Source organism: Mytilus trossulus, chromosome 6 (genome assembly GCF_036588685.1).
Source record: "Mytilus trossulus isolate FHL-02 chromosome 6, PNRI_Mtr1.1.1.hap1, whole genome shotgun sequence".
NCBI lineage: Eukaryota > Metazoa > Mollusca > Bivalvia > Mytilida > Mytilidae > Mytilus > Mytilus trossulus.
Window position 1 is genome coordinate 25,484,199 of NC_086378.1, and position 129,432 is coordinate 25,613,630.

At 33.0% G+C, this 129,432-nt stretch overlaps 3 protein-coding genes across 3 annotated transcripts; 1 reads left to right on the forward strand and 2 right to left on the reverse strand.

Moving 5' to 3' along the window:
- Positions 1–3,104: 3,104 nt before the first annotated feature.
- LOC134720987 (twitchin-like) lies at positions 3,105–68,632 on the forward strand. The gene is made up of 8 exons (XM_063583622.1): positions 3,105–3,205; positions 21,651–21,932; positions 29,690–29,971; positions 36,679–36,848; positions 49,852–49,975; positions 56,946–57,109; positions 65,845–66,028; positions 67,811–68,632. Exons 1-8 carry the CDS (start codon positions 3,127–3,129, stop codon positions 68,530–68,532), a joined length of 2,007 nt encoding a protein of 668 aa, XP_063439692.1. The 5' UTR covers positions 3,105–3,126; the 3' UTR covers positions 68,533–68,632.
- Positions 68,633–72,363: 3,731 nt separating this feature from the next.
- LOC134720988 (leucine-rich repeat protein soc-2 homolog) lies at positions 72,364–73,745 on the reverse strand. The gene has a single exon (XM_063583623.1). The coding sequence runs from the start codon at positions 73,699–73,701 to the stop codon at positions 72,439–72,441; it is 1,263 nt and encodes a 420-aa protein (XP_063439693.1). The 5' UTR covers positions 73,702–73,745; the 3' UTR covers positions 72,364–72,438.
- Positions 73,746–75,048: 1,303 nt separating this feature from the next.
- On the reverse strand, positions 75,049–103,370 carry LOC134720989 (sacsin-like). Its single transcript, XM_063583624.1, has 7 exons — positions 103,287–103,370; positions 94,903–95,057; positions 89,326–89,430; positions 88,567–88,714; positions 86,206–87,690; positions 79,959–85,837; positions 75,049–79,305 (listed from the first exon to the last, which is right to left on the reverse strand). The coding sequence occupies exons 2-7, from the start codon at positions 95,035–95,037 to the stop codon at positions 79,027–79,029; spliced, it is 8,031 nt and encodes a 2,676-aa protein (XP_063439694.1). The 5' UTR covers positions 95,038–95,057; positions 103,287–103,370; the 3' UTR covers positions 75,049–79,026.
- Positions 103,371–129,432: the final 26,062 nt, after the last annotated feature.

Genomic DNA, 129,432 nt, shown 5'->3' on the forward strand with positions numbered 1-129,432 from the left:
ACTTATGTGTATTATATTGCATAAAACTTAAATGCATCGTAAGCTGTACATGTCGTCTTGACATCGTATGGCCATCATCGTAATCCATCGTGTAGCGTTCGTGATCCATCGTGTAGGCTTCGGCTGAGATTTGAAGCTTAACTACCCGTCTTCGGTTAACCTTCGTGTGTCCATCTTTTGCTATCGTATATAATTTCAGCACCATCGTATAGACTTCGTTATTCATCGTCCTTGCTTCGGTAACATTATGGTATATTAACCAGATCGGGACCAACTTCGTACGAACTTACAATTTTCGCATTCGGGTGTCCATCGTATATAAAAATCGGGACAGTGTGACGCGGGCATTACAGATGAAAAAAAATGCTATTTTTTTCGTTTCAGGCCTCTTTCTTGAATTTGCCTTAACCAAATGTTATGAAACTTATCTACAATGCTTATTACTACAATATTCAGTTTGAACTTTGATGCCGTCACTCTGACTGTTCTAGAGTTATCCCCTCTCAAATTGAAAAATTGCTTAAAAATCTCAAAAATATCAATCAAGTATATTTGTTTTTAATTATAGTTGTCTTCCATTGTCCACGATTGTACTGTAGGTGAATTAACTACAATCAATGCTTTTTAAAATTTTCTTTGAAAACTATCGTTATCTTTCTTTGTCCAGAATAGTGATCGAATCGACTAAAACCAAAATTTTTTACAATGCAATATTCAATTTTACTACCAGCTGCCTAATTACAGCAATCTTTACCATTTAGTGCTTACAAGCATTTTGATAACCATTTGAGGGTCATGCCCCTTTACAAATGTAAAAATTGCTTGATTTTTTTTCGTTTCTGTTCTCTTAACTTAAATTAAATAAGCTTGTCTTAATTGATTTTAATGAAATGTATATATAATGCTTATTACTTCTAAACTCAGTTTAAGTTCATATTTTGCCAGACGAATTCGAATTCGAATTAAATGTCCGTGTGAACATGACATAAAAAGAATCTACCAAAACATTTTATTTCGTAAATACTCTAATTTTATACTTATAGTCTTAGTCAGCATTATAAGATAGTCCGAGTTGACTTTATATAAGGTCCGAGATGACTACAATGTAATTGGCGATATGAGTTGACTTTATATACATATTCCGAGTTGACTTTATATATATTTCGAGTTGACTTATTGACGGTTTGAGTTGTCTTCATGGACATCCCGATTAGTCTCTGGGTCGACTCGTCTCGCACCCGGTGAAAATGTCAAATGTAGAAAAATATTCAACAAGTGACCGAACAACACATCAGTTCACGAATCGCGTGCCGCATAAGTTAATCATCAGGGTTATTCGGTCACGAGTTTACTTTATTTGAATTGTAAAATGAAGGTAAATTTAAAGACAAAAACAAAAACGGGGACTAGAACAGCACAAATGGCAATGGACAAACTAACGCCGCAACATAAACTCAAATAACATACCCCCGGACCCGTAAAACGTAAACAATGGGGGAGAAACGGAGATAGGACTCAGCAGTTGCAATGACTTACTTGACTTAATCCTCTTCGTTCCTTGTGGAACATAGGGTTGCTACAATCGCTTTCCACCTTACTCTATATTTAACTAACCCTTTTGCTTCGCTCCAGGTATATCCAATTTCTTCCAGCTCCTTATGCCTTGATCTTCCCCAGCTGTTAAATGGTCTTTCCGGTCTCCGATGTCCTTTGGGGTTCCATTCGAATGCCTGTCTAGTGATGGTACCTACAGATTTCATCAAAGTGTGCCCAATCCATTGCCAAGTTCTCCTCTTTAGTTGTTTAGTTGTTGATTCCTCCAGCAGTTGCAATACGCACTTGTAACAACTTCAAATATCTCGCATGGTAAAACTAATCGGAATCTAAACGGACAACAAAAAAAATATTCGAGAACGGAGTTGATCTTTTGGATAAAATTTACCCATACAAATTTGGGAAGCGTCACTTTTACCGATCTTGAGTTATGTCCCCTTATGTCCCTTTATAACGTTATATGCAAGCGGGGGCATTATCTGTGTCACAGGGACACACTATTCATTTATGTTTACCTAGAAAGTAGCTTCAATTTAAGACTCGACTTCAAATACAACTTTGTTTAAGTTGTATAATCAGTGACTAAACAGCAATAACTTTTAAAATTGAGATTGAAAATGGGAAATGTGTCAAAGAGACAACAACCCGACCATAGAACAGACAACAGCAGAAGGTCACCAACAGGTCTTCAATGTAGCGAGAAATTCCGGCGCCCGGAGGCGTCCTTCAGCTGACCCCTAAGAAATTAGAATTTTGTTGAATTATTTTTCTGTCCGAGCTCTTGGGATTAAATTTGTGTCTTGGATTGCTGAGGTGTGATATTAAAAAAGCCATGTGATATTCTTTATATGCGGCTATTTATAATACCTTACATTGCCATTTACATCGTCTTTGAATTTAAATGAAAATTTCTCTGATAATATTATTCTGGAAAAAATTTGAAAACAACACGTTTAGTAATTTCTTGCGTCCGAAGCGCTTTCCTGGATTTACCTTCATCAGGAACGCTTGAAAAGCCAAACATTTGAAATCCGAAGATGTATAAGTACCGAAACCGTTGAAGAGCTATATGTTTTAAATATGATTTAAAAAAGATAAGGAAAAGGAAGAAAATCCTTATTTTCAAAATGGGACATGGGATAAGGATGTAAATGAAATATCAGATAATTTCAGTTCCCTGAAAGAAAACAAAGAAAACACATTAAGCATATATGGCAAATAAAGTGATCTCTATATAGGTTTAGATATAGATAGAAATTACAGAATATAGAAGATATTTGCCACTGAACGTTAAGCAACCAACAATCAGAATATAGAACAGCTTTTAAAACTTAATGATGTAAAACAAAATGAATTAGAAGCCCAAAATATCTTTCTTGACACATCTTTCTTGAAATATTTTTAATTAGCACTAATTTCAGCAGATTGTTTTTTTTTTCAAAAGAAACAAACAATTTGTAAAAAGCATGACTGTTTCAATTATTTTTGCAGGTACATTAATTCCATAAAAACATCAATGGTAGTTCTAAAGCCAGCTGTTACATCAACAGGATACCAGTACAGGCTTTCAACATGGATCTGAAGATGTCATTTATATACTTGTTTTCTTTGATGGTAATAATTAGTTGGACAGGAACTTTATCACAAAAATGTAAGTGAGACAAACTTTCTGTGAATGTTTTATTTTTTAGTTTTTTTTTAGGTGAAAATCATCCAATTTTCATACAAACAGACACACGTAAAAAAGTTATTGATTTTGTGCCAAAATATAATTTGTGTTGTAACATTATAACTATCTTGGTTCTAAATTAAGATTTTTTTGCATTTAAATGATATTATTTCCAGGTCTTTCATTATATGACTGTTCGGATTGGGTTATTACTTTTATCTTATTTTAGTATTACAGAAATATAAGTGAAAAATCAGACATTAGTTTTTATAACTGAACAAACATACTAAATGATTTACAGAAATTTAGATACTTTGTAAAGTATTGTTATTGCAAGGGATGAGGCTCACAGGGGTTAACTTTTCAACAGATTATGTTTGTAGTATTTAAGTTCTTTTGAATTAAGTATGGCCTCTCTTTGTAGCCAACTGTTGTTTGTTTATTACTTATGTAAATTATGTAAGTTATCATGGATCAAGTGCAAGTGTTAATGTTGTAAAAATATCTTATCATCATAAAAACAAGAAACTCAGCATCTGTTTTGAGGTAACACTAAGGTAGATACTTATATTAGAGAGGGTGGATAAGGGGGCAATAGGAATTTTATTTATTCTCCTATTGGTGAATATAAAGATTGTACATAGTTATGAAAGTAATCATATACTTTGGGATTTTTTGTCGGGATGACTTTTAGAAAATATTATTAAAAAATGAAGAACAGTTAAAGCTATGTCATGACCAATTTTGAGGACAAAATTGTGTGACAAAAACACAAGAAACTATTGTGTAAGAAACGTTTTATAGAAATAAGCAAAGAAGTACTTTTTCAGAAAAAAATCTGATTTATATCAAATGTATAGGAAAAAAATCTATGTATAGAGATATATACTATAAACTCTACTTTAGTCTATTTCTACTTTAGAGTCACACAAAAAGGTCATGCACTTTCTATTTCTGTGGGTCAAGATATGCTTTAAGTGTAAGTTAGAATTACTGAGAATGAGAAACATCTATATAATTACATATTAATTTGGAGTTAAAATTATGTGTCAAGCTAATCGGTCACTTAACCGTCTTTCCATAAAAATTGATATGATCCTACATTGTTTAGCATAATAAAAATGAAACTTCATTTGTCAATTTAAAGTTAAGAAAAAGTATAGAAAAAACATAATCCCTGTCTTATCCAGAACATAGCCTAGCTGACAAGATTTTGATAGTCTAAACACATTTTAAGTAGGTTTTCTGACAGAAATCTATTTTTAGTGGTTGAAATTATCCCTGAATGATTCGAAAAATAACACACTTTAATTGTTGTTTCCATGCAAGTATGACTTGAGAACTCTTCAACCAATGCTTTCAAATGTTTAAAATATATTTTTTCCTTATGATAAAATGAGGGTCAAGTACTACCGTATATTGACAATTTATGCTATTATTGTTTATTTATATGTTATATCCTTTGATTGATAGTGAAGTGGCACTTTCCGAATGTGAACTACCGAACCTTACTCATTACCGGGTCTGTATTACCATGAGGAGCACGACGGTGGCCACATGTAATGCAGGATCTGCTAATAACCCTTCCGGAGCACATGAAATCATCACTAGATTTTGGTGAGATTTCCTGTTGCTCAGTCGTTAGTTTTCTATGTTGTGGTTTGTGTACTGTTGTTTGTCTGTTTTCTTTTTTAACCATGGCGTTGTCAGTTTAGATTCGACTCATGCGTTTGAAACCCCCATGGTATCACTCTCCTCTCGGTTATTTTCTTTTAGATGCAATAGCTTCTATTAAAACCATTTTACCAATGATTTTTATACGACCGCAAAAAAAATGTTTTTTGTCTGTATATTGGTATGTCGTCGTCGTCGTCGTCGTCGTCCGAAGACATTTGGTTTTCGCACAATAGCTTTAGTATTAGCAAATAGAAATCTATGAAATTTAAATACAAGGTTTATGACCATTGTTTACATTGTTTGAACCCTTATATATTGTTGAAATCGTTAACATCGCGATGTATAAAATCTAGAAAATATATTGTGATTACATTGTTGACATTGCGATGTATACAATATGGAAGCTTATAATAGTCACGAGTTGAACAGTTCTCAGCTCAACTTGTTGACATAAATAAGTGGTAAAGTTGCATTATATTGAACCTTGTGAACTTGATTGTGTGTACTTGTTTAGTTATTTTCTAAACTTTCCGACTTTCAGAAAGTGTACTTGTTAACTTCTTCTGAACAAGTTGACTTTGACAAAGTGAACAAAAAAGTATAGACTCGCCTTGTGTACATGCAATGGTCTTTGTTCACTTGTAACATAAAACTAGTCTGATAGTAGCATTACAACACATCTTGTTTACTTCATTTTGTGTACTTGTTTAGTTGTTTTCTAAACTTTCCGACTTTCAGAAAGTGCACTTGTTGAAGTTGTTTTTGTTGACTTTCCTTGCTAAAAAGGTTTACTTATCGAGTTGTTTCTCACCTTTCTCATTTACTAAAAGTATACTTGTTTTGTTTGTATTCAACTAAGTGTATTTTTCACAAATACACTTGCTCTGGAAATATTGCAAGCTTATTTGTTGAAAGTCAAGATCAAAGGTGACCATGCATGAATCCGTGTCTAATCAGGACAGGGGCATATAAAATGTGCAGCGGGTTTAAACGTTTTGACCGGCACGCCAACCTTCAACCTAACGCGAGACAGTGTTACTGTTAAAGTATAATTTTTTGTGTTAGATTCAGCATATCCGGCAAAAAGCCACAAAGATTCAATTTTTGAATAAAGTTTTACTATCAAACAAAGTTTAATTTTGGACCCTTTTACCTCAAAGTGGACCAATTTCAAACGGGGCCCAATATCATAATAAAAAAACACCTTAGCAATTCGAGTCTTTAAACTAATTACCATTGCATTTTTATTTTTCAATTGGTTGTTGCGCAATTTTGAGTAAATTAGATTTCAGAACCTTTTTAGGTACAATTTTAAAGAAAGCAATACACTTAAACATAGGGAACTGTCTGGAAACCCGGAAACTAATTTTCACCGCTTGATTGTCCCTAATTCCGAAACGGCAAGGACCCCAATAATTGAAGTGTATCAAAATGATTTTTACTCCTTGAAATTTCTTAACAGATTTGTATTTATTTTCAATTTAAGATTTCTTGCAATTTCGCTAAAAACCATGAGGTGGCTCAATGACGTGCTGCTACGCAATACTTCAGTAAATAAGTTTTTTATAATGATCAATACGAATCGTTGGAATTTAGATTACCTTATTAATTATATATCCAAGACCACCCATTTCATGTTATGAGGATGAAATAAATTTAAAGTTGCATTTTCCTTTATTTGAACCATTTCTATCGATTTGATGAGGTTAAAGCTTATTGAATGGGTTACTGATGTAAATAGCTTCATTTTTCAATGAGAACACGTACTGAAAAAAAACGATAACATGTTGTGCTTTACTTCAAAAATTTCTTCGTGGTACCTGGAAATCTCAAGACTGACCGTCTTTAGTCGACCCTCTGGTCAAATATTGAACTGTTTTCCACTATTTTTCAAGATGAATTTTAAGATTATATTCCAAACAAAAAAAATGTAAATATTAAAATAATATGCATCAATGTAAACTTATGTATGTGTTGGTATGATTGCCAATGAATCAACACACCGTGCGTCCAAGACCTAAACGGTTAAATTATTAAATATAGGCAAATATAGTTCAAAGTACACATTCAAAGTGGAGCCTTGACTCGCACCTTTTTTCGTTTTTCGTTTTTTCGAGCCTGCGACTTTTATCGCTTAAAGCTCGACTTAGGGAAAGTGATCCGGCATCGGCGTCTGCTACGGCGGCGGCGATGTAAGATAACTTTTCAAAAGCTATATCACGGTGGGTATGGTTGTCCTGCGAGAGAACGTACTGTGCTGGTGATTTGGTCCTGACGGGTGCTGGTGATCAATGAAAAAATGTAAACAAAGACGAAAATGATGATTTTAGACGTTTTCACTAATAAAAAATGGAAGAAAACAGTTGAGATTTTTCAATTTTGTTTCTTATGGGTTCATATATAAACCATTGAAAAGTTGACCCTCTAAACTGTTTCAGTAAGCGTTACACAAAAATGCTCATTTTCAGAAAATCTCGGAACTGAAAAATAAAACAAAAATGCTTATAGAGTCCGCTTTCTATACCGCAATCCACACGACAAAACTATTTTGTAAAAAAACATTGCAATTTATAAAAATCTAGCATTTTCTCAATTTACTCATGTCCTGATACTGTGCTGGTGGGTCCTGTCATTGTGCTGGTGGGTCCTGATACGGTGCTGGTGATTTTGGATTAGAAGTTGGTCATATTTGAAACAAATGTTACAAAATCAATAAAGTTGGGCAGATAATTGTTGTCAATAGGATCTATTACTCCTATTTAGCTCTTGTGCATCCATTTGGCTATTTAATATGTGTTTTCAAATGATCATAACTTGTATAACATAATTACATAAAAGGGCAACATCTTTCGTCCAATATCAGAGAACAATATATTGTATCTAAAATAAGAATAGTTTTATTAAGATATTAAATGCCCCTTACATTGATGCCTCACCAATGATCAAAGCCCATGCCGCATAGACATGTTTGTCAGCGCTCCGCATACCCCTCCACACTTCCACCCAACCAACCCTCCTTATTTCCTCCTTCATTGTAACAGTGGTGTACCAACACAACAATTTATCACATTAAATAATTACACAAAGACACACATTATTGAACAACGAATGCTCGCAGGTACTGAAAGCCAGTTCACAGCCACATTTTCAACTAATAGATAAACCATGTTCTCATGTACAAAAATCTCAATCGTGTCGATTAAAAGTCTCAAAACTTAAGTTCACATTTTAATGTTTGATGAAGCAGAACTTTAAAAGTGTGCAGTGAACATTGTGCTCACAACAGTTATTGTCATAATTATGTTTACATGAGACTTATAAAGGAATTAAGAAGGTACCAAGAAATGTTTTACAGTTCAATTCAATTATCATGAATGGAAGGTGAATGGAAACTGTGAGGGTCAAAATCTTAAATTGCTTATAAATGTTGCTGGACCCAGTTTCGTTGTCTGATCTGAATGTTCTGAAATGTGCAAGGTAGAAAGACATTTTGATTTTTTTTACTCGGAAAGTTTTGCCCTAATTGCTTGAACTTTTGCAATATTATAGCCGATTTCAATGAGTGTGAAGACAAAGGGAATATCTTTGGTTAAATTGCTTGATGAACGGAAAAGTCATTGTTAGGTTATGTAAACTACCCTACTTTAAGAGTATACTAGTCCGACAAATGACACATCTTTCTGTATATAGGACCAGGCTACTTCGAAAGGAGGGTACGGTTTAGCTTATAAGCAAGCTAACCAAAGATATTATGTTTGCCTATATACTCGATGGAATCGGCTGTAACTAAAAACTCGAATACATTTTAACAGACAGTGGTCATGTTTGTTGATGAATAATGTTTTTCCTAGATTCACTCTTGAAAAATCCTTTAGTAACATTTGGTCAAGTAATTTCAGAAAAGATCTGTTTGTAATTGCGGACGCCAAGACAATACATGAACCTCACACGACCCCTCGACACAGGTCTTATGGCGATTCCGTTTGATAACCATTTGCAATTAAGCCAGTTTTTGTTTGTGTGTAGATTTGTATTGTTTTAAACTGTTATGACCTTTTAAAGTTAAATGTAGGTGTTTAATCTAAGAATTTCTTTTTTAAACTCAATTGGTAGTATGAAGCTATTGATTGATTGATTGTTGGTTGCTTAACATCCAGTGGCAAATATTTCATGCATATTCAGGACGAGAACAAGTTCACAATAAATACAATAGGTAGGTCTTGTCATAAAAGAGGTCAATAGTCGTGGAATTTTGAGGATGTATTGGATAGGAACAGAAATTTTGCCTTGCAGCAGGCCACCTACGGACCCCACAAAGAGTTACTGCAAGGGTTATTAACATGCAAAGAACGTGGCACTCTCTTTACACGAGACATCGGATTTAACGTCCCCATTCTGACCGGACGCGACTGCGAACTTGATACATCCCGCACAGACAAACGGACGCCCCACTTCGGCAAGCGTTTTACTGCCGGTCAAGAGAAGACCAAGTGACCATATTTCTATTTCCCAGTAACCCTTGGGGAATTTTGAAATGCACAATTAACAAAGCAAACGTTAGTTTCAAATACTTCTGAATATATTTTTAAGGATAATGTACCCTTGCGTTGATCCAATGCTAAACATAACAAAAATCTCTTTACAAACGTCTGTGAATTTTCTACAAAAATAGTGATTTTCTTTTCACCAAATTCTCTTTTTCTACTAAAAACAGTAATGAACTATAAATAAGAATGCTTTGCAAGAAGTTTCCCCTTGATATATGTACAAAATCATGTCTCTATTATTCATTGTCTGTGCTGTTTTGATACTTTTGCAGTTTGCACATTTCGTAATTGACAAGCCACAGAAGGGGTCATAAACCATACACGAAAAGATAAATATTGATCCGAGTACTTAATTTGCATCTCTGAACCCCCACCCCGGTTTGTTTTTTAGGAGCCGAGGGTGTCTAAAAATGATCGATTACAGACAGCCGAGTACGCATTTTACTTTCCAGGCGTGTTTACGTTGATTGTTACTGTTCTGAATACGGATAGATGGAAACAAAAATGTTTGATATATCTGGATTTAGATTCGTTTTTTTTTAAATATTAATTAAGGCTACATTTAAATATAATAATACTAAGAATTCACAATATAAAAAAATGCAGAAAAAAATGGATGAAGTGAAAAAAGAAGTAAGGAGTCATTACTACAGAGATGGTGTGTTTGACACACAAAACTTAAAAGCTTAGTGATATTACCAATATTAAAATAAAATTGTATTTTAGTCTGGTATGTTTTTCCATTTACTCATTTTCAATTATAATTAAGGCACATTTGATTTTAATTCATAAAAATATTCAAATATAATAAAGTAGACCACATTGTTCACTTCCTCTCCCGTAATTCTTTATCAAAAATATTTGTTTATTTTGGAATTTTGAAATGAAAAAGCTAAGAAATCTTAGTTTTGTTAGTGGTATCTAGGTTATCTCGTCTTCATTCTCTGACATATTCTAGTCTGCCTTTTCATAAAATAGTGATTTGTTTTAGTGTTCTACCGAACTTTCGAAAAAAAAACCACTGATAACCGTTCAGACAAAAAAGTTATGTTGAAAAAATCTTACAGATACAGCAAGTGATTCTTAATGGCTATAAAATACATTTTTCTTTTTAAACACAACTTTTTAATCTTACGGGAAACTATTCCAAGCTTAAAACTTTTACTGCAACCTCGCTCTTACTTATCCCCACCCCCAGAAAGAAACCAAACAAACAAACCCGCAATACTATTGTCATCCTTATAGTCAGCACTCAATTGTTCACAAAAAAAAAGTGGCTGATTTAAGCTGCTAAAGACATATGATTCAAACGCTCAGAAAGTCTTTTGTTCTATATTTTTTCTCTTCATTTTTATGCAAAACGGTAACCTTTTACATTTTTATTTAATGGGTTATTGTTGAAGGTATTACGATGACGTATGGTTATTAACACATACTTCCTTTGGTTTCTTAAGAAAACTTGTCCATTGACAACAAACATACCACATCATCTACTTTACATGTATATAAGTATTATATAAATTACAACGTATTTTGGTGTTCTTGCAAAATGATCGTAATCCCGAAAATCGTAAACATATTTTCTTATCTTAAAAGGGGACAAGAAGGGTTCCATTAGCAGGCCAATAAATAAGATTACAGTTAATTTTAAAAAAAATAATAAAAAAATAAGGGTATTTTTTCTTGCATAATAACAGTAAACGGATTCAAAACAATGTCAATTTCAAGAAAGCAGGCAACAGTTAATTTGTCAATAACAGTACAGCATCAATGATCTTGAATATATGCCACTTTTAACTGAAATATAAAGGCACAGAACCAGGACATCGGAGCACAGAACCAGGACCGTTTTTCTTATCACCAGCACCGCGTCAGGACAATTCCGTTAAACGAACTTGCACGACTTTTGCAATATAATATTGTTGTAATATACTTTGCATGGTACTTATGACGCATCAGAGAAAAATTAAGCAACAAAACAGTCGTTTTATTGCCGTTCTGATACAATGTAAACAAACCCACCAGCACAGAATCAGGACCCACCAGCACCCGTCAGGACCGAATCACCAGCACAGTACGTTCTCTCGCAGGACAACCATACCCACCGTGTATATGTTTTAGGTGGAAAACTTGAGTGCTTCATACTTTGTATATAGATGCCTTATGTTACAAAGTTGCCGTCTGTCACGTGTCCATTGTCCTTGACCTTTAATATTTTCATTGTTTTGTGACTACTTCAAAAAAAAGTTAAGATTTTTTGTAATGTTAATTTCTTTCTTGTTATGAGTAATACGGTAACTATATTTGGTATACGAGTACCTTGCAAGGTCCTCATGCCCGTCACATAGTTTTCAGGGATCAGTGAACAAGGTTATGTTTTGGTGGTCAAGTCCATATCTCAGATACTATAAACAGTAGGTCTAGTATATTTGGTGTATGTAATGATTGTAAGGTGTCGTCTGACCTTGACCTCATTTTCATCGTTCAATGATTATAGGTGTAATACCACCATTGATTTTTCCCTATTAGTCTTTGTTAAATTGACACTTTTAAAAAAATTGTACAGTATTTACCTTTATTTCAACCAAAGAAATACTTTGCATGTGTAAAGTTTAATCCTTTCCAGTGATACAGTGAAAATTTCACACTACATTTCATTGCATATAAGAAAATAATCATCACCGGAAGTAAACAACCCAATTTTTACACTTGTATTTACTGGTTACTTGCTTGCTATGCTATGTAACCTTAACGCTCCAGAATATTTTATAAGACGATCAAATAAAAAAAGAATGATGCATTCAGACATCCAACATACATATTTACGACTCAGAAAAATTTAAGTGCATTGAAATTCAGGGTTAATTTTCTACAACTGTCAAATTCAAGGGAATATTTTTTTAGGCCTACTTTCGTATGCAACCGGATGTGGCGTACCATGATTTGGTGGTATTACACCTAAATTATAGTAAAGTTTTTGTGTTTTGGACTGTTTCTACTGTATGCAATAGTCTACTATATTTGGTGTATGGTTTGATTGTAAGGCGTACATGTCCAACTGACCGGTGTACTCTGACCTTGATCTTATTTTCGTGGTTCAGTGGTCAAAGTTAAGTTTTTGATTTTTGGTCTTTTTTTTTTATAATACTATATGCAATTATAGGTCAACGATATTTGGTGCATGTAAGGATTTTAAGCTGTACATGTCTGTCTGGTTCTTCTGACCTAGACCTCATTTTCATGGTTAATTGGTCAATGTTTAGTTTTCTTAGTTAAGTCTGTTTCTAAGAAAATGTAAGCAATAGGTCAACTATGTTTAGTGTATTGATTGATTGTAAGTGTACATGTATTTCTTGTTTGGTTTATATGGCCTTGGCCTCATTTTTTTGAATCGTGTTAAGTTTACATAATAGTTGTACTAAGACTTTCTTGTTAGGACTATCGACATAATGTCAATGGCTAGACATTTTAGCGTATGCACTTTTGTTGGTATAAATCTGGCCGTTGGTTTGTCCCGTCTCATATGTTTTACTCAAGTCATTTTGGGTCATTTTAGATGACTTCGCAGTGCGCCACTTTGAAAATCGTCTCATTGGCAATCCTATCATATCTTCGTATCTTTATATCATTATTGTACACAAGAGTTAAAAAAATATATCCTTTATAATATTATGATATTTTATGTCATTATTATATACTACTAACACAAGAATGTCGTTAAATGTAATTGAATACCCTGCATTTATCATGTTTTCCAATAAAATGAGGACAAATTAGCTGAAAGACCAGCCCCCTCATACATTATAGAAATCTATCATTTACATTGATTATAATATTTAGGTATACATTAGATATACCAACTCGGGATAACAACGCCCTCATGGTGTATCTAATACTCACAAACCGTCCATAAAATTGAGAATGGAAATGGGGAATGTGTCAAAGAGACAAGTTCAACCCGACCAAATAAAAAAAAACAACAACAGAAGGTCACCAACGTATATATAGCTAATTTCGGCAAAAATTACCAGAGCAGAACGAAACGTTAACTCGATCTGTTACCCATCATAGTGGAATCGCATACCAAACATTGCTCAATATCTGGAGGCGTTTAGAAAAATGTCTGGTTAACTGTTTGTTTCCAGAAATTTTCAATGTCCAAAGCCCCAAATTTCGGCAAAAATCAGAGGAGCACAACGAAACGTGAACTCGATCTGTAACTCATCACAGTAGACTCACATACCAAAAATCAACTCTATTTCTTTAAAAAGGCGTTTAGAAAAAAAATAAAGAATATTTCCATTGGCCACAGATGCCCCCACCTGGAAATATACATTTTTTGTTATTATTTTTTTTTTATAAAAGAGGCATTACTCAGGAACAGTTTAAGTGTAACCCACAATTTCGAACTTGATCTGTGTTTTATGGTAATATTAAAGCATTTTATATACGTTTTATAAGATTTGGTTGAGGCAACTAAAGTTAGAGAATAGAAACGGCAGATTTAGCATTTTTTATGTTTATAAATGGCCATAACTCAAGAACGGTAACATAGACACTCCCAAATTTCGAACTTGATAATATTTTTATGGTAATAAGCATAATGTTTAAGTTTCATAATACATATACAATGTATTAGGTTTTAATTGATTTTTGGCCCGTTTGAAATTGATCCATTTTGTGGTCAAAAGGATTCAAATTAAACTATGTTTGATAGTTTATTCAAAAATGAAATCTTTGTGGCTTTTTGCCGTATATGCTGAAAACAAAAGTTTATACTTTAACAGTAACACTCTAAATTGCAGACATTGAAGTTATATGCATTTAATTATGATATGTTATATTTTAAACTACTGTCTTGCGTTAGGATGAAGGTTGATCCGCCGGTCAAAACGTTTAAACCCTCTGCACATTTTATATGCCCCTGTCCTGATTAGACACGGATTCATGCATGGTCACCTTTGATCTTGACTTTCAACAAATAAACTTGCAATATTTCCAAAGCAAGTGTATTTGTGAAAAGTACACTTATAGTTAGATACAAAAAAAAACAAGTATACTTTTAGTAAATGAGAAAGGCGAGAGACAACTCGACAAGTAAACATTATTAGCAAGGAAAGTGAACAAAAACAACACTACAAGATGAGAATAAACATTTTGTTTACTTTGTTGATATAAGCTTGTTCAGAAGAAGTTAACAAGTGCACTTTCTGAAAGTCGGAAAGTTAAGAAAACAACTAAACAAGTACACAAAATGAAGTATACAAGATATTTTGCAATGCTACTAGCACACTAGTTGTATGGTATAAGTGAACAAAGACCATACACACAAGGAGAGTCTATACTTTTTGTTCACTCTGTCAAAGTCAACTTGTTCAGAAGAAGTTAACAAGTACACTTTCTGAAAGTCGGAAAGTTTAGAAAATAACTAAACAAGTACACACTACCAAGTACACAAGGTTGGATATAATGCAACTTTACCACTTATTTATGTCAACAAGTTGAGCTGAGAACTGTTCAACTCGTGACTATTATAAGCTTCCATAAATAAACATTCTGTTTACTTTGTTGATATAAACTTGTTCAGAAGAAGTTAACAAGTGCACTTTCTGAAAGTCGGAAAGTTAAGAAAACAACTAAACAAGTACACAAAATGAAGTATACAAGATATGTTGCAATGCTACTAGCACACTAGTTGTATGGTATAAGGGAACAAAGACCATACACACAAGGATAGTCTATACTTTTTGTTCACTTTGTCAAAGTCAACTTGTTCAGAAGAAGTTAACAAGTACACTTTCTGAAAGTCGGAAAGTTTAGAAAATAACTAAACAAGTGCACACTACCAAGTACACAAGGTTGGATATAATGCAACTTTACCACTTATTTATGTCAACAAGTTGAGCTGAGAACTGTTCAACTCGTGACTATTATAAGCTTCCATACATTATTTATACGATGTTGACGATGTTAATGATGTATTTAATAAATGATATTGTCAACATCACGATGTAAACAGAAAGTTATAGAGTCGATATACAACATAAACACGATGTTGACACGATATTGTCAACATTGCGATGTATACGATGTGAACGATGTAAACACAAAGGTAAAGACTTGGTTCACAACATTTATACAATGTTGAGAATGTAAAAACGATATTGTCAAAATCACGATGTATACGATGTGAACGATGTCAACAGAAAGGTATGGACTCTATATTCAACATAAACACGATGTTGACACGATATTGTTAACATCACGATGTATACGATGTGAACGATGTAAACACAAAGGTAAAGACTTGGTTCACAACATTTATACAATGTTGACAATGTAAAAACAGTATTGTCAACATCACGATGTACAAAATGTATACGATGTAAAAGATGTAAACACAAAAGTAAAGACTTGGTTCACAACATCTATACAATGTTGACAATGTAAAAACGATATTGTCAACATCACGATGTATACGATGTCAACGATGTAAACAGAAAGTTATAGAGTCGATATACAACATAAGCACGATGTTGACACGACATTGTTAACATTACGAATATACGATGTGAACATTAAACACAAAGGTACAGAACATAAAGATAGGATACAATGTTAACACAATAACGACACTATAAAGTTGACATTGCGATGTTGACAATATCGACAAAACATCGTGCACTGGATATACTCCGGAATTATGGGCCAAAAAGGGGCCCAAATAAAAAGTTTTCTTGGTTTTCGCACAATAACTTAAGTGTAAGTAAATAGAAATCTATGAAACACAAGGTTTATGACCACATAAGGAAGCTTGGGATGATTTTGGGTGTTTTGGTCCACCAGTTTAGGAATTAGGGGCCATGACCACAAACGGAAGCCTGGGATGATGTAGGGTGTTTTGGTCCAACAGTTTAGGAATTAGGGTCCAAAAGGGTCCAAAAATAAACTTTTGTTTGATTTCATCAAAAATTGAATTATTGGCCAGGGGTTCTTTAATATGCCGAATCTAACCGTGTTTTTAGATTCTTAATTGTTGGTCCCGTTTTTAAATTGGTCTACATTAAGGTCCAAAGGGTCCAAAATTAAACTTAGTTTGATTTTAACAAAAATGAATTCTTAGAGTTCTTAGTGCTTAGATTTTTGATTATGGGCCCAGTTTTCAAGTTAGTCCAAATCGGGGTCCAAAATTAAACTTTGTTTGATTTCAACAAAAATTGAATATATGGGGTTCTATGATATGCTGAATCTAACCATGTATTTAGATTTTGGATATTGGACCATAATAGGTAAATGTCCAATTCATTGTTTTTAAGTTCTCAGACCACAATCATTCTGTGTCAGAAACCTATTCTGTGTCAACTATTTAATCAAGCTTGAATGTTGTGTCCATACTTGCTCCAACTGTTCAGGGTTTGACCTCTGCGGTCGTATCAAGCTGCACCATGCGGAACATCTGGTTAAATTCAATTAGGTGTTTAACATTTCAAAATACAGATAAAGACGAATATTGATGATTTTCACTTGTGCCAATCCGAGGTAATGGTACTTGATTGTTTGGAGAATACCATTTTTATGTCCATTTTATTCAATGACTTGAGAATGCTTGATACGGTGCTTTTCAAATTTTTTATGGTGTTTCTCATGACAAAATGAGGTCAAAATTACAAAATGAATGTAAGAATAACCGGGTTTTCTGTTTAAACAGCCTATAATAAACTTATGTGTTAAGTTTGAAAAATAATTCAATGACTTTAGTTCCTTTTAATTTAATGGAAAAAAAACCAATTAATTGGGATATGTAAAATAGCTCAGAGAAAATAAACATTCTAACTTCAAAGGTGGTTTTCCTTTGTTTTTCGTTATAGTATTTCCTGACCATTAATATTTTTACCCTTTGGGAATCCTCTTTTATTAGCACTGAAATTTTTTTTGATGAAGTGTCATGCAATGTACATGTATGTAGATCTGCTGCCAGACTCTGTTGACTAAAAATAAATGATAATATTCTAGATAAAATCAATCTGAAAAAAAATGTGTGAAGATTCTTTTTTCTATTAGAATGTCCATCATCTCACAGTTCAAGAGCTGAATTGATGTACACATCCCACAATTCAAGAGCTAAATTGATGTACACATCCCTCAATTCAAGAGCTAAATTGGTGTACACTATAAAAAAAGTTAACAAATTTCTTATGGATATGTAAAACCAAACATGTTGAGTAAAAAAGTAAAAAACAGATTTCATATAGCCTTAAATGGTTGTCTCTAGCCAATGTAGAATAAACAAACACACAGCAATACGCACAGTTTAAAAGAAGTCCGGGTCCGATGTCAGGAAAGGTTACAGAAGAAAAAGCAAAATGACAATGATACATAAATTAACAAAGGACTACTACCAGTTACTGACATGCCAGCTCCACACCTCAATTAAACTGATTAAAAAATTATGTCTTCATCATATGAAAATCAAGCACAATCCCTCCCGTTAGCCGTTTAGTATCATACCATCATAAAATATATGAGAAGAACATAACCCGTATCATGCCAACAACTGGTTTTAGAATAAATGTGTTTATTTCCGAGGCAAAGACCCTATGAGTGAATCAATATCCATTTAAAAAAAAATCCATCTTTAATCGTCACTATATCCCTTCTGAATAAGTCTGTTTAATAAATTTGACTAGCTTTTGAGGTGAATTACGACACTTTTGTGCTTTGAATAGAATATTACCATAACATATTGGATGTGAACTACCTGAACGTATCGGATGTCTGCATCTTGATTTATATCAACGAAATTACAATTTATCAGCATTCATGCTGAATATTATATTAAGAGATGATAATAAAGTGTTGATCTAGAGAAGTCCAGAAGTGTGTCTTGGTTTCGATCTGTTTTTCAGTCTGATTCTATTCTGTCTTTTGGTTTATAGATTAATTGCATTCTATAAATCTAGGTGCCTAGGTGGCAGAATGGTCTAAGTAGGTCATTTACTGTATCACTATGACCTTTCAACACTGAGGTTTTAGTTTGGAACCCCACTATTGCCTGTTCTCAAAAGATAAGTAAAAAAAATTACAGTATTTACTTGAAAACTTAGGTTGGAAATTGCACGTTAGAGAACACTATACAATTTATATTTGCAATCTTTTTTTTTTTAAAGATTTGTTTGTTTTAACTTAGTTTTTGTGATTGTAGGGTCAACACACTTTTTGCACTACAACAAGTATAGTTTACCTATTTGAATTGATTGTGTGCTTTTGTATAAATTGTCATAGAATTTTTTTTTGTATAAACATTTACAGATGAAAAGCGTAAACAAGAAAGTAATTGTATGATCTGTGTGTAGCAGCTTTTATGTGAGCTGTTATATGTCTATTTGTTATAGCTTTTACTGTTTTCATTTGATATTTTTATCTTCTTTTTTGAGAAAAATGAACACAGGAATGATGGAAATAGGTATTCGAACAACATGTGTTGTAACTTGTGTGAAATGTCTCAAAAGAAAGATTTCATTTTGTCAATTGATCATTAAAATCAAACTTTAACAATGTTTACATCTAGAAGCTTTAGATAAACAGAAAGCAAACTTGGTACACACATGTCCTTGTCATTTCTACACATGTGGATCGATGTTTGACTTACTTACACAAGGGGGTGGTTGCAATTCCTACCCATAGAAATGTTTGCCATCTCTACATATTTGGATGTTTTCCATTTCTTCACATTGGCATGTTTAATTGCCATTTCTACACATGGGAAACGCCTCGGTGGTCTCATGGTAGCGTTTTTGCTTTGAGTGCAGGAGGTCGTTAGTTCGAACCCCGATCGGGTCAAATCAAAGAGTTTGATATTAGTATTTGCTGCTTCTCCGCTAAGTACGCGTCATATAGAAGTTAGAGTAAAGACTGGTCGGCTCGAAGTCCGAATAATGGGGCATGGTAACGTGACATGTCTACCTGCGGACTGTTACTTTGTGAACTAGAACGTTAATAACCTGGCTCAGTGTGTCGGTCTAGTAAAAAGCAGGGTTAAGTTTTATATTGTATTAACATGTTCTCGTCCTGAATATGCATATCAATTTGCCGCTGCGTAACCTCCATCATCACCATCATCATCATCATCTACACATGGGAATGTTTGCCATTTCTGCACACGGGCAAGTGGCAATGTAGGCTAATAATGTTCAGGGTAAGGGACAATGTAGGCATATAGATGTTCAGGGCAATGTAGGCTGATAATGTTAAGGCAAGGGACAATGTAGGCATATAGATGTTCAGGGCAATGTAGGCTACTAATGTTCAGGGTAAGGGACAATGTAGGCATATCGATGTTCAGGACAATGTAGGCTAATAATGTTCAGGGTAAGGGACAATGTAGGCATATAGATGTTCAGGGCAATGTAGGCTTATAATGTTCAGGGTAAGGGACAATGTAGGCATATAGATGTTCAGGGCAATGTAGGCTAACAATGTTCAGGATAAGTGACAATGTAGGCTAATAATGTCAGGGCAAGGGACAATGTAGGCATATATATTTTCAGTTCAATGTAGGCTAATAATTTTAAGGGCAAGGAACAATGTAGATATAAGGATGTTCAGGGCAATATATAAGCTTATAATGTTCAGGGCAAGGGACAATGTGGGCTAATAATGTTCAGGGTAAGGGTAATGTAGGCATACATATGTTCAGGGCAAGGGGCATTGTACGCATATAGATGTTCAGTGGAAGGGGAAATGTAGCATATAGATGTTCAGGGCAAGGGTAGATGTAGGCATTTATATGTCCAGAGCAAGGGGCTATATAGGTTAACAATATTCAGGGCAAGGGACAATGTATGCATATAGATATTCAGAGCAAAAGCAAGGGGGAGTGTAGGCATATAGATATTCCGGACAGGGGCAACGTAGGAAAAACAGTTTAGGGCAGGGGTCTATGTAGGCATATAGATGTTCAGGGCAAGGGACAACGTAGGCACATAGATGTTCAGGGCAAGCTTTAGGGGCTATGTATGCATATAGATGTTCAGGGCAAGGGGAGATGTAGGCATATAGATGTTCCGGGCAAGGGGCAATATAGACTATTCTTATATGACGTGTTTCTTTCGCTTTGTGAATAAACCCATGCTCTAAATCCAATTAAATTTGTTTGCACATGCGTATATTGACTACTAAAGAATAATGAATTTTATCAAATTGGCTAACTCGAATAATTCAGCGCCCTCTATCTACTACTTAATGGAGTGATCGAAGTGATCGTAATATAACGACTGGATTATTCGGGTTACAAATTGGCATTCATTTAATATATTTCATTAACTTAAAAAAACTTCCAAACTCTTAATTGATGCACATGGTGTTACTATAATTCATTTATCATGACTAATGTGTTGCAATTCAAAATTGACAGATTTGACCTAGATACGACAACCGTTCAAAACTCCTCCCTCTGCAAAATCACGTTGCCGGTCGTTTGCTTGTTTACAAACAAAAACGGGAGGTTCATGGAAGAGCCTACACAACCGCTCTACACTTATACACATCGGACATAGAAATTACCTTAATTGTCCTAATCAAAATCGAAATAATTAATGCAAGCTATACTTTATTGTAGTTTTAACATGGGTAGGCATTATATTCGTGTTATTTTAGCCCTAAATATCGCTCGGGCAAAAATAATCACGATTATAATGCCTACCCATATTAAAACTACAATAAAGTATAGCTTGCATCAGTAATTTCTTTACCAATGTTCAGGACAAAAGGCAATGTACAAATATAGATGTTCAGGGCAAGGGGCAATGTAGGATAACAATAGTAGGCGAGGAGAGATGTAGGCAGATAGATGCTCAGGACAAGGAGCAATACAGGCATATAGATATGTTTCATCATACGATATTTTGTTACAAATCCAGAAATGCTATATCTTTTAGGTATTATTTCCATTCAAGCTAAATGTTGATTATTTAAAGATCTATAAGATATTTACTATTGTCCTACTGTTTCTCATTTTTTAATAAACACTGGTTAATAGTGTTGCCTATGTACTTGACATTTTTTTGTAAACTACAAAATCTGAACAGTTCTTTTTTTAGTGCCAGTTTGGCGTCTGGCGTATTAAATTATAATCCTGGTACCTTTGATAACTATTTGCATCATATTGAAGCTATTATGAAAAATTAAGATTTTTGAGATTTTAGTGCCCCTTGCACCACAAGAGGTTGTTGTAAGTAGAAGCAGTTGGAAGACCATCCGAATCACATGGAATGAACCAAAAGTCCCTGTTTCTGGCTATAGGATCTTTTATAGCGCGTTTGACATAGCAAATTTGGACAGATGGCAGTCTATTGACATTGGTCCTCACAGAGTTGCAGAAATTACAGGTTTGGAAAAAATGGCATATGCCATCAGAGTGGCAGCAAAATCAAAAGATGGAAGTTTTGGGAATGCTTCTGCTGCTGTTCTGGCAAGTGAACCAACATGTAAGTTAAAAAGTGGTTATTCAAAAAAGATGTGCTTTAGCTAAAAGTTGACATTTAAATTGTCTCAATGAAAGCAATACAAAACGTGTGATGCAATTTGTGGGTAAGATGGCACAGATGAAAGTAGTGGACAAGATTTTAGTCCGTTTTAAAATAGAAAAAAATATGTCCTATTTTGTATTTTTCCTTTTGATTAAATGAATTCAGTCGAATGGGGTCGGGTATTCTATCAAGATAAAAACTTCTGACACATAAGAACTCACATTTTCAACCGGATTTTCGAAATCGGTTTTTGAATTGGGGGTGTATGGCGGGCGGTCGGCGGCTACCAACCAGTGTCCGTTCATTAACATGAAAACGCTTTGACGAAATCTTTTCAAATTTAGATATATTGTTTATTGGTATATCTTTTATCGTTTATCTTTTTTCATGTTTTTCCTCTTTGCATTTCCCATTAAAATAGAAATGTTTAAACAAAGGAAGAATTGATAATACAGAATAATACAGATTATTTAATTGACTTATGCTGAATATCGCTGTTAGAATTTATATAAATTTCTTATTAAACAATTTCAAAGTAAAATATATACTCTTTGAATTAAACGAGAAGACCTCATTTTGTGTGTCGCTTCTCTTCCTTCCGCAATGAATTATTCATCATGCCTCTGTGTCCTATAGGTACCATACATAGTCGCATTTGTCATCCATTCTTATGATTATTCAGTTTGGGTTATTTTGGAAGAAAAACGAAACAAAAAGGCGTCCGGATATTGTTCCGTCATCAGACAGACTTTTAAGTCATAGACAAGACTTCCGGTTTTAAACTTTTACGTTCATAATTACTCGGGGACAGGACAATTATTTTTGTGTTTTTCTGTATGTATACTATGATTATACTCCTATAATATATAGAGACTCTCTATACAATATAGCAGTGATCGCCGTGGAGAAGAAACTTGGAATTGATAGTTAATAGAAAATACACTTTATTTATAATATACGTATGTTCATAGTATACAGAAAAGCGATAATCTTGGAATTTAACAGAAAAAAAAAAATAACGGACTTTGGAAAAAAAGGGAGAGGGCTTAAATTATTTGTCCTGTCTCCAAGTACCTATGACTTTTGATACCTTTCCTGAAATTCTCCAGACATAAAATCTTTTACAAAAATTCTTCCTACAACAGTTTACTTCCCTTTCAGGAATGTTACCTACCGAATTAGAGTATTAACCGGATTTGTTATCACATAAGCAACACGACGGGTGCCACATGTGGAGCAGGATCTGCTTACCCTTCCGGACCACTTGAGATCACCCCTAGTTTTTGGTGGTGTTCGTGTTGCTTATTCTTTAGTTTTCTATGTTGTTTCATGTGTACTATTGTTTGTCTGTTTATCTTTTTCATTTTAAGCCAGGCGTTGTCAGTTTATTTTCAATTTATGAGTTTGACTGTCCCTCTGGTGTCTTTCGTCCCTTTTTTACATACTTTTAACCAAGCTCTAAATGCCCGCGAATAATAGTACACAGAAACGCGAAAATCATGGAATTTAACAGAACTCAAACTTGATACCTTTTCTGAAATTCTCTAGACATAAAATATTTTACAAAAATTCATCCTACAATAGTTTAAATACTTTCAATCAAGCTCTAAATGACCACGGTATCGCGGGTGTGTTCTAGTACTCTTTGAATTATGAAAAAAAAGATGAAAATTTGAATGCCGCCTTATCCTTCAAAATCATTACATGTTTAATAAGATGAACGTATTTAGATGTTAATACAATCTATAATATGTAACAATACCACTCTGACATATAACTTTAAACATAACCGATACATAAATCTTAAATGGAAACAATAAAGAACCAACACGTTATCAGAACAGAACAGAGGAACACAAAACCTTTGAAAAAACAACAGTAAACAATCAACACTTGCTCAGACCAAAACAGAAAAAAAGGTAAACAGAAACAATTGTTCAGACCACAACAGAACAATACAAGATTTAACAAACAACGCATGCTAAGAAAAAGAAATCCCAATAAAAATCATTTAAAACATCAGTAAACTAACAAAACTTTGTTTAAACCAGAAAAAAACCAATAAAAACTAATACAAACAAAATGGTAATCCTACTATAATTTATGCAAAAAATAACGACACTTGCTCACAACGGAACAAAACGATAACAGTTAACACTCAGGACTTGGTCAGCCCAACAAGAATAATTAAAAAACGTCAAAGAACAGTAAACAAACAACAGTCGTTTATAAATATAATGCTGTATGATCTATATATCTGGTGTCAATTTTTCACTACCTGTAATTTTCACTTTTTTTTTTAGAAAACAACTATATTTTGACAACATAAAAGAACATCTTATGTAAATACCCCTTCACAATTTTAAACAAGATTTCGTCAACAACATAAGATATAAAAACAACTGTACAAACACGAATACAACTCATGCTCAGACTAAAACATATACACAAAAAAAAGAGGCAAAAAGTAATCAAACTTTACTTTCATATACAACAGTCAACATGAAGTGTAAGCCTTTTTAAAATATAACACAATATATACTCAAACAGCACTTGCCAGATCATTGATACACACATAATATACAACGTGTAGTGTCAACCTTTCATATAACACAATATATACTCAAACAGCACTTGCCCAGATCATAAGTACACAAATAATATACAACGTGTAGTGTCAACCTTTCATATAACTCACTAGATACACAAACAGTACTTGCCCAGATCATCGGTACACACATAACATACATCCTGTAGTGTAAACCTTTCATAAAACACAATAGATACTAAAACAGTACTTGCCCAGATCATCGGTACACAAATAATATACAACGTGCAGTGTACAACTTTAGTGGAACATAATATATACGCAATTAGCACTCACTCAGATCATTGGTACATATATAATATACACTGTTCAATGTAAATCCTTCATAAAACACAGCAGATGCTCAGACAGCATTTGCATAAGTCATTGGTAAACAAATAGCATACAACCTTTAGTGTCAATCTTTCGTAGAAAACAATAAATACGCAAACAGCACTAGCTCAGATCCTTGGTACACAAATAATATAGAAAATGTAGTGTCAACCGTCATAGAACACAAAAGATACACAAGCAGTACTGGTTCATGCAGATCATCGGCACACAAATAATATACAACCTTTAGTGTCAACCTTTTATAGAACACAATAGATACTTAAACAGCACTTTCCCAGATCATTGGTACACACATAACATACAACTTGTAGTGTCAACCTTTCATAAAACACAATAGATACGCAAACAGCACTTGCTCAGATCCTTGGAACACAACAAACTTACAACGTGTAGTGTAAACCTTTAGTAGAACATAATAGATATACAAACAGCACTTGCTCAGATCATTGGTACACAAACAACATATACAATATAGTATTAACCTTTCATAGAACACAATAGATACATAAACATCACTCACTTAGATCATTGGTACACATATAATATACACTGTTCAATGTCAACCTTTCATAGAACACAACAGATGCTCAAGCAGCACTTGCTCAATTCATTGGTGAACAAATAGCATACAACTTGTAGTCTCAATCTTTCGTAGAACACAATAGATACACAAACAGCACTTGCTCAGATTATAAGTACACGAAATAATATACAACCTTTAGTGTGAACCTTTCATAGAACACAATATATACTCAAACAACACTTGTTCAGATCATCAGCACACGAATAAAATACAACCTGTAGTGTCAACCTTCATAGAAAACAATAGATACACAAACAACACTTGATGAGATCATTGGTACACACATACTAAACAACGTGTAGTATCAACCTTTTATAGAACAAAAAAGATACACAAACAACACTTGATCAGATCATTGGTACACACATACTAAACAACGTGTAGTATCAACCTTTTATAGAACAAAAAAGATACACAAACAACACTTGTTCAGATCATTGGTACACACATACTAAACAACGTGTAGTGTCAACCTTTTATAGAACAAAAAAGATACACAAACAACACTTGCTCAGATCATTGGTACACACATACTAAACAACGTGTAGTATCAACCTTTTATAGAACAAAAAAGATACACAAACAACACTAGCTCAGATCATTGGTACACACATACTAAACAACGTGTAGTATCAATCTTTTATAGAACAAAAAAGATACACAAACAACACTTGCTCAGATCATTGGTACACACATACTAAACAACGTGTAGTATCAACCTTTTATAGAACAAAAAAGATACACAAAAAACACTCGATCAGATCATTGGTACACACATACTAAACAACGTGTAGTATCAACCTTTTATAGAACAAAAAAGATACACAAACAACACTTGCTCAGATCATTGGTACACACATACTAAACAACGTGTAGTGTCAACCTTTTATAGAACAAAAAAGATACACAAACAACACTTGCTCAGATCATTGGTACACACATACTAAACAACATGTAGTATCAACCTTTTATAGAACAAAAAAGATACACAAACAACACTAGCTCAGATCATTGGTACACACATACTAAACAACGTGTAGTATCAACCTTTTATAGAACAAAAAAGATATACAAACAGCACTTGCTCAGATCAAAGCATGGACTTCAATATTAGTATTTGCTGCTTTTCCGCTGGGTAACCTCTATCATCATCATCTACACATGGAAATGTTTGCCATTTCTGCACATGGGCAAGTAGCAATGTAGGCTAATAATGTTAAGGGCAAGGAACAATGAAGGCATTAATATGTTCAGGGCAAGGGGCAATGTAAGCATATAGATGTTCAGAGCAAGGGGAAATGTAGGCATATAGATGTTCAGGGCAATGAACAACGTAGGTATATAGATGTTCAGGGCAAGGGGCAATGTATGAATACAGATGTTCAGGGCAAGGGACAATGTAGACATATATATGTTCAGGGCAAGGGCAATCTATGCATATAGATGTCCATGGCAAGGGGAGATGTAGGCATCAGGAATCTGATGTCCAGTAGTTGTCGTTTGTTTAAGTGGTTCATAAGTGTTTCTCGTTTCTCGTTTTTTATATAGATTAGAAAGTTGGTTTTCCCGTTTGATTTGTTTCCACTAGTTTTTTGGGGGCCCTTTATAGCTTGTTGTTCGATGTGAGCCAAGGCTCCGTGTTTGAGACCGTACCTTGACCTATAATGGTTTACTTTTATACAATTATGACTTGGATGGAGAGTTGTGTCATGGGCACTCATACCAAATCTTCATATATCCTTGTTACACTTATGTTTTGTGTCTGAGAGATCAAATTAAAGTTGAAAGTTATAGATGTTCAGGGCAAGGGCCAATATAGGTTAATAATGTTCAGTACAAAAGGCAATGTAGGCATATAGATGTTCAGTACAAGGGGAAATGTAGACATATAGATGTTCAGGGCAAGGGGCAATGAAGGAATATAGATGTTCTGGGCAAGGGACAATGTAGGCATTTAGATGTTCAGGGCAAAGGACAATGTACAGAAATAGATGTTCAGGGCAAGGTGTAATGTATGCATATAGATGTTCAGGGCAAGGGAAGATTTAGGCATATAGATGTTTAAGACAAGGGGCAATATAGGCATATAGATGTTTTTTAGCATGTGATATTTTGTTACAAATCCAGAAATGCGATATCTTTTAATTTATTCGAATGTGTCTATTTTTTGTGATGCATTTTGTCGGGTTATGTAATGTATTTCGGTTGTTTCCTGTAATTAGTTAATACTTCAGTTTTATCATATATCATTTGTATAGTCATTTTATAAAATTTACTGTTTGCAAAAGTACCTAACAAAAAACCCTGGCCGTTTTGGCACAACTTTTTTGAACTTTTGGTCCTCGATGCTGTTCAACTTTGTACTTGTTTCGGCTTTCAAACTTTTGTATCTGGGCGTCACTAGTAAGTCTTGTGTGGACAAAATGCACTTCTGGCGTATTAAAATTTTAACTTGTTGCCTTTTGTTAGCTATTATTCGTGTGTTTCTTTGTCAATTGTGTTCTCCTATTTATTTATACTGTAGTCCTGTAATGTTGTGCTGTCATGTTAATGTTATATTTCAAATGGCCATAAAAGAGGGAGGTTTGGCATGCCACAAAACCAGGTTCAACCCACCATTTTTTCCTTTAAAAATGTCCTGTACCAAGTCAGGAATATGGCCATTGTTATATTATAGTTCGTTTCTGTGTGTGTTACATTTTAACGTTGTGGCGTTTGTTTTCTCTTATTTTTGAGTGTGAATTCACATTACTATAAGGCGTGTCACGGTACTTATCTATCCCAAATTCATGTATTTGGTTTTGATGTTATATTTGTTATTCTCATAGGATTTTGTCTAATGCTTAGTCCGTTTCTCTGTGTGTTACATTTTAATGTTGTGTCGTTGTTCTCTTATATTTAATGCGTTTCCCTCAGTTTTAGTTTGTTACCCCGATTTATTTTTTGTCCATGGATTTATGAGTTTTGAACAGCGGTATACTACTGTTGCCTTTATTTTAGGTATTATTTCCATTCAAGCTAAATGTTGATTATTTAGAGATCTATAAGAAATGTTTTGCAATATAGTATAATGTATGATATATAGTGCTTGTTACGGTAATAAGTAAACACCCACACTGAGTACAGTGCACTAGAAGTTTTGTGGATAAGTATAAATAAATATATGTACTTTGGTTCTCAGTGGAAAGCATTAGAGATAAAATTATTTATTTACTATTGTCCTACTGTATCGAATTTTTAAATAAACACCGTTTAATATTGTTGTCTATGTTGCAGACCATATGAGTATTTGGACCGTACGCGTACGGTCCGGACCGTATACGTATACTCGTACGGTCCGACCATACGCGTACGGTCGGACCGTATGAGTATACGCGTATGGTCCAGTACGAGCTGACCATACATGTTATTGGGTCATATAGGTTATATTTAAACAAATATTTATCACAATCTTTACTTTTAGTTTTACAAGTTATTAATACAATTACAAGTAGGTGGATAAAATGAACAAACGAACAATTGAAATTAAATAGTATATACTTGTATATCTGAATCCTATTTCGGTACTCTCGCCCAAGGTGACATTTGCTTCCACAAGTAACGTTATATTTTTTACGTTTACATGTTTGCAGTTCATGCATGTTCCTTTGCATTTCCTTTTTTTTGTAAAGTTGCTTAATATTCTAAAACCATTGTCCTTCCACATTATGTTTACTTACAATATCTCCGATTTCAGTGATCATAATTCAATTAAAGTATTACTGATCGACATGCTAAATACAATAGATTAACAGATTTAATTATCGTAAATTTTTGAAATAGTTAAAATATAAAGTTTTTATTTCAATTACCGTTGAACTCTTTTTAAATTAATTTGAGAGTTAAGAAAAAAATTAGTTATGTTGGTCTGTTATATGCATTTGTATCTAATAAACTTCCAACTTCCTAATATCAGTCAGACCGTACGCGTACGGTCCGACCGTATGAGTATTTTGAAAAAGTACGCATACGGTCCAGACCGTACGTGTACGGTCCAAATACTCATACGGTCTGGAACATCTATGTACTTCACATTTTTTTGTAAATTACAAAATCAGCACAGTACTTTTCTAAGTGCCAGCTTTTGCATCATATTGAAGCTTTTATGAAAAATGTGTTCCTTTATTGTAAGATTTTTGAGATTTTTTTCAGTGCCCCCTGAACCACAAGAGGTTGTTGTTAGTAGAAGCAGTTGGAAGACCATCCGGATCACATGGAATGAACCAAAAGTCCCTGTTTCTGGCTATCGGATCTTTTACAGCCTGTTTGACTTCGAAAATTTAGACAGTTGGCAGTCTATTGACATTGGTCCTCACAGAGTTGCAGAAATTACAGGATTGGAGAAACAGTCATATGCCATCAGAGTGGCAGCAAAATCTTTAGATGGAAGGTTAGGAAATGCTTCTGCTGCTGTTCTGGCAAGTGAACCTACATGTAAGTTAAAAAGTGGGTGTAATGGAAAATTTAAGAAAAAAAGATGTGTTTAGTTCAGAGATGGGTCCGATTACTTTCAATGTAATTGATTAAATTACAATTATTTTGTCATTTGTACGATTAAATTAAATTAATGATTACATCATTTCTGAAATGTCTGATTAAATTAAGGATTACATTGGCAAAGTAATCATGATTACATCTGATTACAATGAATTAAAAAAAAAGGCACACATTTTGAATGATGTGAATGAATAAACGTTTAATATAACTATAGCATTTTTTAGAAAGAATTTTGTTTGATATATTATAAAAGAGGGACAAAATATACCAAAGGGACAATTATAAACTGTTAACTGCAAGCTTCATCTATTTAATAAACCACAAAAGTTCATTACAAACATACATGAACATTGTGTCACTGATTATGACCCATTACACTTCATCATCAGTGATCTATCCTTATATATATGTGTTTCAATGTGCAGGTTATGGAGGTTAAAACATGGATACAATTAAGTTACCAGTTAAAATCTATGTAAAATTTTAATGGAAGCGGATTCACATTGTAAACAAAATACAAGTACTAAAAATCATTGCATTTTACATGTCCAGGCCAAATACATACACAAATGTGCTTATTTTAAACAAGATATGTGTCTAACTTTTGATTTAGTTTGTGCTAATTAGATAAGTTTTCACTTGTCTAATTAATCTTTTATCATATATATAAAATATAATAAAAACAAACTTTTATTGGTTTCCTACCTGTCAATCCAAAGTTGACAAAATTCACAATAACAACAAAAGATTATAATTCAGGGTTAGAGAAAAGTATAACTTGAATTCAACAGTTATTATCAAATATAATTGTACATCTTTAAATTGTGAATATATGTACAATATCTTTTAACAAGGGAGACATAAGATTGTATTGTATGTCTCTTCTTGTGCTAATGAGGACTTTTCAATACTGTAACAGTGAATTTTTATAGTATAGAAGTATACAAATCAATTAACATGCTTTATAAAGTAAACAAAACTATCTTAACATGATGAATATTTATTAAAGAAGAATAACTAAAAGGTTCATTTATTGAACATAAACAGAGTTTAAGATTTTGTTCATTGTAATCAGAATGTAATCAAAAAGTAATCATGATTACAGGGTATTTTGAGAAGTAATTGATTAAATTAAATTACATGTAATCAGATTTTTGGCTGATTAATGATTACAATGATTACTTGAAAAATTGTAATCAATTACAGCTGATTAACGATTACAATTACAATTACCCCAAGTCTGGTTTAGTTTAAATTTGACATTTAAATTATCTCAATAAAAGCAATACAAAATGTTTGATGCAACTTGTGGTTTAGATGACACAGTAGATGGCACAGCTGAAAGTAGTGGACAAGATTTTAGTCCATTTTAAAATTGAAAAAAATATGTTCTATTTTGTATTTATCCTTTTGATTATATGAATTCAGTCGAATGGGGTCGTGTATTCTATCAAGATAAAAACTTGTGACACAAGAACTCACATTTTACAACCGGATTTTCGAAATCGTTTTTTGAATTGGGGATGTATGGCGGGCGGTAGGGATGCAAACCAGTGTCCGTTCATTAACATAAAAACGCTTTGACGAAATCTTTTCAAATTTAAATATGTTGTTTTCTGGTATATCTTTTATCTTCTATCTTTTTTATGTTTTTACTCTTTGCATTTCCCCATTAAATTTAAAATGTTTCAACAAGGGAAGAATTGATAATACAGAATAATACAACATATACTCTTAGAATTATGAAAAAACGATGAAATTTTGAATTCCGCCTTATCCTTTAGAATCATTACATGTTTTATAAGATGAACGTATTTAATTGTTTATTTAATCTATAATAGGTTAGTACAGTACCACTCTGACATATAACTTTAAACATAATCGATGCATAAATCTTAAATGGAAATAATAAAGAACCAACACGTGCTCAGAACATAACAGAGGAACACAAAACATTTGAAAAAACAACATTAAACAAGCAACACTTGCTCAGACCAAAACAGAACAAGAAAAAACGGTATACAAAAACAATTGTTTAGACCACAACAGAACAATAAAACATTAAACACACAACGCATGCTCAGAAAAAAAACCCAATAAAAAACATTTAAAACATTAGTAAACAAACAACTTTTTGTTAAAACCAGAAAAAAACCAATAAAAACAAATACAAACAAAATGGCAATCATACAATACTTTACTCAAAGTACAGACGGGCTAACTGCTGAGTTTTACAAATTTTTATGTTGATATAAAAAGATATGTTTTAGAAAGCTATGAATCTTCAATCCAGACCGGAAACCCTTTCAATAGACCAAAGACGGGATATTCTAAAGAAAGATAAAGATAGAACACTCTTGTCGAAAAAAATATTGAAAACAACACGTAATTAATTTCTTGCGTCCGAAGCGCTTTTCTGGATTCACCTTCATCAGGAACGCTCAAAGCCAAACATTTGAAATCTGAAGATGTATAAGTACCGAAACCGTTGAAGAGCTGTATGTCAAAAATACCTAAAATAAATAGCCAAATTCATCTAAAGCCAACTTTGCCTGAGGGAGTTGAAACCTTAGTTTCTTAATAATTTATAAATTTATAAATGGACAATTTTAGAAAAGTTTGTTTAATCATGTCAGTACCGAAATACTGACTACTGAGCTGATGATACCCTCGGGGACTGATAGTCCACCAGCAGAGGTATCGACCCAGTGATGTAAAAAATATTGAAAACACCACGTTATTAATTTCTTGCGTCCGAAGCGCTTTTCTGGATTTACCTTCATGATTACAAATTATTAGCCAAAGCGGATTAGCGGAAAGAATGAAAATATTTCATCCAAAACTTATAGATCCAGACCAGACGGGATATGTGGCTGGTAGATACATTGGTGAAAATCTACGACTCATTTCTGATATTATATTGTTTACTACTTTAAAGAATTATCCAGAGCTTATATTACTAGTCGATTTCGAAAAGGCGTTTGATACGCTAGAATGGAAATTTATTAAAAAAGCATTGGTTTGTTTTAATTTTGGTAGCAAGTTCCGGAAATGGGTCTTAACTTTATACTCAAATATATCTAGTCTTGTCGTTAATAATGGATTTAGTTCTAGTCCATTCAAAATTGAGAGATGTGTTTTCGACAAGGGTGTCCTTTATCTCTTTTTTTATTTATTTTGGCCGTTGAACTGCTGGCAATAAGTATTTGTAAGAACAATTAGATATTGGGGATACTGAAATAAAAATTTCACAGTTGGCTGATGATACCACTTGTTTGTTGAAAGATGTATTTTCCTCGCAAATTTTATTAGATTCCTTTAAAGATTTTGAGAAATGTTCAGGGTTAAAAGTATTTTTTTCTAAAACCGAAGCAACATGGATTGCAAGAAATAAATTTAACAAAGAAGGTTCCCTTCCTATTAAAAGGACTGATTGTTTTAAAACCTGAGGTTTAAAATTTAAAGCTTTTGAAGAAATGGTTTGTTCTAATTTAGATACATGCATAGAAAAAATGGAATCAATAATTAAATTGTGGAGGATCAGAAACCTTTCCTTAATCGGTAAAATTGTAATTCTTAAATCACTTGCAATATCAAAACTTATTTATTTTATTTCATCTACACATGTACCAAAATCTTATGTAATTAAAATACAACGTGACATTAATAGTTTTTAATGGAATGGGAGTATTCCGAAAGTAAAATCGGAAGTTATTCAAAAGTCTCCTAGCGAGGGGGGACTGAAAGCCCCAAATTTTGAAGTACAGCTGTTATCCTTTTGTATTATGTGGGTAAAAAGATTTCTGTCAGAACATGACTCCAAATGGAAACATGTTTCCAAAGCATTCTTCTCCCTCTTTGATTTAGAAGGTTTATTTATGAGCAGATGTGAATTTGAGTTTTTAAATTTAAAAGCACCTCTTTTTTTTTATAGAAGTGTTATCTGCTTGGAAACGTTTCAAGGGTATTTTCATCCCGTTAAATGCATTTCATGTTAGAAAATAATTTATTTGGTTCAATCCTTTTATCAAAGTTATCAGAACAATACTTTTTACATGAAAGGCATAAGGTTCATCAATGATATTGTAGATGATAAAGGCGAATTTTTGTCTCATGACGCTATTAACCAAAGATATAACCTGAATGTTACTATTAAACTGGCTATACCACGTGACTGGAAAGATTTGTTATTACAACAACACATGTCACCTAACAGCAACTCATTTGGATTCGTTTTTGAGCATGAGAATAAAAAAAAAATGCCTATAAGTCAATTATTTGCTAAAGGTGTATATTCACTTTTTATCGATCGGGGAAGTGTTTCTCCTATTTCAAAACAAAGATGGGAAGAAAGTTTTAATATAGAAATTAGTGACGAAAAAAGGAAAAATATTTATTCACTAGCTTTTAAATGTACTATAGAAAGCAAACTGCAAGCTTTCCAATATAAAATTTTACACATAGTAGTCTCACATAATTATCTTCTTGAAAAATATAAACTTTCCTTATCTAATGAATGTGCCAGTTGTAAAGAAATAGAAACTATAGAGCATAATTTTTTTTGAATGTACAGAAATAAAACAATTTTGGAGAGAATTTTCTAATTGGTGGTATTTAGTTTTTGGAGTCAAAATATTTTTAAATAAAGACAGCGTCGTTTTTGGTGTGTTTAATTCTGATAACTTAGTTTTAAATTACTGTATTCTACAGGCAAAGTATTACATTTATTATGTAAAGAACACGAAATAAGACAGACTGTTAATATCTGTGCAAGCTTTTCTTAAATTTTTAAAAAGACGTCTGGAGATATTAGAATATGTTTATCTTTCTAAAGACAAACACGAGTCATTTGTCGACAGATGGGGGGATATATGGAAGTAATTTAATTAAATATATTTTTAATATGATTATATATTAAATGTATTCCGAAGTATTCTTAAGATGTATCATATACTGAGTATTCACATCATTAACTTGTAAATTTTTACTATGTCTTATTCGCATAATATCAATAGTATAACAATGCCATAAATGTCATGTCATTCACTTATGTCTTGTAAAAAATGTATGTACATGTATGCACTGTAGTATGAACATCAAAAAGATCAATAATAAAGTAAAAAAATATACTTTACTCTAAATAGAACGACACTTGCTCACAACGGAACAAAACGATAACAGTTAACACTCAGGACTTGGTCAGACCAACAAGAATAGTTAAAAAACGCCAAAGAACAGTAAACAAACAACAGTCGTTTATAAATATAATGCTGTATGATCTATATATCTGGTGTCAATTTTTCACAACCTGTAATTTTCATTTTTTTTTAAGAAAACAAGTGAATTGCAACTAAATTTTGACAACATAAAAGAACATCTTATGTAAATACCCCTACACAATTTTAAACAAGATTTCGTCAACCACATAAGATACAAAAACAACGGTACAAACACAAAAACAACACATGCTCAAACTAAAATATATACAAAAAAAAAGAGGCAAAAAATAATCAAACCATACTTTCAGATACCAGTCATATAACAGTCAACATGAAGTGTAAACCTTTCATTGAACACAATAGATACTCAAACATCACTTGCCCAGATCATTGGTTCACAAATAAAAAACAACGTGTAGTGTCAAACTTTCATATAACACAATAGATACACAAAAAGCACCTGCCCAGATCATTGGTAAACACATAACATACAGCATATTAGTGTCAACCTTTCATAGAACACAATAGATACTCAAACAGCACTTGCTCAGATCCTTGGTACACAAATAATATACAACGTGTAGTTTCAACCTTTAGTAGAACACACCAGATGCTCAAGCAGCACTTGCTCAGATCATTGGTAAATAAATAGCACACAACATGTAGTGTCAATCTTTCGTAGAACACAATAGATACTCAAACAGCACTTGTTCAGATCATCGGCACACAGATAACATACAAAGTGTAGTTTCAACCTTTCGTAGAACACAATAGATACCCAAACAGCACTTGCTTAGATCATTGGTACACACATACTATACAAAGTGTAGTGTCAACCTTTTATAGAACACAATAGATACTCAAACATCACTTTGTCAACCTTTCATTCCATATTTATCAAATAACAAATGTTGTCTTAACAAAAATCCCTATACAAAGCCCTAATTTGTTTTCACTTCCTCAGGGTGGTACCAAACACCTTGACTGGAATTAATTTGGCTCGTTTAATGATCATAAAACTTTTACAAAATATTAACTTTGACCATTTGACAAAAATATAATATTTTTTTTAAAACTTGGATATAAAGCAGTTGGACAAACACTAATTTTGATCATTGAGAAGCTTATTATTTCCGTAACAATAGAATGTGATTAAAACGTTCAGCTGATTTTTACAGAGTAGTAGTGTTATGAACCACTTTATTTATGATGAATCTGCTATTTAACGTTAGTCATCATCATACAGTAGAATTTGTTTGTACTGGTTTTGATGCCAATGGCAGTCTTTTATATTTTCAGACGAAAATGGTTGTTGGTCCATTTTTCTTTAAAATCACAAACCAAATCTTTGATTTTTTTTATGAAATTTACACAAAAAAGAATATTTACAAATATGTTTGATTGGATAATGATTTTATTTTTTAGATTCATCACCTAGTTGGAAACCAAAATCCAGACCAGCACAGCGTCATTCCAATGTAACCAAGAATGAAGGAAACGACGTTAAATTAACTTGTGGTGTGAATGGCAACCCTAAACCATCCATTATATGGTATAGAGATGGAAGAATGTTTGATGATCAAAAAAGATCAAAGGTATCATTTAGATAAAAACAAATTCAGATGAAACATTTATAACTGCATTTTGTTATTCAAAACTGTTTCCCAAAATTGATCGCCCTGAAGATCATACAAAACATTTCATTAAAATCAAATATGTCAATAAAGGTTTTGATTTTGTAAATATTGCCGGTATTTTTAATGATCATTCTGTTTAAGAACAAATTCCTGGCTATTTTGATAATACTTAACTCCCTCTTATTTGTTATGTTCACAAAAATATACCCGAAACTATGTGTTTAATTATAGCAAAGTAATATCAGTGACAAAACACAAACGTCATGAAATTGCAGTAATTCCGAATACATTTATTGCCCCACTTCCCATGTTATAACAGGAGACCTTAAGATCGTTGATGACCGAGAGTTGAAATCATTCCTCAGTAAAGGACCTAAATATCCTACCCCGTCAATTATTAATTGGAATGAGTGTCGTAACATCATCCACAACTTACTCCATACTTACTGCTCAAAATGGATAAATCGAGTAAAAGCTGACAAAAAATCCTTAGATTCTTTTTTTAATTCAGTAATGAACATAGTTGATATTCGTTTAAATATTTTAAAGAACATTTTACTCCTAACAAAAACCATAATCGCCCTATTTCTCGTATCAAACATAAGCTAAAAGAACTCGCCAAGGAATTTGTTTTTGTCCCGGCTGATAAGGCTGCTATTGATATCATTATTGTTTGAGGTAAATTTTAAAAATTGAGGTTCTGCAAAAAGAAAATCACGAATTCACCAACATTCTAACTGACTCCATTTTCGGAAAATAACATCTGTAACAAAAATAAACTTTAAGCTACCTCTTTACAAGCAGAACCGAATACAATGAAAGTTCCAACTATGTAATGGCTTCCGAAGCTGCACAACACACCTCACAAATAGAGATTTATTTCGTCTTCAAGTAATTTTTCTACTACTAAACTGTCTTTTATACTTACTATTACACTTGGTACAATCAAAAACTTGGTAATAAATTGTACAAATAAGGCATTTGAAAATAATGGAATTAATTACTTTTATATTCAATTTCTCAAAAAATCGTAGGAAGTACTTGACAAATTGCGTGCTTATATTGGTGATTTCGAATCTGTTCAAAGTTTTGATTTTTCTACCCTATATACCACTTTGCCTCGTAATCTTATTAAGAAAAAACGCACACACCTATAAATTAAATGGGCATTTAAAAAGTCAGAATGCGAAAATATATGTTCAAACTCTTTTAGGTCATTTCTCTAAGTAACAACAAACAAAAGAACTATACCATTTGGACCTGCTTTGATACGATAACTGCCCTTGAATTTTTTAAAGATAACATTTTTGTTCACTATGGAGATTCCGTATATCGTCAAGTGATCGGAATTCCAATGGAGACTAACTGTACGCCACTTATTGCGGACCTGTTTCTTAATTGTTCTGAGTAACAATTTATGATTAAAATCAGAAAAGACCCATTGAAACAACATTTTTATGCCCCACCTACGATAGTAGAGGGGCATTAGGTTTTCTGGTCTGTGCGTCCGTTCGTCCGTTCGTTCGTCCGTCTGTCCCGCTTCAGGTTAAAGTTTTTGGTCAAGGTAGTTTTTGATGAAGCTGAAGTCCAATCAACTTGAAACTTAGTACATATGTTTCTTATGATATGATCTTTCTAATTTTAAAGACAAATTAAACTTTTGACACCAATTTCACGGTCCACTGAACATAGAAAATGAAAGTTCGAGTTTCAGGTTAAAGTTTTTGGTCTAAGTAGTTTTTGATGAAGTTGAAGTCCAATCAACTTGAAATTAGTACAAATATTCCCTATAATATGATCTTTCTAATTTTAATGCCTAATTATATTTTTTACCCATTTTCACGGTCCATTGAACATAGAAAATGATAGTGCGAGTGGGGCATCCGTGTACTTTGGACACATTCTTGTTAATAACACTTTTAGATATTTGGATGATATATTGGCTCTCAATAATGACGACTTCAGTATGTACAATAAATAGATTATCCTGCTGAACTGACTTTAAATAAATCTAATACTAACAATGAACACTGTCCTTTCCTGTATCTTGATATCTATATCTTTAACGGGACGCTTTATACCAACATTTATGATAAAAGAGATGATTTTTAACCGGATTTTCGAAAAAAATTATCGGTTATTGATATTGGGATGTACGGCTGGCGGGCGGGAGGGCAGATGACGGGCGGGCGGCTGCCAAACAGTGTCTCCACAATAACATGAAAACGCTTCGACAATGTTTTTTTAAAATTGAATAAGTTGTTTCCTCTGACTTAATGAAGGTCAAGTTCAATTTTCACGATTTAAGCATTTCTCCTTTTGGAGTTATCGCCATTTTTAATATCCAAATGTGGTATTTTTAAATATTTTTCTCTTTTTAATCATATTATGACTAAGGTAAAGCATATGGTTAATGTCTTATCTCACAATTATAATTGGAGTGACAGATTTATTTGAAAATTTTCTATTTCCTAAGTGGTGATAAATATAAGCTATAGCATTAGACATTTTGAAGTTAATTACATTCTAATTTTTATATGTTAGAGTACTATGTTAAACCATAGTTCTGTTCAAAGGGAAACAACCCTTCAGATTTGCAAGTATGATTTTCATTATTAATCAGATATGGGAAATATCTTAGCATATGATAATAATTGGAGTGACAGATTTATTTGAAAATTTTCTGTTTCCTGATAAGATCTATAGTACTGTATATATAAAGTTTGAAATTTTCTAGTAGGACTGTATAAATGAAGTTTAAAGTTTACTGTTCATTATTAGACACTTTGAAGATAATTACAGATAAGTTTTATAGGTTTTTAAGAGATGATATTTTGAAGTTAATTACATTACTAATAATTATATCTGTAATGTTAGAGTACTATGTTAAACCATAGTTCTGTTCAAAGGGAAAACAAAGTTAGATTTGCAAGTATGATTTTCATTATTAATTTTTCTTTTCTTTGGTAATTTGTTTGAAGAATTTTATGGTGTGTTTGTTATTCTGTAAAAACTAATTTTCAGAGTGATATATGTATATAATTGTTTTGTTGTGTCTGTTCATTTTAATTTTTACTTGATCCTGTTTGGGGTTCCAGATTTGAAAATTTATTAGATAATAATCTGTTATTTAGAAGTTAAAAAGTTAAAATTAAGATAATATAAGTTGCAGATCTATATTAGTATGTTACAAATGAAAGAAAACACATTGGGAACTATCAACTATATATATACAGTTTGATTTTGATTTATACACTAAGTGATAAGATAACAGACACGTCTGTTAATTGTCAATGCGATCACCGAATTATAATTTGAGTGACAGATTTATTAGAAAACTATTAATTATGTTTGATTATAATTTAAAAATAAATATAACATCATATCTCTTTACATCATATCTAATTTTAGAGTCTATGGTTAAATCATATTTAATTTTAGATTTACATTATTCACTGGGGTAAAGCTGATGACCGTAACTGCATTCACGGTCATCCCAAGATGTCGGACGAAAACTTAGGTCAGTTTCTGTATTGTCTGTTAAAGTGTTTCTATATTATTTTCTTTACAAATCATACATTGAAACGATGTAAATTTATAAAAGAATCACTCGGAAATCACTTATTACTTCCGAGAAATGTGCATGAAACGGGAAATTCGATTTGAAAAAATCGTTAAGATGACCGTAAATCATAATCAAAATATTTTCAAGATGAGTGTAACATAAAACAAGGATGGCCGTGATTGGTAAAAAGATGACCGTAATTTGTAAATGATGACCGTAATTTGTAAGGACTGACTGTAATTTATGTAGGACGATCTTAACTTTTATAGGATGACCATCAATTCTAAGAAATATCCGTATTGTATTCAAAGCTTTTTTGTTGAGTTTGTCGATCTCAATTGGGATATAAATATGTTTCATAAATTTCTTTTTTTAAACTATAATATAATTGGCCGTATTTTGGATTTATGACAATGATAGTTAATTTGCATATTTCTCGTAAACAATGAAATATTTATTGAAAACGACGTTAAAATCTTAACACAAATTGACAGCGATACGACGAAAATGTGAAGAAATATGAATTTGTCCCTAGTACACGGATGCCTCATCTACACTAGCATTTTCTATGTTTAGTGGACTGTGAAAATGGGATAAAACTGTAATTTGGCATTAGAATTAAAAAGATCACACCATAGGTAAATTGTGTACTAAGTTTCAATTTTATTTAACTCTAAGCTGGACAAACGGACAAACAAACGGACGAACGGACGAACGTACGCACAGACCAGAAAAACTTAATGTCAATAAATGGAGCCTTAAAAACATTAATAATACATACGAATATTTGGTAATCGAGCCCATGTTTATGGTTTCAGAGGAAGCAGATTAAAATCTTAATTTGTCTTGATATATGCAGGCGGAGACACTTTTGAAATAGAACAAAAGAATCGAAGCTCTTTGTTTATCGAGAAAGCGATAAATGTTTACTGTAATGTTTGATATAGTAACAAAATTTTAAAAAGTTAATAGAAACAAATAAAAAGTCAATTTTCTTCTCAATTACGAAGTGTTTTATTTTAAAAACACCATTTGCATAAGTTTTCAATTTATCTATTACAAAGTAATGCAAAACAATAAGATATGAAGTCGACGACATGGGTATCTATAAATTGGATGTAGAAAATGTATAATTTGAATTTTTTTTTACCACGGACGGAGAACATATCAATATTTTAGTTCAAAAATTTTCGTGTCTGCCCTTCCATTATGTGACTGAATCATGAAAAAAATCCCCAAAATATGTAAAGATTGTATCGGAAAGAGAAAGTCGAGTGCACCTTTTTATGTTAGGGCATGTTTGGTGTATATTTTGCTTACAAAGCAAGAGTATTTGATATAGCATATCACTTCAGATTCTGTCATTTTTATATATCAAAGCTACAGGTTGATTTTATAACGTCAAAAAATCACAGTACGAAAAGATGAAATGTATGGGTCAAGTGAAATACCTATCTAATGAATCACAAAAACAGAGTAGGTGTGTTCGAATAGCTATTTTTTTCTAAAAGTACTTGACGTCAGTCTTTTAATTTGGATGATGAAAATGGATATCTTCGAAAAAATATGACTTTCTTGTGTGTGATAACTAGGGTTTATAATCTTCAACCACTGAAAATGTTTAGTCGGCCCTTCCAAGGCACAAAATATTTAATTCGAATTTTTTTAAACGCTTAAGAATTTTACAAAATTCAACCTGACATCCGAACAGACAATATTTTTAAGTTAAATCAATGCAGACAAGATCATTAACTGATGCTCATTAGCTAGTAGATACATTTGTCTTTTAAGATTTAACTGATATATAGCGATCGATCGTAATGGTACTATGTGGATAAATTTATCAGTTTTCAAGAGCAAAATTGGCAGAGCGTCATCCCTACAATGGCTTCCATTTCTACGATTGTGAGCATGAACTGGCGTAATGGGGAGACAATTTTGAAGAAGTAGAATCCTGACTGTATGAATAACATTTCTGTATATAACGGACTGCAATAAATTTTGATACTCTGCAATTTTCATTCTCAAAATGAATTGTTTTGAATCTTTGCAAAATGGCTAAAAATCTAGTTTTTTTTGCATGAAATCTAGGAGTTTTAACAACTTCATATTAATATCATCCTTCAAGTGCATCCTGCAATAAAAAAAAGAAACGAATAATATACATACTAAAATTTTAGAATTCCTTTTTGTAAGTTGTATTTTACATTTTGAATTATACAATAAACTAAAACTGTTAGCCTACTGAAATTTTACATTCAAAACTCAGTGCTAAATTTTTAGCTTTCAAAGATTCTCATTTCAATGATACTGGTTCGAGTTTTAACTGTTTGAGCAATTTGGACAAGAACAGTTAATACATGAACAAAAATACTAAATTTTTAGTAAAAAAATATATTACATTTTGCTCGAAAAATTGCAATTTGATTTTATTGTAATATAGTTAATTGTAAATTATAAGCCTGGTACCTTTGAAAAGCACTTAAACGTACCGCATTTCTCACAAATTCATAAATTGGCGTCAACATGCTTAATAGTCTATCATCAAATTATACTAATCGACATTTTGTGGGATTTTATTGCTCTAATCTGTAGGTATGATGAGGTTTGAGAAGGTTTGGTATTCTTTTCGATATTTCACGTTTTTTGACACGGTATTGTCGATGTTTTCGCCAATTGAATTCTGAGTTTGCCTTAGGCATCAGCAGCCTGTTACTATACAATGTACTATAACTATATTATATTCCCCATTTCCATTCTCAATTTTATTGGACCACCCCCCTTTTTCCCCCTCTGATAATGGCTGGATCTGTCCCTGTATCTTGATTTCAGAATACTAAGTAACACAGGTATTTGTTTACATGAACACAATATAATATACAGTACTGTCTGGTATCCAATATGAATTTGAAGTATACAAAAGGATACTCTGGAAGGAAGTGAACAACATAGAGTGTACATAATTTTAATTGTAAATTGGCGAATGTTTCAAATGTATATAACTTTGAGAGGACTTGCTGCCTTTCCCGGCAATGCGCTTAGATTTCGCGGGACCAAAAAAAAATCAGCATGAATACGGTTCCTTACTTGTTGCTCTTCTGTAAAAACCGTGTTAACTACCTATGTTACTTAGTATTATAAAATCAAGACACAAGGCAGATACAGCCATTTTCAAAAGGAGGAAAGGGGAAGGGTCCAACCATATGTTTCCAGGAGTTCCAACGCCCGAACCCCCTCCCATATCCACCCTGAGACAATATACACAACATCTTAAATGTTGAATATTTTACATTTACTGTATCAAACATAAAATTTATTATTTTGTGAAAAAGCTAAAACTTTAGTATTTCATATCATGTAACTTCAACATTATAAGAACTTGTTCAAATTGCGAAAAAATGCTAAAATTTTAGCTTAAAAAATTTAATCGTTTTTTATGCAGTTAAAATTTTAGCCGTACGAGTTTTGAATTCAAATTTTGGGAAGGCTAAAAGTTTAGTTTTATTATATAAATTTATTGTGTATTATATATACAAAGGGAATGCTAAAGTTATAGCAAACATAACATTACTTTTCTTTGTATTGCAGGATAATACTAAAACAGCTGTGAATTTTGAATTAAACACACATGATATTAGCGAAAAAACCTAGACTTTTAGCCATTTTGCAAAGATTCGTAACAAACCATTTTTGAGAATGAAAATTGCAGAGTATCAAAATTTATTGCAGTCCGTTATATATACAAATTGACAACGTTCCGCCTTGTGATACGCTATTCGTACAAGACTATTTTAAGGATCTACTTTGCTGGAGCTCACCTTCACTAGTTTAGCCGTATAATATTTTCAAAATATTTCTGTTATTTTATTTGCACGACAAAATGAAAGGCGATATAATATCAATGGGTTTACATGCATGGCCTTACTTTAACCTATAATGGTTTACTTTTTAAATTGTTATTTGGATGGAAAGTTGTCATATTGGCACTCGCACCACATCTTCCTATATCTATTGAAATTTTTAAAAATGTGTATTTATTATATGTCATTAAAAGGAATCCCAGAAACAAAAAAAAACTTTTGTCGAGCAGTTGGAGGCTGTGCACCGCATTTTTTTCTTTATACTTGTGAGGTGTCATTTTATAGCGCTTTTGAAGCATGTCATTTTGCAAAGTCATTTTAAAATTTAAACCTCTACTGTAAAAAAGATACAAATGGTAATCTTTGCATTTGAAGGACTACTTATTTTCTTCTACCTATAGGATAATACTATCATATTAATATGTTTATACCAACACGATTAATCATTTGATACAAAAAGGTAGTTATATAAATACGGATATTTCTTAGAATTGAGGGTCATCCTTTAAAAGTTACGGTCATCCTTCACAAATTACGGTCATCTTAAAAGCAATTACGGTCACCCTTGTTATGAATCGCTGATTCTGTTACGGTCATCTTGATTGTGATTTACGGTCATCTGAGCGATTTTTTCAAATCGAATTTCCCGTTTCATGCACATTTCTCGGAAGTAATCAGTGATTTTCGAGTGATTCTTTTATAAATTTACATCGTTTCAATGTATGAATTGTAAAGAAAATGATATAGAAACACTTAAACAGACAATACAGAAACTGACCTAATTTTTCGTCCGACATCTTGGGATGACCGTGAATGCAGCTACGGTCATCAGCTTTACCCCAGTGATTATTGGTTCATGGAAATAAAGTTTGAGTTATTTCCATTTGAACAGAAATTGTTTAACTAGTAAGAAGTATTTCATCAAAAATCAAATTCTTGGGGTTCTTTGATATGCTGATTTTTAGCAATGTACTTAGATTTTGGATATTGGACCATAATAGGTAAATGTTCAATTTCAAATTTTTCAGTTCTTTGACCATATTTATTTTGTGTCACAAACCCATGTTGTATCAAATATTCAATAACAATCCAAATTCAGAGCTGTTTTAAGCTTAAATGTTGTGTCCATACTTGCTCAACTGTTCAGGGTTTGACCTCTGTAGGAAAATCCGGTTTGCTGTCTCTCTGACAGCCTCTTGTTCATTTCATATTGGTAATTATCCATTTTTAGATGTTGACGATCCCTTGTCACCACCTTTTAGTGATTATATACATGTATCTCAACTTTTTCGATTCGCTCATGTATGTAACAACGTATTTGATTTTAACGCAAGAAATCTCTGTATTACTGAAAACTATAACACAAAGGTTTTCGATATCACAAAGTCTCAGCACAAAGTAGTCAAAACGTTTACTAAATTTTATCATCGGTACAAGGACAGCATTCGTAAATATAAATCAACATGCAGACATCTTATACGTTCAGGTATTTCACATCCAATCTTTAATACAAATCACAAAAATTTCGGCATTCACATCAAAAGCTAACAGAACCTTTCAACAGACTTATTAAGAAGTGATATAGTTACGATACTGTTTCAGGTCATTAAATATTGCATAATTTGGTATAAATATTGATTCACTCATAGGGTCTTTGCATCGGATATAAACACATTTATCCTAAAACCAGTTGTTGGCATGATACGGGTTATGTTCTTCTCATAAATTTTTTGATGGTATGATACAAAACCCCTAACGGGAGGGATTGTGCTTGATTTTCATAGGATGAAGACATAACCTTTCATTTAGTTAAATTGAGGTCTTAATCTGGCATGTCAGTAACTGCTAGAAGTCCTTTGTTAATTTCTGTATCATTTTTAATTTGCTTAGTTTAAATAATTTCTGTTGTTACCTATTCTGAAATCGAATTCGGACTTCTTTTTAAACTGAGTTTTACTATACGCATTGCTGTGGGTTTTTTTTTTAATTCTACATTGACTAGAGGTATAGGGAGAGGGTTGAGATCTCACAAAACATGTTTAACCCCGCCCTATTTGTGCGCCAGTCCCAAGTCAGAATCCTCTGGCCATTGTTAATATTGTATGTTTTTTTAATTTAAGTTCATTTATATGTTTTTGAGTTTAGTGTGACGTACATCTTCACTGAACAAGTACACATTTAAGTTTAGGGGCCAGCTGAAGCCCGCCTATGGGTGCGGGATTTTCTTGCCGTGTTGAAGACCAATTGGTGTTCTTCTGTTGTTTTCTGCTTTGGTCGGGTTGTTGTCTCTTTAACAAATTCCCAATTTCCAATTTCAATTTTACAATATTTGAAGTTCAAGTCAAGACGTTGGTAGTGTTATGTATTGTAATTGTCATGTATATTCATCTTGGCCTAATTTGTTTTGTGTGGCCTTATAATATGGTTATTTAAGTGGGTTATAGTTGTTCAGAAAATAATGTTATAATTGTGCAGTTTATAAATCATTGAAACAATCATAGATACTGATGGAATGATGAGAACTTTCTATTTGACTTACATGATAATTCCGGAATGATCATAATCTACGACGAAGTAATTTAAACTTCTACAGTACTCTAGAAGTTTCCCTTCTACAGTTTTCTAGGAGTTTCCCTTCTACAGTGTTCTAGAAGTTTATGTGACAACTATATATACAGACACCGAAATTAGATAGACAGACATTATTATATACTTGTATTCTCAGAAGATCTCTGGAGTTGTTAGATTGACACTTTTATTTACGAACTTTTATTTACGAACAACATCATACAAGATTGTGAACTTAGAGGACATATACATTTCATAGGATTCCGTACAGTTATAAAGAGAAAAATTCCGGATAAAGAATAAAATAGTATAATAAATCGCGTTAAATTTATTATTAATTTTTGTCTTTTGTTGGCTACAACTTAAAGGTGATTTCTGACCGTAACAAGTGTGCTCATCTAAAACCAAATCGAAAAAAAGCATGCAAAACAGCAGATGAAAATGAATAATTAATCTACAAAATATCTTCTGACCAACCCCTAATCTTCAGTTGAAATTACAAATTTGAATGTGTTTTGGGATGGGTTTAATGTTTTACATTAATGTACCTTTTGGCTTGGTTTTGGGTCTATGCAAAATAATTGGTTGAGATTTTGTTTCACTGTTCAACTTTTTTGGAACTTATAGTCAGGTGATAAATGAAACCTGGTAACAAAAATTGCAAAAACAAAATTCTGAAATTGTATAATTAGGAAAATATTTTAGAACACTTCCATTTTCAGATCTCACCTTGTGAATAATTTAAGAAAAACGTTTATAATTGAATTATGGTTAAAGTCTCTAAAGAAGTGAACGTATTAACATAAATTATACACTCACACTAACGCAGCATTTTAAAACATCTGATTATAATATTTTGGAAATAAAAGTACAGAAGTTGTAGGTGTTTTGATATGGCTTTAGTATGAAATCGTGTTTTTGGTGTGATACTCTACTGTTCGGAGAGAATTGGTATCATGAACTGTCAAGAATAATTCATTTAATTAGTGTAATCATATGAGGCTGTATCAACAGATTATGTTACACAAATGTACATTTATATAAAAGTTTTTAATATATAAACTTGATTTAACATATACATACATTAGTTTTCTCGTTTGAATTGTTTTACATTGTCATTTCGGGGCCTTTTAAAGCTGACTATGCGGTATGGGCTTTGCTCATTGTTGACAGCCGTACGGTGACCTATCGTTGTTAATTTCTGTGTCATTTTGCTCTCTTGTGGAGAGTGGTCTCATTGGCAATTATACCACATCGTCTTTTTTTATATGTACATAATATAATTAAGGTAGGGGAACAAACACAAAAAGGTACCTAGTGCGTAAAATAGATAAAAGACACAAGATGGATACTTAAAAAAGTGCTATATGAGCCAACTTATGTAAAATATTATGACAGTTGTTTAGCCACAATATTATGAGAGTTGTTTTCCATTCGTTAGATATGTTTAAGCTTTTGATTTTGCCATTTTATGAAGGACTTTTCGTATTGAATATCCCTTGGAATTCGTTATTTTTGCTATTTCACATTTTAGTCAACTCTGTATAAATGTATCAATGTAATAAATAGACCACACTTTATTTTATAAAGATTTCAAATGCTAAAGATCTCCTTCTTTTTATCCCCCCTCCCCCCGCCAAAAAAAAATAGAAAGGAAAGAACCTGCCTTAGTGCTCAGCTTTCTTAACTAACTACCTGTAGTTAATATTTATTGGAAATAAAAAATAATACATTGTGGTATAGTAAGAATTCACTCATATGTCAGCATTGATGGTGCCAAGAATGTACTGTAAATATTAAAGAAATTCTATTTAAACATATCGTAAAGGTTTTTGTCTTCGCCTACGTCGAGAGTTAAAAGACAGACACATACATTACAATCTGGAGGTGGTGAAATCTTAAACTGCTTGTATAAAGCTTTAAATTTCAGAAGGTGGAGGACCTGTATGCGTCATATCTTGCATGTAGGTGCCTGATATTACAAAATTGCAGTCTGTTATAAGTGCTTTGTGATTGACCTCATTTCCATGGTTCAGCGTCTGTTTGATAAATACGTATACATTTTTGTTTGTCATGTGAAATACTCACTTTAAATAACTAATTGGATAAACTGTATTTAGATCCTTGCAAGGTTCACCTTACATGGGTCAGATATTAAGGTTAAACTTTCATGATCAAGTCCGATCTCAGATACTATTAACTAAATTCGGTCTATGGAATAATTGTAAAGTGTACATGTCCGACAGGCAGGTTCCGTCTGATCTTGACCTAATTTTCTTGGTTCATTGGTCAATATTTAGTTTAGGAGGTTTTGGTCTATTTCGGATACTGTAAACAATATGTCAGCTGTATATGGTGTATGATATGGTATGATGACTGTCTGGGAGGTTTCATCTGACCCTGACTTTTTCATCGTTTAGTGGAAAATGTTCAATTTTTGTGATTTTGTAGTTTATCAATTACTATAAGTAATCGGTTAACTTTATTTTATGTATGGACTGGACCTCATTTACATGGTGTTACGTTTATGTGATACCTGTAGTAAACCCTTCATATTACAGACTCCAACAGGATTTCAATCACAATATGTAAAGCAAGTGAGACATTTCAGCACATGTACACTTGTTAATGAGAGGTATCTCCCACCTGACTTTACTCATGCACTGTGTAAAGGTTTTTAATCAAATTTGATACTTGATTGATCGATTGATTGTTGCCTGCATATCACCAATTGGATAAACCATACAGATCGTTGTCTTTGTACAACTAAATGCTAGAATGATCAAACCTTTATTATTTTGCAATTCATTGAATTAAGTGAGTCCTTCAAGATAAATGGTTGTTTCATTGGATATGTTGTACATAATATCATTACCCAACAGGATCTATGTATATGACATCAACACTGGTGTAAAATGTTCTTAGTAGTAATATGAGTTTCTTGACAGTATATATTTCTTTCTTGTAGACAACGATGCGCAAGTACTCCCTGATAATTAAAGATGCCCAGGTTGATGATGAGGGAGATTACAAATGTATAGTAAAAAATGAATATGGCAGTCTAAATTTTACATTCTATGTAACAGTCGAAAGTAAGTTCTTGCACAGTAAATGGTTCTATGTTCGCTATCAACTGTGATTTAGTTAATCAAATATTTACCAACCATCTTTTCATTCTGTTAAAAATAATTCATCAAATGTAGTCACATACTAACTATTGTAATATACTAACGCTCTTGAATCCAAGATTGTCCCCAAGGGCTAGAAGTCAAGGGTCATTGGTTCAAACCAGACTTTCATTAATTAGCATTTGCAGTTCAAATGCTATTAATGCATACGATATTTATTTGTAAGAGAGACTGGCATGGAGTCAGAACGTGTTTAGTTTATTTATGACATAGATAGTGCCGAATGACATACATTAAAATGGCAAAAATTAACTCATACTTAAGTATTTAGACCCTCAGATACATATATAATAATGACATTTTAGTTTTTTGATATACTGACGTTATCAGCAGGAATATCTAGCGAGACCGCAAGGGCGAGCTGATAAAGACAGTATATAAAAAAATGACATTCTTCTTTCTATCGGTAACTTGTATTAGCAATATGTGTTTTATTGTTCACAATATTAAATGAAATGAAATAGTTAGGAACACTATTGTAATGTGTACAAAACATTGGGAAGTTATTTGGTTGTATGAATGAAGTTGCGTGCATTTCATTGATCAATTGACACGGATGGACATGAATGCGTGACATTGCTGTATATATTTGTGACGCATTTTTTGTCATTTTAATTTTAGTATTTAATGGATTTTTTTTTTATATTTTACAACATATTCTAGTTTCCTACAAATATTCACACTTGTGAAATATTTGCTGATTTTTTTGATTTTTTTTTACTACATTCAATTTGTTAAATGTTTTATTATTAATCAAATATAAAATTCAAGCAATGCCCTTTAATTGTTTCCTTCAGGCTATTTTTTCTGACGCAATCAGTATAATTTCGGTTTATGACACATTTAAAAAGGACGCTTCACTATGGTAAAAACATGCATGATGTCGCATTTTTTGACGGAATTGAACAGATACCAAAAAAAAAAAGAGAAGATATATGCTACAATAAAAGAACAACGTTACGGACATAAAATCAAACTTAAAAATGAAATTATCCAGATAAATACAAATGAATTCAGGTCATTTCTATATTGAAACTGCCAGGAGAAAAAAAAACCAAAACTATTTGGGGATACAGAGGGAATAAAATTATATAAATGTACAGATATTAAAATAATCTAATTGTACAACAATTAAAGTTGCTGATGTTAAATTAATGCTGATGGTAATATTAGAATTTATTAAAGAGAATGTTTATATCTGAATTCTTTTTATAGAAAACACAAATTAAATATTTTACTTTCAAACTACAAAAATGAGAAAAATCTACTTGGTGCAAAACACCATATTGACATTGAATACAATTATAACTCTAGATATCCCCCATTAGAATCCTCTAGACTGACCGACTGATCATTTTGTGTACACATGCATAACTTACTTTTTATGAAAATGTTAAAATCAAAATATATTGTTTTATGTACTAAACAAATGAAATCCATATTGAAAAAGAGTAAATGCAATATGAAATTAAACCTAGGAGACCATTCTTAGTTGGTGTTTATTTAGATGACCGGAGTTTTGACCATATTAGTAGCAACTGACTTACAGCAAGGTCAATAACTATATAAATTCTCCCGCCAGATCTGATGATTTGATGCATAGGGTGTGCATTTTCTTTATATATTTAGAATTGCTGAAATGGAATGCTTTTTTACTGGTCAAGCCCTAATTGATTTATGATTAAAGGCCAATCCTGACGTATCCCCCTGGTACATGTGTGAATTATATTGAAGTGAATGAGGTTCAAATAGGAAAATCCTTATTTATTCAATTGTGACACATAAATTTTTGTCATGAAAATATAGTTTTTAAAATGTAAGTAGTATAGAGTGATCATTTATATCCCCTTAAATTCTTGTGGCGTTATGGCTGAACCATTTTAATTATGGGCTGACCCCGCCCTCACCACACCCCTTTTTCACCCTTCTCGCCCCCTTTACCCTTTAAGGTATTTTTAACTGGGCGCATGATCTTATTACAACCGTCCAATCAGAACAGAGGGTTTTCGAATGCAATAACTCATGAACGTCTGACTCTATTTGGTCATCGAAAGATCGATGACTCATATCTGATACGTAGGAATCTGATCGCATAATTTGTTCGTTCATTGTCATCCCGTCCCTACCCCTCCTTTGACGTCAGATGCCTCACGTCAACCCGAAAGCACGCCCGCAACTTCAGGACGTGTCAGCATGTACGTCCGTTCATTAAACAAGAACTTGTCCCCCAATTGGAATATTCAATTCAAAAATTCAAATTTTAAAATTTTAAAAGTTAAAAAAGTAAAAAAAAACAAACAAAATACAGAAAAAAGACAACTGCATTACACCTGAACGTCTATAAGAGTGCCTGAAGCAAATCTTGTAGCTAAAACGATTGACGAATTTTACCTTGCGTATCGAGCGAAGATTCTCATTCACTTTTTTAAAGTAACAACGGTGGGGCATTTAGAGTTCAACTTCAAAAAAAGATACACATTGCACGGAGAATGGGAATGTGCACTGCTAGAGTTATCGTTCGTTCCGAAATTTCCGACACCAACGAGACGGGTCTTCTTTTGCTCGGACTTTGTGATCGACACGTACGCCCGGGAAATGTCTCTGTCGATACTTCAATCGACAGGGGTTTTGAACGAAGATATCGCGGACATCGTATATGAGAAACCAATTTACCTCAAAGTCACCAGAAACAAATTGTACCAAATCGAATTCTTCTTGAGGGACGAAAATCTCAAGGTTTGTCGCCCGAAGGATGACCACCTGTTTTGCTTGCAGCATTTTCGCAAGAAACCCATAAGAGGAGATTGTATTCACATACCGAAAAGGTGAAGATGTTCAGTGCAACTTATGTCGAAGCGTGTATGCGTGGCCACATGACCTTCGAAGACAAATGAAAAACAAACATGACAAGCAGCAGCAGCAACCGCAGCCTCAGCAGCAGCAGCAAGAACAGCAGCATCAGCAGCAACATTATCATCATCATCAGCAACAGCAACCGCAGCAGCAACAACAGCAACAGAAGCAACAGCAACAACAGCAGCAGCAGCAGCAGCAGCGGCAGTTCCTTCCACTGAAGGAGGAACAAGACTTTTCTCAGCACCGAGATTTTGTTTTTAATCACCCGTTTACCATGATTGTATCTGGACCAACTTCGTGCGGAAAGACTTGTTTTTTGAAAAACATGCTACAACGAGTAAGGAAGATATGCCAGCCGTGCCCAGAAAGAATCGTGTGGTTGTACAAGAGATGGCAGCCACTCTATGAGGAAATACAGTGATTCCACGAGTGGATTTTTCCGCAGTATCCTGGTCGATTTAGACAGTGACGACTTTTCGATCCCAACAAGAAGAATATGATCATTTTGGATGATCTGATGTCCACGTCGGCTAAAGATTCAAGAATCAACGATCTATTTACGGAAGGCAGTCATCACAGAAATTGGTCGGTAGTGGTTTTAAATCAAAACTTGTACTTTGGAAAGGAGCCTACCCAGAGACGAAACTGTCATTACCTCGTGCTCTTTCGCAATCCCATAGATCGACAACCCTTTAAGTCGGACTTCCTTCTTCGGAAATTTGAGGAGGCGACAAGCAGACCCTACGGATTCCTTCTGGCTGGTCTGAAATCCGGAACGACAGAATCATCAAGACTGCGAACTGATTTCTTGCAGACAAGCAATGGATTCGTCATCTCCGAAGAAATGAAGGGCAACGACAGTTCAGAATCGTCAAGACTACAAACCGATGTATTGCAGACAGACAATGGAGTCGAAACCTTTGAAGAAATGGACGGCGACGATAGTTCCGACCCTGAAAGGACAGCGTCAGATATAATGGATGAGACAGAGAATTTAATAGCTTGTCGAGATTGCGGACTGGTCTTTGCACACTGCCGGGGTTTAGAGAACCATAATTGTCGAACGAAATCGATTCTCCTACCAATGTCTGGCGAGGCACTAGAGAAAATTCTGAGGGGAGCGTCGGCCATCGTTTGCTGTGCAGACGACTTACCAGCCTATGTGAGTGACAGACCTTAAACTTTCGTGGTCAACACGGACAACTGTAACCAGAAAGGATCTCATTGGGTGGCCTTTCATTTTCCTATATCGGGACTGCCCGAGTTTTTTAACTCCTTAGGAGAGGCCCCAGAGATATACCAGCATCATTTAAGAAATGTTCTCATCGTTAACGGACCCCAGTACCGTATTTCTTGATGTCCAATTCAACCCGACTTTTCGGAAACATGTGGACTATACTGCGCCTATTACGTGAAAATGAAATATCAGAGTATCAAGATGGAAGATGTATTGAATGACTTTCCATCGGATGATCTGGATGCCAACGATAGAAAACTCATTGCGTTATTTTCATTCTGATAATTTGGTATACAATCGATCAGCTTTGATGTAATATTGATCTTGATAAAAATGTTGCTCGTAACATCTTTTTTTATTTCCATTTATTCCCTGTGTATGTGTGTTAACAACATAAAACTTAAATTCAGACACATAACCTCATAGATCAAAAATGTCAGGAGTGTAAGCTACTGGGCGTTTACCAATCAACATTTAGATCAAAGAATGAATTAATACATTTTAAAGAGACACGCAAAATACTTGACCTTTCTTTTTTTCTGTCAGCGATCGAAAATGGTGTTTTGTTATTCATAATGACAAAATTAAGATTGAAATGAGGTTTGATCTTATGTTTAATAAAAAAAATATACAGGTCATGATATTCGAACATATATTGACTGCCTTGTTGAAATACAAGTCTGTTTTATATATACAGCGGGAAACTGGTAACTTTGGGGGTAAATTGGTTTCTCATATACGATGTCCGCGATATCTTCGCTCAAAACCCCTGCCGATTGAAGTATCGACAGAGACATTTCCCGGGCGTACGTGTCGATCACAAAGTCCGAGTAAAAGAAGACCCGTCTCGTTGGTGTCGGAAATTTCGGAACGAACGATAACTCTAGCAGTGCACATTCCCATTCTCCGTGCAATGTGTATCTTTTGTGCGCCACCGTTGTTACTTTTAAAAAGCGAAAGAGAATCCTCGCTCGATACGTAAAGGTAAAATTCGTCCATCGCTTTAGTTAAAAGATTTACTTCAGGCACTCTTATAAAAGTTCAATTTTAATGCATTTTTTTTTAACTTTTTGTCGATATTTGAATATTTGAATTTTTGTGATTTTTTTTTTTGTTGAAAATTTTAAACTTTAAATTTTTTGAATGCTTTTAAAAATTTTGAATTTTTGAATTTTTGAATTTTTGAATTTGATTTTTTTTTGTTTAATGAACGGACCTACATGCCGACACGTCCTGAAGTTGCGGGCGTGCTTTCGGGTTGACGCGAGGCATCTGACGTCAACGGAGGGGTAGGGGCGAGATGACAATGCACGAACAAATTAGGCGATCAGATTCCTACGTATCAGTTTTGAGCCATCGGTCTTTCGATGACCAAATAGAGTCAGGCGTTCATGAGTAATTGCATTCGAAAACCCTCTGTTCTAATTGGACGGTAGTGATGACATCTTTCGCGCAGGTGAAAATACCTTAAAGGGTAAAGGGAGTGCGAAGGGAAAAAAATGGGGAGGCGGGGTCTGCCCAAAAATGGTTCAGCCACAACGCCACAAGAATGTAAGGGGATATAAATGATCACTATATACTACTAAAGTAATTAGCTCCTAGATGAAGCTATGATAAATAAAATAAATGCATCCATATTATAAGGCAAATCGAGTGCTTAAATTTATATTGCGATTGGTTTGTGCAATTTGCAAAGGGATTATAAAACATGATGTACACTACCAAGTAATAGATGAAATAGTCAAGCCTTAAAATGTAAATTCAAATAGTTGCTATATATATATATATATTCACAACTATCCAACATTGCTTTCAATTGACTCGTTCAAGAATCTACAAACAATTATTGCTGTGTTCTGTGTTCTCTATCGTTAACAGTTGTTCTTTAAACAAATGTATCATGTCTACCGCCCCCTGAAAAAAAACCCAACAAAAAACAACAACAACAAAAAAACAACAAAAAATCAAAACAAAAAACATCAAAACAAACAAGTAAAATTAAAGGTATAAATATAATGTATAGAGAAAAGAAAACTGCATCCGGCTCAACCTAAAAATCAAGCAGCATGTCACAGAATATTGGATGATATTGGTGTTGTTACAAAAAAAAAATTTTGGTCCGTACTGTTCTTCAACTTCGTACTTCATTTGGCCCTTTGAACGTTTTTGGATTCGAGCGTCGCTGATGAGTCTTTTCTAAAAGAAAAGCGCGTCTGGCGTATATTCACATTTTTTCCTGGTATCTATGATGAGTTTATTTACATGGAAATTGTACGTTAAATTATCTCGAAAACATCAACCAATTTCTTGTTAGAAGGGTCTTAATACAGCACAATCAACATTTTCCAAAAAGCACTTTTATATGAACAACTATCAAACATTGCTTTCAATTGACTAGTGAAAGAATCTAAGCAGCAACAACAACAAAAAACAATAGCAAAAACAAAACAAAAATAGAATTAAATAAAATAGAATAAAATAAACAAAACACAAAAGAACCAAAAAATTACATCAAGACAAAACAAGTAAAATTATAGGTATAAATCTAATAAAAAGATCTGCAATAATTCAATTCAATAGAGTATATGAAAGGATTCCATCAACAACTGTCTTTAGCAGAATCTGAAAACCTTAATGCATTAAGTGCTACTGCCATTGTTCCTAGCTTTATCCAAAACTGTTATGAAAAAAATAGTTTAACAGGTGTTAAGTGTCTTTGGCCACCTATTTAATTGTATTGGCTTCAATCATGTGCGGTAGAGCAATTGTTTCTATTTTAAGAGCTGACATGGCCTTTAGAAGTAGAAGAGCCTCAAAATCTGACTGTAAATGAGGGTGATGATGCTATATTTATTTGCCGACCTTTGAATGATCCTGAGGCCACAATAAAATGGGTGAAAAGGGATCCAATAAATTTAAATAGAGGTACTGGTAAAACATCAGATGTAAGTTATCTTAAAATATGACAGTTGCAGTTTAAATTATACTGACTAAGGTCACATACAGAGGTTTGTTGTTCAAATTTTCGTTAGTACTAACTCGTCGCTAAACGTTCTTTAAAATCATTCATTTAAAATTATTGTGTTGTCCAACTTGTCATAACTACGAACGAGTCGTTAAAATCTTTATCATATGATAAAGAAATCAAAAATGGCTGCAATTGCAATGATTCGTCTGGTTAGAGTTGAGAGAGAACAGCATTATCGAATTTTTAATCCATCAAATAAATAATTCAGTGATAAGGAACTACGACAAACGTACATGTTTTATAGGGAAACCGATAAATTTCTTGCAAATGAGTTAAAAGGCGATTTTAAGAGAAGTAGCAGTAAAAAGACAGTCTTTGCAGTTAAACAATTTTGTTCCAATTCTACTCATCCCACCAATAATATGGCGTATTTTAGTTGTTTGCGATCCAATCCAATCATGATTACTTAGAATTGACGACAGAATAAAAAAAAGTAATATAGATTTTTCAAAATAAAAAAAATATAAGTTACGTCTTTAGTTTTTGAACTTATTTCACATTTATCATGGCCGGGCCTTAAAGAGCCGACTGTACGGTATGCATTTTTCTCATTGTTGGAGCTGTCTGTAGTCACATCAACGACTGTTCCATATTGTGATGGTACAGGGCTCGGTGAGGGATTCCTTCCAGCTTTTGTTGACTCTCTCCTTTGTTCTTTGTATGCCTTTTTGCCTTCTAACTTGTATTTCTCCACTTACATGCACTTATCTCTTATCTCATTTGCAGTTATGTAAGCTATGCCCAGGGAGATAATTTTCATAGTGATTTCATCCCAAACCTTCAAGCTCACCTGGCCCAAAGGGCCAAATGAGCTTTTCTCATTGGCGTTCGTGTCCGTCGTTGTCGTCGTCCGTCGTTGTTAATTTTTACAAAAATCTTCTCCTTTGAAACTACAGGGCCAAATTGAACTAAGCTTGGCCACAATCATCAATGGGGTCTCTGGTTTTAAAAATGTGTCCATTGAACCAGCAGACATGGCTAAAATTGAACATGTTGATAAATGTAGATTTTGGATTGTATCTCTAAAACTAAAGCATTCAGGGCAAATCTAAAGAATAGGACAACCCGTTGTTCGGTTGCTGCCCTTGAATTGTTATTTAAAGGAAATTTTGCAGTTTTTGGTCATTATCTTGAATATTATTATAAATAGAGATAAACTGTAAACAGCAATAATGTACAGCAAAGTAAGGATCTACAAACAAGTCAAAAAGGCCAAAATGGTCAGTTGACCTCTTAAAGAGAAATTGCCTTTTATAGTAAATTTTTAACAATTTTCATAAATTTGGTAAATTTTTGTTAATGTTTACAAAATATTTTCCCCTGTAACTACTGGGCCAAGTTCATTACGAACGGAGATAATTTTAAACAGCATGAATGTTCAGTAGGGTTTAACTACAAACACATCACCATCACCAAACCACAATGTTGTCATGAATCCATCTGTGTCCTTTGTTTGATATGCACATTGACCAAGGTAAGCGACACAAGCTCCTTAGAGCACGTGGTTTTGTGTGTAACCCATACTAGGTTTATGTCTTAATATATATGAAACGTCGCACGATACTGGTGTCATTTTAGTGAAATCGCGGACAAAACACATTCAAGTCATTAATTACTAAACATTAAAAGTGATATTCTGGAGTGTTATATATCATTTTAAAGTTTTAACATTCTAGTTTCAGGATATTGCAGTTTCGTATATGTAACAGACTTTTTTCATTAAGTGAAAATCATTTAAACCTTCATTTTTTAAAATTATTTCCTTGTCCCGCGTTACACTTTAAGTTTTGGGGTTTTCGGAATATTGTAAAAAGCATATAAAAAATTCCATCAAACGATATAAAAGTCTGTTTAGAACAAGCAGATCATAAAAGGTCGATGATGTAATGTCGGTTTTTTCATCACAAAGACGGAATTTCGAGAAAAAACGATTTAGATAATATAAAGAATGTGTCCCATGCACAACAAATTGCAGTCATTTTTCTAAATTGTCCCCAAAAAAAGGAATACTAGAGCAATCACCATGTCGTAGGTAAATAATTTGTATACTAGTATTTTGTACAAAGCTCACACTTTCGCCTCATGTAATAATCAGGGATTTTAATAACGAATTCTTTTTATTCGAGTCAAATAACGATGTCCGACATTTTGTCCCCTTCAAACCCAATTGACGTAGGGTTACGTTTTTCTGTTTTTTCATGATATGTATTTGATACAGTGCTATTCGCTACATAAATCAAAATATAAGGGAAAAAAGTACAAAAAGTTATCTTTATTTTGATAGTAAATTCTCATAAATTTAATCTAAAATGTGAGATATCGAATAAAACTATAATGTCCGAGACAATGTCCCCTTCTACTTCTACTTCTACCATATAGTGACCGCCTTCAACAAATTGAAGATTATGTCACAGGAGGAAACTTACAACAAGACATAGATTGAAAAAATGTACAAGTTTTTAAAAAAAATACGAAAAATATAAAAATATAAAATGTTTTGTATAATAAAATAAGATGTTGTAATTAATATTGATGCTTTGAGATTGAAGATTTGAAAGAGTCTACTGAAGTGCAATTTACAATGTTATCTGGTAGTTTGTTCCAGTCGGTAATAGTTCTTGGAAAATATGATTCTTTTCTGTACTGTGTTTTGCAGGATGGGATTTGGAAGCTGTTCGAATTAGAATGTCTTGTTTGTCTTTTTTGAGGAATTAATTTATTATTTTTAGGAATTGCAACCTTTTCGTGTTCAATTTTGTAGAGCATTACCAATCTGGAGTCTTTTCTTCTGCCAGAGAGACTGCGCCATTCAAGATGTTGTAACATGTTACCAACGCTTGAGGTGTTTCTGTATTTGTTGGTAACAAAACGTGCAGCCCTCCTTTGAACTTTTTCAATGCTATCTATGTCTTGTTGTAAGTATAGATCCCAAACAGAGCAAGCATACTCTAGTGATGGTCTTACTAGGGACTTATATGCTTGCTCTTTAATGGATGTTGAACTTATGTTCAGGTTCCTCCTTAGAAAGCCTAGTGTGTTATTAGCTTTCTTGCATATGTTGTTAATATGCACATCCCATTTAAGGTTGGAACTGATGGTGACCCCCAGATATTTTGCTGTTGTTACATGTTCTAATGAATGATTGTGTAATGTGTAGTTAAATGTGATTGTTTTTTTTTTATTTCTGGTGACTGAAATTACATTACACTTATCTGGGTGGAATGCCATTTTCCAAGTAGTTTCCCACGATGCCAGTTTGTCTAGATCTTTTTGTAATGTTAATGCATCGGAGTTTGATTTTATTGCCAAATAAACTATTGTGTCGTCTGCAAATAAACGTACTGTAGATGTTAGACCAGTTGGAATGTCATTAATATAGTACAAGAAGAGACTTGGTCTAAGAACTGACCCCTGTGGAACCCCTAACTCAACTGCAACATACTCAGATTTTTTCCCCTCTAGAACTACTGCCTGTTTGCGATTGCTAAGAAAATTTTGTATCCAGTAATTTAATTCCCCCTGTATCCCATAATGATGAAGCTTATTAGTTAAAAAAGAATGTGAAACCTTATCGAATGCTTTAGAAAAATCCATGACCAAAATATCTGTTTGTTTACCGTTTTCCATGTTTAGTGAGACATCGTCTATAAATTCTAGTAGTTGTGTTTCGCAGGATCGACCTCTGCGAAATCCATGCTGAAGGGGATATAAAATTTTGTGATTATCTGCATGGTTCATGATGTGTTTAACTACGATATGTTCTAAAAGTTTGAAACAAATACATGGAAGTGATATAGGACGGTAGTTTTCAGGGTTATATTTTTGGCCTTTTTTGTATACAGGAGAGACATGGGCAGTTTTCCAGTCATCCGGAACAACGCCTGTTTTAATTGACTTCTCAAAGATAATAGTAAGTATGGGTGCAATTTTATGTGAAAGTTCTTTTAAAAATCTTGGTTTAATTTCATCGGGTCCTTCTGCTTTGTTCGGATATAAGTTATGTAAGAGTTTATGTATACCTTCTGTTTTAATTATTAATTTTGATATGGGTGGAAAAGGAGTATTATGTGGCATATTACACTGTTTGACAAATTCTGTATGAGAAATATTAGATGCTGGTGTGAATACAGACTGGAATTGTGCTTTAAGTGCCCCAGCTTTTTGTAGTGGATCAGTTAGGAGATGGCCATCTTGTTTGATTTCAGTAATTCCACTATAATCAGTTTTTGTATGTTTAATGTAGGTCCAAATTTTTTTCATAGTGCCAAAATTTGTTTCATCTTGTGGTGGTAATATGATGCTTTCAATGTATTCCCAGTATGATTTTCGTATACTTTTTTGCACCTGGTGTTTAACCTCTTTGTATTTTTTAGCAATTGATGTATTCCCAGATTTTTTTGATTTTTTATAGAGTCTATCTCTTTTTCTAATGAGCCGTTTGGTTTCCATTGTAACCCATGGGTGACCGTCCTTTGTTTTTGCTGTTTTATGTGGGATGTGATCTTTCACTGCTTTTGTTATTGTTGTTTTAAAACAGTTCCACATTTCATTTACACAAAGATGTTGCTGATTTTCAGAGAGATGTTTATATAAGGTGTTAATTTCTTGTTTAATTGTGTCCCAGTTTGCTTTTTTGTATAATGGAATTATTCTTGGCTTTTGTTTAAGTTTTGATGGAGCTATTGCAAATTCGGCAAACACAATATCATGATCAGATAGGCCAGGGATAACTTCAACACGCTGTACTTGGTTTGGTAAGTTTGTAATTATCAGATCAAGAATATTGTCTTTACGTGTAGGGACATAAACAATTTGTGTGAGACATGTGTCGTCAAGTGAGTTGCCAAAGAAGTAATGAAGATGTGGGTAAGAAGTGTTCGATTTTAATGATTTGTTGTTTCAATCCCAACATGGGAGATTAAAGTCTCCCCCTATGATAAGTGTAGAATTTTTTATTTGCGTGGCTTTTCTTATCATGAAATCAAAATTTTTGGGACTAGTTTCGTCAGATGTTTTGGGGTTATAGAAAGAGCTTAAGTACAATGTTTTTGGACCAACAATGTCTACTTTTGCCCAGACAATTTCTGTTTTGTCTGGGGGTGCAAGTTCATATACCTCAGAGCTAATAAGTTCTTTTTTTATAGCTATAAGAACACCTTCCCCTTCTTTGTCTGTTTCTGTTTTCTTTCTGTCATTTCTGTACAATTTAAAATTGTCAGGGAATATTTCAACATCTTTTATTTTAGGGTTTAGCCAAGTTTATGTGCCAAATATTATGTCAGGCTTTGTGCTGTCAATGATGTTATTTACTAGGTGTTGCTTGTTTTTAATTGACTGAAAGTTAATATTGAGTACTCTCAAAGGCTTATTAAAGGATGACACCCGAGTTTTTTTACGTATGGGTGTAGATGCATGAAGAGGCTTGATGTTTTGATTCTGATAATCTGGACTTGATGGAGGATTTGAGTGATTGATGTCACCAATATAAAGACTTGAAAATGGATTTGGTGACTCAATACTATGTAAGTCAAAAAGTACCGTGCTGTAGTTAGGTTTGTCACAGATAATGCAGTGCCAGCTTATGCTGTCATTAAGATCTTCGTAACTTTTTGAGTGGATACCATGGCAATTTATATGAAACCACTGATCACATGTCTCACATACAATGCCTTTGTGGTCCCAGTTTACTGACTGATCACAAGTACCACACACATACTTTGTGCTGTCATTACTAGGGCCAGGATTTGTCTGGATGTCATTAGACTTCATGATCATGAGTAAAAGGAAATATAATAGCATTTTAGATGGTTTTAATTTTGTCCATCTAGGATCTTGCTTTGCCATCTTGTATATGGTGTTCTTAATACTAAGATAAACATGCATGTTATGGAGGTATTTAAGATTAGATGTTATTTCAAACATGAATGATAAACTACAATGAAACTGATTATGTATGTTCTGAATAACTACACAGGTGACTGTATTCATATGCGTCATAGCAGTGTTACTGTTAATGCCGTTGGTCAAAATTGAATACTCGTTAACTTTAGGTATTTTTTCATTTTCAACTACATTTGGATGTTTCTCTTCTATGAGTATAGTAGCTATGATAACAAAGAAATATAAAATTGTCAACATGTTCATGGTGTAATACAAGTGGCTTACCGGTATGTGATGGACCTGGACCAGTGCTCAGGACTTGGGCTTTGTAGTGTTATGGGCCGATGAATAGTTATCTTCTGTCCCTATTGCTGACCTAGGGCTCGGATGATGGAATGATGAGCAATGTTAATGTGCAGCTATGATATTTCAGTGCAAGGTGTCAAAAAATGATGATGGGTCAGTCTGTGGACTGTTTTTGTTTACACCGGAAGTCAATGGAAAACACAATTATAAACAACAAATCATGTGACAATTTCGGCGGTAAATTTTGAGGACACTTTGATATTTTACAAATAGTCAAAATGTATTTTTTGTAAGACTGTCCCCATACGATTTTAACGTTAAGCAACAAAACTGATATACAAGGTACGTCAAATTGTCATTATTGCGGTTTTCACAGACTTTTTAGAATACGGGACATTTTTGTTGCTTGTTAAGAAAACATCAATTGTTTTTTAGGTAAAAGCTCTATACCGATTCATGGGAGGGAGCAATATTTCCTCGCGGAACTGAAGTGTTTTCCGGAATTTATAATGATTTACAGGCCGATCCGCTACAATACAAAATCATAAAAAACTAGTGTTGTCAAATCGTACACTTTTGCCTAACCGGTTACTCGGAAAATCGTTCGACCGATTAACCGGTTAACCGGTAGTTTTAAGTTGTCGTTCGAAAGCCTTTTCAATAGTACCATACATGTACACATAGTTATAAGATGTGGTACAAGTGTCAATTTGACAACCTTTCATCCAAGTCATAATACTATGATTAAAGAATTGAAGTTTGTCCTTTGTCATTATAAGGCTTTATCTTACATTGACCTTTTGATGTAGTCCCTTAGTTTGCATTTCACAATTTTTAAGGTAGCATTTCGTTTAAAGAAAGACTAAACCTTGCACTACTGAGGTCACACATTTAGATGTTTACACAATATTAGATCAAAAACGAAATAATGAACTAATTAGTAAAATTTAATCGCATCTCTGATTTAAAGTTATTGTTAAAAAAACATGTTTACCAATCATGTTTCTTTAAGCTCCTGCCCCGAGCTCTAATTAATTTCATGTATTTAGGATCAACAATCGCAATCAATATACTGGGCAATTGATCTGTCAAATAAATAACCACGACGACAATTTAAAAAACATAACTATTTAATGATTTCCATGCAAATTTATATCAAAACCATCAAAATTGAAAAAAAGTCCGGTTAACCGGTTAGCGTTTTGGGTATTCGGTATTCGGTCGTTCGACCGGTTAACCGGTTAACCGGTTAACCGTTGACAACACTATAAAAAACAGCTATTGTCCCCGCTGATTCTTTGTATGTGCAGAACTTTATGACACTGTCATGCTAGATATACCGTAGTCCATTCGCCTAGACATTCTGCAGTGTATAAATGAGTGCATTAGCAGTGCGTAGTGTATTAAAAAAAATCGATTGCTTTTGTAATTAAAATGTGTATTAAACAAATAGTTTCAATTCAATTTATATTCCTTTATTTTTAATTTGTTTATAAAAATCTTAGTATATTATCTAAGAAAACATGAATCTTAACTTCATAAATTTCGCTCATGTAGGCTAATCCGTTAATTTATTTAGAAAGCCATCTGAAAAACGTGCATTCTAACGTTTTTATTTTGGCTAACGTCTTCAAGTGTGTAACGTTAGGTGACAGGGCCTCAGGGAAGATTAGTTTATTGTAACTAACTGAGTTTACCCTCTTTAAATAAAGAATTTATTATTAGTATTACACCAGTATCGTGCGACGTTTCTATGCAATACTTACCAACTTCTTCTTTGATTATATTTTCCTCAGCAATTGAATATTTGGTTTTGCGTAATCAGGGGAGATTTGCTGGCCAAGGATTAAAGTTGCTTTGGTCAGCTATTATTATTTTCGCAGAACAGGAAATAATAGGGACCTTGATTTACACTGCATTGTGGGAATCACTTGCTAATTACCCAAAATTGCTAATTACCCAAAATTGCTTATTACCCAAAATTAATCATATGATTAAAACTTAATTCAGAGATTAACAAATACAAAGATTTGAAGGAAGTTGAACATCAAAATTTAATCATTGTATTTTCTTATCATGCGATTAACTTTTAATAACTCTTTAAAAATATTTATATGATCAGTTTAGCGACATGTTGAACAACAGATCCCTGATGTACTAAACATCAGCTTATTTCTGCCACAAATATGAGATAGTGATAAACTAATTACATAGTTCCTTACTGATTGTTGTGCATCATATGTATATGTCATATTATTTATTTTTTGGTATTCAAATAGAACAAATTATTTTTGTTTTAAAATTACAAATTGTCTTTGTATTATTTTCACAAAAGTTCAATCGATTCATTTGGGAAAGGAGCTATAAATGTAACGACTGATTACTAGAATATGTTACCAAATAAATATACTTGTTGTTATATAATTATGAAAAAGTTAAAAATTAAACTGATACTTCATAATTCAGATTTTAGAAAACAAAGAGATGTTAGTTCTACGCAGTGTAACCATGAGGGATGCTGGACATTATAGTTGTGTTGTTGGTAATTATTTTGGTTTGAGACAAGTGGATGTATGGTTGAAAGTCAAACCAACACCTACATCGACTACCACTACAACAAATCCTAGAAAAGAAGAAGAGAATGATATAAGTATGTGTTTGAATAAAAAGAATTATCCTACCTCTTATACATTTCTAGGAATGTGATTGGTTAAAAACATCCGCGTGCAGACCGTGTATATTTTATATTAGGAAGTAGAGAAGCGGGGCTTATTTTATCCAAGGTTCTTTGTGTTACGTCCCTTTATACTCTGCAATAAGTGAAATTAGTCATTAAGCTTTAATCCTAGGTAATACGATATCGCCTAGACAGTTCTTATAATGCCTAAATGGTGTTAGGTAATATTCTTAAACTCTAGGATTTAGGCTTAAATCCTGAACGTGTGCCCAGACATTAATCTTAATGCATAAAGTGTAACTGAGAGTACATAAAAAATCATTTATTCAAAGGTAACATACATTTGAAACATAATAATATGATAAAAACTGATATTTGAAATTACCGAAAATAAAGTCACTAGATGTGGCCACTTTAGTTTCAACTCGGATATAAGCAAATATAAAAAATGCCCAACCATTATCGCTCAGCCGGTTATGGGGCACACCAAAAACTGAAGAAGGAAAAATATAATTAAACAAGTCACCTCTGAAGCGCATTTTGACGTGAGAGCTCTAATATTACACACTTTTGTTCTAAAACTTAATGATTTTATAGAAATTCATAGTTTCTATCTTGGTTTGATTGGAAATCCATTAAATCAACATGTTCTCTACTGTTTAGCTCTAAATTTGGATAAAATGTGATTCAATACTAATACCTTCTCTAAACTTTTCTTCATACTACAATTTTCATAAAGTGAACGAAATAGGAATTACAAGTAATATTTGCATAGCCATGGAATACCGATAAATCGTTTTTTTAATTTTCCTCATTATTTTCCTTTACTTTACTTTTTACCTTTCAGAACCTCTAATGCTAATAATGATGTACATTTTTTTATAATGAAAGTTGTCTACAATTGCTGTTAGGTAGAATTTGGTTGGAAAGTTATATAAAATTTCATTTAATAAAAATTTAGCACTTATTTGAATTTGGTCAGCTTTTTAAAAAAGAAAGACAAAGTATATGATCATTCTTTGAAAGGTAGGTTTGTCTTTTTTTATTGTATGCATTTATAACAAAACAGTGTAGACTTAATATAACTATTAATATTATTGAGAATGGAAGCGGTGTATATGTTAAGGAAATTACAACCCGACAAAAGAGAAGAAAAACAGCCCAACTCCACGTAATAATGGGTTTTCAACACAGCGAGAAAATCCCACACCCTTCTAACATGTATTGCATCTTCATTTAGGAATAAATACCTTTTTTATTTGATGAACACCTATTTTGATCAATATGACAAGGTAAGTGCTCCAAACATTACTCCACTTCACTTGGGTACCTATCTTGTAATATAACCGGCTATAATTTAGCAATACTTAAATCTTTACTTGTTAAAATTTAAATAAATTAACATTTAAACATTACTTGTATTTACTAACAATAACATGATGTCTTAGTTTTCTTGGAGACATTACTAGAAACATTACTCAGAATTACTAAAAACATTACTTGGAGTTACTAAACACTTTACTTGGAATCAACAAAATCTTTACTTGAAACTACTTAAGTTATAACTAAGAATTACTAAAAATATTGCTTAGAATTAATCTAGATATTTCTTAGAATTATTTAACATAACTTGGAATAAGTAAAAACATAACTTGGAATTAATAAAAATATTAATAAGAAATTACTTAAAACCAATTACTTTATTTCATTATTTAGTTACTTGTTTTATGTAATTCAAAGTAACTTATGTTTTAGAGTGTAGTACACCTTCTTGTTTGGTACAACAAAAAGACTTGAAAGATACTGTAACCAACATTGTTAAACAATTATTATCAACTTTCGAAAAGAATTTGTCAGAAAAAGTTGAAGCAAAAGTAAGGGAGACAACTAAAAAGATAAAAGATCAGGTAGATTCTCTGATGATAGACAATGAAAACCTAAGAGAACGTATGAAGGCAAAAGATAAAACAATTGAGACTTTGGAGGAACAAGTAAGTGATAACATCAACAGAGTTATTGAAGCTATAAAACTAGGAAATTATAATGAACAGTATAGTATAAAGCGTAATATCAGAATACTAAATTACCCAGAATGCCCTAATGAAGTATTGAGAGATGAGTTTGTCAATATGGTAAACAAAGAGTTAAAGATAGATGTGAAACCTGACGATGTACAGGAAATACACAGAATTCCAGGGAAAGAGGGACACACAAAACCAGTCATCGTTAAAGTGCGCAATACTGACCTGAAGATCAAAATTATGAGACAAAAAGGAGGACTGAAAAATGGCATCAGGTTCCATGATGATATCACACAGCGTTATATGGATCTTATGGGAAGATTAGAAAATAGTGAACAATTTGAAAATGTCTGGTTTTTTAATTGCAATGTCTATGCCAAGCAACAGAATGGAAGTACAATAATATTTGACTTGTTTGACGATATTGAACAAAAACTGAAAACAAAAACAAAATAGGCAATTAGACATTCATTTCATGATTGATCTAATAGTCCAATGTTTCATCACTGTGAAAAAACATGATGAAACCAAGCTGGGCTGTACATGATTATTAATGATTTGCCGGTATATGTATATATTTGGTTTGTTTGTAGCTTTTTTTTGTTTTTGTGTTTTCATTTACTTAATAAATGTTTATTATACTATACTACTGTTTCTGTGTAACCCTTCTTACTTCACGGATAATTGTTATATTTTAAAAGAGAGATTACGGAAGCCGAGAAGGATCATTCATGAAAGTTCATAATTCATAATTCAAAGTTCAAAATTCAAAATTCAGGACTCGCAAATCAAGAAAAGATAATCCGATAATCCTGTTTTTATTACAGTTGATTTCCAATGGTTTTGTGTCTGAGTCAGAATATTTTTTTCCCTAAAGCGCGAACAATTTTATTCAGTTTTTCATCGGTTTCAATCATTTTTTTTCTTCTTCAAAATTTAACATTATAAGAAGGTATGGGAAGAATCTGGATTCAGAATAAAAAAAAATTGTCATCTACTTGAACAGAATATTTTTTCATCAAATTTGGGATCAGAATATTGTTTTTAGGAAAAAAAACATACCCCCTTTTGAAGTTAAATGGTCATTCCCCAATGGGCAAAATCAATGCCACATACTAATAGTAGTCACCTATAATAAAAGGCCCCAAAATGACAAATTTAAAACAATTCAAACGAGAAAACTAACGACTGATTCAAGTACAAAATAATGAACGAAACCATATATGACATACAGCAACAAACAAAAACCAATGAATGGACAGACACATACAAAATGTGGTGGGGTTAAACTTAGTCTAGTTTGACGGCGCGTAAACCCTCCCTCACCTGGACAGTGGTATAACAGTACAACATACGAACAAACTATATTTGAGTTGAGGTTTTACCTCATCAGATCGGTACAAAGCAGAAATACATCTAACAAAAACACAGAGTGGACGTGGCAAGGTACTTATACATCCCCACAACAACAACAACAAACACTAAGTACAGATCTGCGTTATAATGTTCTTTTCTTATTGTTGAAAGCCATACGGTGACCTATAATTGATAATTTCTGTGTCATTAAGTCTCTTTTGGAGAGTTGTTTCATTGGCAATCACACCACAACTCATTTTCATTTTTAAGTTATTTGTGGTTATTAATCTATAATTAATATAATATATATAACGAAATCCCTGACTTAATAATTTACCAGAAATACATAGATTACGTTAATTGAAATCCAAAACGTCACAACAGACACGGGCATAACCGGTACGGGCATAGCGAACGAATTGTGATAACGTCACGCACGCTGTTCCTACAACCCCTATGTTTTGAAACAGAATCTTCGAAATTTCCTCCGCAAAACAAAATAAAATGTTAACAAACACTAACCACTATAAAAACTTATTCAGTATATGTTTTCCTTCATGTTTTTCTAGCTTTTGGTCATATGCGTAGAAATATCTAGTATATTTGAGGATTAAAACAACAAAGCTTTGTGAAAAAACGGATGTCCCACGTTACATTTTTGAACAACTGTTTTATGTCTTATGTATAGTGATCCTAGTATTTCTTATTCTCTGATCCTCCCGAAACTTGGCAGAAACAACGAAGTGGGTCAGATCTTGGTTAAATTAAAGCCGTTTTTTTGTCGAATTTCGTTTGACTCGGTGGTTGCACATTAAGCTGGAATAAGAAAAATGTCCAATGACGTTTTTCGTTGACTTTACGTCTGAAAGGTAGTTTTATAAGTAGACATAGCTAAAAATGTATAAAAAATGTCACGGAGATAATTATACCATCTACCGAAAGAACAAACCTTTGCCATTCTGTTCGTGAGTTCAAAAATTGTAGATTCTATAAAACCATCTCTACACAGTCGTTTTTCAAGCGGTAGCCATTTTGTCCAAGTTGATATTTTATTTGTCCAAGCAATTAACGCGGGTCTTTTACCTGATATTCCAGCAAGTAATTTATAATTTACCAAAACAAAAGTTAGATACACGAAAAGAACATAAAGTCAAGATTCCTTTTTATTAACTGCATGTTTAGGACTTACAGAATTAAAATGCTACGAAACATTACGAGACGGTAGCCATTTTGTCCAATCGTTGAAAAACGTCGAAAAATCCAAACTAACGCTTTTTTTTCGACGTTACATGTGCAAAATTTGTACCATTGTATATTCCTGATACTTAAAAAGAATCGCGTGGTGAAATTTAAAAAAAGCTGGTTGAAAAAAAACTCACGGTGCATGTTGTGCATGAAACGGAGGTACATGTACATGTAACTGAAAGACTTATCGGAAACAGCGACAAAAACAGTTTCATAATAAATTCATTGAATTAATGCAACCCCGTATTATACGGACGATTCAGGAGAAGATTAGTACATCTTAAAAGCAAGCAACTTCAAAGACTGGGAAAATAATTATCAAGATCGGGTTATAATAGTTTACGTGTCAAACAAATTTTTAATACAATTCATTTCAAATTAATCAAGGGTAAATATGGTTTTATTTACTTGCAGAGTGTCGGATATATTTGTATTAGGGTTGAATCAAGATATGAAAAATTTACAATGAAAGATGATATGCACCATGCAATTTAAGCAGCCTGCGATTAAAGTTTTTATATAATTTATTTATTGAAACCCGTATACTTCTGTCTCATTTTTCCTTCCTTCGGTTCATTACTTACGACAATACAACATTTTAAGGTGAATTAAGGGTAAACATTATTTAATCGATTTCCATAACTTGAAGTAAATAAATTCACGGCAAATAGACATCACACAATTAATAGAGACACATTTAGAATCAACCAACTAAATATGTACATAAAAAAGCAAATGAAACTTGCAAATTGAATAAATGAAGGTCAAAAGTTTCAGAAAACTCTCTTTGACGTCTTTGAGTTGTAACGCCGTGTTGTAGGAACATCGTGCGCAACGTTGATATATAAATACCGTAAGATGGTGCCAAAGGAACATCATCTTCCAAAAAAGAAAAATTAAAATAGGGAACGAAAAATCGTCCCTTTTGTAGTAAGTTTTTAGAATAGAGTTTCCCGTGTACAACTGCATTGTTTACATTTTCCCCGTAGAAAATACTCTTTCAGTGCTGGATCAGCAAATCGTTGGACCATTTTAGAGAGATAAAATAGTAACTTGCAATGAACAATTCAATGATTTCTTATTAATTCATGTCTGTTACATCTGTAACCCGAAATCGCCTCTGTAAAGGGCGAAAATGTTTATGATCCTGAAAATCAGGTCTTCCGGATTTTAAATTGCATCTAAACACTATCAGTGGAAAATCATGTGTCCAAATATTACCTCCCCTTTAAACACTGAAGATTTTGATCTTTCAATGTTGGTTATATTTTAGCAAGGTCACTAATAGTTATTATAAATTTACAAGAAAATGGTCTGGTAGTAACAATAAAAAAAGATTTGAAATGAAAACAAAATTTCTCAATAAAGTTATCATTTTCCTCCTAGAATAGCAAACGACTAGTTCAACATGCTATAGAAGTTTTGTGTATGCGAAAGATAAAAAAAAAAAAAGCTTTGTGTAAAATTAGGTTAAAATACCTTACGTTTTTTATAGTACTTAATTTTCAGCAAGTAAAATAATATGCCACTTTGCCAAAGGCGTTCTTGTTCTTCGAGTAATTTAAATAGAGTGTAAAAATAAAATTTGCACTTGATAGAATATACGTCAATTGGAAAACACTTTTTTTTTTTTTTTTTTTTTTATCAAATACAATGTATTCTATTTTTATATATCATATTCCCAATGTCATCTTTTGAAAAAGGGAACTACAATTGTACATGTCAAATACATTAGTTGATTAGGTACATGTACATGACATTTTATAACTCACATTTCGGTAGTTCTTGTTTTATATATTCTGTGATTGTCATTCTAATATTACCACAGCTTCCTACAATTAAGACTTTTGCCAAACGAGGCCAGTCTTTCATCCATTTTAAAGTTCTGCATGTACACATGATTCCATTATTGTCTAAACTCAGTCCCATTAAGGACGGAAGATTTAGCACTGCTTTGGGTACTGTAGTGAGATTGGTGTTATCAAGTATTAACGATTCAAGGGATTCCAGGTCCTTAAACGCTTCCTCAGATATACTCCGCAAGGGGTTTCCAGATAAAAACAATCTTTCAAGCTTCGTTACATTTATTAAATCCTCTGTCTTTATTTCGTCTATAAGACCATTTATCAAATTCAGAAATGTCAAACTTGTTAAATTTGATACTGTTCTTGGAATGCTCGTCAACTTTGTATTCTTTAGAGCCATAAACCAAACATTAGAAGAATGATGCTTATCAAATACTCCATCTTCAACATACGAAGTTGGATTATTTTCAATGTCCAAGAAGGACAAACTAGAAATTTCAGAAAACGTCAAAGGAAGTGATCTCAAACTACAGTTCACGATGCTTATACTCGAAAGATTTTGTAAATCCTGGAAAATATTTAGAGGAAAACTGTCTTCCGCAAGAATCAGATTATTGTACAAGTTGACATTTTGTAGGTTTAGTAGCTTTCCAATAGATGTCGGAATACTAGATATATTCGTTGAAATTATTTCAAGAATATTTAAGTGGCTATAATTGTTAAATGCGTCATCAGGTATTTTTGGAATATTCACGCTAAAGATTGATAGTGACGTTAAATGTGCCAGGCGTTCAACACATTGTGGCCAAGACGTCATTATTTCGTGACCTAAACTGAAGGACAACAGAGAACCTGATATGTTTCTGATAATATCTTCATTCATAGTCTTCATTGGATTGTCATGTATATCTAAATCAGTTAGATGCTTTAGTCTGCCAACATCTGATGGAATAGATGTCAGTTTGTTATTGCTCAAATCAATAACAAGTAGTGAGCCTTCACTTCCGGTTAACGCTCCATTCTCGATCACATTGATTTTGTTGTTTGAGATAAATAACTTACGTAGTTTCAAATTTTTGAAATCACCATAACGTATTTGTCTTATTTCATTATCGCGTAGTTCAAGATCCCATGCCGAATCATTGTCAACAGGATTTGAAAAATGCGGAACGGATGTTAGATTCAAGTTGGCACATAATATGACTATAGATCGGCACATGCAGGGTGGCGGAGCTGGACATCCATTGCACAATACGAACCATGACCATGAAATCTGAATAATTAGTTGCTAGAAAAACAAACAAATAAATTTAAACGATTTTATAAAACAAACCAAAAAAAACAACTATATTTTAGTATAGAATTTAGTTTCAGAAGTCTAAGATGTCTGTAGCTTTAAAACAAATCTTAGAAACTGCTTATCGCTACTTTGTTTTATCGGTTCATTATTGTAGTGTGGTCTTTGAATATTGTCTTGATACATTATTAAATATGAACTGCTACCCGGTCATCGTCACGTTTGATCCAAAATCATGTCTATGTTTATACATGTATATTATCATTGAATGAGGCCTCGCTTTTAAAAGACTTAAAAAAAAGTCGGTTGCATATTCTGTTCATGAAGACAAAAAAAACACATGATATCCGACAATGTTGAATACACACTTCAATAAAATCACATCTAAGGCTTAAAGCAGCTGTAACATAAGTCAGTGCATATAGAGCGAATTTTGACTGAACTGTCGGAATATAGTTTTTTTTTATTTTGTGTTGTGGCTTGCGGTCTATTAATCCTTTGCTACCACGGTGGTGCTTGCCATGTTTTTCAGTTGTTTATCTTAATACACTGAACACGAATGTGTCCATAGTACACGGACGCCCGAGTCTCATTATCATTTTATATGTTCAGTAGACAGTGAAATTAGAGGTAAAAACTCGAATTTGGTAGTAAAATTAGGAAGATCCTATCGTAGGGAACATGTGTATTAAGTTTCAAGTTGTTTTGACTTCAACTAATCGAAAACTACCTTGCACAAAAACTTTAACCTGCAGAAGGACAGACAGACAGATGAACGGACGCACTAGCAGAAAAACATAATGCCCTTAGGCTGAGCATCACATTTATTTTATATGAACAGTCTTGTGTGTTGTGGTTTGCAGTTTTTTCATCCTTTGCTACCACGGTGTGGGCTGACATATTGTTCATCTTTGTTACACTAAACACGAATGGGTATATAGTTCACGGATGCCCCACAGTCACTGTCATTTACTGTGTTCAGTATACCGTGAAATTGGTGGCATGAGATAGAATTCGGCATTAAAACATGAAAGATCATAGGGAACATGTGTACTAAATTTCAAGGTGTTTGGACTTCAACTCAGCGAAAACTACCTTCAACCAAAACTGTAACCAAAACGTTTACCTGCAGACAGACGGAGGAACGGACGCACATATAGAAAAATATAATGCCTTTAGCTGGGGCATACAATTGAATTAAAATGTACAGTCTTAATTCGACATAAATTAAAAGCAGCCTTTTGGTCGGTTAGCAAGACTTCCGGAAATAATTATAAGTAAGTCAACTTAAGATTAATTAAGGCCCATGAATAAGTCAGGTTTAGGGTTACAATTGACTTTAATTTTACCTGCAAATCATCATAATTATATTGTACTATGTTATATATTTACTAATCAAGTTTGACTTACAGACATTATGGAAATGATTAAATCCATGTTTATACACTCTATATGCAAATCACAGAATGGCAAAAATGATATATTAACTAAAAATCCGAGACTAATGCATATTGTATGTACGCAAATTAGATGAAATGATATACAGTAAAAATTAAAGTATGTTTCATGAAACATTTTTCTGTATCCTTAATACCCTGGTATGTTTACATTACAAATCTTTTCAACTAACTTCACGTAATTTAAACACTGGGAAAAAGAAATGTTACACATATATACTAGTGAAGAGGCCCTAAAGAACCTGTGTCAATCACCTTCATCGTCAATAATAGCAACGTTTTGGTAAAATCATCAAGAAAGGGCAATAACTCTATAGAAAATAAAATGACTATTTCAATCATGTTGACATTTGTAGTTTATGACCTGCTTATGCTTTTTTTGAATTTATGTCCTGTAATCATTTTTGGTATTTGTGTTGTACAATATAATTTCTTGTACGATGTTTCAAGAAGTAGTAGTACATTTTGCATTAACAAGAGGTAGTAAAACTAAACATATATAGGAAACTTCAAAATAATCTTTACTGCAAAATTACACGCATAAGGGTCAATTGCAAGCAATACAATCAAACAATTTTATACAATACAAATGCAATACATTGTTATACAATACAATGTATAGAATAATAGAACATACGAGTTCAATTATAAATTATGTAAATACACCTCCATCATAAGCTTGTCTGACATGGGTCTGACACCCTCAGTTCTAAAGACTCAACAAAGATTAAAAGACCGTATGTACCAGTTAATGTAAGTTGCAGTTTAAACAAAATTGTCATCCCGTCAGCCGAGAGTTTTTGTTTTAAAGAAAATCAAGAATCTAAATCTAAATCTAAAAAATTTCAAGTAAAAGAAAAATATTATACACACTTGACACTTTTTTTAAATCCAACTTCGCAGCTAAGTAATGTATAAAAAAACATTTCAGAGGTGAGCACTCTACCATTTTTTTTATTGCGGAATACAAAGGGGTCAATAAATTTAAAATAAACAGGTTCAATCCTCTTCTTTTTTAAATGCAGGTTGTGCAATCTCCCGCCTTTCCCTCCAATGATCCCTTTATAAATCGTAGTTACAAGTCGACTTAAGATTTGGTTTTACGTAAATAAACAGCAGTGTGTGCTCAGATCTCAACATTCGTTCTGAACATCTATGCTCATGTGGGATTTGATCTATGATTCATAGAGGTTTTTAAGCAAGTAGAAGAAAGTTAACACATTTGCAATTTATACCCCTTTGATTTATTTTTAGCCATGTCGGCCATGTTGTCTTGATCAGAAGTACATGTATCAGAGAAGATGATTATTGTTAGATATTAGCTAAAAATGCTAAACATAGATAAAAATAGATATCAAAACACAATGACTTTAGTAGTCTGACAATTTGTTTTTACTTATTTATAGATCTAGCCATGGCGATCATTTTTTCTTTTTAAGTGTCTCTCTATCTATTACATTGAATATACTTTTCAAAATAATGTACAAGAATAAAACAAAAATGGTTAGATTTGACCATTAAGGTCAATTACTCCTAGATTTAGTTGCCTAACATTTTTGAAATAAATGTACAGCATAGAGATCTCAAAATTTTGAACAATGAACGTTCCGACTTATTTTCTCTATTCATAGCAGTTTTCAAGATAACTAGACAAAAATGCAATTCACCCCTATGTATGTTTTGCCATGTCGGCATTTTAAAAATATTGGTTTGCAGGCGGAGTCATCGGACACTTGTTTTAAAACTAGATACCCCAACAATGATAGTTAAAATTGAGAATGGAAATGGGGAATGTGTTAAAGAGACAACAACCCGACCATAGAAAAAACAACAGAGGAAGGTAACCAACAGGTTTTCAATATACGAGAAATTCCCGCACCCGGAGGCCAAATTAAGTTAAATTTGTCCTAGCAGTTTCAGAGGAGAACATTTTTGAATACAAATAACGATGACAGACGACGACAATGACAGGGGACGACGACGGACAATGACGTCGGACAACGGACGCCAAGTGATACTGATATGTCAGGATTAATACATTTCAGTTTTTAAAATATGCTTCTAGCAGTAAACAAAAAAATTACAAATGAATCAATGTATAACACATTACATAATAGACGTGTATATATAATATAACAGACCAAAAAGAACAATAAAATAAAAACTCAGCAAAACTAGAAAGAAAATAAATAGAAGAAACACAGTTTGTATTAAGAAATTTAATAACAACAACAACAAAAAAACAAGTAAAGTATTCGCAATTTTGCGCCTGTCCCAAGTCAGGAGCCTCTGGCCTTTGTTAGTCTTGTATGATTTTAAATTTTAGTTTCTTGTGTATTATTCGGAGTTTAGTATGACGTTCATTATCACTGTACTATTATGCATATTTTTAGGGGCCAACTGAAGGACACCTACGGGTGCGGGAATTCTCGCTACATTGGAGACCCATCGGTTGCCTTCGGCAGTTGTCTGCTCTATGGTCGGGTGGTTGTCGCTTTGACATATTCACCATTTCCTTTCTCCATTTTATTATAGTTAAGGTGGCTTAAATAAAATTGATATTATTTTTTGATAACTTGTCAAAATGAAGTTTTTGATCATGCTTTTTTCAAAAATATATTAAAAAGAATCATGGGTCACCGGACTTTTTTCACGCTACAGGTTGCGCAAAACTGTCAGATTTTGTATAATAGATTATGCATTGAAAATTCAATTTTGATAAATTTTATGTGATAAAAAGAATACATTCTATTATAATTATAAAAAAAATGTGAGAATATTGCTCTTATAACATGCTTTCAGATACGAAAAAGAAAAAAATGGGGTCACTGGACTTGTTTTCTTGTTACATATTAAGATAGGTAAATTCATGACACTTTCTATTATTTCTTTATCTGAGTTATATCCCCTTATTTGACAAAGTTGAAAAAAAAATTAATCAAACACATACAAGGTGTTTTTGAAAACTAAAACTGTAATTATGATAAAACACACAATTTTTTTATATTTCATGTATTAATATAAAAAATTTACATAAATTAAATTCTCAAAATTTGCACAATTCATCAAATATCTAGACCACAGTTATCTGCTTCTTCGAAATTCAAGATGGAGGAAGAAACCCGAGTCACTTTGAGGAGAGGAATCTTCAAAATTTTTTTATATCAATGTAAAATCGCATGATACAAGTATCTTTGATAAAAGTGACTCTGTCTGCTTTTGATCTTTATTGCCTGAAAATACCTCTGTTAAATATTTATAATCTGTTCAAAAATCTATTGTACACCGAAATAATAACAGAGCTTAAACAAAAACTATTCCATTTTGCTAAAACTTTAGCAGATTTTTTTTAATGGGATTTTTATTAAATAAGCGTATACCTGCTGAAAAAGTATATTCACCGCGCAAAACGTCGCGTGCTGTAACGTGCATAATTTTGGTAAAAAACGTTTGATGTACAATTGGTTTTTATAAGTATTTTCCATTACATATATTTTTCTCGAAATATGGAATAAAACTATTATTGTCTTTGATTCGGTAAATATTTGGTTTAATTGACTTTTGAAAAACTGATATCCATTTCGGTCGTTGGCTTCAGTGAAAATCAATTTTTCAAAACTCAATAAAACCACATATTTACCTCATCAAAAGACAGTACATATAATTGTATAATATTCAAATATGAGAAACACGTGTACAATATATTATAGATAACATAAAGCTAAAAGGCATATTGATACCCAGACAAAACATTATTAACAGAGTCGAAGGTAAACATTTGATTTACAACTCAAAGACTTTTAATGTATTTTTCTTGCACCTCATTGATTATTTGTTCGGTAACTTGTAATGCTTCCAGTGCATCCTCCTTTTCATATAAATCTGCTGGTAAAGCACGATAAATAGGATATCTCATCTTCTCAATGCTCCCAATAGTGCTTTCAAGTAAGCAAGCTATTGGAAGTAATTCTGTATCTCCTTCCGGTATATGCGCTGTCAGACTATGGACACGTTGAACCTCATCAGCATTTATGGTATACATTGCCCCCTTTAATGCCTTTTCTGCTGCCTGTAAAAAGATGATTCATTTGTCTTATAGCAGTTGTAAACATTCTCCTATTCATAAGAAAATAAAATCGAAAACAATTACGGAATCCAAAGAAAACCCGTGATTCAAATGTTACAGAAAAAGTACATAATCTAAAATAAAACACATGACATGTCGCAATCGAGCCTAGCACACTACCACACGATTACGTATGCGATTCGATAATCTAAAGAAAATGACGTATAATCCATTGGGTAAGCTTTAAACCATAAAAACCATATAAAGATTCAGGTTAAAAAGAGTTTGTACAATTTACTGCATATAAAATAGTTGTTACTGAAATTTGATTAGAGAACTTGTCCTTGACTGAAACTAAACCTTGTTGTTTACTGTTTCGAGGTTTGAACAATTGCGGTATCCATCTGATTCAAAGTAAACGTTTTTCTGTACATACTAAGTTCGTAAAATTGAGGGTTTACCCCTTGAGCTTAAGTTCCAACTGCCATAAGACACTTGTACGTGTTTGCGTGTCATATTAAGGCTGTTTTGGTTTTCAAAGCTCTTCAAATGTGTAATGAATTTGGCTTTTAAAAGTTGACCTAAAACAATATCCAAGAATCACGTTTTTGGGCAATGGGGAAACCCTAATTTACTTTAAAAAAAAATAGTAGTACCTGCTGACAAATAATACATATCCAGTTGTAGCCTTTAGACAGCTCCTCATCAATCGTTTTCTTCGTCAACTTTGCTACTTCCAAGTCGTATTTTGCTTGTTGAAGCCAACGTCTCCCTTCATCAGGCTGTGGATTTGGCTGTTGGTTCATTCTAAACCTCATAGCAGCACTTAAAGTCAAATCGCTTCTATGACTGTATTCGTCGTCATTCAAATGGACAGTTTCGTAGTTAATTTCTGACATTTCTTTTATCATAAATAGTTCTGACATATGAATATTTCTAGGTGATGAACTACCAACATTTAGAATATATTCCGCATTTTGTTCGTCTGATAAGATAACATCTAAAACTACTCCGTATTTATAGCGCTGTGTATTTTTCCAATCGCTATAAATTACAAAACTCTTCAGTGTTACTATAGACTCCAGTGGAACTAAAAATGCTGTAAGTTCTTTTGGAACAAGTGAGCCTGGAAGAGGAACAAACGAAATAATTCCAGTTTCATCCATTGGTGGTATACCGAGATCGTCCAGGCGTTTTGAAAATTCCAATGGATTGAGGTCAATTTTTGATAATATTTTCAAAATTTGATCCTTTTCAATGTTACCATTCCATAGAGGTTCAATTGCAGAGGCTAACTCCAGATCATATAATGAGAGCCATTTGACTGCATCTACATCGAAAGATGTGAAATACAGAATATTCTTTTTCTTATCTAGGTAACACCGTTTTGAAACTTCCGTTTCATTTAACCTTCTAGTGTTCAGACTTAATACAGTTTGCAATTGTTTTACAGTGCAGATTTGAACTGTTTTTAAATTTGATTCGATATCTAGAAGTGAATTTTCTCCAATTGGCCTATTTCTGGACGATGCTTTGTACTTTGCAAGACGCAAAATTCCAGTTATAAAGTGTTCGCTGGTTATATAATCCTTAAGCTTATCTGCAATATCGCTATTTAGGAATACTTCATCAGTGGAAATAACTTCTTCGTGAATGGAAGTACTTGCAAAGGTAGGTCGCAACTTTTCTGGAAGTTTCATAAATATTTCCTCTATCTGACTTTTACTGAGAGAAACAATTGTCAAGTCCGCCATCAGGTTGAGAGTTCCGTTCTTCATTATCCGTTGTCTTTCGTCATCTCTAGTTTCCAGAAATATCTCTGAAGATGGAACCAATCGAAAATCTGTTGTCATTAAAATCAGATCATCGATATCAGTATGACTTTCATTGATATCAATCTGTTTTTCATCGCTATCATTCCGACTGTCATCGCTTTCAGTTTGACTTTCATCGACATCAATGTGACTTGCATCAACCATTGTTGCTTGAAGCATCTGAACAAGACCTTTGGTCGCTTCCCCCACCTGTTCAATTTGCTCGATATTTAATCTTCCTTTACCAAAGTCCTTATAAAAATTCGACAATACGTTAGCGTATGTTTTAATTGTTGGTGTATCTGTCATTCCGAGAAAACGAAATAATTTGTAGAATGGTGCATATTCCTCTGGTGCTTGAATAAGATAAGGGACTATTTCACTTCCACTTGATAAAATTTTCACGATGTTTTCAGCTCTAACGAAGGTTTTGTGTTTCGTTACATGGACAAGTGGTATTCTTGACAAATTTTTGGTGATCTCAGACTCATCTTCTAAATTATCGCAAAAGTACTCATATACATCTTTCATTATTCTTTTAATTAAATCATTTTGCTCTTCCTTCCATGACAGACTGATAGAAGCGCATATATTTTCTGTGTGTTGAAGAACACTTTTTATACATGGTGCTTGCCCCACATGCAGTGCACTAATTGGCTTATCACTCATAGCATAGTATGGTAAGGTTGGCTGCACTGTCCAAACAATATGAAATCGACTGTCCAACAGGGACCTTTCAAATCTCATTAAAGTATCTCCTACTACTCCTGCGTGTATTGCTGTATATTCCTCGCCTATTTTCTGAGGTAAAATACAAGATATCGTTCTTATTTCTTTAGTAAAACTCTCAACAACAGCTTTACTGTTTTTTGAGTCATGAATAAATTTGAAAATCGCTTCGACTATTGCTTTCGACTTTAAAGTTTTTGCATCATAGCTTAAATTGGTTGCAGCTATTTTGATCATTCTTTTGGCAAACTCAATTAGTATTTCTTTCGACCTCTTCGTTTTCATTCCTGCTTCTTTAAGTAGCTCATGCCACATTTTATGGCTAAATGGGGTTGGTGGAAATTCTGACTCTTCACAAAAGTCTTTGAATAGTTTATCATTTCTATCAAAGAATTCTGAAGCACTTTTCAACTTATCATTTTGAGAAATAAATCTAACTTTACTCAGTTGTTCTTTGATACAACTGCTGTCATGCAACTTTTTTGCCAGTATATATTCCAAATGAGCTAAGATATTTGGTGTGTTAAGTTTGTGAATATGTGGCAAGATCATGGTAGCGTATAAATCTGGTATTGGATGAACCATTGCATTGTTCAATAGGACACTGAATTTTAAAGCTCGATATAGTCTACCAGCATCCGGATTGTATTTTAGGACCGTTACCTTTATTGAGTTGAACAAATAGTGTAAGCCTTGCACAGGCATTGCAGCATCGAATGTTGTTACAACAATATCTTGGTGATTCACAGGTATCTTTTTTATTCCATCATCTATGGTTTCAAAAATAGTGAGTTTTCTCATGTCTTGTATGCGTTTTTGTGACAAGTTGCCAGTGTTTTGCCCAAAATAACCTAGTATAATGGCACATTCATGTGAGGTCAACTCAACATTCCGATAAGTCATCCAGTATTGAAAACAGTCAAATGTTTTATTTGCATCTGGGTAAGTAGCAAGTAAAGACACACTTTCTTTTAGATCAGGTTTTATTAATGATTTTGGAATTTGCAATTTATTTATTATCATTTTTAAACCTTCATCTCTCTCGAATGTATTCAAATCTACTACACAATATCCTTTGCCTAGTGGAACAAGAAATGTTTCTGTTCCAAAGAGGGCTGGAATCAAACACCAATTGTGTAACGAGTCTGGAACTCTCATATCCTCGTTTTCGTCTTGATGGGACTTAAAGAATTTCCAAAATGTTTGTATCCATTTGTCTTTCACTGGAGTTTCTTTTTGATCCCAATCGATAATACTTGCACTTTTAAGTCTGGCTTTGTCTTGAGATCTTTCTAAAAGTGTAGCAAAATTCTCTAAATCTAACTTTTTAAATAATTTAGAAGATTTACATTCCTTTGTGTATTTTGTAAGAGATGGTACCAAGCTTCTATGAACAAAGCTTCCCTCCATACCAAGTAATAGGTCTTCAAATTCAGATAAAAAGAATTCATTCCTGCTTTGAATTGGATGAACTAAACCATCATCTGTCATCAATAGCGGGAGACCTATGATATCTTTCCAATTAAGTGCCTTCAGAAGGTAGTCTAGGCACAGTTCTATATCATCAATTGGTATGACTTTTACTGCTGTTTGCCATTCACTACTACAAAGTGCGTTAAATTTCTTTTTTAGGAACAGACTTACAGTTTTAGGTGAGACGTTTTCTTTACAAACACATGCAAAGTCAGACGGTGATAAAGAAGAGAAAACATTGTGTCTCTTTCTACCATTGTGGTTTTCACATGTTTTTGAAAAGCTTTTCCATAAATCTTTGGAACCACATGATAGTTTCATGCCCATGTTGACAAATAACTGTCGTAATTTTCCTGCTTTTTCCTGCACCGTGCCATTAGTTGGACTATCTTGCCAGTCACTACCGGAAATTTGAGAATCCAAATCGTCAAAGAATACATCATGTGACTCTCCCTCATATACCCAGTTAATGTTTATATAATTGGCCGATCCAAGCTTATCTTGAACAATGAGTGAAGTGTATTCAGGACTTACAGGGAACAAACTTGCGCTTCGTGTCTTAATACTTTGATAGAAATAGAATAGCAAAGTTTGCCAATACATGTGTTGGGTATTATCAACAGGAAAATGAGCCAAAAATGTTTCTAATTTGTTAAATCCGTTGTCCTCGTAGTCTTGAAATAAAAATGACTTCAATTCTTCCATGCAACTCACATACACAAGAGACAAGTTTTGTTTTAATAGAATTATATTCCATCGGTATCTGTTATCGTTTTGTTTTTTTGAGTGACTAGTCTCAAAGAGTTGTTTTCTAGAAGAATCAAGCTCAAAATGACCATTGATATGCACAGTGAGACCCGTTGTAGATGGAAGTGGTAGAGTACTAAACACCCTGTATTTGGTTTTTGGTCGTTTGTCCTCTGTGATGTTTTCGGACGAGTCTGCAAGAACAGCGACACCTCCAACTGGGAGACGTTTAATGTTTTTTACAACGTCTCGTGTTGTTTGATCAATATTGTGAAGGCCAATAGCTTGAACAACTAAGTAAGTCTTGTAATGTTCATTTTCCTCGTTTATTGTTATGTGATATCGATATTCTTCAAGTTCACCACACTGATAAGTGGATGAAGAATTGAGAAGTTGTACATTTCTTCCTACAGAATCCTGAAATCTGGTTCTTGTTTTAGCATCTGACTTTGTCAGGTCGACCTCAGCTTTCTTCATCAATTCCAAATGGTCAGTATTTTCGTGTATTTGTGACATTTTAATGCAGTTTATATTCATTAGAAAAATTAGGCTGTCTACTATATTTTCTTTCATACATTCAATCAACTGTAACGTTTCTGTTTCAGGATCTGTATTGTCGGTAATCAGCAGTTCTGAAGATGTCATCATAGAATCATTTCTAAGGGGAAACCGGAACCATGTACCAGTATCTGACGTCAGTACGTCGCCGATATGAGAACGATAAACCGATGGATACTTGTCTATGAGCTCGTCCAAGTTCATTCTCATTCCAGGTTCGTCGTAATGTGCATAAGGAGCATATTTGCAATGAGGATCGAAAGCACAGAAAACCCCTCCTCCTGGTGAATCTGGTCCCTTGGTAATGAAGGATGGAACATCAGTTATATGGTAAACAGCGTTAAACCCAAACCCAAATTGTCCGGCCTTTGATTTGTCTCCACATTTTCCACCAATTCCCAATTCTTGAATTCCTTTAATATCTGTTTCTGTGAAACAAGCATTGTTGAAAACACAAAGTGCAGGTCCTAAAAGTGGTTCCCATCTCTCATCAAATATCCCGTCGTTGTTCTCACTGTGTTGTCGCTTGTCGTACACAAAATGAACTTCGGTTGCTCCTGCGTCATCTGCATTTTGTAAAAGTTCATTTAGAAATGAATGATCGATTGGGTGGTCACGAAGTATCCCTTTTATCCGTGTTGTCAGGTCTTCCTTCTGCCCAAATGAAGTGGCACTAGTAACTTCTGAATTTGGTAAATACAAAGTACGTTTAAACCCAAGAATTCTTTGAATCTTGTTTTGAAGATCTTTATTGTCCTTGCATAACTGAATCAACGAATCAAAAGTTGGAATCTTAATATAATTGCCTATAAGAAGATGTTCGCATGGTTGAAGAACATCGCAGGGGTATGTTATCACTTCTACTCCTACAGACTCTAGTATAGTCTGTATATTGCTAGCAATGTTAGGACATCCTTCGTAACTTGAAAACAAATATGATCTGTTCATAGTAAGTAAATGTGTAATAGTTTGAATGTTGTTTGAAGCTGGATTTCTTCTTGGTATCAAGTGGATATCTTCAAAGGGTTCTAAATCATGTGGATCAAACGAATTTATCAATTTCCATACTTGTGTTATCCAGTTTATGGTCAGTGGTGAATCTTCAATGATCTCAACTGCTCCGTCTGTGTCAAAAGGATTGCATTGTTGCTTTATTACTGACTGTAACAACATAGGCAGATCATCCAAATGTAAACAACATAGTTGATATTTTTCTGAAACAAATGATAAAACTACATTAGGATGAAAGCATATTTTTTTTTAATGTCCATTTGTCCTACAATAGTTCATAAACTTTAAACACCACTAAAACATCTAGCAAATAATTACAATCAATGCCGAATTCCCATTGGTAAACATGATAGATTAAAAAAATACCAGGTTCCTGATTTCGGAAAGTCACTTAACTTTTTGTTTTCAACACAGTCCGTTTTAATTTTGATCAATCAAATAACAAAAGGAACATTGAAAACCGTACAATAAAAGTCAATCCTGAAAAGCAATGAATGCTATAAACATGATAAAAACGACATAACTTTAAATAAAAAAGTGATATGTTTTCAACTACATTTTGCATAATTACCACTAGCTGCAATTTTTTTCAAACTTTGATAGGCTGAATCAGAAAGGCCAGCAATCTTGACAATTCTGTAATCAAGTCCAGGGAATACTCTTCGCTGATCATCTGATAATAGCAAAAGCTTGTCTTCGGGTTCATCATAATCCAAATATGAACGACGAAAACACACGTTATCTTCATTCTCTACAGGAATTAGTTTTATGCCGTCAAAGTCTAAGGTGGCATCCTGCAAAATGTATTCAAGTAGGCATAGTCTCATCTCTTCAGCATATGTTTCAGGTAGAACAGCATTTCTTAGCAAATTAACCATGAAGGCAGGAGTTATCAAATTTATTTCTGAACAGTCTAATACTGATGGAATGTTTCCTCCTATTTTAATAACAGGTTGTTTGTGATCAAGTAAAAATGCTATGACTCGAGTTCTAACTAACGGTACTGCATTATCTGTTGGTAGATTTAATGCTACCTCTTTGCAGACCCAATGGTTATCTATGAGTTCTGTGAAGAATAAAGGCAAGCTCAAAATCTCTCTATAAATAGATTCTGTATATGGTTTCCAAAATGTCTCTACTTTATCAATGTCTGGAATACAGTTGTAAACAGTGGAAATTAACTTTTCAGAATTACCATTCCTATCACTGGTGGATATAAGATAATTAACTAATAATTTGTATGTACTCGGTATAAGTTGAAAAAGTGTTTCATTCCAGAGTACAAATCTATCTGTTGAACGTTTGTCAGGAAGTTTAAGCTCGCGTCTATTCTGGCTGATGGCAAACGGTCCTTGTACACATACGGGAAACCCCGTGATGCATGTTACCGGTAAAGGTAGGTAATTGAAAACTCTACCACCAACCATGGGTTTATCTTCGCCGCTTTCATAATGATATGCTAAAGTTATGTTTGGTTTACAGTGTGGTCCTATATCAAATTCGTCTCTTTCAGTATTAGATGTCCTATCGGTCTGATTAACAATTAACCATTTATCTGTCTGGTTAAGGTTTTCTGCTGTTGTTAACCTAATCTCAATGTCTCTGATAATACACTGATCTGGAGTATTTTCCAAAGGAATTGTATTTTCTGGAAAGTTTGTTTCTGATAAAAGCTGTGTTCGTTCAACTTGAAGATAGAGCGTAGTGGGGTCCTTGTGATTGTACATTTGTATTTTCTGCAGATTATTAAGGAAAAGCAAAACAATCGATGCATCATCTGCAAAGTTGTTTAACAGTTGTTCTACTTTATTTTCTGTAAAAACGTTTTTCGACAATTCACTTTCCAGCTTGCGGAATGGAAACCAAAACAAAGTTCCATCATAAAAATTGTTTTGTATAGCCTCTTCTGTCAATCCGAACAATTCAAAACATGACTTAATGTGTGTTGAAGTTAATATCGTAGAGAAGATGTTCTTTAGTTCGTAGTAGCCGCATGAGTGATGACTAAATGGATCTATCAGCAAAACTGTATCTCCGCTTACTATTAAAGGGTGGTCTATAAGAAAAAATAATATACAAAATAAAAATGTACACAAAAAAGTATTCGACTCTGAGGTATGAATATAAGTCAAGAATGACGTGTTGTATCTGTTTCAACAAGTAGCAATGTTAATTCATAAACTATTATTTTGAACATTAAGACCCTTGCAATGAATAAATGATTTTTAAACAAGTCGCTCGTAATATTTTCTGTTTGAACTTATATATGACGTAATAACACAATGATGTACCCTAATTTTGACAGTTTTACCTTTTATGTCTGTTTTGCTAACATATTATTGTCAACTATAATGGAATTTTAATGCGACTCCCATACAAGTGAGAGGTTAAGCTAACTATAAAACCAGGTTTAATCCACAATTTTTACAAAGAAAATGTCTGTACCAAGTCAGGAATATGATAATTGTTATCCATTTGTTGATGTGATTGAGCTTTTGATTTTGCAATTTGGTTGGGGAATTTTTGTTTTGGATTTTCTTGGAGTTCGATTATTTTTTATGTTGTTATTCTACTTTTTAAGACTTCCTTCAATTTTTATATTGAGATTTGAAATAGGGAATGTGTAAAAGAGACATCAACCCGACCAAAGAGCAGTAAACAGACAAAGCTAGGCCACCTATGGGTCTTCAACACAGCTAGAAAATCACACACCCGGATGCGTGCTTCAGCTATCCCCTAGTTCAGTGATGATAGACGTCATACTAAACTTGTAATGGTTTTTTTTTATTGAGCATATTTTGCTAAATCTGTTAAGAAAGAAAATTAACTGAAATAATGTATTCCAGTCAAATGAAAAAAGAATTAACGTTTCTGTCAGATGAAAATAGGAATTTGCGTATCTTTATTTTCAAAAGAACATAGAATTGTGTACCTGTCAGATGAAAAATGGATTTGAATCCTTGTCCATATTTTCCAATTTTGTTTTCCTCCGTCTCCTTGTGACTAATACACACTGATCTTATATTTTTCCAATCCACTTCATTGAAAAGGGCATCATTGTAAACACATACTCCAGGAGACTGAAAAATTAGGTGTATAAAAAGTTGGGAAAAAAACACAATATTAAAGAACCTTAAACTTGCCAGCTAAAAGGGTTAAAAAGTTGATCGACCATGATGGAACACTTTAGAATTGAATTATGTGATAGAAGTGCAGGTATCGATACGAGCTCTATTTAAGATAATTTAAAAAATCTATCAAAGTAAAGCTGATGTTGCGGACAATATGCATTTATTTCCATTCCTTAAGTGTGATAAAAATATTTCATGATGGCACTTCTCTCTCAAATCATACAAAAATTCTGATGATAAATAACTATCAGTGAAATAAAGCTTAATAAAAGTTGGAAATTTTTGAGTTTTAAGTTTTTAACTCGGCATTTTGTATTTACATTGAAATAAATGTTATGAAAAACAAAAGCATGATTTTATCGGGAACTAGATGTTTCAGTCAAACATCAGTCGCATCTTATATATATGAACGGTAACATATTTTGTATTTGCATTGAACTACGTCAAATGAAAATATAACTCTGATTTTATCGAAAACTACCTGTTGAAGTCAAATACTAGTCTAATCAACCAAAAAGCACATACATGCATACAATATCTACAAAAAAAGAGACAAATACCTGAAAATATTTTTCGAATTCTGGTGGGGATGAAGTAGATGTTTCTGGTACAAACAAAAGCTTCATGATTGTGGCTTCAGCATCTTCTGCATTTTGCACTAGTTCCTATAAAAGGTTAATATATAGAAGTGAGTCTAGAATATGACACTGAAAAATCAATAGTAAAACTTAGGCTAAATAGTGGACAAAGAATTTGTAAATTGCAGAAAATAACATAAAAAAATTTAGATACATATCTTTTATTGAGAACATGCTCTAAAATGTACGAATACAAAAATGTGCCACCTCATTATCTCATAGTATGCTGATTGTTTAAAATCTCAAACTGGAAAGACCGTGTATATTTACGCCAAACATTTTTCATTTTAATCTAAAATATAGATTTTGCAAAATACTCTACAAATTTAAAAGTTAATTTGTTTGATAAATGTTACAAAAAATTGTTATAGTCACTTCTTAAAATTCACATTCGTTTTGAGATTTGAGATTTGTAATTTTCATGATATTACATTATTTGATTCCAAGAGGATAATATAAAAAGAAATAATAAGTTTGTGTTAAAAACACTTTATTTTATCAATATTTTGAATAAATTAAAACATTTGAATTTGATAGTTTAGAACAAAAACAAATTTCAATCTCCTTCTAAAGAACAAAATATTGAAATTGCTTACCTTGATCATTTTTCAATTTGCCTTAAAAAATTGAAAATTGAAAAATGCTCCAACGTGGAGCATTTTTCAATTTGTCTATAAAAATTTAAAAATGAAAAATGCTCCAACGTGGAGCATTTTTCAATTTGTTTTCAAAATTGAAAAATGAAAATTGGTTGAATTTTCATTTTTAGAAAATTTTCTCAAATATGAAAATGTTTTTGCGTGTAGCATTATTCAAATTTGTAATCGTTAAGAAATTGATATAAAAGATAATCAAATTACTGTTTCATTCATTCACTTAAGAAATTTTGTTTTTATACTTTAAATATAATACACATGTGTGTATTTGTGAACCCGTAAATGCACATTTATTACCAAACCCCGAAAAGATAGGAGAACAGCAACGCACCAGCAAACTTTTCTGATGTGGCACAGGAATATCATACTCTATTTATGTCCATTCCTATTTTGTTATCTTTATCCAGGTTAACTAAATATTATCTATATATCTGTTCCGGACCATATGAATATTTGGACCATACGCGTATGGTCATGACCATATGCGTATACTCATGTGGTTCGACCATACGCGTATGGTCCGACCGTACGCGTATGGTCGGAACATATGTGTATAATACTCGTTTGGTTATTAACGGGCCGGACCATATGAGTATTTGGACCAAATTGGTATATATTTTTTTTTCAAATTAAATTTATAAAAACGTTTTAATGATACAAAAACTTTATATAAATAACAGTGATGGTTTAAAGCATGACAATTTTTTAATTTTTAAATCCAAAAACTGCGTAAAAATTAAATATTGTTGCCATAGTTAGTTTTCATCGCTAGTTACATTCGCGCATGTAGACTTGGATGTCATTCACTTCCACACGGTATCATAGCTTATTTGCATTTGACGTTGCGTACAGTGATACCGATATCTTTGGCCATTCTGATGTCTACGGTGTTAGAAGCTCTAGATTTCAAATATAGAAAAATTACTGCAATACACCATATTCACAACACAACTTTAATAAAGTAAAAGTATGTTACTTTCCAGTGACTTCTTATGTAACAGTTCATTAAGAATTTTTGGAATTCATTTTTTTAGTCGACATATTGCCATTCACTCGTAATAACAAATCGGTAATGACCATCGGCAATGGCCATCGGTATCAAAATGGGTTTACTATAAGTTTGAAAATTAACTAAAATCAACTATGTGTAACTTCTCATTTTTTTTTATTTCATCTTTTTATTATGATATTGTCTGTCTATAATAATAAAATTTCCTATATATGATAGCGTCTTTTTAATGAAAGGTCATACCATATATGAAGAGATCAGTAGCACAATGTATTAAAAGTAAACTGTGACAGAGTGTTAATTACCTCGACCATACGCGTACGGTCCAAATACTAATATAGTCCGGAACATATATGTTAAAAATCAAAGAAATGTTGAATTCATTGATAAAGATATTTGATTTTACTCTCAAGTTTAGTAATTTTTTAAAACTTATTAAATATTTAGTGAGGTGGCGTGAATCAGATGTGGATACTTAAAAATTCCAAAGATCTCTAAGAGTACATACAATCTAACTCTCTTTCATCTTGTAACAGTATTAAAACATTTGACTTTTCTACTCTTCACACAAGTATTCCACATTCCAAACTAAAAGACAAATTAAAAGAGTTGGTATTACGTTGCTTCATAAAAAAGAATGGCCAACGTAGATACAAGTATCTCGTCTTAGGGAGGGCTAAATCCTACTTTGTAAAGAATCACTCTGATTCAAACAAAAAATCTCTGAAACCGATATTATCAAGATGCTTGATTTCTTGATTGACAACATATTTGTTATGTTCGGAGGACGTGTTTTTCAACAGACTGTCGGCATCCCAATGGGAACAAACTGTGCCCCTCAACTTGCTGACTTGTTTCTTTATTATTATGAGGCTGACTTCATGCAGGAACTTCTTAGGAAGAAAGATAAGAAGTTAGCAATATTCTTTAACTCTACTTTCCGCTATATAGATGACGTTCTTTCACTAAGCAATTCAAAATTTGGTGACTATGTGGATCGCATCTATCCCATCAAATTGGAGATAAAGGATACTACAGATACAGTTAAGTCGGTTTCATATCTTGACTTACATCTAGAAATTGACAATGAGGGTCGGTTGAAGACAAAACTTTACGACAAAAAAGATGATTTCAACTTTCCAATTGTGAACTTTCCATTCCTAAGTAGCAACATTCTAGCAGCACCTGCATACGGGGTATATATCTCCCAATGGATACGTGCTTGCCTTTCCTATCATGGTTTTCTTGATAGAGGGTTACTGCTCACAAGGAAGCTATTAATTTAACCAAGAGTTCCAAATGGTGAAGTTGAAATCATCCCTTCGTAAATTTTACGGACGACATCACGAGTTGGTTGACCGTTATGGAATAACCGTTTCAGAAATGATATCGGATATGTCGTTACTAAAATCCCCTTCCCTTTCATGAATTTGACCTACCGAATTAGACTATTTACCGGATTTGTAATCACATAAGCAATACGACGGGTGCCGCATGTGGAGCAGGATCTGCTTACTCTTCTGGAGCACCTGAGATCACTCCTAGTTTTTGGTAGGGTTCGTGTTGTTAATTCTTTAGTTTTCTATGTTGTGTCATGTGTACTATTGTTTGTCTGTTTGTTTTTTTCATTTTCAGTCATGACGTTGTCAGTTTGTTTAAGATTTGTGAGTTTGACTGTCCCTTTGGTATCTTTCGTCCCTCTTTTTCAAAGAAAGAAATGACAAAGAAAAACAAAAGTCAGATATATAGACAGATTGATATAAACAATGAATGAAAGATGGATAGATCGAAAGATAGATATAAACATGTAGCTACAAAGACAGCTAGATATATAGATGAAAAGAAAGAATGATTTTTTTTGTGGTCATTATCGTACTTGTCATTGTACCATTCTTGTTCGGTATTTGTTAATATCACACATAGTTCACACATATACACACACACCTTAACCTAAAAAGATCTTCAAGATATATTGCGCTTAAAACTAGAAAAAAACGGAAATAGTAAAACATTTTATAAAAAGTGTCAACAATTTAAACATTTAAAACGCCTATTGGAAACAAATTATATTTTCGTTCTCATTATTAAACATTTAAATAATGATCATTTTTCAAATTTTAATAATGCACAGTAAAATGAAAAATGAAAAATTGGAGCATTTTTCATTTTTCAATATCAAACGTCAAATCGAAAAATGCTCCATGTTGGAGCATTTTTCATTTTTCAATATTTCAAGACAAATTGAAAAATGCTCCACGCTTGAGCATTTTTCATTTTTCAATATTGTAAGTCAAATTGAAAAATACTCCACGTTAGATTATTTTCCATTTTTCAATATTGTAAACTAAATTGAAAAATGCTAAAGGTCAGTATTTTCAATATTTGCTTTCAAGAATGAGATTGAAATATGTTTTGTTTCATAAAGCAAGCAAATAAAAATGTTTTAATATTTTTAAACTTTTGACAAAATAAAATCCTTTTTTAACACAATCTTATTGTTATTTATTTCAATATCTTCGTTAAATCAAATATGTAATTTCATAAAAATAACAAATTTCAAATCTCATAGAGAAAATGGTTTTTCGAAATTGATTTCTATAGATTTTTGTTAAATTTTTCAAACCAACTACCTTTTAAATTTGCAGAGCAATTTGAAAATTTATTTTTCATTTTAAAATGAAAAATGTTTTGCGTAAATGTACACGGACGCTGGAATTGTTTTTAGTGATGCATTCCAAAAGAAAATGAAAATGAAAATATTTATTTTTTTATTTCATTTTTGTAGACTTTTCCCGTTCCTTAAAATACACGAACTCCTAAATTCAGTGTTTTCTTTAAATAAAAACATCTGGTTGATTCTTGTTAATTCGAATTGAATAAGACTTTGTGCAGAATATGTTTGTATATAAACTCATCATAGATACCAGGACTAAATTGTGTATTTACGCCAGACGCGCGTTTCGTCTTCAAAAGACTCATCATTGACGCTCGAATAAAAAAGTTAAAAGGCCAAATAAAGTACGAAGTTGTTTGTATGATGTTTTATAGGTATAATCGTGTATAAAATCATAAGTTTCCGCTCAAATTGTCAAATTCGATGTCACCTACTATCAAATTATAAACATCACTAGCTATATTAGTGGTAAGACTACTGCTATATCTAAAAGCTAATGACAATATATCAAAATTATGATGGTATGAGACTTCCCCCGTTTTCTATAATTGTGAAAAGATTGAAAACATTAAAAATATTTGGAGACTTATTAATTGGTACACATACGACGGATGTGTTCTGATAATTATAGATTATCATTGATCATCTCAACGAGATTGATTTTCTCGCTTGAGCTGGTACAGCGAAAGTGAAAAAAACAATCGAGTTGAGATGACAAATGATAATCTGTTTATCGCTATTTTACATATGACGACGGTGTCAATTTCATGTCAATTTCGTTAGCAACGCCACGTGGCCTCCTTAGTTTCTAGCGATAATTTTTCCATCTCAAGCGAGAAGCATGATATGATAATATCACAAAAAAAAGATCAAAGGAAAAATGCACAAAATAGCGATAAATGTATAATACCTTTTAAATGTTTCGATATTACAAATGTTTGATAACCTCTACATTTAAAAAAAAAGTAAAAATGTATTTCCACAAAAAGGTTTACCAAGGGAACTTTCGAATTCCATGCAAAAGGATAGATTTTCTTGATATCTTATGGTTTTGTATTCATGAATTATTTCAAAACTAAATGACAAACAACATGAAACAAATGGATGTACAAAGGTCTGAAGACATAAAAATGAATAACTTCTTTAACGATTTAGCTTACATGAAATATTTGAGCATCTTTTGGGTACTCTCTAAGAATATTCTGTAAAAGTTTTAGTAATGGCGGTTGATCCATCGTAAGCCATTTTCCTCCTAGTTTTGTTTCCTGGTCTTCCATGCTGGTCATGGAAGCCATGCTAGTTTTACCCTAACAGTCTGAAATTATAAGTAGAAAAAAAATTAAAAAACAGATTGAGTTCTAGTACATTTGCAAAACAAGCGTTACTACTTGCTGTGTGTGGAAGGTAAGGTTGAAAGTCATATCGTGTTTGCCGTTCTCATAAACCCTATTTAATCGCTCTGTTTGTACATTTTTGTAATTGAAAAAAATGATGAATAGTTGTGAATAATGTATAATTTTATACAGCTTCTATCTGAATATACATTTTGTAGCTCGACTTTATTACCTGGGATTTTACATCATTTTTTCATAATCCAATTGCAAAATCTCAGTTTCTATAAATCCGATGTATAACGCAAATTGCACAAATCAATCAAAATATCAATTTGCTTTATAATCTGAATGCCTTAATATTCTTAACGCGTTATTGAAGTTGTCTGTACTTATGGCAGATGTTGTATAAAAACAATTAAAGTGAAATGAAACCCTGTGGCATGCAACTTATAAGAAGGTTCCGTATACATTTCTTGAGAGTATTACACCAGTTGCATTTGAACCTCTTATATAGAGACTTATTTTGGTCTCATACAACATCTCAAATTTTAGGGATTTCCTGATAAAAAAAACTATTCAACTTGCTGTCAACTGCAAGAACGTACACAATATTCTTTCAATTCAAAAGCAAACAAAAATTCATTAACACTCTTTGGGTTATCAGTCAGAAGTATTAAGTTCACGTTTTGCTTTTCTTTTTTTAAAGAATACATCTTGTTCAAAATTTCACATTATGTCAATATTTTTTTCTCGAAATGACTACGCAAACTTAACAAGGGCTTAAACAAATAAAGCACAATAATTTCACAGTCGCTTTTAGCTGCGAAGTTCAGTGGCGGATCCAGAACTTTTCATAAGGGGGAGGCCGCTCCAGTCATGCCTCAGTGATATAGTCAACCACATTTTTCCACGAAAAGGGGGGTCGGGCCACCAGCCCAAAGATCAACCTATCATGCATGATTTTCGAAAAAAAGGGTTGTATTGTGCTCATATCCCCTGTCGGACGGATTTGTTAGATATTCGAACAAGTTAATAAGAAAAATTCAAATGTGTGTACGGTGTATTTCTACAAGCACGTGACTTACAGAAATACGCATGCTAAAAGAGATGATTGTACATTTCCTATCGTTAATTATCCATTTATAGATGGTGACGTTCCCTTAACACCATCTTATGATGTTTATAAATTTCAACTTGTACGATTCGCTCGTGTATGTAACATCATACTAGATTTTAGGTAGAGAAATGTATGTATTACTGAAAAATTATTGCACCAGTGTTTTCGATATCACTCACTAGTCAAAACATTTACCAGATTTTATCATCGGTACACGGACATCATTCGTAAAATATAACTCAACATACTGACATCTTACAAGTTCAGGTATTTCACATCCAATCTTTTATGCTGGCATTAATATTGATTCACTTACAGGGTCTTTGCATCGGAATTAAACAAATGTATTATAAAACCAGTCGTTATGTTCTTCTCATATATTTATTATTGTATAATACTAACCCCCTAACGGGTGGGATTGTGCTTGGTATTCATATGGGGAAGACATAATGTTTCAATCAGTTTAATTGAGGCCTGGAGCTGGTATGTCAGTAACTGTTAGTAATCCTTAGTTTGTTAAATTATGTATTATTGTTATTATGTTTAGTTTCATCTGCTACCTATTCTGACATTGGACTGAGTTTTACTTCTGCGTATTGTTGTGTGTTTGTTTTTCTGAATTGGTTAGATGTCTAGGAGAGGGTTAATTTTTGTGCCTGTCCAAGTCAGGACCCCCTGATCTTTGTAAGTCTTGTATGATTTTTAATTTTTAAATTAGTTTTTTGTGTATAATTCGTGGTTTAGTATGACGTTCATTATCACAGAATTATTATAAATATTTGTTTAGGACCAACTGAAGGACTCCTTCGGGAGAGTAGTTTCCCTCTGCATTGACGACCCATGTGTGGACTTCGGCTGTTGTCTGCTCTATGGTGGCATTGTTGTCTTTTTGACACATTACCCATTTCCATTCTCAATTTTATGGTATTGTGACTTGTCTTATTTGTAAACAGCTACATGTGTACATGTATACAGTCACATGGAAAAAAGTACTGTCGCCTGGACTTAAACTTGCAATCACTCTAAGACATTAAGTATCAGATGCCCTCTGCTTCTACTTCTATCCCTACTACCACGCCCCCGAGTTCTTGAAGAATTTGGTGGCATGACTGTGGTGTTTCTGATGAATATACGTATTAATGAAAACTTGAAGGAATGGAACAGTATTTATATGATACACGATATGGACGTTATTACTGAGAGCGTATATACATACGAGCGTGCTATAATTCCAATAGACGCGTTGTAAGATCGAGTTGCAATCGGATAAATTGTGATATGATCGTAGCGAAGTCGTTATAGAAGCGTAATGAGGACGTAGTGGCATCGTGAAAACAACGAAAATTTACATTTTCATGCTGCTCATACCGCGACCTCACCACGATCTGAATTTTTAAATACGGTGAGCGTGATGCGATCGTAGTCTAGTGACAGGGGGATTAAACACACTTATTCTAAAAGGTTACACATTCAATATGGATATAGGAGTGATAATTGCCATTGAAAACCCTCCACGAGAATCCTAGAAATGACACAAAAAAAACCAAGAAATTACCGTACGACCTTAATCAATGTAAAATCATACTGCATAGTCAGTTATCAGATACCCGAAATGACAAATGTAGAACAATTCAAACGAGGAAACTCTCGGTCTGACAGTTTTACAAACGTGATAAACATGCATATTGCTTTTATCTTATTTCATTGGTATTGATATTGATTTTGTGATCAGTAAATTATTTTCTGACGTCTTACACTGAGTTCAGTGGATGTAAGATGGGTACTGATTGGGGTTTTTTTTTACTTTAATCATGAGTATATATCTAGCAATATATTATCTAGTAATAGCCTACATTCATGTATATCATTTGTATTGCCCGGCATTTATTTCCTGGCATTTTTTTCCACGAAACTTTAGGTTATGTTTATTTTCACTTTTGTAAATTTACCGTGTTTGTTTTGCAGACTGATCTTTCATAGTTACAACATATTTACCTCATTCCGATGTTATTAAATGCATCCTATTTTATCCCATGGTATTTGTCAACTTGAAGGCCACTTCGGTTTATTTAATCTTTGAGCGCACATTGTACATGTACTATTTTATCAGCATGTATTGATTGATCTAGTCCTACATTGTACTTGTAAATATTTTCAGAAAATAAAGTCAGCTTCAAATTAATGCCAAGATTGAACAGCTGATATAGACAGACAGTTCACTGTATTTTGTCATTCATGACATGTATTTTTGCACACGTTGTAAGTTTGTTTCACATATTGTGCAATTTATTTATCATGATAAATAACTATTTTTTAATGATATTAGCTTTTAATAAAGCAGCTGCTTTTATTTATCTAAACGAATCGAGTTTCTTATTATACAAAGTCTGGACTTTCAAAAGTGATTTTTGAATTGATATTTGCTTAATATTTGCCAACCATTTATTGAATCGGTTGCATGGCGCTTCAGTTAGTAACTGTGAGTACTCTCGGATCTGACTAGAGTTTTTGTTGTGTTTTTTTGTTGTTGCTAGGCACGAGAGATGGATAAATACCTTGCCATGTCCTGTTTGTTTGTATATTTCTGATAAGTTAAGCCTTCAAATGTTTTCAACTGATTTTATACTTTTTGTTTATGTTGTGTAGTTACAGCACTAGCCCAGGTAAGGGAGGGTTAAGCGCTCACAAACATGTTCAATCCCGCCATATTAACCCATTAACTATGTATAATGTGCTAAAAAAATCAAGATTTTGTTTTGAAATGTGGAATAAAGGTCTTTTGATAAGTGTTTTCAGAGACAGAAGAGTACGTTCTATTCACAGGCACTTGTCTCAGAAAATTAAGATATAAAGCTATATAGGGAAAAAAATTCTTAGACGAGTGCCTGTGGTTCTTTTGTGTACTTTTTGAATCAAATCAATTTGTTGATCTGGATTTTTTTGTTAGATACAATGTAGATACAACGGCATTGATCAGATCGTATACATAATGGAAAAGATAACATGCAATGCTGATCACACAATTCATTCGTACTACTTATTATTGTCCTATCATTCATAATTCGGTCGTGATATATGTAACTTTGATATAATAATAAAAATAAAATAAGGTCATATAAAAAAGAAGATGTGGTATGATTGCCAATGAGACAACTATCCACAATAGACCAAAATGACACAGACACATTATAGTTCATCGTACGGCCTTCAACAATGAATAAAGCCTATACCGCATAGTCAGCTATAAAAAGGCCCCGATAAGACAATATAAAACAATTTAAACGAGAAAACTTACGGCCTTATTTATGTAAAATAATGAATGAAAAACAAATATGTAACACATAAACAAACGACAACCGCTGAATTACAGGCTCCTGACTTGGGACAGGCACATACATAAATAATGTGGCGGGGTTCAGTTTACAAATAATGCAACAATTTTATTGATATCTTTATATTGCTCTCTGAAAAAATATAGGGGCATATGGTCGTCGCTTTGTCTGCTTGTCCATCATTTAATCTGAAGTAATTAATTTAGGTCAATTGGTCGAAGTTGAAGGTCACTGCTGTTAAAACGAGTATTTTATAAAAAGTCATTAACTATTCTTTGGCTAAATTTGAGACGAACTATATAGATTGAGGTAAAAGTCCTGTATCTATACTTGACAGCTTCCCCGATGGAGAACCCCTGTAAATGGGCTAGAAAATCAATCTAACACTGTTAGAGTATTATCTTATTCTATCTTCCTTCTCGACAGGGGCTACAACCAGGGCTTTTTCTTTTCACTTCTAGGGCAACACAGTCTATAGCATTACGCAGACTCCTTAACCCCTCCTCTAACTGTAGTAGATAAATAAAATTTGTTTTCGTTTCGTAGGTACATATACATGTATACCTGGTTCCCTTTAATTAACCCAGTCGATAGAGTACTAACAAATCAAACCATGCAGCATACATTAACTTTGTGTTTACTAATTAGAAAATTATTATGGTATTGTCAATTATAGACATGATATATATGTCTAGTAAGTTTTATCCTGTCGGTTTAATTTATCAAATATTTTTTTAATTAAATATGTTGGTTCGAATACAATAAACGGAAAGACGTGTGCGAGTTATTCATATATGACAGATTTTTTTGTTGATAAGTAGTAAATCCTTTATCTTTTAATCTTAACGCAGTCAATATTTCGATATAAACATTTGACTGGCCTAGACACAAGACAAGTTTCGTATTACATGTATAGAAAATACTCAAAATCGGCAAAAAACGTTATGAAATTTGTCTTACAATCCTTAAATCTTTAATTTCAGAACATAGATTTTGTAGATGAATACACCACACAAAAATTCGAAATAGTATGTCTATGTTTTCACTGCCGACTAATAAGACGATTGGTAAATACACCAAAAACGAAATCGTTAATCCTAGTATGATGTTGTAACGAAAAAGTATGTAACAACAACATATAAGTTTTAACAGAAAATCTAGGCATTGGTAATTTAAAATTTGAGTCCACAGAAAAATTTGTGATACTTACCTAAAGTCAGTTTTTTAGGAATAAAACCACTTATTCATAGCCACATTGCTTTCTAATAGTTTCTATATTAAATGCTGCAATTTTAAGCATTAATGTAATGGTTACTTTGTCAATGAAAACGGCTGTAATTTCATGTCAGAAATATACCTGGAAAATTCTGTATTTGAACATACCTTTTATTGCATATTAGAGCATAATAGTTCCTAGAAGTTTGAAAGTATAAAATTAGGAACTTCTGTTCGGAATAACAGGGCAAATGTGCCCTCCAATTATAATTTTATAAACTTTTTTATTATTCAGTAGTCACTTTCAAAAGGGTTCTTTAGTATTTTCAAATCCCCAACCTTTCAACTAAATATTCAAACTACAAAAAACATTCACCTATTACAATGTAATAACAATGATACAACTATATATGCATATGATCTATTTTGCTTACATGTATAGTAATACTGTGTGTTTCTGTCTGGTATGTTCTTTCTGACAAGGTCCGAATAAGTGGTTCTACACCTATATTTGTATAGTATAATTCCTTTTTTTTTATTATTACTTTCTGGTTTTAAAACGTCAGTTTAATACAAAAGGTTGATTGAATGATAGGCTGCAATAAGGGGTTATTCGACCCTATTTTGCAATGAAATTGAACTTATTATTCAAAAAATTACATTTATATTTTAGATCTATTGTAGAGGCAAAGTAAATGTTATAATCCAGCAAGTAGACATAGCAAAATAAAATACCATAATTTGATATGGAAACATTCCGCTTACCCACAGGCAGTTTCGATACAACAATCTGCGTCCTGCCTGTCCCCCCTCCCCGTTGCAACCCCTATCCTCCTATTGCATTCACACGATACGATTTTCTGTTCGATTTTCCATTCGACTTGGCACCGTCGCACAGGTAAATCGTACAGCGTTCTGTTCACACGATACGATTTTCCATTCGATTTTCATCAGATTTGAACAAGTGCGTTTTTTATGTTTCTAAACGCAGTAACTTCCGAAATTATCATAATGCGCAAGTATTATTAAAGTTTTAACAAATATTATTGAGTTATTTATTGAATGGTGATTTGATAATGAATTTCCAAGGACTATTCCTAAATTCTCCAAAATATTTGTTTCGTCTAGCCATTTTTTTTTTATGTATAACTGAACCTTTTATTACTTCATCAGATATTTTATATTTCTTTATTATTATTATCTTTAATACATATTGCACTACCATAGGGATCGTACTGGCCGTAATAAATGTTTCTTCGCAAACCTGTAATTTCCGTTAAGACTAATAAGATCCAAACTTGGCGAAATATTTATCACAATAAAGAGTGTAGTATGAGTTATAAGGTTACCTTGAAAAATTTTCGGCATGTAATCTCTGTTTTCTAAATAAACACAGTTTTGAAAATAGATTCTACACCCAACTTATTGATATCGGTGTAGAATTTAATTCTAATACAACTTCTCTCTTTAGATACACGTATAATTTTATTTACATGTTCTAAATGCTAATTGAATGAATTAGTGGTGTGACACCATACTGAGGAACGTTACCGTTTTACTCAAGTCAAAAATCGAGCACATGAGTTATCCATTACGATATTATTTTCGTTGCAATTTAAGAAATGACTTTGAAAAAGACTATATAATACAATTCAATTACTAATACGCAATTCTCTGTCGACATGCAGTTTTCATAAACAGTAAAATACATTAAGGTCAAGTTAAAGTAAATGAGCTATGTCACAGATTTTTGTAAAGATTGGCTCGTTTAGCTACAACTAAATATGGAAAAAAAGTAAAGCATTTATGTGTTTAATTTTCTGAAACATTACGAACGTTATCCTTTTAAAAAAGATGCACATTTGTATAGAAACCACATTAAATAGACGAAAACGTACGTAAATTTGTCATAAAATAATTGAATCGCCAATTATCAATGCATAGATTTTTCTCAAAATTTATATATTTTTGATACATATATTTCCGTTTTAATGATGTAAAACGATAACACAGTTCAAAGTTTAAGATTCAATTTCCGTCTTTCTACATGTTACTATGTGTATGATGAGAGGTTTCCGCTTCTCCGACATTTACCTCTTTTCTATATGTCATGAATTAAAGTTAAACAAATTTTTATAACTGAAAAAAACTTTTGACAATCATGTAACTATAAGTTTTCAAAACTATAAGATTAAAGCTAATTGATTTCCGCCTTCCCCGATAGGAGAGACTTCAGCAAAATAAGTCATTCTTTTCCTGACATATTGTCGCCAATGGAATCTTCCGGTTTTCATTGTGATTTTGTGTTTTTCAAAAATCATTATAATATTTATTTCATTTACATATTTTCTTTAGAAATCCGTTTTATGATCCATCCTATGTTGAGTCCTTCTTTAAAAACTTTTGATACTAGTAAATTTTTAAAGTTCTAATTTTCCCACGGTTGGAAAAGGCATTTAAGCATGGTTCTTAAAAGTTGAAAAAAAAATTCTGAGCATTTTGAAGGAAAATGATCATGCTGTCATACAACTTAATATCATATTTACCTTTCTGAGCAGCACGTAAGAAATACGCCTTGCTGCATAAAAGGCCTCAGCTCGATGAGTAATAAACACAGGAAGAGAAAACATTTAGTGAAAACGAGACAATATAAAAGTACTGACGTACTGTTAACTCGGAAGACTCCATAGATATTGGTTTATTTCTTCGTCTGTCTACTTGCATAGTGCTTGGAACTCCTCAACCACAAATACTTGAACTGTATATTAAATGGAAGGGGGGAAAGGGTTCGATACATTGTTTTAATTTATGTTGGTTTTTTTTTTGTAATTTTGAGAAGAAATATCGGGCTATTGAGATCATAACAAAATTAAAACTGGTTCTTTTTATTTGTTTCGTTGTCTAGTATAAACATTAAATGAGGTTCTTCGCGATACATGTATTATCAATTCTTCTTCGTTCAGGCCCGTACGCTCCACAGAGAGTCAAATTGTAAACAAGCATCATACGGATTTATATATCAGAACTCGTTCGTTATGTCCGTGCGTGCAGTGATGTAAAGCTTGTACACAGGGAAAAAAAGAGGTTAATTTTGATTGGTTAATTTCCATTGATGTTTTTTTTAATATGCAATGAAATGTCATGTGAACTTTTGTCTATACATGTAGTTCTGGAAAGGATAAAACTTTACTCATGCCAAGCATTTTTTAAATTTGAAACTTAGATAGATTCTGCACATAATTTCGACTGTAACTGAAAATCGAAAAAAAATGCATGTATCTGTTTTATTTTCTGAAATAGTGAAGTACACCTTTCAAAACAGATGCACATTTGTATAGATATCACATAAAATCGGCGAAACACGTTCTTAAATATGTCGGCTTAGAATAATATAATCTCCAATCACCAATTCATATATTTTTCTTTAACATTAATATGTTGTTGTCAGATACATCCATTTCTATTTTCAGATATAAAATAATATTACAGGTCAAAGATAAGTTTCAATTTCGATTTCCGCCTTAATTTGTACGTGTCCTAATGAGAAGATGGACCGTGTTTCTAGGAATTATCTAATTCTTCCGCGATAGATGAGGCTTTTGAAAAAGAATTCACTCTTTTCCTGTATGTACAATAATTTGGATATATATATATACTTATAAGTAATAAACTGTTACAGTTGTTTTTATAAATTACACATTCAATGGAGAAATTTATTGAAAAAAATTCATATGATGATACATTGTTGTCAATCAAATCTCCCGGTCGACCTTTCATTGTGATTTTATATTATACAAATGGTTATAATAACTATATTCATTTCATTGATATTAACTTTAGAAATCCGTTTTATGGTCCTTCCTGTCTTTAGTCTTTCTATAATAACCTTTGGAAATATTACATTTTAAAAACTTTTCCCAAGGTTTGAAAACCTTTTAATTATTTTTCTTAAAAATTGAAAGAAAAAAAATCTTGACATAGTGAGGATAAATTATCATGCTGTTTTATAACTTATCATATTCATCCTTCTTAGCAGTTCTTAGAAAACGCCTTGTTGCCGTAAAAGACATCAGTTCAGTTAGTAATAGATACAGGAAGACAAAACGTGTAGTGAAAACGAGACAATAATAAAAGTACTGACGCACTCGGAAAACCTCAAAGATCTTGTTTGGTTGCTTGGTCTGTGTAAAACTTGGAGAACGAAGAGAAGCAACGTGAACCAATGTGGTTATATTCCATCATATAAACATATTTTTCCGATTCGTTGGATAATCTTTTCGTCCACCTTCCAGTATTAACAAAGGTGGTTATATCCCATCATATAAACTTATTTTTCCGATTCGTTGGATAAACTTTTTATCCGCCTTCCAGTTTTAACAAAGGTGGTTATATCCCATCATATAAACTTATTTTTCCGATTCGTTGGATAACCTTTTTATCCGCCTCCCAGTATTAACAAAGGTGGTTATATTCCATCATATAAACTTATTTTTCCGATTCGTTGGATAGCCTTTTTATCCGTCTTCCAGTATTAACAAAGGTACAACAACGTTCCTTTCCTTTCTTTTATGATAAGTGCATGTATATGTGTCCTGACATTTTATAGCTAGTACTTTATTATTATAAGAATATCAAATGAGAACGAAATTTCCAATGTTTAATATATGTATACAGAGTCACTAACGAGTATAGTAATGTTTTGTACTCAGGAAAAGAACAATACAATTATTGTTTACATAGTAAAAACTCAGGTCAAGTCTTAAACACGGCAATCTGTCATAAGTAGACCTGTCATTAGGTCTGGTTAGGAACAGACGTTGATTTTAGTCTCTGATGCATGATTTTTTGTTATTGATTGGTTTTTGCTTTTAACTAGCTGTCAGTAACTGCGAGTACTCTCAAATCGTATTTTCTTGTTAATTCGACCTGTTAATGCTTTTTTGTTATTTTATATTTATATGGATCTTGTCTATATACCAGCTTTGATTATTTGGAATATCTTCAAATTTTACTACATTTGTATAAACTTAAAGATTTACCTGTATTTTTTTTTAAAACCGTTTTTTTTCTAAAGTGAATATTGATTAATATTTCTCAGTGGTGTCTTGCCATGGCTTTGTTTGGACTTGTTTGTTTGCATTTTGGCCCTGAATGTTTGTCTCTAATATATTATTAACTGTGCATTTGCATTCAGATATCGCAGATCAAATTTATTCGTTCATTGTGTATTAATTTACGTTTTTTGATTGAGTTAAGTCTGCCAATCAATGAATGTTTTATAAAAGTCAGGATACTTTGAAGTTTTGGTGAAGAGTGCTTTCTTTCACGTCCGCACTTCTATCAAGTATGGCATGCCAAAATAACATTCAAAAATTTATTGCGGATCATGGCGAATATATAAATTACAGAACAATAACATACATTGTAATTCAGACGAGTCGACATATAGAGACACCATGTGACACTCTTAATTTTTCGATTATATTAGTGTAACAGAGTTGATTTCTTCTCAGATCTAGAAAAAAAAGTAACGGATATTTTTACATCAATATTAATGCTAGTAGAAAATTTTTAACTTCAGTATAAGTAAGAAGAAATCTACGCAAGTTTTATGACCACAAAGGGAAGGTAAGCATTGATTCTGGGAGTTTTGGTCCCAACAGTTTAGGAATAAGGGGCCAAAGGGTCCAAAATTAAACGATGTTTGATTTCATCAAAAATTGGGTTATCTAATATGCTGAATCTAATCGTATATTCAGATTCTAAATTTTAGGTCCCGTTTTCAAATAAGTTTACATTAAGGTCCAAAGGGTCCAAAATCAAACTTATTTTGATTTTAACAAAAAGAAATGAATTCTTGGGGTTCTTTGATATCCTGAATCTAAACATGTACTTGTATTTTCGATTACGGACCCAGTTTTAAAGTTTGTCTAAAGCGGGGCCCAAAATTAAACTTTGTTTGATTTCAACAAAAGTAATTAAATATATGGGGTTCTTTGATATGCTGAATTTAACCATGTATTAATGTTTTTGGTGTTTGGGCCCTTTGTCAAATTGGTCAACATTGAGTTCTAAAGGGTTCAAAATTGAACTTCATTTAATTTCACCATAAAATAATTCTTGGTGTTATCTAATATGCTGAATCTACATGTAACCTTGTATTTAGATTTTGGATATTGGACCATAATAAGAAAATGTCCAATTTAATTAATTTTTTTTTAGACCACATTTATTCTGTGTCAGAAACCTATTGTGTATCAACCTTTTAATCCCAATCCAAATTCAGAGCTGTATAAAGCTTGAATGTTGTGTCCATACTTGCCCAACTGTTCAGGGTTCGATATCTGCGGTCGTATGAAGCTGCGCCCTGCGGGTCATTAGGTTTGTTTGCCGTTTTGTAAATAGATTTTTCCCGTTTTGTAAATAGACCGTTGGTTTTACTGTTTGAAAATGTGTATTCTGGTCATTTTGGGACCCTTTATATTTTTCTGTTACAGGTCAGGTAATCAAAAGAAGGCTCCGAGTTGAAGGTCGTACTTGGACCTGTATTTGTTAGCTTAAATTCGCTGAGACTTGGATACGGAGTTCTCTCAATGGCATTTATACCACACATTCTTATTTATAATGTTCTCTAGTATTTATAATTATTTGTTAATTTTTTTTAAAAGTTATTTCGAAATATTTTAATTGGAAAATAAAGAACTTTATTCATGTGCGAACTAAAGTTGGGTTTAGGGGTGGCATGAATATAGGAAAATATTACCTTTTTATTAAATGATGCCTTCGAACCTTTGATATAGTCTAGCTTGTGCAATACTATAAATTGGAAAACTTAGAAAAAAATAAAAGGATATGATACCTTGCAACCCCTTAAAAACAGTTGCCAAGATTCAAGGTCGCTGCACGTCATTACATTGTCGGACAAGGAATAGCTAGCATGATTTGATTTCCTTTAAAATGTTCATTCGAATTTTCAGTATTAATATGATCCTATAAGCTATACTCCCAGTTCATACATTCCCAGATCAAACTGAATCTTACCTCGAGATCCAGAAGTTTATATTTTTTTAGATGACACGACTATTTCAAGAGCTAAGAAAGTTTGACCTATTTTTATAATTTGGATTATCGTCAATGGTTTCTGAGATACAACAAGGGTTGATTCCTGATGAAGCCAGAAGTACTGCAATTTCGCGGGCATCATCTAGTGTATGATTATATCAAAGAAAATACATCGGCTAGTGACGTTCTATCAATGTATTCTATAATCTTTATATTTGGAGAAATGGAACAAAACATCTGTTATTCAATTTTTAATAACTGGATTTAAGTATGGCCGTTGCAATTTGGGTACTCCTCATTACGGAATCCTGGATCGTTTTGAGGTCTGTTCAGACCATTTTTTCTTTGATTCAATATGAATTCAAAATCGGCAAAGTTTTATTTATTGTCGATGCATAGTAAACAAAGTAACACAAGCTCTAGTGAGCTTTTAAAATCGACATTTTTTTCAAAATTCAAAATTAAATTGGTGTAAACAATGATACCTCTACAAAAATAAACCCAGAAAGGAAATTTTTGTCTAAATAATAAAAAAAACGAAGGTGATTTTTTTTCAAAAATAGGTGCAATTTATACTTTTGTAACTATGTATATTGTTTTTGGTGAATTATTTGTAAAAACAAAATAATGATAACACATTGTATAAATCAATTCATTATGAGCTCTTAGTCTTTTATTTGGGAATAAAACATCCTCTTTTAAACGCTTTGTCGATTACCACTGTGTCTGAAGTGAAATATTTATAAATAGATACCAGAACGCGGACGTGATAGAAAGCATAATTTAGAACAATGTCTAGTCTAGTCTAAGCCGGGAAGGAAATAAGTTGAGTTAAAAGTGAATTAATACTTAAGATTTGCATCATATACGGCTTGTACATTCAATTCACGGAACTGCTCACGACAAACAAATGCTGGAACTTCGTCATCCTTTGGAGATATGTTGATAGTGGGTCTTCCCATGGATAGAAACATGCAAGCGCCTGTGTATGAAACACTTCCCTAATCTTCCTTTATTTATTTGTAATTTTTGAACAGGCAAGTTCATCCGATGTCCCTCCTGACTTTGGAAGTGCTAAGGGGTGTATTGCATTTACTAGGACTTGTCGCCCTATTAACGCCATGTAAGTCCGCCAGTTCTTATCATTTATAGGAACCACACACCCTTTTCGTAACTTGGTCTAACCATAGTCCCCTAGCCAAGCAATCTCCCATACAACAACAACAACAACAACAACAACAATTTTTATTTGTCAATCAAGACGCCCCGAGGAGCAGTACAATTACAGTTTAAATTAAAGTGTACAAATAATTGTGTTGATTTTTTCATTGAAATTATAATACATGACAATAAAATTAAAACAATATTATATAAGAGAGAAGGGAGACAACAAATACAGTATATATTCTCAAAGATAATGAGTGAGTGAACACAATCAGTACCGTTTTATAATTAGAAGAAGAGCTGGACTACTCATGTGTTTATGCTTAATTTAACTCTTCTAGATTTTATTAAACTATCAATTAATTTAATCATTATGTTATTAACAAATGGATCTTCATTTGACATCAACCATACAAATTTAGATTGGTCATTTAAAGTTTTAAAATTAGTAAATTTAGAGGATAAATCTGAAATAAAACTGGCCCTTTCAGTTTTAAGTGATGGACATTGAAGAAGAAAATGAATTTCATCCTCACCAATGTCATTATTACATAATTTACAAAATCTTTTATCTGGGGGTATTCCCTTATGTCTTCCCTTTTCTATTTCAAGTTCATGGGCACTAATTCTAAATTTGGTTAACTCATTTAATGTTTTACAATTATTTAACAATAAATATTTTTCAAGGCCTATATTATTTTTAAATAGTCTGTAGGTCCTTAATTTATTTCCTTGCACCATGCCAGGTTTGTCATTATTTAATTGGTTAAGCCAAATATCATCATATTTAATTCGGAGTTTTTTAATGATAATTGACTTTATATGAGATTTGTGATTTAACAAATATTCTGGGGTTAAATTAAGATATTTAAATAATGAATAAATGCTTTCCAACCAATTGTCTTTATATGTTTTAGATAAAATTTTAGACTCTTCAAATGCTTCTTTAATGAGAGAGTTATTTTGTTCTGTGAGTCTGAGCCAAAATTTAGCCATATTAAGAATAACCTCAAGAGATAGGGGGTAGCGACCCAACTCTCCCATCACTGCTAGGTTTGTTGATCTTCTAGGTACCTGTAGAGAATATTTACAAAATTTAATATGTAATTTTTCAATAATTAGATCTTTGCACATTTGGAAAAAATAGTTGTCTCCTTTTGATTGTAACTTATTTGGAGAGAATTGACCCCAAATTTCTGAGCCATATAACAAAATCGGCTTCAGCATGTGGTCAAAAAGATGTAAAAGTGTTTTAATATTAGGTTTAAAATGGGTGAAATATCTTTTTAGTTTAAAAAAGGCTTTTAATGCTTTATTATAAAGATTAAACTTAGCATCTGTAAATCTGCCAGATACAGTGAATATCATGCCAAGATAATTATATTTTTTCTCATTATTAATAAGCTGACCATTAAATGTGAATTTTTCCTTTGAAATTCTTCCTGTGTTATTGAGGAGGAAAGGACGATAACTCTGTCTGTATGGGAGATTGCTAGCCGGATATAAAGTACTAAATGGCGGCCCCGTTGCCGGCAATGCTATTTTTAGCAATTATCTCCTTAAAAGGCATTTTCATTAAACTAATTATGGAAAATCTGTTGTTGTCTAATTGAAGCTCGATATCTATTTGTGATTTTACGGCACTCAAATATATATGGTCCCATGGCTTTTCTTGGTGAATTTTGGGGGTTTTCACGATACCTGACGATTTCGCAGAGAATTTTCCCTAATTTTGAGCAACATAAAAAAAATATTTTCGGCATTTCATACTATACATTTAAGGACAAATTTGTGCTTGCATGAAACTTCATTCATAATGCTTTCCAGAAGAAAAATATATTAAAGATATAACAACCAATCACAGAGAGCCATCTATTTTTATCTCTATGTCATGTTCCCTTCATAAAATGGCTGCGCCCATGTAATTTTATTTGGTACATTGTAACCAGCCAAGTACACGATAATATAGCAGTAGTAAGTATTATGCCAGGATTTACATATTATTCACGATCATTATTTATGAAGGCTTTGTGAAACGGCTGTAAAACCTAAGATTTAAAATTAATGATGGGTGTCACTATGGATCTAATGACACGTAGACTTCCGAAGGCTTTGTGAAACGGTGGCCAGGTTTATGAACAAAAGATGACTTTGTTTCCCGTACGACTTAAAAACGTTTAGAATGATGCGAAAATGTTAAATTTGTCGATTAAATTTATAAGCTTGATTTTTTCAATCGACTGATAAATTAAGTCGATTTGACGTTCACACGGTCCGATTCCAGCAAAAACGTCGGATGGAAATAGCGTACGTTTCGATTTCAAAACGACGTTTCGACTTGACATTCGACTTCAGATTTTAGTGTTCACACGATACGATTTTAGTCGAAAGCAGGTGCACAGGTAAAAATCGAATGAAAATCGAATGGAAAATCGTATCGTGTAAATGCACCTTAATAATAATTTAAAAAAAAAAAACAGGAGTTGCACAATGGAAACATATCATTTTGATAGAAATTCATGAAAATTTATATATATTTAATGATGTTTCATTTGTCAAATTATATCCATTCCCTTTTTACATTCTCAATTATATAAAAGTATTTTATCATCATTTATTTTGATTTCGTACTCATAAAGGGAACCGCTGGAAAAAAGTTAAAAAATGAATTATCCAGTCCGAATGCAATTATATCCGAAATTGATATACATGTCCTAACTATGTTAATTTATAGAAATATGTAGAACCTTACTACGAGTTATATACAATTAAAAAAACTCACTGAAAAAAATGGTTACATTAATCTATTTTATCATTTATTTGTGTGAAGCAGAATTTTTTTAAATTTCTTTTTGTTTTAAAAACGAAAGTTAAAAAATTAAATGATAGTAATAAATGTGTAAGAAAACGTGAAAAAAATGAATTGTAAATAACTACTGTTTTTTATAAAATTTCATTATCTTACCTTAGTATATTTTTCAAAGATTTTGATTTGTTGGAAAGTTTTAAACTTTTATATCCCAGCTGATCTTTTTTATCTTAGCAATAATCTACATTTTGTGTTTTCAGAAAATCCTTCCTGCTCTTTAAACCCAAGATATACTGACATATATATGTCAATGGACACTATATACCCAGTGTATGTTATCAATTTAAAAGTATGCAGAGTTCATTTTTATTAAATATTGATATTTTAAACATGTTTTACTTGATAGGGTATTACAGGCTTATAAGACAATTAATTATACCAGGATTCACTAAGGGACGACATCAAACGTTCAATGCAGGATAAAAAACTTAATTCACATAGTTTTTTCACTGACACCCCCACCCCACCCCCCTCTTAACTTGATTTGGGAAAATTTGATTTACCAATAGGGATATATGTAAAAATCGATATACAAAACTTGTAGCCAATTTAAACTCCCCACCCGAAACTATTTGATTTAAGTTTTATTTATCCTACATCGATCTTTTGATGTCGTCCCTAAGAACATTGTATAAACCGATTTTTGTTCTTGGTCAATATAAACAGTAACTCTTTGTTATAGCCAAAACTTACACTATCGATGTACAATAAATAAACAAACACATCCTAGAAATAGTTGTCACTGGACATTACTGAAACAGCAATCAAACATATTATAAGAGACGATTTACTGCATGTCTTTTCAAAGATCTATGTATTCAATGATACATCAATACCGAGAAATGATGAACTTTTTGATATGATAATACTGAGGAATAAAGGAGGTGCAAGATTACCCGAGCCTGATACCAGTCGCATGCATGATACACACACAATGACATAAAAAGTTCTAACCTTAATCTATATATTATTGTTTTATACTGCTGCAGCTTAAAATAACTTAACGTACATAAGTGCAATACCAACTTATTTATTTGTGATAATTGTTATCACAAAACAAGTTGGTATTGCACTTATTATCAATTTGTTACTATATTTGATCAATAAATACAGCAGGAAGTGTTCTAGATGCTGTATAAATATGCAATGTTTGTATTTTCGATATTGTTTTTGCCATGAGATTGACAGAGAACAATACAAAAGGGATAGTCCAACTCAAAAGTCGCTGACCAACTGACAACACAACGGCAAAAGACAAAAAACGACAAAATATACAAACAATTATCAACAAAACACAACATAAAAAACTGAGGTCTGAGCAAAAGTATCCAAATTAAAAACCGGAGGTTTTTTTGAGTGGTTCGGAATGGTAAGCAGAAACCCTCCCCACGTGTGACACCCGTAGGTGTGTCCATATAGATTCGTTTTCATAACAGTGTTGACGAGACTTTTTCTTGGCGCGCTCATGTTCCTAATTGACTGGATCATATTAGTTGACCGTGTCTCTGTAACGCTGAATGTTCATAACGCATCAATAAAAAAAAATACGAATAACATGTAAAGGACTTAACTGTGAGTGTTGATTTCATTGTTGAATACTTAAACATTTTTTTTTCTTCTCAAAGACCTGCATGAATTTTACTCTTGTATTCTAATTTGTGAACAAGCTTCATAAAAGTATAAATTAAAATGTCGAATTACAGCGATATTTCACCGAAAACTTCAAATTATATATATAATTTTAAAAGACAAATTGGTAATTATATTACAATTAGTCCTTCTAAAAAATATTAAGATGCTACTAGTATGTAGGCTCCCTCTAAAAAGATCTAATGATTGTATTTCACAGACAAGCACTCACACCTTTTTTTTTATTTTTTCGTGGTTTTGATGTATACATTTTTGTACGTATACATGTACATGTATTATTTCAGACTTCTAATGTTTTAGTCTTTAGTTGTAAACATTCTCCATGTTCTCTTATCCTTCCTCCTTTTATACTTATGTTGCATATAGTTATTTATCAAATGAAAGTCTTAATAAATAATAAAAGTGCCAATGTTTCTGCTTAAATGTCGCCTTCAATAGTTGTTTTGATTCACATACATTTTGTAACCGCATGTACATGTATAAACATCAATATCATTATCTATTGAAATGATTGTCAACGCAAAATTTCAAAAACCTTTAAATATACTGGGTTACTTTTGAATACTATTAAATTTCCGACCATGTTTTATCTGTTTTTTCGTATCTTATAAAATAATTGATTGAATGTTGCCCTGTCAAAAGTATCTGTTTGTGTGATTTGATGACACATATAAATTCCTGGTTTGGTCAAACAAAATGGTGGGCCTCTAAACTTATTTTGACATTTACACATTTAAATCAAGTATCATATTTAGTCAGGAAATGTTTGCCACTGGAGAAAAGTAAACACCAAGAAGTAATTAGTTTGTGTTGGTGAGGCATGAAATGTCTGCCACTGGAGACAGTTAAACACCAAGAAGTCATTAGTTTGTGAGTGTAAAGCATGAAATGTTTGCCACTGTAAACAGGTAAACACCAAGAAGTCATTAGTTTGTGTTGGTGAGGCATGAAAGGTTTGCCACTGGAGACAGGTAAACACCAATAAGTCATTAGTTTGTGGGGGTGAAGCATGAAATGTTTGCCACTGTAAACAGGTAAACAGCAAGAAGTCATTAGTTTGTGGGGGTGATGCATGAAAGGTTTGCCACTGGAGACAGGTAAACACCAAGAAGTCATTAGTTTGTGTTGGTGAAGCATGAAAGGTTTGCCACTGTAAACAGTTAAACACCAAGAAGTCATTAGTTTGTGGGGGTGAGGCATGAAATGTCTGCCACTGGAGACAGGTAAACACCAAGAAGTCATTAGTTTAGTTTGTGTGGGGGAAGCATGAAATGTTTGCCACTGGAGACAGGTAAACACCAAGAAGTCATTAGTTAGTGTGGGTGAGGCTTTAAATGTTTGCCACTGGAAACAGGTAAACACCAAGAAGTCATTAGTTTGTGGGGGTGAAGCATGAAATGTTTACCACTGCATGGAGACAGGTAAACACCAAAATAGTTATTAGTTTATGTGGTTGAGGCATGAAATGTCTGCCACTGGAGACAGATTAACACAAAGAAATCATTAGTTTGTGTGGGTGAAGCATTAAATGTTTGCCACTAGAGATAGGTGAACACCATGAAGTCATTAGTTTGTGTGAGTGAGGCATGAAATGTTTGCCACTGGAGACAGGTGAACACCAAGAAGTCATTAGTTTGTGTGAGTGAGGCATGAAATGTTTGCCACTGAAGACAGGTAAACACCAAGAAGTCATTAGTTTGTGTGAGTGAGGCATGAAATGTCTACCACGGGAGACAGGTGAACACCAAGAAGTCATTAGTTTGTGTGGGTGAAGCATGAAATGTTTGCCACTAGACATAGGTAAACACCAAGAAGTCACTAGTTTGTGTGGGTGAAGCATGAAATGTTTGCCACTTGAGACAGGTCATTGCTTTTCATTTAAACTATAGAGGTTCAAATAATACTTGGCTTTTATACGATACTTAAAAAAAACCATACATACAACTAGACTGCATATGAGGCCATGTTTGCCACTCTATATTTTTCGAATTGGTGCTTAGTGAAAATAGCTAATATGAAAAGTTTATCACATGGTTCGAGTGTTATCACATGCCTTTCCGTAACGTTGTCGCATGGCATTCAGGTGATACTTGGCCAATTCCGTAAAACACAACTCAATGCTAAGTAGTGTACAACACAATTATTTGGATACTGGAAAGTATATTATGCAAAATAACAGAATAACAAAAAACAAAAAAAATATTTAATAAATGCACCTTTTAAAAATTCAAACATTATTTAGAAATTTACTTTAAAAAAAGTTGACTTTTCCAAATACTTTATAGTGTTCATCATGTATATTGTTGAAGTATTTATTTTGTCGGTTCGTTCATATTCAAAAAAAAAAATCTTCTCTGTTGAGACATACGATGGAAAGATTTCATGTCGAATGTACTAAATCCGACGTACGTGAACTTATCAATATTTCAAGTGAACTTCTATATTGAAACCACCAAGGGATCAATATATGAATCTGTTATTGTTCTCTATTGTTGAAGCATATGATAAAAAGATCGTGAGATTGACATGCGGCTCTTGGGCTGATATTGAACCTAGGGCTGATAATACATGCGATATGGAAAATGACATGTAATAATCTGATTTATCATATATTTAGTACAAAATACAGCTATTTTGTATATCTAATAAAGGTTCTTTTTTCCAGTCTGTATCACCTACCCTGTATCGCATACCCCGTATCGCATGGCTAAACCCGTATCGCATACCCCGTATCGCATGGTAAAACCCGTATCGCATACCTTTTTTTTTTTTTTTTTTTTTTTTTTTAACTAAAGTCAGTTTTTTAGTGTTTTTTTTTATTAAGAATTTTTTTTCTAAAAATAGTTATTTTTTTGGAATGACGTCATTGTTTGGTATGTAACGTCACGTACATCAAGTTTTCATATTGTATGTGACGTCACGAACATCAAGTTTTTACAACATATTTTTTTGCACATAAAAAATACAAAACACTTAAATATATACAATAATAAACAAAATATTTTCAAAACAACAGATCGTAAGGTAACTTCGTTAGGTGCTTCGTATAAATAATTGAGAAGTTATTTTAAAGCTTTGAAACAAGACAAAAGTAGAACTGCAGGTAACCCAGTGCTATGGATCAGAAAACAGTTCATATACTATAATACTCTTCTGTTGAAATATATGATAAAGCGTATAATACATGGCAAAATCCGTATCACATGCCGTATCACCCTCGACCAATATCATCCCTCGGGCCTAAAGGCCCTCGGGCTAATATTGATGTCTCGGGATGATACGACATATGATACGGATTTTGCCATGTATTATTCTCTATAGTTTACATCGTACATGAATACTTTATGAATATATTTTTGTTTTATTTTTTGTTGTCTCACTGATAAATACTGAGTGTTTCATCTTGCAAAGCAGATAATATTTAAACACTAACAGTCTACGGTAATTTTAATTTACATTTCTGATTATTTTTTTGTACATGCTTTTGGCATGTTGATAATATCAAGATACTACTGTTGACCAACTATTGTGGGTTTTTTTTAAGAAATGTGAACCACGAATTTACATCTAGAAACTGACAATGACGGTACTCGGTTGACAACAAAACTTTACTGACGACAAAAGTGATGATTTAAGGTGGTATGGGTGTCTTCCTCCATCTTTGATTGTAAAAAACAGTGAACCAAAAGTCCATATTTTCTTTCAAGTTAGCAAAATTTGATGCAGGAATGCAGATATTTAATATGAATTTTCATTTAAAAGAACCAATTTATAAAAATATAATTCATAAATATTAATATTTTGCAAAAATACATAATTTTTGTTTGTTTTTTAATTTTGGTAACTCTAAAATAGTGCATTCTTTGAAGGATTCTACATGGAATTTTCCTATTTTGTATTTTAGCCGGGAAAAACTCACGGTGACCCTATCTTTTCTTTTGAAATTCTCAAAGCATTGTCTGTCGTTTCCTTAAGTATTTAACAGTTCTATCAATTTGTCGCGTCCTGTAGCTTGAGAAAATGCGCGGTGACCTATCACTTTTATCATATATTTCAACATATATCAATAGATACTACGTTTTGGCAAAGTATGAACAAACTCTATCATTTTTATTTTAGACTCCCATACCACCTTAAGCTTTCTAATTATGAGGCTTCGAATTTCGATGTAGCAAACAACATGTGAATTTTCTGTATCCCCTGCATATGGAACTACATATTAACTACTTGATAATATATTTCAGATCTTACATTTCATATCATTCTTTCTTTGATTGAAGGTAGCTGCTTATATTGAATGGTGTAGTTGAGGTCCTCGATCTTTCGACATTTTCAAGGACTCCACCACGAGATAGTTTAGTATGGAACCTCTTTCAAATATTTCGACGAATATGTTCCAGTTGTTGTTACCATAATGCTGTCCGTCATATTTCACTCTGACATCATCAAATTAGACTGAGCTACAACTTTAAACTAGATGAGCAACATGACGAATTCTACATGTGGAGCAGGGTCTATTCTTTCTTTCGGAGCTTCTGACTTCACCCCAACCTTCGGTGGGGTTCGTATGCTTAGTCTTTTTATCTTTGGTTGTTGTGTTATATAAACTGCCGTGTTGTTATTATGCGCCTGTTGATGAGACGTTTTATGGTAGACCGTTTCCTTTCCTTTCGTCTGTCTTGTTTTAGTTTAAGTCATGTTTATGCGGATTCTTGCATGTGAAAATCGTATGTTTGGGCATAAATAAACTGATGGATGATGGGACACGTCCTTGATGATTTATGATAGAATGACCATTTATCTAAATGTTTGATCGTATACTTCCTATCGGAAATATGATACTTCGTGATATTGCCTAACACTTCATTGTGAAATTTGTACGCAATATATAAATCTAACGGAAGTACAAACACTTAAATTAATATTTTTGTTATAATGTTAAAATCATATTCGATGGGGAAAATATCACATAATGCATTTTAATTAAGCCTCGGTTAAACCTTACCGGATAGCACTAACGAACGCCAAACGGATGAAAATAAAAGTTGTCAGTTGGGAGTCCGTTGATGTACTGACCGAATAAACGGACGTGTAACGGATGCATAACGGACACACAACGGATATGCAACGTGCGAGAAACGCACATGTACCGAACATAATGGATGTCGAACGTACATCCAACGGTCGAGTAACGCACAAAACGGACACCTAACGGAAGCGTACCGGATAAAACGGATGAACAAGATATACGGAAAAATCAAAGGCGACAATAATAAAACATGTTAATCGCATAAATATTCAAAATGTTTCTGTGTAACTGTTTTTTTTTCTTTCAAAATTCCGCCAAAGGGCAGTATCTAGCCTGAACAAGTTCCCTGCTTATTGTGAAAACGTGCCTATACTCTAAGATCGATTTTGAATAATAAGAATTCATAAACCTTAAGAAATCTGACATACCAATAATTAGCATTTCTGACGCGAAATTTTCAATAGGCATTTGTCCATTTCAGATCCGTTCATCATCCGTTTTATCCGTTTTACGTCCGGTAGAAGTCCGTTTCTCATCCGTTATATCCGTTAAAAGTCCGTTGGTGAATTTATATTCGAGACCTCCAACGGATGTATAACGGACACGTAACGGATACAAAACGGAAACGAAACGGACGAGTACCGTACAAAATGGACGCCTAACGGACGTTCAACGGACCTTTCATCCGTTGAACGTCCGTTCAAAGTTTCGAACATGCTCCACCGGACAAAACGGACGTCAACGGATAAAACGGACGCTTAACGGACATGCAACGGATATGGACGGACGTCTAACGGATAAGAACGGACGTCTAACGGACATGAACGGATTGAAAAAAAGTTATCCGTTGGGTGTCCGTTCGAGCTATCCGGTAAGGTGTGACCGAGGTTTTAACGAGATTTAGTGCTAATGATGATAATTGACAAACTGTGAATTGTCAAGCACTTCGGTGTTGACATGAATATCAATTATATGGTCATTTTATAAATTTTCTGTTTACAAAACTTTGAATTTTTCGAAAAACTTAGGATTTTCTTACCCCAGGAGTAGATGACCTTAGCCGTATTTGGCACAACTTTTTGGAATTTCGGGTCCTCAATGCTCTTCAAATTTGTATTTGTTTGGCTTTTTAACTATTTTGATCTGAGCGTCACTGATGAGTCTTATGTAGACGAAACGCGCGTCTGGCGTATAAAATTATAATCCTGGTACTTTTAATCACTATTTACACCACTGGGTCGATGCCACTGCTGGTGGACGTTTTGTCCCCGAGGGTATCACCAGCCCAGTAGTCAGCACTTCGGTGTTGACATGAATATCAATCATATGGTCATTTTATAAATTTTCTGTTTACAAAACTTTGAATTTTTCGAAAAACTAAGGATTTTCTTAACCCAGGAGAAGATTATCTTAGCCGTATTTGGCACAACTTTTTGGAATTTCTGGTCCTCCATGCTCCTCAAATTTGTATTTGTTTGGCTTTTTAACTATTTTGATCTGAGCGTCACTGATGAGTCTTATGTAGACGAAACGCGCGTCTGGCGTATAAAATTATAATCCTGGTTCTTTTGATGACTATTTACACCACTGGGTCGATGCCACTTCTGATGGACGTTTCGTCCCGAGGGTATCACCAGCCCAGTAGTCAGCACTTCGGTGTTGACATGAATATCAATTATATGGTCATTTTATAAATTTTCTGTTTACAAAACTTTGAATTTTTCGAAAAACTAAGGATGTTCTTACCCCAGGAGTAGATTACCTTAGCCGTATTTGGCACAACTTTTTGGAATTTCGGGTCCTCAATGCTCTTCAAATTTGTATTTGTTTGGCTTTTTAACTATTTTGATCTGAGCGTCACTGATGAGTCTTATGTAGACGAAACGCGCGTCTGGCGTATAAAATTATAATCCTGGTTCTTTTGATGACTATTTACACCACTGGGTCGATGCCACTTCTGATGGACGTTTCGTCCCGAGGGTATCACCAGCCCAGTAGTCAGCACTTCGGTGTTGACATGAATATCAATTATATGGTCATTTTATAAATTTTCTGTTTACAAAACTTTGAATTTTTCGAAAAACTAAGGATTTTCTTAACCCAGGAGTAGATGACCTTAGCCGTATTTGGCACAACCTTTTGGAATTTTGGGTCCTAAATGCTCTTCAAATTTGTATTTGTTTGGCTTTTTAACTATTTTGATTTGAGCGTCACTGATGAGTCTTATGTAGACGAAACGCGCGTCTGGCGTATAAAATTATAATCCTGGTACTTTTGATAACTATTTACACCACTGGGTCGATGCCACTGCTGGTGGACGTTTCGTCCCGAGGGTATCACCAGCCCAGTAGTCAGCACTTCGGTGTTGACATGAATATCAAATATATGGTCATTTTATAAATTTTCTGTTTACAAAACTTTGAATTTTTCGAAAAACTAAGGATTTTCTTACCCCATGAGTAGATTACCTTAGCCGTATTTGGCACAACTTTTTGGAATTTTGGGTCCTCAATGCTCGTCAAATTTGTATTTGTTTGGCTTTTTAACTATTTTGATTTGAGCGTCACTGATAAGTCTTATGTAGACGAAACGCGCGTCTGGCGTATAAAATAATAATCCTGGTTCTTTTGATAACTAATAACAGATAGCTATTTCATTAAATAAACAGCAGAACTAGAGTTGATTCAAAAACTTGTTAAAGATCTTCAGTTTGTGTAACAGTACGTGCACTACTTAGCAGCTTCTATTTGCATTTCATTCATTATAATTATACAAATGATCTCAAATTACAATGTACACTGTACATAATTTCTATATACATGTGTAGGAATCGATTGATTATAATACTCAAAATTACTGAGTAGAGTTATTCGTGTAAAATTGCGTGTCGGTTAGTGTATAGAAAGGTATATACTATCCAATTTAGCACATATTTACAAATTGAGTAATCCTGTAATTAGTCTATTGATATGTTTTGGTTGACTAGATGTAGCTCATTGACATAGTTTTGTAAATCTACTCACTATTATCATTGTAAGATATTGACTTCAGATTGGAAAATTGTAGTTGCTGGTGTAAGTATGTTTATTGGTATATTTGTATAAAGCTTTGTTAACTATACATGATAAATATCAAAAGATATAGATAGTTTGCAGTGGCAGATCCAAAATGAGGGTGGTGGAAAACGCTTATTTGTGGGGGGGGGGGGGGGGGGGGGGTCAATGCTTTGAATAAGAACATACAGTTGAACCCCTCCCCCTTCATTTTATGGGTTGGAACCGCTTTAAAATGGATAGATATGCCACTAGTATGTACCCATAAGTAGTCCAGTGAATAGTTTACATGCATGAAATATCTGTCACTGGACATTAAGCAACCAATAATTAATCCATTCATGACGAAATATATCAAATTGCTTTTATTTCCCTTTACAAATTTTAATGGTTCGCTCTTTTTTGTGTACTAAGTAATTACATGGAAGATAATATACATTATTACAATTTTAGATGGCATTGTACTCTAATTAAGTTATAATGAACTACAGTGTTTTTTTGTTACTCTTTATTTAATTGAAAGAAACTTTTAATTGTCAAAAACATTTTTTGATCCAAAGATTAGATAGTAGGGCGTATTGCATTTCCGCTAATTATTCAAAGTCCCAATACTACGTTTCCGCAAATTTAAAGTATACGTTTCCGCAATTTGCATTTATTACTTTTCCGCAAATTTACCTGGTAAATTATAAAGATTTGAATGTACATATGTGATAATTTTTTTAATTTTTTTATTTTTAATAAAACAAATGTTCTGATCTCAGTATAGCTACAATTTTCTAGATATAACTTGTTGACTCGGGTAAGGATGAGTTTAACTTCATTGAGAAATCTTTGGTTTGGCTTACTTGCCAACTGACATGATTAAAGAATGCTTTGTTGAATTAATTGTCGATGCTCCATCTGACGATAAATGCATGAGGTCTACCGATTATATATTGGAATTTCATATGGGTGGCAATTGAGATTTCCACCAAGCATTTGGGCATCACCCCTGACCCCGAGGAAAAGAGAACAACGAATGACAGAACTGACTTATGAACTAATATCACGATATGTTTGAACATATGTTTTCATACATTTTAATTATGTTTTTTACTTACTTGTTATGATGACCTTTAACTTAATGCATATTTATTTTTTATTATAGCTTTGCTTTCGATCAATAGGTATTCCTTAATTATTTGCAGAAAAGTAATAATTTATTTTTTCCGGAATAGTTACTTTTTTTCCGGAAAAGTAAGATATTTATTTGCGGAAACGTAAACTTTTTTTTCCGGAAACGTCATCTTTTTTCGCGGAAAAGTAATGCCAATTTGCGGAAACGTAAAACGCCGAAATAGTAGGATGTTTAAAAATTAGTTTGAAAATTAATTACAAACTATTTAGCCAGTAGCAATTAGTATTTCAATATCTTGATTACGATACAATGAAATCTTACCCTTGTGGTCATTCATGCATAATTACTTAGTACACAAAAAAGTATGTACTATGAAAGTTAGAAGACAAATTCAGGCATTTTGATCGGACGAAAAGTTGTAAGTATGTGCTAAAGAATTACAGCCACTTATAATGTATACAAAATGCAACAATGGTTAACTTGAATAGTTTTTCTCCATCATATAAATATTCTGACTATAAGACTATAAAACAAGTCTGAGACTATTTTCAAGTTGTTTGAAATACTTACTGCAAAGAATGTCTTTTTTTTTTTTTTGATCACTTTTTGCAGGCGATATATCTTTATAATTCTTTAAAGAGTTTGTCCATATTTTTGATTTTTTTTATACAGGCTACCGCCAATTATTTTGAATCCTTTATTTATTGGCCTATACTAGCTTGTTCTCTATTCTTTATAATTTTTATTATTATGTCCTTTTTTCTGCACTTTTTCAAACATGCTCACTCCTGCTACCTCACTTTGTTTACAGGTAGTAAATTTTGACCGCATGCTTTTTTTTCTTCTTTTTTTGTTGTTGCTTAAAATGCTTGCACACAACTCAAAGTAAAATACTGTAACAGCCCTTTTCTGTATTGTTCTTTGACAAATAAACGGATAATCGATTGTATCCTACTTTGTAAGAAGAATGTGTGCATCGTATTTCACCTGCTTTATGAATATTGCATATGATACAATTAAAAAAAGCGGCGAAAGATACTTCAAACTTATTATTCGAAAATAAATAGAAAACCGTTACGCAATGGCAAAACACAAAAAAGAGACCAAAGGACATACAACTGTATACTGTATCAAACATATAAAATACAGATTGCGCAGCTCAAACCCCACCAAAACCGTGGGTTGATCTTATGTTCTCCGGAAAGGTATGTAGATCTTTCTCTACATGTACCCGTACGCGTCATATTAGGTTTTCACGAAGATGCATGTTGAATATTGACTTTTCTCCCCTATTTTAAGAATTATTTAACTCTCAGGTAATCCCACATAAGAAACATGTCATTTGACAAGGATGAGTAACCGTAAGCCTAGGTCACACCTTACCAAATAGCACGAACGGATGAAAATAAAAGTTGTCCGTTGACAAAATTGTTATCCGTTGGGAGCCCGTTGATGTACTGACCGAATAAAACGGACGCGTAACGGATGCATAACGGACACACAACGGATATGCAACGTATGAGAAACGGAAACGTAACGGACAGAACGGATGTCGAACGTATATCCAACGGACGAGTACCGCATAAAACGAACATCTAACGGAAGCGTACCGGATAAAACGGATGAATAAGATATACGGAAAAATCAAAGGCGACAATAACAATACATGTAAATCACATAAATATTCAAAATATTTCTGTGTAACTGGTTTTGGTTTGGTCTTCAAAATTCCGCCAAGGGCAGTTTCTGTCCTGAATAAGAGCTGCTTGATTGTGAAGGCGTGCCTATTCTTTAAGATCGATTATGAATAATAATAGTTCATGAACCTTAAGAAATCTGACATACCAATAATTTGCATTTCTGACGCGAAATTTTCAATTGGCACTTATCCGTTTTAGATCCGTTCATCATCCGTTTTATCCGTTATACGTCCGGTATGAGTCCGTTTCTTATCCGTTCAACATCCGTTTTATCCGTTAAACGTCCAGTAGAAGTCCGTTGGTGAATTTATCTTTCAGACCATCAACGGATGTATAACGGATACAAAACGGAAACGAAACGGACGAGTACCGTACAAAACGGACGCCTAACGGACGTTCAACGGAGATTTTATCCGTTGGACGTCCGTTTAAAGTTTGAACATGCTCAAAGTTTTCCACCGGACAGAACGGACGTCGACGGATAAAACGTAGGCTTAACGGACATGCAACTGATATGGACGGACGTCCTAGAACGGATAAGAACGGACATGAACGGATTGAAAAAAAGTTATCCGTTAGGCGTCCGTTCGAGCTATCCGGTAAGGTGTGACCGAGGCTTTTTAAGAGGGAAATCAATTACTGTTGCAATAGAAACTATGAAATAATTTGCTTGATAGTTAAAAATGATAAGAGAGGAACCAATGACACCAAAAGTGAAAATCAAACGTGTTCCAGTAAGAGAAAAAAAAAGGAAATGGAGAGAGAAACACTAGTATTAGTATTAACAAACTGTTGAAAGTAATTTCACAGTAAGCACTCAAGCTTTTTGGATTTGCCTCTTCTGATACAGATTAATAGTGGTAAAAATGTCAAAAATAGGGGTAAACCAAGAAAAATATCCTGAACAAACTGAAATAAACAAAATAGTAATCTAACACATATACAAAGTTTCAAGAAATTTTATCAGCAATATGAAAGGACATTACAGCACACACAACTATAGAAATATTGAAAAAAAACCACCTTCACAGTCCAAAGAGTCTATTGTAGAATTTGTGCAAACTGGAATCCTTACAGTCCTGACTTTGTGATGCAACACTTTTTAAAGTTTCATTTTAAGGGAATCCATATTTGTCCAAGAAGGAGCAGCAAAATATGATTTTTTACAACTTAACAAACATGAACTATATTTAGCTACCTGTATTTACCTATTTGTTAAATTAGTATCATGATTGTTTTGATAAGCATGCACTTTTGTTGTGATAACTACTTGCACCTATTCCTTGAACGCCAACATAATTTTACAGGTAAATTGTCGGTAGAACAAAGGATGTTGGTATTGAAGGAATAAACCAAAGCATTCATTATTCTGTTAAATAGTCTGTTATAATCGTAATCACTTTAAAACAAACATATATGTCAATTAGGAAAAACAAAATGGCATATAGACAAAGCAAATCACGGGATGTACATGTACAAATACCAAACCACGTCACAATGGGGCCTCAAATTTCCAAAATTATTCTGCAAGCAATTTGGAATATTTAGTACATATTCAGGATAGAACACACTATAATTGTAAGTTTTGTTGAGATATTTTTGTATTTCGAGCTTGCATTTTTTATGCCGTGGTGACAAAAAAGCAGATTTAGGTGTTGCAGCTTACTTTTGGGTTATCGACAGGACACCGATACCCCATAAAAAAATATTCAGGAAGGTTCGATGAGTTTCAATGACTGCGAAGAGTATACCTATAAGCACTTCTTTACAATTTACCTTACATATATGCAAATATTATGAATTAATTTTGTATTCAGGACTTTAAGTAAACTATGCATACTGTAAACTGTGAATTTATGCTGAGTCATCATATCTAAGGCCCATGATTCTATCAATCTTCATGAAATATTTATTAAACTTTATATTTTTGGTTAAATTCTGAATGTTCTCTTGTTTCACCATAATATACATGTATATTATAAGCGCTAGCAACACATATCACGTAAACATTTAATATAAAACTTGATCATAATATAAGATAAACACAGTAAACAGACATCTAATAAGATAATTAGGTTTATGGCATTATTGGCATTTAATACATGATAATGAGATAACAATTATGAGAATACGAAATAAACCACGGCCTTTACTTCAATATACACGTTTTTGAGACAGATGTTTAAAAAAAAAAGGGTAACCAAAACAACAGATTCAGATAATTCCAACTTCGTATTGCCGAATATGAGTTAGCCGAATATGAGTTAGCCGAATGTGAGTTATCCAAATGTGAGTTATTCGCATGCTTAATCAAAACATTTTTTAAATTATGTTTCATATTTAAAACTGAAAAGCGTCCACACTCTCAATGTCTGATATATCTTCAATTATCTTCTGAATGTTTGCTGTTCATAAAAAAGTAAATAAAAACAGCAATATCAAAACAAACACATCAAACGAAATAAAATATCTCCCTCACTTTGTACAGACATTTCTTAGCCTTAACAATAATTATGTAAGAGATTCTCCCCGCAGGAAAATGCCGTCTCGCTTGTTTTGTTTCTGAGATGTAAGGCTCTTCAATAAGCCGTTTCAGAATCTAATGCATCCCGGGTAATATTTTCAAAAGCGTACACCAAAGCGTTTTGATTGGTTTCAAACGTTATAAACAATGGAAATTCAACCAATGACCTAACGTTATTTTCACTTTGGGGTACCAACAATGAAATTACCCATGATGCTTTAGATTCTGAAACAGCCAATTGTGTAGTTTATGTGGCCTATTATACATTTTTTGTTTAAATTTAATTAATGATGTTGCAACGCGCGCGTGACGTATCAATTTATTAGCCTGATAACTTTCATGACTTTTTCCTCTCACTGATATTTATCTGGTGTTTTAGCCTAATACAGATGAAACATATTGTATTTAATTAATTCATGACTTTTTTTTTAATATTGATCGTGCAAAAATACACGTAAGATGACTATGTAGACACTACAATGGGGCGAAGAATGAAATTGACAAAGGGAATGGGGAATGTGTCAAAGAGATAACAACCCGACCATAGAGCAGACAACAGCCGAATGCCACTAATGGGTCTTCAATGTAGCGTGAAACTCCCGCACCCGAAGGCGTCCTTCAACTGGCCCCTTTAAAATATGTATACTTGTACAGTGATAATGGACGTCATACTTAACTCCGAATTATACACAAGAAACTAAAATTAAAAATCATGCCAGACCAACAAAGGCCAGAGGCTCCTGACTTGGGACAGGCGCAAAATTGCGGTAAGGGGGTTAATATAAAAAAGAAGATGTGGTATGATTGCCAATGAGACAACTATCCACAAAAGACCAAAACGACATTAACAACTATGGGTCACCGCACGGCCTTCAACAATGAGCAAAGCCCATACCGCATAGTCAGCTATAAAAGGCCCCGATAAGACCATGTAAAACAATTCAAACGAGAAAACTAACGGCCTTATTTATGTAAAAAAAAAAAATGAACGAAAAGCAAATATGTAACACATACACAAACGACAACCATTGAATGTACAGGCTCATGACTTGGGACAGGCACATACACAAATAATGTGGCGGGGTTAAACATTTTGGACATGTTTATGATATCTCAACCCTCGCCCTATACCTCTAGCCAATATAGAAAAGTACGTATAACAATACGCACATTAAAATTGAGTTCAACAGAAGTCCGAGTCCGATGTCAGAAGATGTAACAAAAGAAAATAAATAAAATGACAATAATACATACATAACAGTTGACTACTAGCAGTTAACTGACATGGCAGCTCCAGACCTCAATTGAACTGATTGAAAGGTTATGTCTTCATCATATGAATATCAGACACAATCCCTCCCGTTAGGGGTTTAGTATCAAACTATCATGAAGTATATGAGAAGAAAATAACCCAGGTCATGCCAACAACTGTTTTCTTTTTAAATACATGTGTTTAGTTCCGATGCAAAGACTCTATAAGTGAATCAATATCAAAGCCAAAATATGCAATCTTTAATGACCTGACAACAGTATCGTAACTATATCCCTTCTTAATAAGTCTGTTTAAAGATGTTGTAAGCTTTGAGATGAATACTGACATTTTTATGCTTTGTAAAGAATATATAACATGGTGACAAGGGAACGTCACCCTCTAAAAATGGATAATTAAGGGAAGTAAGTGAAAAATCATCTCTTTTATCATAAAGTTTTATATTAAGCTTTCCGTTTTTTATATAAATATCCAGATCGAGGAAAGGGCAGTGGTCATTGTTAGTATAAGCTTTATATAAAGAAAGTTCAACAGGATAAATTTCTTTAGTATACATACTGAAATCGTCATTATCGAGAGCCAATGTATCATCCAAATATCTAAAACTATTGTTAAATTTTTGTATCAAATGTTGTTTCGATGGGTCTTTGCTAATTTTAGTCATAAATTGCTACTTATAACAATACAAAACAAGGTCCGCAATAAGTGGTGCACAGTAAGTCCCCATTGGAATTCCAATAACTTGACGATGTACGGAATTTCCAAAGCGAACAAACATGTTATCAAGTAAACATTCAAGCGTATATAAAGTATCAAAGCATGTCCAATTGACATAGTTCTTTTGTTTATTGCTACTAAAAAATGACTTAAAAGACATGGGCGTCATCCGGTTTAACGAGAGAAATGATCGTGAAAGAATATCTATCGGTGGTCAAGTATTGAGAGACGATCATGAAAGTTCTGGTAACAGATCGTGAAATAAACTTAATCGAGAAGACATATGAAAGGTCAATAAATATTCTAATTTAATTAATGACGCAGACAAATTAACGACAAAATAAAACTGTCTGTCGAAATGGTTCAACATTATGGTCAGTATGTGAGAATATCCAGTTTTAAAAGTGCATATCTATTACAAAACAACAAAAGGCAGATTGCTTCTCGACATTTCAATGACATAAATAATGTAAACAAACATGATTTTTTTTTTATTAAAATTCGACTAAAAAAGACTACTTTTATCCAAATAAG

Bases quoted from the DNA above. Each gene is read 5' to 3' on its own strand.
- LOC134720987 (XM_063583622.1), top strand. From the start codon at position 3,127: ATGGATCTGAAGATGTCATTTATATACTTGTTTTCTTTGATGGTAATA. The intron at 3,206-21,650 runs GTAAGTGAGACA...TTGAGATTTTAG, and splicing joins AGGAACTTTATCACAAAAAT to TGCCCCTTGCACCACAAGAG. The intron at 49,976-56,945 runs GTAAGTTCTTGC...TTCTATTTTAAG, and splicing joins ATTCTATGTAACAGTCGAAA to AGCTGACATGGCCTTTAGAA.
- LOC134720988 (XM_063583623.1), bottom strand. From the start codon at position 73,701: ATGTGCCGATCTATAGTCATATTATGTGCCAACTTGAATCTAACATCC.
- LOC134720989 (XM_063583624.1), bottom strand. From the start codon at position 95,037: ATGGCTTCCATGACCAGCATGGAAGACCAGGAAACAAAACTAGGAGGA. The intron at 88,715-89,325 runs GTATTTGTCTCT...CTAATTTTTCAG, and splicing joins AATTCGAAAAATATTTTCAG to TCTCCTGGAGTATGTGTTTA. The intron at 85,838-86,205 runs GTAATTATGCAA...CATTTGTTTCAG, and splicing joins GAAAAAAATTGCAGCTAGTG to AAAAATATCAACTATGTTGT.